The sequence below is a fragment of the Trichosurus vulpecula genome, chromosome 3 (genome assembly GCF_011100635.1).
Source record: "Trichosurus vulpecula isolate mTriVul1 chromosome 3, mTriVul1.pri, whole genome shotgun sequence".
Classification (NCBI taxonomy): domain Eukaryota; kingdom Metazoa; phylum Chordata; class Mammalia; order Diprotodontia; family Phalangeridae; genus Trichosurus; species Trichosurus vulpecula.
The window spans coordinates 190863701-191002132 of record NC_050575.1 but is presented as its reverse complement, the minus strand read 5'-3'; the positions used below and the strand labels follow the sequence as shown (position 1 = coordinate 191002132).

The window sequence follows — 138432 nt, the reverse complement described above, 5'->3', positions numbered from 1 at the left end:
CCCTCAGTTTCCCCATCTGGCAGTGGGAATAATAAAACATAAGCTGCTTCATAGCGTTGTGACAAACAAACGATATAAAGAATACAAAGCATGCTCTGTATTAGTAGTATTCTGTATTAGTAACATTTTTTCTTGCTATTGAGTCATCGAACTGATCACACCCAAATAATAGTGGCTTATAGCTTCTCTCTCAGCTTTATTACTACTAGTTAATATTTATATAGTGCCTACTATGTACCAGGCACTGGGCTAAGTGCTCTACAAATACCTCCTTTAATCCTTAAAACAACCTTGAGAAGTAGGTGCTATTATAATCTTCCATTTTACAGTTGAGAAAACCAAGGCAAAGAGCAATTAAAAGTGACTTACTTGGGGTCACACAGCTAGTAAGTGTCCGAGGCTAAACTTGAACTCAGTTCTTGCTGACTTCAAGCCCAACGCTAAATCCACTGCAGCTCCTCCCTACTGCCTTTACAAAGCGCTTCGTATATATCATCTCATTTGTCAGACCTTTGAGATGAGTTGCTTACATGGAAGTTTTAATCTAGGCAAAATTATAGGGGACAATTAAATCTCAAACCCACAGAGGAAAGTTCAAACATGAGTTGTAATTAATAGGAAAATAAAAAGAATGTTATCTCATGTTAATACAGTGACGTACCATTAAAAAGTACTCTACAAAGGACATGAGATAGGTGGTATATTATTATCTGTTTATTACAGATGAAGAAATTGAGGTTTGGAAAGATAAAATGATTTAACCAATGTGGAAAAACAGTACATGACAAGTTCAGGACTAGAACAGAGATTTCCCAGCTCTAAATCCAAGGGGCCATCTCCTATGCTATGCTGATGCTGAGCCATTTCCCTTTCTTGAAGAAGCTGATTAAGTGGCTGACTTGTTCATTCTGAAGAAAAATTGTTCTAGTCTTAAGGACTCTAATTCTATTAAATGAGCTGCTTGAGCTAGGATTTTTTATTTTTTATTTGCTATTTAGAAAGAGAGAGAAAAAAGCCCAAAGACAAATCCAGGACAAAAGAAGAACAAAGGAAAATGACTAAAAGGTGAGCAAATAATAATGATAGCTCACCATTCTAAAACACTCTGAGTCTTATATTTTCATTTTAATAAGTATTTATTAAGTGCCTACTACATGCAAGACACTGTGCTAAGTGATGGGAATATAGAGACAAAATAAAAAACAGGCCCTGCCCTGAAAAACTTTACATTCTGTAGGAGAAAGGCAATATTTGCACAAATAATAAATTCAAGGTAGCAACACTCTGACCTCCTTCTCCTAGAGAAAGGACAACAATACCTATCTCTCAGGGTTTTAGGGTTTCCCTGTTAGCTACATTAATTAATGCCTTAGTTCCATTTAACCAATTAACATCGATTAGCTCCTTCAAAGCTATGTTTACTACAAGAATAAAAGCACAAACATTCATTGCCTTGATACTTGGAGGTCATACTCTGCCCCTCACCACTTCAGTCCCTGGGGAGAATGGGCTCACTCTTAATGGAGCTTTCTACATCTTCCCCTACCAATTTTGCTTCCAAATGCAGGATGTTTGATGGATGCCTAAGACAACATCTCTGCTCCTACTGGGTTGGGCAAATCACTCAGGTCTTTGCACTCTTTAGTTTCTAGAAAATCCCAAAGTGGATTCCAGTTACAGGACTCTAATGGCTCACTCACCTAAAGTTTTGAAGCTCAAAAGTTCATGTTTTAGTCATTTTTCAGTGGGGTCTGACTTCATGACCCATTTGGGGTTTTCTTAGTAAAGATACTGGAGTAATTTGCCATTTCCTTCTCTAGCTCATTTTGCAGATGAGAAAATTGAGGCAAACAGGGTGAAGTTATTGAGGTTCTGGGTGCTCAGAGTCCCAAAATATGGACATGCCGGGTCCTGCCTGAACGGATTCGACCCAAGCCTTCTTTCGGGCCTGAGAAAAACAAAGTTTATTAAAGATTCGCCATATTGGGTAGACTCTCAAGGAATCTGAGTCTTTGTGTCGCTTGTATTGACAAACAAAATCTCAGCTAGATTGAATCTGAGCACCTTCACGGAGGCAAGACGATCTGATATACAGAAAGACTGTGGGAGGGATCTAGGGGTGGTTCTGGGGTAATGGGAGGATGTGTTTAGAGAGGTTCTTGAGGAAGAGTGTTAGGAGGATCTTGATGGGACTGGGGTAGAGGTCAGACTCCAGGAACCTAGAGAATGGGATTAAGGTTGGGAAGTAGCTGAAGACTATCTGAAAATAACAGACAATGGAGGGCTAGGCTAGGTTAAAGGTAACAGAGATTTGGGCCTAGCAATAATGGAAGGCTTATGGCCTCAGGTGAACACTAGATCCAGTGGGAAGATTCAAGGAGAGTTCAAGGGGGTTCCCAGAGCCTATACCCCATCAAAATGACTTGCCCAAGGTCACACAGCAATGTTTGAGGTCAGATTTGAACTCAGGAAGAAGAGTCTTCCTCACTCCAGCTTCAAGCACTCTATCCACTATGCCACCTAGCTGCCCTCAAAAGGTCATTGTCATCTCTAATCTCTTTCAATTTAAACAGGAAAGAACATATGCAAAAAGACAAAGAACATAGGCTTCTCTATTCATGGGCCACATGTCAGCCTCATCTAGAGTGGTCCTATCACAATAGAAATTCTGAGAGACAAAACTCCGAGTACAATCAATTTATTAGTTAGGCTAACAGTAACCAATAAGATGGGTCAGTGGCCTCTCTCAATGACCAAAGACCTTGAGTGACAGTTTAGCAAGATGGCAGAGCATAATGTTGAGCAATGACATAGTAAGAATTGAGATTACATCATTTGGACTTTACCTTCTGGAACCCCCTTAACCACAGCCACAACATGATTCTAGTCACAAGACAAAGGTTCTAGGAGATTACTACAATAGTTTAAATGGAAGAGATTTGACCTTTTAGGTTAATCTAGTTTCTCTGGAAAGTAGGTGATGGGTGGGGTTACAAAGGTGGAGGTAATTACAAGACAAAAGCTTGACCTTTAGGCAAGTTTCTCCAGGATATGGGTGGTAGGTGAAGTTTACAAGAGAAAGGAACCAGGAAAGGGAATATTAAAACTAGCTTGATTAAGGCTTAGCAAATAGAATTAAAATAAAATTTCAGTTTTACAGTCCCAAGAACTCTTCCTTACCGCAATGTCTCTCTCACTAAACCAGGCAGGAAAGAAACAGTCCGATGGACAACAGGCTTTGAATGATTAATACTCTCCATACACTAAGTAGGCAATGAAAGAAGTTGCTCTTTGTCAAGTGGTTTGCAGGCCAGAACCAGTTACAGGACGTTGGCACGTACTGCTAAGTCTACAGGAGGATTTCATTGGCCAGTCACTCCATGCACATTCATAATGACTGAACTCACTGGCCAGTCTTCTGTTGTTCAGTTGTTTCAATCATGTCCAACTCTTCATGACCCCATTTGGGGTTTTTTTGGCAGAGATACTAGAGTGGCTTGCCATTTCCTTCTTCAGCTCATTTTCCAAATGAGGAAACTGAGGCAAACAGGGTTAAAGTGGCTTTCCCAGGGTCTTGACTTTCTCAAAGAGGACCAATGGCATCACAAGATGATGTCTCAACTCGTTTGTGAGTTGGATTTAAGTGAGGCAGAGTTCCTCAAGGTCATCAGCTTCACTCTATCTTCCTGGGTCATCCAAGTCCAGGGACAAGAAAAAAGTCAAGACAACTGGTGATGGCCTGTAGGGATGTAGTAGATGACCTCAGCATCTTTGATGCCTGGACAAGCTCTAAGAACTCCACGGCACCTGTTTTAGCCACCTTCATAGCCATTGGAACAAACTGTTCTCATCTGCCCATTCCACTGGGAGAAGTCTTCACATGCTTGGGCTAGATACTTGCTAACTCACTGACAGGTTTGAAGTCTGTCAGTTAGCCTCAACCTAGTTTAGCCCATCTGCCAAGATGGCTTTGCCCAGGCGTGGCAGAAGGTAGAATGCTATGTTCAGGCAACAGTAGGTGAGCTGCTAGAACATCATCAGTACATGAAGTGGAGGAGCATGCAACAAATCTACAAAGGTCAGCTATAGCCTGGCTCCAAAACATTCTCAATCCCAAACCAAAGAGTTTATATTTCAGCTTGGTATACCAAAGGACCCTGGGCTCACATGGATCAGGTTCAGTTCTGGAGGCCTGACCCAAGAAGAGCTTCTCTCTTTAGTTCATTATTCTCCTACCTGAGAGTACTACTGTGGCAAAATCCCCAAAATAAAGTCTAGACAGAGTTCATATTTAGCCTTCCCTGAATTTGAGTGATATGGACCTCTAATTACTGAAAAGTCTTTCAATATATAATAGGGTTTAATTTATAGGACAGCTTTACTTCAACCCTTAGAAAATACATAAAATGCAAAAGACTCATAGGAGGCCTCGAAGACATCAATACACTAAGCACTCAAATAATCCACTAGAATCTTCCCAAGAGATAAACCCAATATGGTGGCTTCTGAACAAGCACTCCTCTTCACCTGAGACCTATACTGCCTAAGCAACTCCTGGCAAAAGCAGGGAGGACTGGCAAGATCCTGATCTTGTTCCCCTCAACCTGGCAATCAGTCAACATGTATTTATTAAGTGCTTACTATGTGCCAGGAACTGGGAATACAAATACAAGCAGAAATACAATAGAAGCAGAGGATAATCCCTGCCCTCAAGGAATTTACATTCCAGTGACAGGAAAACAACACATAAAAGGAAGCTAAAGAGGGGAGTGTGGGGAGGTATCTGGCATAGAGGCATGGTGGAGGAGTCTGGATTATAGTTTGATGAAAAATGAAAAGATAGCTGGCCTGAAAGTTGTTATTCAGTCGTGTTCGACTCTTTGTGACTTCACCAGGAGTTTTCTTGGCAGATACTGGAGTGGTTTGCCATTTTCTTTTCCAGCTCATTTTATAGAAGTATAAACTGAGGCCACAAGGATGAAGTGACTTGACCAGGGTCACACAGTTATGATGTGTCAGAGGCCAGATTTAATAAGTATCAAAGGCTAGATTGGAACTCAGAAAGATAAGTCTTCCTGACTCCAGGCTGGGTACTCTATCCACTGAGCCACCTAGCTGCTCCAGCAAGCCTGGATATCTTCCTTAAATAGAGATTCTGGGAAGAGCCATCCAATCAGAGGGAGGGCCAGCAGGAGCTGAAGGTTTATGAATTCTAGAACTAAAGGGATCTACCTGGATGAAGAGTTCCATTGGGCAAAACAGAGGAGTCTAGATCACGGTCTGGTGAGAAATGAAGTGGTTACAGTCAAACACCTTGAGGGATTGCACTAAAATCCTCTGCTTTCCCAAGAAAGGAAAGGAATGAGCACTGTAGAGTGCCTGCTGTGTGCCAGGCACTGTGCTAAACACTTTTTTTTTAAAAACAAATATTATCTCATTTCATCCTCACAACGAGCCTGAGAGGTCGGGGCTATGATTATTCCCATTTGGCAGTTGAGAAAACTGAAGTAAAGAGAGATTAAGTGCCTTGCCCAAGGTCACACAGGTAGCAAATGTCTGAGTCCAGGTTTGAACCAAGTTCTTCCTGACTCCAGACCCAGCCCTCTATTTATTGTGCCACCAGCTACCTCTAATGCTATTGAGGAATGAACACTTGAGGAAAATCTTCTTGGAGGCTGATGCTTGAACTCTCTACCTTGGGAACTCCTTCAGACTTGGGGACATCCATGAGATAACCCCCATGGTTGAAAAAGTTTACTCTGATAACCACTTCTTCCAGTCCTCATGTAAACCCATGTGTACCTCTGCTGTGTACTTCCTTGGGAACTCTATCAATGCCCCAGGTGCATGGGCAGGAAAAATCCATCTTCAGGAACTTTATTCTCAAACCTATGTTCAGAAAATCAAGTTGAAAGGCAAGAGGCACTAGGAATGTAGTGTCCAGGAACCTCAGACAACCAGGGCAAGCACATACAGTTCAACAAATGCTTCTTGGAGGAGAACCAAGAAAGAGAAAGCTGAGGGAAAAAAGAGAATGCAGAGGAGGGAGTGGTCAGGAGTGTCAAAATCTGCAAAGTCAAGAATGATGAAAATTGAGAAAAGGAGGTAGGATTTAGCAGTTAGATCATTGGTCATCTTCGAAAGGGATGGGTCAGTGGACTGGGGAAGTCTTAATCCAATTTTCAAGGGGTCTTAAGAGGTGAGTGGGTGATGAGAAAGTGGAGCCAATGAATGTAGATAGCTTTTACTAGGTCTTGGCTGTAAAAAGGAGCAAAGGTTTGGAATGATACCTTGAGGGGGTGGAAAGGTCAAGTGAAGGTCTTTTACAGATGTGAGCTGCCTGAGCATGTTTGTAGACAGAAGGGAACAAGTCAAGAGAGATTGAAAATAAATGAATTCTATGAGATGAGTAAAGTAAACATCATTATCCCCATTTTAAATGGGAAAAATGAAGGCCAGAAAGGTTAAAAGTGACTGCCTAAGACCTCTTATCTAGTTAAGTAGCAGAACCTACATTAGAGCCTAGGTCTTTTCCTGTATATCGTACCTATCTCACCTCTACATGTACTGTTTGATCCCATAGTATGTCCATAGCACCATGCAAAATAAATTGAAGGCATAATTCTTCTTGAGTTCTATACCCACAAGAAGCTTATCATTGCTAATAAGCTCTTGGGGATGGGGGAGAGGGAAGGGAGACAAAGCATATGTCCCAGTTCAAAATTACAGAACATTAGGGTTGAAAGGGGCCTTAGAGGCCTTTTAATTCAACTGTTTCTCCTGCCTCACATTTTACAGACTAAACAGATAAACTAAGAGAGAGCAATGAATTAGCACACAAGCAAGTGGCTATATAGAGAGGCCATAAACTTTCAAGAAAAGACTATAAGCATTCAGATAAGGAATATGAATAAGGGTTAGAGTAGTCTTGACAGGCCTCTTAGACAAAGTAGGGCTTAAACAAGACCTTGTAAGAGGGGTAGAATTTAGGGGAAAAGAAAACAGAATTTAAATTTCATGCACTGGAGCTGTGATAGGGAAGTGGGGAACAGACTGAAATTGATTGTTTGAGGTTTAGGAGAAAGAAGCAAGGGGGGGTGTTTAAGTAACAGGCCTGATTGAAGTAATGGTACATGTAGAACAGTCCAAATGTTTTCAGTAAAAAGGTAGGAAAATAGCCTTTTTCTCTAGAGACCTGAATAAAGGACAAGGGAATCCTTCCTGAAATTTCTGCTTAGGGGCCCAGAATTTAAATTCAGGCTACTATTAGAAACAATTAACAAATAGGCCCATGTAGTAGACAGAGTGGAAGAATCTAAATAGAGGATGATCATTGGTTAATTTACCAATATTTTCAACCTTATTGGAAGGTTAAAAAAAAATTTTTTTGAGTTAAGTTTTAAGTGAGGATTACTTATTTAAGATGCCTTATCTAGTCCCAGGTTTTACACAACTATATTGGGGCAATAACTATGCAATTTTTGGACCAAACCCCTATCTGATATATTATCTATCCTATTACTGAACCATACTAAGTCAAATAAATCCAGTAGCAAGAGCACTTAATTCCATTTCTAAGCTATGCTTATTTTTACTTCTATCAGCCATTGGACCAAGGAGTTTAAGTTAAGGGTATGTCCATAAGAAAAAATTTCCCATAATTCTTGGAGCCAAGAGAATATCACTCACAATTAAAGATTCTCTGCACAATGGCTACCATACTGCTTGAATTGTCCTCATGTCTGAAGCACAGTAACACTGCCAAGTAATGACTCTAGTAGGGGAATGTTCCATAAGGCAGGAGATTTAAAAAGGCAGAGCAAAGTTTATAGTGGGGTTAGCAGTGAGGATGGCAGAGGCAAAACTTGTAACTGAGTTGAAGTGGGAGAGAGAAGATAGTCATGAGATGCACTACGGCTATGGCACATCTAAACTCCAGGTTCATGTCTGAAATATGAAACTCCAAGGCCAAGGTAGAATTTTTCAGGCATTCTGCAATCTGCCTAAAGGAAGCTCTGGGAAAGATAATCTGTCCATGTAATGTGCCATACCCTAAGCATCCGCCCATGAAAATGTGAGTTCTGAATTGAGTGCTTTGACCTTGTGCTTGGTGTCCAAGGGATTAGAAAAGAATTAGATGACTCAAAGAAGTGAAAGAGATTGGACACCTTTGTGATAGGATGCAGAGGATATTTTATTAGCTTATCATTTTGTTATTAATATAGTTTCATAACTTAATCAAATGATCTTGCCAGTGGATTTCTTTGTCTTGGTATGGTTTAACCATAGAGTAGTATAGCAGGTAAAGGGTCCATAAATTGAGTAGTTATTAGCCCAATACAGCTATGCTGAGCCTGGGAATAGCTAGGATATTTTAAATAAGTAAATCCAAACTGATTTCATCTAAAACAGGCTTGCTCACTGATAGATACAGAACTTATTTATTCTGGGAACTCAATCACCATATATTCATGATCTTGTTCTCTTGAAGAGTTGGTGACTTCCTTCTACTATCTTCCCTATTTTCTCTCCTGAATTTACACTGTCGGGACAACATGCTAAGGAGTTAACTGAGAAGATCTGAGTTGCTGATACTACATCTAAATAAAACCAATTCCTCCCCCACACCCCCCCCCAAAAAGTAGAGCTGATATTTGCAAAAAAATCCAACTTATTTGGTCTTATTGATAGGAACAATGTAAGGGAAACTGAGGAGCATCAAATTAACTTAATTTGTTCCTTAACCATGATTAGCACCTCCACATCTAGGACTTGAAACTGTTTCAAACTTTTAGTAAACATTTGGCATCTTATTTTGAAGTTACCTGTATTAGAGTTAGGTAATCACCTAACTATTTAAGGTTGTAACAGGACAGCCCTTCATGGAAGGATCATAAAATTTGGAGTCAGAAAGGTCTTTGGAAATGATTCAGTCCATCTTCTCCATTTCATAAATGAGGAAACTGAGAACAAGAGCCATGAAGTGACTTACCCAAGGTCACACAAGGAGCAGATAGCAGAACTTGTATTCACATACCAAGTAACACCAAATCCAGTGTTCTTTCCACCAAACTACACTAAATTGTATACCTCCTTTTTATGAATGAAAATTAGATAGCATTTGCTTTTTTTTAATGTGTCTTCCACTTAATTATTTCCTATTTATCCTGTATATAGCTCGTTTGCCATATATTTGTTTGTTGTCTCCCCTATTAAGTGGTGAACTCTGTGAGGGCAGGGACCGTCTTTTGCCTCTTTTTCTATCTCCAGCAATTAGCACAATATATGGCACATAGTAGGAACATAATAAATCTTTATTGATTGATTGATGAATACTTAAGGCTAGACACACCTATAGTATAAGGAAGCTGTCCTTAAAATCCCAGGTCATTACACAATGACGTATTAAACTAACTATAATTTAATATTGTTAAGTGAACCATTTATGAGATACATATTAGTCCCCTGAATAAACTAGAAAGGAAAAAATGATAAGATGAAGAATATAATAAGCCATCTTAAAGTAATCTTTAATAATCAATTCACTGAATCCAGAAACAAAGCAGAAGATGAACCCAGTTCCTAATAAACAGGCAGAAGCATGGAACTAAAGAAAGGAAAGCTGTAGCAAGCTACATGGAACTAGAGAAGGAAAAGCCATTAAAAGAAACACAGAGCTGGAAGAGCAGATGTGCAGGCCGAGGCAACTGCCTCGAAGAAATGGACCAGGACTCTAGGAGTGAGAATGCTTAGGCTCATCAGGCAGGAGGTGTGTTGGACAGAAACTATGTTGCTGACACTACGGATTCCCACCCCCTCCCCCTTTCCTAGCAAGTAATTTTCTATCTTCTTTCTCCCCTTGAACTCCTTCATGGGAGCCTGAAATCTTTTCTTCTGGCCATGAAGAAAATTTATTTACCTTTATTTTAAATGTTTATTCTGTCTTTAAAAATAGAATTATCCGGCAATATTTGCTAGTGAGTATACTTATTCAGAATGCAGTTAGAAGGAAGCACTTGAGAAGAGACAGTGATAGATCAAACACTGCCAGAAGCACTATCTATGGGTGGGGGCTTGAAGCTTTGATACTATTTCTGAGAGTGAAGAAGGGCCATTAATACCAAGAAACCTATCTGGACAACGAGTCGGTAGGGGGTTAAGGATCACATAGAAGGACTTGAACAATCTCGATCACTGCATTGTACCTTTAACACTGTTGTTATCATTCGATCATTTCAGTGATGTCTGATTTTTCGTGACCCACTTGAGGTTTTCTTGCCAAAGATGCTGGAGTGGTTTGCCATTTCCTTCTCCCGTTCATTTTACAGATAAGGAAACCGAGGCAAACAGGACACTTAGTGTCTGAGGCCAGACTTGAACTCAAGAAAATAGTCTTCCTGACTCCAAGCCTGGAGCTGTTATCCACTGACCCATTTAGCTGCCTCTGCTATAATGGTGTAATTAAAACAAATCCAGAAAAGATCCAATTGGTTTATCCACACTGTGTTTATGTTTTTTACATCAAATTAAGTTATATAAATTACAGAGGTTGATTATCTCTGCCATAAGGATAAAATAAGATTCATGCCACAAAAAGAGAATATAGTGAAGTCACAGAAATGTACAGTTATTTAACTGAGGCTTAGAATAGAATATTAGAGCTAGAAATTGCCTTAGCAATCATCTGGTTCAACCCCTTCATTTTATAGATGGTAAAAATGAGCTTCAAGAAAGTAAAGTGACTGGTCGAATGCTGTAAATTCACAACAACATGCAGAGCAAGGTGAAAAATCTAGTACATGTAACTCCCAAATATGCTGAGAAATATATATATATGTATATATGCATACATATATACATATACATATACATATATATTAATCAGTTTGAAATTGTTTTTAAGTCCTGATATGGAGACAGTAGCCATGATTAGGGAACAGTAAGTTATGGGTAATCTAGGACCAGGATTTAGATCTTCTCTACACTTAGTCTAGTATTCTTTCCACATTCTTTCCATTGTAGTTGTTAAAATCAGAAAGGGATGCTTTTTAGAAGGGCCCATACCTAACAAGAAAATGAAAGTTTCTTCCAGGATTATGACAATATGGAAGGAAACACAGAGACAGGTATGGAAACAAAGGATTTGGCTAAGCAACAGATTTGGGCAAAAGCAAAACTGCATGTAAAAGTAAATTTAAATTAAGAATACTCTCTTCCTGTAGTATCAGAAAATAAAACAATCTATAGAATATAATAATGACTAATGGGCAATAATGGTTATTCCTTTTAGTATATCCCTATCATGCCAAACCTATTTAAAATGAAAGTATTGGGAATGCTCATCCAATTGAATTGCTATGGAAAGTCTTTGGGGATTTTAAATTTAAAAAAAAAATTTAAAATTTTACAGTTTACAAAGTAAGAGTCGGGATCCAACTTCTTCCAGAAATTCTCAGAACATGGGAGAAATCCCAATTAGAAGGATGAAATGTCTGATTTCTTGTTCTAGGAATTCTGTGTTTAATCTAGGGTAGATTCTGGATAGAGACTGCAACAAAAATAGCAGAATAAATTCCACAACATACAATCATCTAACCTACTCTCCAACTAGATATTTGTACTTGTTCTCTCCAAGCTTCTTTTTCCAATTACTCTTTTTTTTTTGTCTTCAGTGCCTCTGCCTATGTTGAAGAGAAAGTAAACAAAGCTCTATGTATAATTATAAAGGTGACCTGAGAGTGGTATCTCCTTTAGACTAGACAGATACCATGTAACCAACCTCTGGTCTACCCTTCTTACCCTGTAACCCACTGCCCACACACTCACACCCACACCTGCCATTAAAACAAAACTCATCAGTGGGGAAGGTCCATGAGTACACATCAGTTTATGAAACTCACAGCTGTCTATGTTTTTGTTACCGGTTTCTCATCTTGTTTAAGTTAGCAACAGATTTTCCAATCTGCTTTTTCCAAGCATCTATCTGTTTACTAAACTGTTACTTGATGTCAAATGTTACTCCAGCAGACCTTGTTTACGTAGTACTCAATTGATTCTTTTTCTGTTTGTTTTTTTTTAACAAACAAAACAGGGCAAAGTCAGGTTTTTGTAGTATTTCCACAACTCCCCCATAAAGTATGCCAAGATCTAATAAAACACAGCAATAACCAGAGGTCAAAATATTATTGTTAAGACCTGACTGATAAACAATTTAGGATAATTGACCTGTAAAGTCCTTCCCTGGGAGGCAACAACAATACCTCACATTTCCATAGTATTTAACAGTTTATAAAGCACTTCTTTTTTTTGGGCAACACTTTTCTATGTCTTCACTATCTTTTCTTTTTGTGACAAAACCAGCTTTGTGATAGCCTTCAGGCAGAGATGGTCAACTTCTGTAATTTGTATAACTCAATTTGATATCAAAAGGAAAAATACAGAGTGGATAACCCTGAAGCATATAATGCAAATATTATAATCTCTATTTTGCAGATCATAGAATTTATCATAAATAATAACAAACCACATTTCTATACTACTTTGAAACTTACAAACCGTTTGCACCATGTCACAACCCTATCAGGTAAGTATTATAATTCCCATTTTACAGAAGAGGAAACTAAGACTCAGAAAATTTAAGTGATTTGTTCATGGTAACATACCTAATAATTCCAGTGAATGCTTAGGATCCTAATGCCTCGCTTCCTTCAAGACTCAGTTCAAATCTTAGCTTCTACAGCAGGCCTCTCTCAGTTTCCCATTCCCTAGAGACAGACACAGAGAGCAACAGAGACAGAGGAGACAGAGAGAGAGAGAGAGAGAGAGATCACTCAGGCCTTTCATCTACTCTGTCTACATCTTGTATGTAAATAGTTGTTTGCATGGTATCTCTTCCATTAGAACGTGAGCTCCTTGATGGCAGGGACCATGTTTTTGCTTTACTTTCTATCCCCCATGCCTGGTACATAATAAGTGCTTAATAAATGTTTGTTGAATGACTGACAAGTTCAATGGTTTTTCTACTATATCATAATTCCTAGACTACCTAGTACAACCCTGTTTTTAGATTAAAAAAAAAATTGAGAGTCAGAGATATGAAATAATTTATCCTAGATCACAAGACCATAGTCTTAGAGGTGGGGCTCAAACCCAAATTTTATGACTGCAGATCAAATGTTCTTTCTATTAAATTATGCTAATCTCTAATCTGTTAAGATCCAAGTTGTCCCAAGCTTAAAACTACATCAAGACTTTTGGGACACCCTGTAGAGTAAGTTGTAATACAGATATAAAGAAATGCACAACCACTTTCTTCTCTTTTTTGGAAAGATGGGGGAGAAAATGGGTAAATAGACAAAGGTGGAACCCAGGGGAAGAGAATGTGTATGTAATAGGTGAGAGATGAGTAATCAATACTAGGACATGTACTCATTGAATGCTTTTTTAAAAATGGTTTATGACCTTTTGGGTAAAGGGAATGATTTTGCAAATGGTTTAACAATCTTTTTCAAAAAAACCCGAGATATACTTCAATACTTATATTGACAAATACTTCACATAATGCAGTATATTTTGATTGAGAAAATATATACTCCCATGTCTATAGTGCTTTGAGGTTTACAACTTTGTAGTATAAGCTGTGCAAGTATTATTATCTCCAATTCATAGATTGGGAAATTGAGGTTGAGAGATGTTAAATGACATGAACTCAGTCACACAGAGAGTTAGTGAGCCAGCTAAGATTCAAAATCAGGGTTATTGATTCTAAATTCAAGCTACTATGAGTCAATAATATTTTCAAATGAATTTGAATTTTTTCCATCACAAAATAGCATCAAAATGCTGTTGAAGGTACTCTGTATACATAAGTGCATTTGAGACATATTGTTCAGTCCACAGATAGTATTTCTGCCAATTTATATGAGTTTTGTTGCATATTTTGTTGGAGATAAAGAAAGACAAAAATAACAGTGGCATGCATTTGGATCCTTGTAATAACTATAGCCTCAGAGGTTGGGAAGAAAAGCACTGCTTTGACAGATCTATCATTTTATCAGTATGGTACCTTTTTCTCCAGAAGAGTCCACATCCCTCTACCATCTTAGAAAATGGAATCATGAATTTCTGTGACCAAAATATTCTTCCCCTGTGGCTAACCTTTCACCAGTGAGCCTGTATCAGAAAAGCAATAATCACAATATAGATGATAATTGTCAAAATGACTATGTGGTTCTGTATCACAAAATAGACGAGACTCTCCACATAGAAGATAGAGGAAGTAAACCATCTATTCAGACACCAAATAACCAGATCCTGACACTTATAAGTCCGTAACATCACAGCAGGGAACCACTCCATCCCACAACCTTCCACCCCCTGCTGGGGCCTTGCCACCAACAAGTAAACTTACAGCACAGCTATTACATGTCTGCTCTCTTTCTCTCAGTTCTAATTGTCATAACTGCTCTCTCAGCATTTCTTGTGACACAATTTCCTCTTCCTCTTGGCAAGCTCCTCCTACCACATGTGACTTAGGCTTTCTATGTCATAAGCAGGTCACATGGCCTATTAATGGGCGGGAAAGATCTTCAAATCTAAATTGATATTAAATTCAGCCCCAAGATCTTTCTTATCCATGACATTGGGCAATGGGAGTTTTGGGATAATTGGTGTCAACAGAACTTTTCACAATAATATAACAGGGATAACACAAGGTAAGCATATAAAACAATGTCATCATTCTCCCCTCAAACGAATGGGGCTCAAAATCCTGGGGTAAGGAACGAAGGTCTCGTCCTCCATAGCTTCTTCCTGCTGAAACTGGACGTAGAGCTGTCCCTGCCCCAAGAGATAAAGAATCCTATTCGAGAGGTCAGTTTTTTGGCAAGCTGGCATCTGGAACTCAGTTGACACCAGGTCCAGGGATGACACATCACAGTCATGGACAGGTCCAGCCAGAGGTGACATCCGAATACATCAGAGTGTGACATCTGGCTTAAGCCATTAGGCATCTGCAGGTGGATGGTACTAAGCCTGCAGGAAACAAATCTCCCAAACAAATTTAGCAGACAAAAGCCAAAAAGAAACAAAGAGACTATTGTAGCCTCATTCATGATAGAATGCATGAGTCAAGGGTATAATTTCATAATCATTTTTTTCCTGGGTAAACCACTGTTACAGTATCATCCTTCCCATGAGCTATAATTTCTGCAGCCTTTGGAACATCATCCAGCTCCCATTTTATCCATACTTTAGCTCCCAATTTTATTCTATCAGTAGAACCAAACCTGTCCTTTCCTCTGATAGTTATTTTGGAAGGAGGGTCAGTTTTCACAAGGGGTATCATTTCACAAAGAATAACAATCAATTGAACTGTTCTATCACTTTTACAAAACCGTATAGGTTCTTTACCCAAATTCTGGAGTGTCACAATAATTTCTCCTTGATAACTAGAATCTATCACTCCAGCCCATACATATATTCCCTGAGCTGCTAATCCTAATTTAGGTATTATCCATCTAAAATGATTCTCAGGGATTCTCATACATATCCCAGTAGAAATCTTTTCTTATCTCTTTTCTATCCAACCAAAAGTCCTCCAAACAATGTAAATCATATCCTGCCAAACCAGGTATTCCTGGATAAGGTGATGGGACATCTTCCCTCACAGTCCAATACTCAATATTTTGGATCTTATGTGTTTGCTGTTTTCTAATTTGCAGATTCAGAGTTATCATTACGGCTAAAGGTGTACTTCCTCCTAATATCTATTATTCAAATTATGTAAAGCAGTGAACAAAGTATCCTTCCAATGTTGATACAAATTATTAGAACTTAACTTTCTTAACTGTTCTTTCAACAATCCATTCATTCTATCAACCCAGATACTCGTGGTTAATTTGGAATTTGATATATCTACTCTATATTGTTTAACACACAATATCTCTTCATCTCATTACCTTTGAAATGTGACCCATTGTCACTTTGAATCTGCATTGGGGTTCCATAATACAGACTTATAATACCTAGAGTTTTATAAATGTTTTTCTGGGTTGCATTCTTATAAGGACAAGCCTCTAGTACACCTGAATAGGTGTCAACACAAGTACATATAAATTTGCATCCTTTATCTCGGGGTAGTGGTCCAATATAATCCGTCTGTCAAATCTGGGCTAGAATCTTTCCTCTTGCTATTTCCCCAATTACTACCTGAGGAACAGTTCATTCCTTTTCCAATTGACATATATGACATTCCTCTGTTACTTGTTTTAACAATGAATGAGAGATGCTAATACCTCGCTCTTGTGCCCACCAGTGTGTAGCCTGTACCCCTAAATGGCCAGCTGTTTGGTGGACCCATTTTGCTAGTATTGAATCATCAGTTGGGGTCAGAGTAGGGATAATATGTTCAGTAGCAATCTTCGCTAGTCAATCAGCATGTGCATTGTACTCACACTCTGGCATAGTGAGGGCCATGTGAGTGTCTACATGAAAAATTGACAAATTAGTAACCAAAGACATGTCCCATATATCTTCCCATAGTTCTCTGCCCCAAATTTGTTTACCATGAATTTCCCAATTTTGATTTTTCGACATTGGCATCCATGTAGCTAACCCATTAGCTACTGCCCATGAATCAGTGAATATATAACACTGTCCTTCTTTCTCTGTTTTAATAGCTTGATGTACTGCCATAAGTTCAGCATATTGACTACTTGCACCTATCCCAGTACTTTCCAAAGTTCTCTTAGTATATGGGTTAGAGGCTACTGCCTTCCAATGTCTTTTATGGCCCAAATATTTTGCTATCTGATCAGCAAACCATGCATGTTTCTTCTATTCTTCAGTCAATCCATCATATTCATCATTCCATTTTACCAAGGATCGTACCAACTGTTGCCTTGGTTCAGGGGGTTTGTCATTTCCATGAGTGTCTATATTTGTTATAGATTTATGTAGAGCAGAAACTCCACTTTTGCCTGTTTTTGATCTATTCTGAATATACCATTTCCATTTAATTTTGCTAGCCTCCTGTGCATGTCCAATTCTGTGAAATGCTGGGGTACTCATTACCCAAGTCATAATCAGGATTCCAGGCCTTAACTCTCTCCCTGGCTTAACTGTAATTTCTTGCAAACATCTTTCCAAATCTCTAGGTTCTCCTCCCTGTAGCTTCTGTTTCCAATCCTCACAGAAACCAGTGCCTTTAGACTATGCCCTTGCTAGGGAGGAATAAGTTACATCATCCCATCCTGGGATAACCATCTCGTCTTCTAAAGCCCTTCTACCTCCAAATAGAGATCTTATGCTTTATGATCCCATCCTATTTGTCATCAAATGTATCAGAAGGCGATAATCACAATATAGATGATAGTTGTCAAAATGTCTACGTGGTTCTGTATCATAAAATATATGAGACTCTTCACATAGAAGTTAGAAAAAGTGGTGTGGGACAAAAACTAAACCCAAAATTAAACTCAGAGGCTACTCAAGTAGAAAGTAGAAAGTAATTTTATTACAATCCCATGGGAAAGGGCAGTGTCTGAACCCATAGGAAATCGGTAGGGAGAGGCGGGGTACAGGAAGTGAAAAGCGGTTCCATCCTCCTCCCACCGCTGACTTTCACCCTCATTGGTGGAGTTCAGGCTCACAATCTTGCGAGAAATCTCATCCAGGAACAAGGAAGTGAAAAATATTTTTTTCCTTATTTGGTGAGGCTCATGCTGAGGTGGTAGTGGGGAGGAAGTGGGTCCAGCTACTCTAAGTTCTGGATTCCTACAGGTCAGGTGATTTCTCAGTAACTCGAGTCTTAGGCCTAGCTGAAAATCTGAAGCCCTGAGTCCTCACCTCCATTTATCCCATTCAATTCACAGAAAGGCTGAGATCCAGATTCCATGAGAGGGCTTCACCAGCCCACTCGAAGTAAACCATTTATTCGGACATCAAATAACCAGATCCTGAAACCAATAAGTCCACAACATCGAAGCAGAAAACCACTCCATCCCACAACCTTCCGCCCCCTGCTGGGGCCTTGCCACCGACAAACAAACGAACTTACAGCACAGCTATCACATGTCTGCTCTAGTTCCCTCAGCTCTAATTGTCATAATTGCTCTCTCAGCACAATTTCCTTTTCCTCTTGGCAAGCTCCTCCCACCACATGTGACTTAGGCTTCCTATGATGTAAGCAGGTCACAGGGCCTATTTATTAATGGGTGGGAAAGATCTTCAGATCTAAATTGCTATTACAGCACTTGGTTAGGCACTTGGTTAGGGTAGTCCTCAGGTCCATGCAGTACCTATACCCTGGTTGGTAAGACCTGTCAGACTTTGTGTGCCGCTGATAGATGGTTTGAGAAGCCAGGGTCATCTCCAGGTTACGATGTAGTATCAGAGGGTAACTTCAGTGGAGGACATATGTTAATATTTTATAGGCAGTAAATAAATATTTATTAAGTGCTTACTATGTGCCAAGTACTGGGGATACAAAAAGAGGCAAAAGACAATCCTTGACTTCAAGGAGCTCACAAAGCAATGGGAGAGAAAACAAACAAATCTGTACAAACAAGCTATATACAGGAAAAATAGGAAATAGTTGTAAGAGGGAGGGCACAAGAAATTAAGAGGGGTTGGGAAAGGCTTCTAGTAAGGCATGGGATTTTAGTTGGGGCTTAAAAGAAGCCAGAGAAGCCAGTACATGGAGATGAGGAGGGAAAGCATTCCAGCAATGAGAGGCAGCCAGAGAAAATGTTTGGAGCTGGGAGATGGAGTGTCTTGTTCATGGAACAGCCAGGAGGCCACTGTCACTCAAAGAATACGCATCAGAGGAAGGTGTAAGAAGTCTGGAAAGGCAGGAAGGGGTTAAGTTTTTCAGAACTTTGAATGACAAACAGATGATTTTGTATTTAATCCTGGAGGCAAGAGAGAGACACTGCAGTGTATTGAGTAGGGTGGTAGTGACATGATTGGACTTGTGTTGCTTCCCCCTCCCTTTTTTTTTTTTGAGGCAATGGGGTTAAATGACTTGCCCAGGGTCACACAGCTAGTAAGTACCTGAGGCTGGATTTAAATTCAGGTCCTCCTCCTGACTTCAGGGCTGGTGTAGACCTGTTTTAAGAAAATTACTTTGGCTGCTGAATGGATATAGGTATCTAGGGAGAGAATAGTGGGATAGGTGCATTAAACAACTGTTAACAGACCTGATGGCTTAAAAAAAATTATCCTTATCCGTTATACACCAGCCTCATAGCACAAGCAGTTCTTAGCACCTGCCAAAGTTGAAGCGAGTCTGCCCTAAGGAAAATGTCAAGTTGATAAGGTTTTCTTAAATATTCTTCTGTGCCCCTGTGCACAAATAGGGGCACCCTAGATTCTAGTACTTGGTAGATATAGATAATCTAATCCAATCCAACAGGCATTTATTGAGAACCTACTATGTACTATGAGAACCTAGCACTATGCTAGGACTCAGGAAAATACAGTAAACACAAAACAAAAAGAAGTCCCTGCCCTCAGGGAGCTTCTATTTTACTGGACTGGAGGAAGGTTTACAATATGTAAATAACTAATTAAATAGAAAGCAATTAGAGAAGAAGGGAGAGAGCCTCCAGCAGCAACTTTAAGGAAGTCATTTAGCCGCACAGCTTCCTTACATGTAACATGGGGATAATAATTCTTTTATTACTAACTTCTCTGTGCTGTTGAGAGGATAAATGAGACAATATAACAAAATTGTTTTCTAAGCTTTAAAGCACAATGTAATTGTTAGCTATTGTCATTAATAAGATATCTGGTCCTCTGTCCTATTAGCTGACTCCCAGGGGCTGATCTTCCACTCTCCTGCTGAGGCCAATACCTCTTCACTTTCTCCTAACCCAGTGTTCATCAAAACCTACACAAAGTTGCTGCACCCAAAAACAAGCAAACAAAAACCAATGTAGCCAAGATTAGAAGGAAAACAAGAGCCTGGGGAAAATTTTATAGCAAGTTTCTCTGATAAAGGCCTCTTTTATCATATATATAGAAAACTGAGTCAAATTTGTAAAAATAAGAGCCATTCTCCAATTGATTAATGGTCAAAGGACAGGAATAGGTTGATTTCAGAAGAAGAAATCAAAGCTATCTATAATCATATGAAAAAATGCTCCAAATCACTAATGATTAGAGGAAATGAAAATTAAAACAACTTTTGACATACTACCTCACACCTATTAGATTGGTTAACAACAGAAAAGGAAAACAACAAATGTCAGAGAGGATGTGGAAAAATTGGGACACTAATGCAATATTGGTAGAGTTTTGAACTGGTCCAACCATGCTGGAAAACAATTTGGAACTATGCCCAAAGAGCTATAAAACTGTGCGTGCCCTTTGATGTAGCAATACCACTGCTAGGTCTGTATCCCAACAAGATCAAAGATTAAAGAAAAGGACTTAGATGTACAAAAACATTTATAGTAGCTCTTTTCATGGTGGCAAATAATTTGAAATTGAGGGAATGAATGCCCATCAATTGGGGAATGGTGGTTGAACAAGTTATGGTATGGAATCCTATTGTGCTATAAGAAATGATGAACAGGATAATTTCAGAAAAAACTGGGAAGACTTATATGAATGGAAACAAAATGAAGTGAGCAGAATCAGAACATTGTACACAATAACAGCAATATTGTAAGGATGATCAACCAGGAAAAACTTAGCTACTGTGATCCAAGACAATTCTGAAAGACACAATGAAAAATGCTATGCACCTACAGAGAAATGATGAAATCTGAGTGCAGATAGAAGCATAACTTTTTCACTTTCTTTATTTTTCTTGCTTTTTTTGCAACATAGCTAATATGGAAATGATTTGCATGATTTCACATGTATAATTGGTATCATATTCCTTGCCTTCTCCATGGGTGGGGGAGGGATTAGAGGGAGGGAGAGAATTCAGAACCCAATTTTTTTTTTAATGAAAGAAATAAAAAATGAAAATGAATAAGTAATACATTTATTTTTTAAAATGTCCTTATACTGCTGTTTCACTGATAGGCAGGATGATGCAGTGGAAAGAGTGACAGATTTAGAGCTAGGGGACCTGGGTTCAAATCCTAGCTTTGTTACTATATGGGTGACTTCGGCAAGTAAGTCCCTTAATCATCTTGGCCTTCAATTTCATCTGTAAAAATGAGGGGGTTGGCCTGGATGACCAGAGGCCCTTTTAACGCTAACTCTGTGCCCCTATGATTGTTGCTTCAAGTCCCTGATGAACTAATGTAAGCTATGGTTTTAATGGTAGAGAATAGTTTAATATCTTATCTCTCTTGGAGGATATTTACATTTAAAAGCTACTTTTAATGACAACTCCAAGAAGCGACTAATAGTGAAAATCTCAGGCTCCTGCGAAGCTGGCAGAGGAGGGAGATATCATAGTATCATAGATTTAGAGACAGAAGGGATCTTAGAGAATACCTAATTCAATTCCTTTATTTTATAGATGAGGAAACCGAGGCCCAGAGAGGTTAAGTGACTTGTCCATGGTCAGAGGCACCGTTAGTAAGAGGCAGAGCCAGAAACTGAACTCAGATACTCAATAATTCAAAATCTGGGGTCCTTTTCACTACATTATGTTGCCTTTATATTTACAGGCAGCTCAGTGGTACAATAGGTAGAATGTTAGACCTGGATGCAGGAAGACCTGAATGCAAATCCAATCTCAGATACTGGCCAAGGGACCCTGGGCAAGTCACTTAACCTCAGTTTCCTCATTTGTAAAATGAGGATAATAACAGCACTTACCTCACAGGGTCCTTGGGGGGATAAAATGAGAGAGTATTTGTAAATCACAATCCTTAAAGCGCTATATAAATGCTAGCTATTATAAAAATAGTTAACATTTATAAAGCACTTACCAACTCTCACTTTTGCTATAAAAGACTAATGATTGCCAGAACTAATTCTAATGTAATTCAACTGCATTATGGATTAAATAGTCTTCCCAAAATGAAGTCTGGGAACCTAGTATTATTTATTACATTCTAACAATCAATCTACAAGCTTTTGAAACCTCAATTGGAGATGACCCATCATCAATACTTCAGTTTCCTAATCTGTAGAATGGGGCTAAGATCCCATAAGCATGGAATAAGAGCTTATTAAGAAACAGGCCCCTATTCTGTGCTAAATGCTCTAAGTCTGTGATCATTACATAGTGACGGACACTTATTTCATATTTTGTATCACTTTAAGGCTTACAAACTGCTTTCTTTACTATAACCCTTTAAAGTAGGTAGGATACATATTTGACCTCTCACTTTGCAAATGGTTCAAGAGAAATCAAGTCATCTGCCCAGAGTCATACAGAAAAGTAAGCAGAGCCAGGACCCAAATGCAGGACTACTAATTCCAAAGGAGACGCCATTCATGAGACAAAACGTTTTGATCTCTGTCTGTTGGAGTTCAATATTCAGATAGACAGATGAGAGGGAAAATGACAACAAAAGTAATAATACCTTGTACTGATATAGCGCTTTGAGGGTCTCATGACAGATCTATGAGGTAGTTTCTATTATCATTTCTATTTTATAGGTGAGGAAAACTGAAGCTCAGAAAAATTAAGACTCGCCTCTTTATACAGCCAGGAAGTATCTGTGGCAGCATTTGAACCCGAGCCTCTTCCACCAAGACCAGAACCCCATCCACCATGCCGCACTAATTTGCTATATCTACTTTATACTCCAAATGATATTTTTTTGAAAGATCAAGATGGACGGCCAAAATTCTTTAACTTAGAAAGCTTAAAATCATTTCAGAAAACTTTGATCAAGTAGACAGACCTTCTGACTTAGCTCTAAACAATCTCTCTCTCACACACACAAATGAGACAAGACTTTCACGCAGGGTTGGTGAACAGCTGTGATGGGGCATCTCAAGTGCACTGCTCCAGCTATTCAACTAAGGGAGGGAAAGAGAAAAGATTAATTATCAGCCCAGTGAGAAGGAAAGCTGCAATCCAATAAAAAGCAGAGGGAGGGAGTCAGGCTCTCTTTGTGGTAGAATGCAGTGCATGGCTCTAGTGGAAAGAAAGGTCGACATGGGGGAACATAGTGTTAGAAATCCATTCCAAGGGATTGTCCGTGTTACCGAAAAGAATAAAAGAAATCTATATTTTAATCAAGACAAATTAGTTGTTTCTCTTCTCTGGTTCTTATTCTCTTATGCCCTATCCTGGTTAGCTCATCAACAATACACAATGATCTTTTGCTTTTTGGCAGGGCAATTGGGGTTAAGTGACTTGCCCAAGGTCACACAGCTAAGTACATGTGTCAAGTATCTGAGGCCAGGTTTGAACTCAGGTCCTCCTGATTCCAGGGCTGGTACTCTACTCACTGCGCCACCTAGCTGCCCCAATACACAATGATCTTAAAATGCTATGGATGTATCTGTCAACTCTGGGGCCTCATATTCTTTCTCTGTAAAATGAGGAAGGCTTGACCAGACGATTCATGAAGTTCCTTTCAGTGCTAACAATTGCACATTCATGGAATGTTTATTATTACTAGCCATGGTCATGAAATTTTAAAGCTAGAAAAAGTCCTTGAAGGTGACCTTGTCCAATTCCTTCATTTTACATGTGATGAAATGGAGAGGTGACTTGCCCAATATTGTGGAAGTAATAAGGTAGCAGAACTGGACTTCAGATTTAAGCTCTTTCATTCTAAATTTGATGCATTCATTATCCATAACACTGCCATGACCTGTTTGAGCATAACTAGAATTTGAAACCCAAGAACCCTTGGAATAGCGGTGCCCCCCAAACCACCTATCTGGCTACTAGCCAGGCAGAGAATGCCATCCTCCTGGGAAGCAAGGCCTATGGAGATGCAACCTGACCTGCTTCTGCAGGTGCTAATGCCCCACCCCTCCTCAGCAACCACAGCTATTGAAGACCCAGAAAAGAAAGTTCTTGACTTCAAAGTTTTTGGCACTGTCACATGGTTCAAAATCAGAATCAAATATTATAAGTGGAAAAGACACTAGGGGAGATTCAATAGCACCTGCACGGCTGCTATACACTAAGGGCCATGGGTCCTTTCCAACTGATTTGCAGCAGAAATCTTCTCTATGTGTTGTCTCTATTTCTATTTTTTTAACTTTTCAATTTAATTTTTTCAAAAAATAAAAATCTATTTTCTCTTCCTCCTATGTCCTCCCATAAAGAAAAAGAAAAGAAAAACAAAATTCTTGTAATAAATATGCATAGTTAAGCAAAACAAATTCCTATATTGGCCACATTCAAACTCTGTTTCATTCTATACCCTGAGTCTATCACTTACCTCTTTCAGGAGATTCTATTAAAATGTGAACTTCTTGAGATCAGAACTGTCTCCATTTTTCTATTTGTATTCCCAGAACTTAGATCAGTACTTTTCACATAGTAAGCACTTAATAAATGTTTTTCATTCAATCATTCATTCATCTACCCAGTGCTTTCTCTGTTACTCCAGGCTGCCTCCATTCTATTCTATGCCCAACATTTAAATGCTTATTTTGTTTTCCCTCCCCTTTATATTTCTTTTCCTCATTATTTTTCTCTAAGTAGTCATAAGCCTTTATGTGTTTAATTTGGGGAGTAGTTTGTACAGCAGAGAGATCACCTTATCACAAGATGTGATTTACTACTGGATCCTTGAGAAAGTAAAATGCACTATAATTTCAGTACAGAATAATAATGCAGAAAAAAAAGATGGTTCCTTCATCAAACTATAGCTTTGATGAAAAAAAAAATCAGTTCTGTTGTCCAGTGCCTTATATTTTCTCTTTGTTTCTTCTACCTTCACCTGGCAAGGAATAGGGGAAAGGCTGTTGTAGGGTGCTTGGGGGCAAAGGAACTGCAAGAGGAAGAGACTATAGGGGAACAGTAGGAAAGGAATATGCAAACTATAGGAGAGGATAAGGAGGGAAAGAAGAGGAACAGGTTAAAGAGGAATAGGAAGGAGGAGTCAGGAGAGAACACTGTATGGTTTAGTCCTGGCAGGGGTGGGGAACCTGCAGCCTCAAAGCCACATGTGGCCCTTTAGGTCCTCAAGTGTGGCCCTTTGACTAAATCCAAACTCCACCAAACAAATCCCCTTAATAAAAGGATTTGTTCTGTAAAACTCGGACTCAGTCAAAAGACCGCACCCAAGGGCCTAGAAGGCCACAGATTCCCCACCCCCGGAATGTTAGGGGAAAGAACAAAGGTCTTGCATTCAGGAGAGTTGAGCTATAGTTCCAATTCTGTCACTTATTTAAGCCTATGGCAGAGGGCAAGTTCCTTTCCCTCCCTGGGTCTCAGTTTGCTCATCTATAAAATGAAGGGGTTGGATTAGATGACCTCTGAGGTCCCTTAACAGCTCTAATGATCATATTCTCCCCCATCTCATAAAAGTCTTCTATAGTCTCAGGAGGTAGGCCCTCCCATCAAGTTTCTATCGCTGTAAATAGAAAGAATTGCAGTATTTACTTTAAGAATCTCTCCTCGAGTACCAATGTACCTATAATTTTTTAAATAAAAATTTCAGACCTATGAGTTACATTTAAAGAATCATATCTCCTGCCTATAACCACTATGGCACCATCTCCTGGTTATTTGTGATTTTTGTAGTCCAAAAGAAATAGCCATCTGATAGTTATTGCTAGGTTGTTTTTGGTTCGTGTTTTCTCCCTCCCTTTGTTTCCCTTCCCTTTCTCAGCTTGTTAGCACTGGAAGCAATAATTATTCATAATTTAAACCATGTTTCTTTCCACCCTGCATGGAACATAAAGGTAGTATCCTAACTCAGACAATTCTCTGGATGTTCAGGTTTGGCTTTGAGTAAAGACAGATGATTTGGGGGGGGGGGTGGAGAGGAGGGAGGGCAGAGAGGAATGCTTTTAATTTAGAAATTGCTGCCTAGGCCTGGGCCCTTGCACTAGGAGCTCAGCTTTTGGATCACACCCTTTGCAAATGTTGAGACCTTAACTACCCCTTTGGAAGAAATAATTCATTAGAAGAACTCCCTACAAGTTCACATTTGCCATTTTTTATTTGCAATTGGTTGCTAAGGGCATAATATTGTTTTTCTGGTTCTATATCAAACATTAAACTCCCGCACTGTTGGCTTTGATGTGGAGTTCTTGAAAAGAGCTGCAGGGGGTTTGCATAAATGTTACCTGAGTGATCTCAGGATACCTGGAGGCCACAGAATTAAGATTCAAGATCTGAGCATTGGAAGCATTTGCTAATTCCTCCTCCCTTTGTCTGACTCTGTGTGAACTGCTGTACCTTGCTTTTATGTCCATACCTTGAGGTTTCCCCTGCTGGAATGCAAGGTTTATTATGGGTTTGTTCAATTTACTGTTTTGATTACATACTTGTTCTCTCTCACAGCCCCAGGACTTTAATATTATGTCAGCTACAGTTAACTGGTTGTGTTCTTACTTATTCCAGCAATAATTCAGGGCAGAAGGGGCTAGATTTCCCTCTCACAACTGAGGCTCTTATCCTTGCTGATTTTTTTTCAAAAATATCTTTTATTTTATAGTTTTGAAGTCAACTGAGACAAAGAGTAAAACAACATGAAGCCAGTTTAGCTCCACTAAAGAGTCTGCTAACAACATCTAAGCAATCTTCTTCACCAAACTACTTTCTCATTAGCTGACCCACATGCTAGGGTTTTGGGGTTTTTCTTTGTTTGCTGCTTGTTTGTTTTATATACGGTAATTGTTAATATCCTTATAGAGCACTGTGAAGTTTAAGTCAAAAGACCTAAGTTGGAATGCTTGGTCGCCTGTGTAATAATAACAATAATATAACTTATATGGGGCTTTAAAGTTTGCAAAGTGCTTTAAAGAGAGTACCTCATTTGATTCTCACATTGTGCCAGACGCTGCGCTACACATTTTACATATATTATCTTGTTTGATTCTCACAACAACCTTGGGAGCTTAGGTGCTATTTTATTATCCCCATTTTATAGTTGAGGAAACTAAGGCAGGAAGAGGTAGCGTGACTTGGCCAGGGTGACACAGCTAGTCAGTATCTAAGGATAGATTTGAACTCAGATCTTCTTGGCTCCAAGTCTAATACTATCCCCTTGTACCATCTAGCTTCCCCATACTAGCTATGTATGACCACCAAAATTATCTTCTGATGCCTCATGTCAGGGAGGTGACCCTGGGTTCTTTATTGCTCTGCCAATGAAGCACAAGTTCTGACAGGTCCTACCTAACAGAAAAGGCTTCAACTGCAGACCTTGAAAAGGACATTATAGATCTGTTCTCAGAGTAGTAGCCGAGCTAAATTCGGAAAGGTCAATCACTAAATGGTAAAGGATGAGGTAATGAACTTCTTCAGGCAAAGTAAGACATGAAGACCATGTACTAAGAAAGGGCTTTGTTCTGTATTTGTAACAAAAGCACAGAAACTTGAAGTACTAAAATGACCAGAGGCAAGTCGCTTAAACCTCTCAATTTCTTTATCTATAAAATGGGGATATTTTCTCTGTGAGTCAGTTAGTGAACAAGCATTTACTAAGTGCCTACTGTGTATGCCAGCCACTGTGTGTGCCAGCCACTGTGCTACTTACTGAGGATACAGAGGGTAAAAGACAATTTCTGTTCGAAGTCTAAAGGGAGGGAGCAACAATACACAAATAACTATTTACAAACAGGCTTCACACAAGATAAATTGAAGATAATCAATAGAGGGAAGGCACTAGAATTAAGTGGAATTAGGAAAGGTTTCCTGTAGATGGGATGTTAGTTGAGACTTTGAAGGAAGCCAGAGAATCCAGGAAGAAGAGATGAGTAGGGAAAGCATTCCAGGCACAGGAGACAGTCAGTGAAAATGCCTGGAGTCAGGAGATACAATTTTTGCTCAGGGAATAGCAAGGAGGCGAGCGTCACTAGATTGAAGAGTGTATGGAGGGGTGGTGGTGTAACAAAACTAGAAAGGAGAGGACAGGTTATGAAGGGCTTTGAACATTAGATGATTTTATATTTGATCTAGAAGTGATACAGAGCTAGAGTTTATTTAGTAGGGGGTATGATATGGTCAGATTGATTGGAAGATATACCGGAGTGGGGAGACATTTGTGGCAGGGATATCAACCAATAGGCTATTGCAATAATCCAGATATGAGGCAATGGTGACCTATACCAGGGTTTTGACAATGTCAAAGGAGAGAAGGGGGCTTACACAAGAGATTCAATGAAGGCGAAATCAACAGGCCTTGGCAACAGATGGGGCTGAGTGAAAGAGAGCAAGGAGATGAGGATGACACCTATGTTGTGAACCTGGGAAACTGGAAGTTTGGTGGTGCCCTCAACAGTAATTGGGAAGTTAGGAAGAAGGGGAAAAGATAATGAGTTAAGTTTTGGACATATTGACTTAAAGATATCTATGGAACATCCAGTTTGACATGTCTACTAGGCAATTGGAGATGTGAATCTGGAGGTTTGGAAAGAAGTTACAGCTTGATAAGCAGATCTGGGAATCATCAGCATAGATATGATAATTAAAATCATGAAAACTGATGAATTCACCAACTGAAATAACACAGAGAATAAAACTGGACATAGATAGGACAGAGTCCTGGGGGACATCCACCTTCAGTGAGGATACACTTGATGAAGATCCAGCCAAGGAGACTGAGTAGAAGCAGCCAGACATGTAGGAGGAGAGACCTAGGATAGAGTAGTGTCATGGAAACCTAGAGAGAAGGGACTACCGAAGAGAAGAAGGCTATCAATAATGTCAAAAGCTTCAGAGACATCAAAAAGGATAAGGATTGAAAGAATGTCAATAGATTTGGCAATTAAGAGATCACTGGTGAATTTGGAGAGGACAGTTTCAATAGAACGATGAGCTCAGAAATCAGACTATAAGAGAGTTAAAAAGAGAGTGAGAGGAAAGGAAGTGGAGGCATTGATTATAGATCGATTTCTCAGAGAGTTTATCCACAAAAGGAAAAAGAGATATGGGATATTAGCTAATGGAGATGGAAGGGTCAAGTGAGGGGTTTTTTGAGGATGGGGGAGACATGGGCATGTTTGTAAGCAGTAGGGAAACAGCCAGTAGACAAAGATAACAGAGTATGGTGATGATGGAAGGGCTATCTGATGATGGAAGGCCAAGCCTATCTTAAATGGGATTTATCAAATAATATAAAAACCATGTAGACATACTCATACAAATATGAAGGGTAAAACATTATATGTACTCTTCACCTCAATGCCACTCCAGATCTCTTCTTTGGCCTAATTTGGGGCATTGAAGCCACATTCAACTGGAAAAGCTCAGGCATGAGAGCAGCTCTGTATGGCTCAAGGCTGCCAGGAATATGTGTGGTCAACTCTAAGGAGATCAAATCCCAGCTAATTTTGAATACTACAAACCTGAGTGTGTCAATGAGCCTAATCACATGTTAGCAGAATTCCTTTTCAAATCAGGGTCTGCACTCAAGGATATGCTTCAGTCACTCTAGTGAACTCTAACTATACTTTCCCTCCCTCCCTCTGGGTGATGGGCTTTCATCCGTTTCATGATTTCTTTCACAAGATTGTTGTAATAATCAATGAAATATCATCACTACCCTTGACAGACAATGTAGCCTCTACCTGGCCCAAAGCCCTGTTTGACTCCTTTCTCTTCCTCATGATAATAAAAATAAATGACATCTATAATGCACTTTATACATATTATCTTATTTGACCCTCGTAACAACCTTGTTGGTTCAGTGATACAGATAAACAGATGAGGAGACAGGAGCTCAGAGAAGTTGGTTTGTATAGTTAATGAACACCAGAGGCAGGATTCAAACCCAGGTCTCTGCTAATTCCAAGCCCAAAATTCTTTCCATTATACTATGCTGCTAATCGGTTGTCAGTTCTACAACCACAGTATCTCTCACATTTGCTATTCTCTTTTCTCCACCAACATGGCCACTATCACAATTTAGACCCTCGTCAGCTTTTGCCTAGATTAATGGAAGGGTCTTTTAGCTAGTTCCGTTGCTTCCTTTCTTTCCTCTCTCGGGTCCATCTTCTATAATACTGCAAAAATAATCTTCCTAAGGCAGAGAGTTATGTTACTCTGGTGCTCAAAAAGCTTCAGTGGATATTGACTGCCTCTAAAATAAAATGCAAGTTCAGCCTAGAATTAAAGACTCTCTATAATCTACATTAACCTACCTCTGTATAGCTTTTTTCAGATGATTCCTGTCATGAACTTTATACTGCAGGCAAATTGGCCTACTAGTCTCTGAACTTGGTATGCTGTCTCTAATTTTTGTACTTATGCAGGCTGTTCTCCCATTCCTAAAACAGATTACTTCACCATCACTTCTTCAGACCCTCAGCTCCCTTTACAGACATAATTGGCAATTTGGGGGTCCGAGGCAAATGGTACAAAAATGAGATCTGGGGAAATCGGCACTGAACATTTCCTCCAATAAATTTGTGGCAGAGGGGGAGACCCCAGAACCCTATATCTCCAAGAGGAGAAGGACACTGGAGCACTGGTCAGAGTGAGAGAAGACCTAGACTCACCACAAGGTGGGCCTTGTAGCTTCTAGTGACTTCCTAGTTTAACTAATTATTCTACACTGCTGAAAAAAATGAAAGTATTATCAAAATGTAATGAATTTTTAAATAGCAAAATATTTAAAAATCATGATTTGTGATTATCATGTATTTTGTTGTCATACAATAAAACTCCAATTGTTGTATAGTCGCATCTGATTCTTTATGACCTAATGGACTATAGCATGCCAGGCCCTTCTATCTGTCTTCCACTATCTCTTGCAGTCTGTCCAAGCTTATGTTCATTGTTTCCACCCTACTATTTATCCCCCTAGTTATAGGTCTGGCTTATTTCAAGGCTCAGATCAGGTACCTTCCCTCATTCTTCCCCACCTCCACTCCCCACTCCCCAGTTGTTAGTACTCCCTCTCCCCAGATTACCTCCTATTTTCTAATTTGTGTACTGTATATGCAATATCACCTCCAGGAGAACATGAGCTCGTTGAGAACAGGAGCTGTTTTGTTTTTGTCTTTGGATTCTCTGTACTTTTAATGTTACACAGAAAACAGGCACTTAAGATTTATTGAATTGAAAAATAAATACAAATCAAATCTTATATAAATACTTTCAAGTTTACAAAGCCCTTTACATACATTATCTCATTTGAGATTATTGACATTCGCAGAACTTTAAAGGGGGAAAGGACCTTAGAGAAAATATTCATTTTACAGAAAACAGACATATAGTGTGGTGGTAAAAATCTTTTGGGCAGCTAGGTAGCACAGTGGATAGAGTTCTGGGCCTGGAATCAGGAAGACTTGACTTCAAATCTGGCCTCAGACACTTAGTAGCTGTGTGACCTGGGCAAGCCACTTAACCCAGTTTGTCTCAGTTTCCTTAACTTTAAAATGAGGAGAAAAGCAAATGGAAAACCACTCCGGTATCTTTGCCAAGAAAACCCCAAAAAGGGTCACAAAAAGTTGGACACAACTGAAAATGACTAAAGAAAAAAAAATCTTTCGAGTCCAAGACACAGCTCATTCCTGGTTCTGACAGTAGCCATGGGGCCCTGTGCAAATCAGTAAACCTCTGGGACACAACACGCTATGGTGGAAGGAAAGGTGGCCTTCAAGTCAGAGACTCTGGGTTCCAATCTCGATTCTGCTTCATTTTACTTGTGTGACCTTGGGCAAGTCATTTAGTCTACTTTGGTCTCACTTTCATCAACTGAAAAAGGACAGAGACTAGCTCCAAATCTGAGTATTCATTTCCTCTTCTATAAATTGGAATGCTAATATGCTTCCTTTCTCATCATTTTTTGTAAGCACAGCATTATGGAAACATCAATGATTATTTTTATCCTTCTGGTACCTAGCACAAAGTCTGGCACCGGTAGTGGGTGCTTAATAAGTATTTGTTTAATTGAATTGCAAGTGAAGAATCTGAAATCCAAAGAAACAAAACAGCTGCTTCCAGGCAGCAGCAGAATTTCCTCATTCAATAAGTCCTTATGTGAATAAGACAAACACAAAGCTAGTACATACTCTTAGCAGTATGAAAATATATATATAATAGAAAATTAGCTCTTTTTTAAAAAAAAATTCTCATAGCACTAAATGATTGAGAATTGAGGTAACACAGACAGTGAAGGAGTTTGGCGACTCACTATTTAAAATTATCATAATTCAAAGGTTGTCAGAGATTGTTTTCTCTAGGGTGTAGTGTCTCCGTCTCTGTGTGCGCTGCTCTCTCTCTGTGGCTGCCTCACCATTTTCCCTAGAGTTGAAGAAAATGACACTTGACTACCCCATAGGCAAGAAGTTTAAAAGACAGTTCAAGTAGATGCTTTCCCTTCCCAGATGTTTCCACTCCGGATGCTCCTGCATTAGCTAGACAGCATGGTATGGTGGAAAGAATGCTGAACTTAAAGAGTAAAGAGACCAATGTTTCACATCCATGGATAACATTACTAGCTGCGAGACCATGGGCAAATCATTTTACCCCTCTCATTTGTAAAATGAGAATAATACTTACTCCTACCACCACCACACCTACACACATGCACACACACCATTGTGAGGAAAATGATTTGTAAATTTGTAAACCTTAAAGCATTATGGAAATGTGACAATTCTTATCCCCATAAGGGGTGAAGGAAAAAGAAATACTCTTCCCTTGCTACAGGAGAAATAAGGGTGAAGGAAAAAGAAATACTCTATTCTCTTGCTACAGGAGAAATAATTAAAGGGAGGAAGTGGGCACAAAGACTGTAAAGAACAGATGAAATCTGCTAAATGGTTATGGTGTGTTTTTCTAGGTTATTGGTAAAATGACAAGACATTGCCTCTCTGAAAGGGCTGCCTGGGCATCAAACCTCCCAACATTCACACTGTCAGTCTAGAAGAATTTACTCAGGACTCACCATAATGTCCTGCACTCTGCTAAGCACTGGGGATACAAATTTAAGCAGAGAGACATTTGCTCTCAAGGACCTTGCATTCTAATAAAAGAATGCTACAGTTTAGCATCGGGAAAAAGAACTAGATCTGAGATTTCACTGGCATAAGGATCTCTCACGGGAGGAAACTCACACTATCTAAGCAAATCAGCACTTTCTTTGCAACTTAAATAGACTGAGAGGTGCCTAAAGCACTGAGAAATTAGGGTCAAACAGCCGGTATAAATCAAAGATGGGACTTGGAGGACACGAGTATTTATTAAGCACCTATACTATGTGCCAGGCACTGTGCTAAGCCCTTTATAAATATTACCACGTTTGATCTTCACAACAATCCTGGGACGTGGGGCTATTATTATTCCCCCCACTTTACAGTTGGAGAAACTGAGGCAAACAGAGGCTAAGTGACTCGTCCAGGGTCAATACAGCTAGAAAGCGTCCGAGGCTGGAACTGAACTCCAGGCTTACCTAACTCCAGGTACAGCGCTCTACCCACTGCACCACCAAGCAGCACAAAGTATTCCTGGTTCTAAGGCTAGCTCTCTAACCACCACACCAGTATGCTGCAATATGGCAGAACACTCAGTGCGCCCCGTTGCAAGGTCCCAACCTCAGCTTCTCCGGGTGCGACCACACTTGACAGGAGGTACTTGCATAAGCGACGAACGCTAGGAGGGTGGACGCATGCGCACATTTGTCCTAGGGCTCCACTCTTCTCAGTCTCCGCCCCCCCCCCCGCCCCGTGCCTTTCTCCTTTCGTCACCTGGGATTGGCTGGTAGATTCTCTTTTCCTCACCTCGGATTGGTTGGTGGGAGAAAAAAGCGCGTGGGGAAAGAAGCCCGAGGCAGTCCTGTGAGGGCGGACGGGAGCGAGTGGCGGTGACGCGGCTCACGCACGCACCTGGTCTTCTCTGGTTCCCTCGCTTCCTCTTGCCGGGCACTGCAAATGGCTTTTGCACCCATGGGTCCCGAGGCCTCTTTCTTCAGGGTTTTGGACCAGCACAGGCTCGCCCTGATCGAGTCCCTTAAGGAAGGCCCAGGGGAAGTCCCCCGTAAGGAGGCCTCGAGGTAGCGAACGGGGAGACCTGGGTTTAAAAACAGTGTGGAAGGGAGCTGTGCCGCTGGGGGCCGCCCCGGTCTGCCTGCGGCCTCCCCACTGCAAGAGTCTCTTCCCCAACCCCATTTGACTTCGAAGGAAGGGGTGGGGGGAAAGCAGCCCCAGCACCTCCTGAATAGACTTAGTCCTCCCTTAAAAAAAAATCACCTCAGAGCTGGACGCCCCTCAAGACGCCGCGCTCTCTATTGGCCCTGTTTACTTTTGTCAGGAAAAGGCTGCTTGGTGGCTTCTCTGCAGGCCCTGAAATGCGCCTCCCCCCTCGTCCTTTGTGGCTGAAACATGTCTTATTCCAGTCCGCCTGGCTCCGCCTAGGTTCGCCTTTACTGACGTGTGAAGTCTTACAGGGCTGTAGCATCTTTGGGGAGCACCTTTACTGTGCTTTTGCATCTCTTAACAACAGGGGGGTGTTTGTTTTTGCCTATACAGTTAGTCCCTGGGGGAGGGGGGGTAATATACTGTTTTAAAATAAATGACCAATTCTAGCCCATTCTAAAAGACCTTAAATTGTATACTTTTTTTAAAAGTGACATTCAAGGCATCTTATTTGGTTAGGTCAAAGGAGAAATGCTGGCTATGTGAGCTCCATAACTGGGATCCACCGTTTTAGCTAATAATGCTTTTAAGTATTCTTTAAAGTTAAGACAATGTTCATATAAAATAAATATTTATAATCTTTATAATGATCATGGGGCATCTACAGTCGATTGAGTTATCTACCTGTATTATAACCGTTATTTTATCGAAGAGCTTTGTTACTGCCATTCTCCGTTGTATTTCCTTGGTTTATTAATGCCCTCGCTATGTATCATGAACAAATAGCTAACATTTGCTTCAACAAAACAAAAAACATGTCTATCAGAATAATTCAGTTTTGAACAGAATTAAAGAAGAGTGAGGGGGGAAAGGAAACTTCTAGTTTAAATTGTCAGTTTACTTGATTGTATCTTAGGTTAATATGACTTATTGGGCAATCATAATAGGTTTTTAAAAACTAATTCTTACAAGACCCTTGTCTTTCATTAGAAAGACTTGTACAGTTAATTTCTCAGAGCGTGCTTTCCCAATGACAGTAATTAGGCTTCAGTGTAAGCAGAAATATATTTTATCCATTTTATAATTTTTTACATTGGAAATTGAATTTGTCTAATTTGTGGCCAAAGTGAGTGTTACATCATTTGAATTAAAATATAACTTTTATCATATAGCTTAGAAGTTTGTATTGGTAACAGAAAGTTGAAGCAAGTTCTTTGTCTAAAAAATATAACTACACATCTTCTCATAATGGGTTGTCAAGGTTCAAAAGTAAGCACCTTGGTTATGTATAGCTTTTCCATGATTTAGTGGAAGAAATGTAAACAAATGCATGTGTATATAAACCTATGTATATACATATAGATAAATGTACACAATGAATAAATTATTTTTAAAAATCCAAAGAATACTGAGATAATTTTTAAAATGCTGTTGATTTAGGGGATTCTGACGTGTTATATAGGCTAAAGTAATTATTACAATTGTCATTTTAATTATTATTCATAATTTCAGTTCTGAGGTTCTTGCATCTATAGAAAATATTATCCAAGACATCGTCACAAGCCTGGCAAGAAATGAAGCACCATTTCTCACACTAGACAACAGATCAAATTGGGAAAATATCAAGTGGGCATTATTGATATTTGAGTTTTAAATTGGTGTAAATGTCAATGCTAATGCTTATTGAACTCTGTAATCAGGATGATTCTGTATTCCCACAAATAACAAAAATCAGCTAGTATTTTTGTCATCTTGTTGGTCATTCCTATAATCAGTTTCATTACTTAATTCTTTACCTGATTCTGTAGTTTTCTGTTTGAGGCTTTCTTGGTTTACAGAAATTTACTCTACTAAATCACGTTAAAGTCCAGATGAAAGGCTTTTTATACTTTCTAATTCAATTGATTGATTTCAAACTCATCTTATCCAAAACAATTCATTATCTTTCACCCAAAACCTCTTTCGAACTTTCCACTTTCTGGTGAGGGCCCTATCAGGAAGCCTTTTCATTCAGGTTTTCAATCTCAGCATCATCTTGACCTCCACTTTCTCTTTCATGCCACGTGTCCAAACAGTTGTCAGATTTTGCTATTTCTACTTCTACAACATCTCTGGTATCATTCCCTTTCTCTCCACTCACATGGCCACCACCCTAGTTGATATCCTCATCATCTCTCATATGGACCATTACAAAAGCATATAATTGGTCTCCTTGCCTATCTATCTCTTCTCTTCAGTCCATCTTTCATACATCTGTCAAAGTGATTTTCCTGCAGAGCAGGTTCAACCTTATCACTCTCCTACTCAATAAAATCAAATGGCTCCCTCTTGCCTCCAGGATCAAATATAAATACCTCAGTTTGATTTTTAAAACCTTTTTACAACCTGGTCCCAACTTCATACTTTTGTACTGGTTGTTTTTTCCCCATGCCTGGAATACAGCCTCTTTATTTCTCTTTGAATACTTTGTTTCTTTCAAAACTCAATTCAGGTAGTACCTTTCAAAAGGATACTTTCCTAAGCTACTCAGCTGCTACTTCACTCTTCCCCTGTCTAATGATCTTGGGTTTATTTTGTAGAGAAGAATAGAAAATATATCTATAATGCTATTGATATAGGGAAATTCTAGGTAAGCAAACTCCATCTACAATGAAGGATAAACATTTTCAAGAATTAGCCAAGAGCATTGAAAAGTCAAGTGACTTGCCCAAGGTCACAAGCCAATGTCACAGTAGAGAACTGAACCCAAGTCTTTTTAGCTTTAAGGCCAGCTCTATAGTTCCTATGCCACACTGTCTCTGTCTTTATTTCTGTCTCTTGCTCTGTCCACATATATGTGTGTATATATTTACACAGATAGATGCATATATATGTATGTGGATATATGTACATGTTGTCTCCACAGAGAGAATGTAATCTCTTTGAGAGTAGGGTCTGTTTCGTTTTTGTCTTTTTATCCCTAAGTGCCTAGCATAATGCTTGTTGATTGATTGATATTATATCAACAGGATAGAAATAATTGTTAGGTAGCTGAAATTGCTGGTTTTCTATAGTACAATGCAATTAGTATAATTCTTATAATTTTAAATAGCTCATTTATTAAGTAATATAAACTTATGCCACATTTTAGAAGCAGCTTTGATTCAGGATCTACTTTTTATAACAGTATTGACACCTGGCATGTTTTTACTGTGCTTGGTGTGTTCTGCCACCTTTAGGACATATTTGGTAGTTCAGTTAGGCAACTGCAAAAGTGCTGTTGTGTACTGAACTATATTTTTCAGGTAGCTTTGAAGAGAAATTAATATACAATTTTCAAAGTAATAAATATCATAAAATTAAATATGACGTGTACAAGACATTTCATGATATGTTTTCCTATGGAAGTAAATTTTTTGGAAATAAGACTGTGAAAATAGACTATTCCACAAAGAGTATAGTTGGAATACACATTGAATTATGAAGTATAAATTTAACATTAGGACAGTTTTAATGCTCATTTTGTAACCTAAATGTTTTATAGAGTAGTACAATTAAGCATATTATTTGACATTCCAAACTTCATTTTTTCCCATTTTGTTTTCCTTTTTAAAAAAAAAAACACAAATGACTAGATTTGAAGATTCTGTGGGTCTACAGATGATACCTCATTGTACCACCAAAAAAATCAAAAGTGATTCAGCACAATCAGCCCAAAGATTTGGTAAAAATAAATATTTTCTTAGATTTTTAGGGTTAATGAATAAATAAAATAGATTACATTATATTCTTTAATTTGCATTGTATTGTTATATCTTTAATTTTGGGGTTTTTTTTGGAGGGGGAAGGGCAGGGCAATGGGGGTTAAGTGACTTGCTCAAGGTCACATGGCTAGTAAGTGTGTCAAGTGTCTGAGACCAGATTTGAACTCAGGTCCTCCTGACTCCAGGGCTGGTGCTCTACTCACTGCACAACCTAGCTGCCCCCAATTTTTAATTCTTTTAACACATCACATTTTCCTGGGAGCAAATTTATTACAATTTTTTGTTGCCAATAACAATGTGAAAATAATTCCAGAACAAATGTTCTCTCAGAATACGTGATCCAGTAGAAAATCAATTTTGTAGTTTTTTTGTTTAAAAATCAATTGCCTTTAATCTGATTCTTGGGACAACTCTTATCTTCTATTTAATTCTTCTTTGGGAACATATTTTAAAATGCTGTGGGAAATAACTATTATGTGATATAATTGAAATTAATTTAGCAAATGGTTGTTTTTTAGATTATTGCATTTTCCTCATTCATATCACTTTAGTTTCAAAAGAAGGGCATTACAGTTTATGCTATTAACAACATCCAATGAATAAGCAATGAATAGAATGAATAACAGGTAATTGATTTTACTTTCCAGCTCTAATTCTTAAAATATTATCTATGATCTACAAATTAGTCCAGAGCAACACTTATGCAACCAAGAGGTAACTATGTTATAATTATAAAACTACTCTTAAAAAATAACATGAGGATTTAATTGAATTAAAAATAGAGCCTCTATGTTTTTTGTCATATGGATAGCCTTTGGTAAAGATACAACTTTCTGTCCTTTTGTTTGTAGAGTAAATATTTCTGATGGCATGACATATTTATTCAAGGAAATATAACTATCAGTGGTAAAACAAAACATTTTCTCCATATGTTCATTTCTTTAAAGTATCTTTTCCTCTGAAGAAAATAAGATTAGTTAAAGATATTTTATTTTCATAGAGACATATATTATACTGATATCCAACTATTTGGTAACCAGAGTGTTGTGGACAATATAATCAATGACATTTCCTGTATGTTAAAAGTACCAAGGAGAAATCTACATATTGTAAGTAACTTTTAAAATACATTTTTCCTGCTTGACCAAAATGTTTCATCTTGTTTACATATGCAATATCTAAATTTGAAAGACAATTTCTTCAGTTGACATTTTCCTTTGATAGATTCTTTTTCATACCTAAATACAAAAGGATTAAAAATGTAATTTATGTTCATTATTCAGCTATAATTTAGTTTAAAGGAGCATTTTAAAATATACTCTTGTTTATAGTATAATAATACCATACTATTCTCCTATTGAAGTATGAACTACCCCCCATGGGAATTTATAAATATCCTTAGTAATGTCCAAATCCATATTATTTTTCCTTCACTTCTTAAATTATAATATATATCTATGTATAGACATATATTTTCTTCTTCCATACTTTTAAAATTGCAAGATATATGCATAGTTATTTAATGTATTTAATAGGTGTTCACAGTTTCTTATATACTTAAATATTTGTTTGTTGATGATTACTAATTTCACAAAAAAAGGCAATTTAAAAAATTTGCAACCTTACATTAAACATATGTAGCATTGTAGATTAACTCAGGGAACAACAAAACTGCATAAACTATATTGGCAAAAAAATGGATCAAATATATTTAAATTTTATTTTTTCCAGCTGTCTACTTCAAAAGGTCTAATTGCTGGTAATTTAAGCTATATTGAAGAAGATGGTACCAAAGTGAATTGTACCTACGGTTCAACGGTATTTGTCAGTAATGCCTTAACATGTTTTTGTCACACTTTTGACAGCATTTAAATTTTTTAGCTTTTTGAAAACATTAAATGATTTGTGTTATTTCAGGTTTTAAGTATGTTCTTTTGGAGTTTAAGATTTCAAACAAAAAACTGGAAGAGGAAGATTAGGCTAGTTGCTAGTATATTGTCTTTACAATTTGTTTTGGTAAGATTCCAAATTTCAGTGGCATTGGTCATATAATTTTTACCTAAATGTACATACGTTACATTTTTAAGCATGTGTTGTTCATTTAAGATAGAGTGTTTCCCTTTTTAGCACAAAAATCTTTATAATGTTTGGTAAAATACAGAAATACAAATTTTATATTTAACACTATAACTATATTCTAGGCTTCTAAAATGGAGAAAGCATGTAGCAGCAAGACATGGTCAGGTTACTAAGGTGGAGGCATAGATAATGAAGTTAAATAGATTTCTTCATAAAAAATGAAGAATCAACTGTTCACCTTTGTGCTATTGCTTTCTGCTTTTCCATCCACGCTAGTCAAAATGGAAAGAAATTATAAGCGGGAAGGGAAATGGCCTGAATCAAAGGTTTGATTTCCTGGTGAACCATAAATCTTCTATGACTAATGTTTGGGGAAGGGGGGCAGGGGTGATTGCTACATAATTTTGTTTTTAATTACTAAATATGGGTATGCTTACGTTTTATTTCAAATGATATCTCTTTTATATATTTAGGCAGTTGCTGTGCCTTCTAATATCCAAGGAATTAGAAGTATCCTTTCAGTAGAAAGTTAAGTTGAATTATTTTTAAAACGCCTAAAAATAGTCCATGTTTTAAAAGTTCATTTCATATGTATTTTTTATCTAAAATTAAATTAGTAAAACTAGAGTTACTTCTAAGTGTTTACGTAGAGCATTAATCGTTCAGTTGATTATCAAAGTTGAATATTCTTGCTTTCATCTTACACATAATTCTGACTTAACATAGAAGATTTGGCTACAGATGCTAAGTTCCTACTAATTGTAGAAAAAGATGCAACATTTCAGCGACTCTTAGATGATAACTTCTGCAACAGACTATCTCCATGCATAATTATTACGGTATATTGATAGCTTTTTTAAATTTCAAGATTTCATCATGTTTTGCAAAGATGGATTTTAATGTTTTTAAGAGATCTCTATAGTTTCCATAGTTTTGTCTTACTTATAGGATGTTTCCTCACATTCTACCTTGTATTATTCTTTTCTCTATTTATGACTTATCACCCAAGTTGATTGTGAGCTCCTTGGGAATAGGGAGTGTGTCATTCATAGCTTATCTGTAGAGTCTAGCAAAGTGTCTTGCACATGGCCGGTCCTTAATAAATTTTTGTTAAATTTAATGTGTTGAATAAGTAGTTGTAATAGTAAACAGACATGTTCATGTAAGAAATGCATTTATATTTTGGTAAAACTTTTAGTAAAAATGCTTTCTCCTTTTCTTTTTTGGTCTATACCAATGATATCATTGAAATAGGGAACTCCTGGTGAGGAAACACCCTCAACTAATGCAAGTTGACACCACTTCTGTAACTTCTAGTCTTTCTGGATTACCTGGAGTACTATGATGTTAATTTACTTGCTCAAGATGATACAGCTAGGATAGGTCAGAGGCAAGATTCAAATCTAAATTGTCCTGACTTTGAAGCTGACCCTGTGTTTGCTATTCCACACTGCCTCTCATTTTTAGTTTATTACTGTAAGATAAAACTACCACTATTTACTGTGGTAAGTACCCACAGTCACTTTACCTCATTAAAGGAATTTGTGTTCTAGGTACAACATTCAGGTTGCCAGTCATGATATTGTACCATTTCCAATTCTGGCCATTTATGACAAGGTTCTATTGCAGGCACATATTTTAGATGGGCCACTATCATGATGTAGCTTTGGTGCTCATTTCAATAATGAAATCACAAATATTGCCCTTCACTGTTACATACAATTTTATGTACCCTAATATTTTAATATTAATTAAAATATTATACCGGGACACAGCATTGGCATAGTGTTATGCTAGGCACTGTGACAATACGAAAAAACAATAGGTGGCACAGTGGATAGAGAACTGGGCTTGGAATCAGGAAGACCCATATTCATGAGTTCAAATCTGGCCTTAGACATTTACTAGCTGTGTGACCTTGGGCACTTAACCCTGTTTGCCTTAGTTCCTCATCTGTAAAATGAGCTGGAGAAGGAAATGGCAAACACTCCAGTATCCTTGCCAAGAAAAGAGTTGGACAGGACTGAAATGACTCAACAACAACACCTGCCCTTATGGAGCTTACAATCTAAATGGGGAGACAGATTCATAAACATGAAATAATCAATGAATAATACAAAAGTACTAAATTCTGAGGCATAGACTGTGTAGGTGCTGGAAGAATTCAGAGATCAAAGAAAGGCTTCATGGAGGAGGTAGATTCTGAGTGTAGCATTAAAGGAGAAGCAAAAGAATTTGGATAGAGGAGAAAGGCATTTCAAATGAGGAAATAACAAATAAAGAAATGGAATAGAGAATGAATATTCAGGGAATAACAAAGAAAATGACATAATATGAATGGATGGTTCATGCTGGGGAATAATAAAGATAAGGATGAATAAATTAGGTGGGCCAAAATTGTGAAAGGCCTTGAAAGCCAGGCAGTTTATTTTATATAATTTCATAGAATCAAAGATTTAGAACTGGAAGCAACTTTAGAAATTATCTAATTCAGCCCCTTCATTTTACAGATGTAGATTTAACATAATAGGAAACTGGCATCCACTAAGGTTTTTTTATTGAAGTTTTAGTCAGAAGAGTGACATGACTAAATTCAACAAACATTATTAAGTACCGTTTGTATACTTTAGGCTATATGTGCAAAAAGACAAAAAATAAAATAGTTCCTGCCCTCAAGGAGATTATGTCCTACTGGTAGGATACATGCTCACAAATAATCATAGTACACATATAAATTTATATTTGTGTATACATTTATACCTATATATATTGTAATATATTCATGTATATGAAAATTGAGGAAGTAAAGGAGAGAACATTAACATGAGGGGAGGTGTGGAAGGAGGAGGATCAAGAAAACTTTACAAAGGATGTAGTGGTTAAAGAAGACAAGTATGGCAGTAGGATGGATAGGAAGAGAGAGAAATTGGAGTCAGGGAGGCCAATAGGGGGGCTGTGGAAGTAATCCAGGTGTGCTGTAAATCCAGATGAAGTCTTGACCTGATATTATAGCAATGGGCATGGAAAAGAAGAGACAAATAACAAGAACTATTTCAAAGAAAAAATTAGAAGGACTTGGTGACTGAAGGGTATATGCCAATTGATGAGAGAAAAAGCAAAAATGATGCCAAAAGTTTTTAGTCTACATCATTGGGAGAAAGAATGGTGGTGCCACTGAAAGACAAGGACGTAGGAACGGGTGTTATTTTGAATTGGAAGACACGAGTTTAATTGTGAGCATATTTAATTTGAGGTGACAGTAAAAAAAAAAATCTAAGTGCAGATACTTAGTAGTAGCTAGAGATAAACGACCAGAATTTAGATAAAAAGATAGGACATTCAGATTTAAGAATCAGTTTAGAGGTGATAGTTGAAGCTATAAAAATTAAAGCTCTCCCCAAAGAAGAAAGTATAATAAGAAAAGGGCAGAGTTCTCCCAACTATATCTGGAGAAGTACAGTTATAGGATGGTTAGACAAAAGCATGGTCATAGAAAGAATGAAAAGATAATATTGCTTATTCTTGGGAACTTAAAAAAATTTTTATAACTACATTTCAATTTAATTGGTATCCTTTTATATCCTGTTTATTTTATCTTATGCATTAAAAACATTATTATGAGAAGGGGACCAACAGGATTGACCAGACTGACAAAAGGTCCATAATACAAAAAAGATTAAGAACCCATATTGTGTTATTTTCATAGGCTATATGATGCCCTGTTTTTAATAGTTGATAATATATCAATAATACATAGAATGGCATGGATTCTTAGAGCTGTAAAAACCCTTAAAGGTCAGTTAGTATTTTGGTTCAGTAGCACATTTGCTTCTCAAGTCAATATTTACTGTCTGTAATAAGAATTCCATGAATCGTCAAATGTAATTGAAATGCAAATGGCCTTCTTTAAACCACTGTTTGGTTTAAAGTTTGGAGGTTATTTTTGTGGGCCTAATTTTACTTTTACTAACAGATAATTATATTTATTCTTAGGGCAAAGGAGTACCAGATCTGAACACAAGACTTCTAGTCAAGAAACTGTGGGATACATTTCACCTTCCTATTTTCACTCTTGTGGATGCTGATCCACATGGTAATTGACATAATAATAATTCCGCCACATTCACAAGAGAGATTTTTTTTTCTTCCTGTTTTGGCAAGGGTTTTTTTCCTCTCTTAATTAGTTCTTTGGGAAAGAAACTTATTGATTTTAATTCTTAAAGAGTAAAGTCATTTATTAAATGAAGTTAAGGAGCTAATGATCATTTATTACAAGTCTCTATTGCTTTTTTCCTGTTATATTCTGAGACTCAGATTGCCATATTGTCTTATGTGTAATATCCATGAAAGTAAAATTTAAATATGTATATACTAAATTAAATCTGACAACACTGATATTTAAAGTTAATTTTGTTTAACAGGCATAGAAATAATGTGCATCTATAAATATGGATCTTTGGTAAGTATAGCTAGATATTTCCTTTATTACAGTGTTTATGTATTAAAATAATGTACTAGTCACAATAGACAATTTCTTCACTGATATAGAATCATTGAGTTAAGCAAGAACTAGGAAACATACCAGATAGCCTAGATGTAGATTCTATGACTGAATCTATGTTTAATTTATTCTGATACCAGACACCACAGTAACCAGCATAACTATTAAATACATAGCATTAATATTAGACAAGAGGTATTATCCATTGTCAATAGGGTCTTGTGGGCCAAGTTTGTAGCAAGTTGGTAGGAGTAATATTGTCTGGTATGGAGCTATTTGGGATCCCATATCTTTTCTCTATAACCATAAGAAGAAATTGCTACTTTCACCAAACTTTCTGTACTCACAGCTTTATTATTAGAACTACTGAGATTAAGAAAACTGTATATAATTTTACAATTACAGTATTTTTCTTTATATGCCCAAATTCTTCTAAAATATACGTTGATATAAAACAGTGATAAAGGAGAATCATAGAAGGCAATGATAGAAGACGAAGTGAAAGAGGCTAGTTATATTGTTATGTTGGTTTCTAGGAAAAGGCTAATAGATAGACCCAGAAATAATGAATACTATTCTTAAATGGATTCTTAAATTAAAACTTTGCTGCTGTTTCTCGTACTATTGTGAACTTGAGGGTAGGAGGCTGTATGACAGGGAAAAAGTGGAAGGCAAGAGCCATACAACATTACTACCAGTTCCTTCTAAATATCACAACCATATGGATATTAGAAATGAAAACAAGGTGGTGCAGTGGATAGAGCACTGACTGTGAGTTAGGAAGACCTGAGTTCAAATCCAGACTCAGTCTCTTATTAGCTAGCCAAGTCACTTAACCCCAATTGCCTCAAAAAAAAGAAAGAAAGAAAAGAAATGAAAATGGCAGAGTGCTAATCTTCTCTGCAACTTTGTCCTATTTTGATATATGTTTATCCTTTATTTTAGTCGATGTCTTTTGAAGCTCATAATCTCACAGTTCCAACTATTAGATGGCTTGGTCTTCTTCCCTCTGACATTGAAAGGTTAGCAATTTTACCAAAATGACCTTTTAAAAATAATTTTTTTCTATAGATATTACAAAATGTAACAATAACTGAGAGAATTGTTGAGAATTTTCCATTTTCATTTGTCTACTTTGACTCTGAATTATTTTATATAATTTTGAAATAAATTGTTCATTGCTTTAGATTTGCTTAACTTGAATGCTTAGGTAATACAGTATTCCGGTTGGCTGAATGCTTTAGTTAATTTGAAAGTTAATTTGAAAGAACTTTTGTTTCAAACCTGAAAGTTGAAAATCTTTCTAAAATGCATTAATACACTTATTACATGTCATAAATTAAACTTAATTGAATGCTCATCATCATAATCATCATTATATGTGTAATCCTATACATGTAGAATCCCTAAGTCTGGATATGGGTCTAGATGAGTATTGGCCATATTTCATAATGTAGAAATTACTTTTGTTTGTTTCTACTAAATCCCCGATAAGAGTTTGTTTTCTTGTGATTTTATTTTCTCATGACAGCGGAATACAGAAAAATGCTAATAAATGATAAATTAAGGTTTACAGTAACAGATTCAGGCAACTTGAGATTTTGCTTTATTTTTTGTATATGGCAGAAGTCAATATGCACTTGATATGTGCTCTTTTAGAGAGGTGTCATACATGTGGCTCAGAGGCCACATATAGCTCACTATATTCCTGAGTGCAGCCAGAACTAGATGAAAATGTAGTTTCTATCTGATTTTAATGTGTTAATATATTAACAACAACAACAAAGAAATATGTAAACATGTAGTTTCCAAGTCAAGATGTAGGATCCTTATGGATTGTTTAGTAGCCCCCAATTTCTATTCGAGTTTGACACCACTGCTCTATTGGATATATGTAGTATATTAATCAGCAATCAGAGTGCTTTTCTATATTTCCCTCTAAACGTAGCGCTCTCCCCAGGGGAATGCATGCCATAGGTTAGCATCTTTAATTCTATCCCTTTGCTTCTGAGCCTACAAACTCTTCAGAAATAACACTTATATCAAGTTTTAATTTCTCTCCTTTGTTTCTCTTCCTTTTTCTCTTGCTTCTCTCTTAGTTCTTTCAATAAAACCAATATCCTACTTTGTAGAACATGGGTAAGGACTCTAAGGGAGGTGCTACTCTGATTTCCATCCTCCTTCGTAACAAAGTTATTGGCTATTTATATGTTCAATTTTAACATGTTTATTTGACCAAAATTATACCTACTTTAATTATTTTAATTAGAAACTATACATTACTGGGGGGATTCCCCCTAATTTTCTCATCTATTATTTCTGGGTGAAATACTTCATTCCTTCAAGGAGATTGCAACTCTTTTGCTATAGTTGCAAAATTTGTTATCCTGGAGCCAACTTGATGATAAGCTTTTCTGGATTTGACTAGGCTAGTTACTTGACAGAGATACAGTATCATAGAAACAATAATATAGAAACAATACATGATACACACATGATATATAATGCAATATAACAATACATGATATATGAAAGAAATCCAGTTGAACTATAAATACAAATTACAAAAAAAAATTGCTTTCATTTTTTTAAACTTGTGCTTTTTTCCAGATTAAATATACCAAGAGGTACATTAATTCCACTGACTAACCGGGACCAAATGAAACTTGATAGCATCCTCAAGAGACCTTATGTTACATGCCAACCATTTTGGAAAAAAGAAGTACAGAATTTATTTGATTATAAATTGAAATGTTTTCTGTTAGATTTAAATGTATTTTTACTAACTTCAATAGAAATAAAAAATTGTCATATTCTAACATACAATATTTAGAAAATGTTTTCTGGGAAGTTTTTGTAAGTATCAACTAGATGTCACAATTGGTTTCTTTTAGGGGACCTTCAAAGATATTTGGTAAAGCATGATTGATGACATTTTTACATGAAACCTTTTATAAATGTTGATAGCAATGAAGAGAATTTTTTTTCTCTATCTTGGTTATATAGTCTTTTAAAATAATATTTAGGAATTTCAAGGCAAATCCTTTTTAGGAACCCTGATCTGACTTAATTACAAAAGGAACCAAAGCTGAGCTTTTCTTAACATAGGTGGTTTTAGCTCCAAGAGTTAATAAATAGCCTGATTTCCCCTGGAGGCTAGTATACATAGTTTGGGAAAAGATCAGGCCAAAGTTGGAGGGAACACATTATTGAAAAGGTGTTTAGTATGACTATACTTTGTGTTTATTTACAGATGGAAATAATGGCCCATTTGAAAATGAAGGCAGAAATTCAAGCTTTGACATTTATTTCATCAGATTATCTTTCTCGAGTATACTTACCTAATAAATTACAATTTGGAGGATGGATATAAGACTATCTTAGCAAATCCTAATAAAATGACTAATGTATTTTGTATTTTGCGAAGGGTATATTTTCTTGACAAAAGATAAAAAAGAAATAAGCTTAAATTTATTCAACAAGAGATACTCTTCATTTTCTTTAGACTTCTTTATCTTATTGAGCTTCATAAATATTTATCTCCATTTTGTGATAATGTTATAAAGAGATTATGATGTTATAAAGAGAATATAAAGGGAATTCCTTCTATAATTCTGTTATTTTGACTGTTGTTGAAATTATTTGGACAAATAATAATTTTATGTAGTCAAAAGCTGAAGAAAGACTTTATTCTCCATCTAACTGTCTTTATATCATTCTATGGGTCTTTTCATACAAAATAATAAATTTTTCTAAGTGTAAGTCAAGTTTTTGCAAAGTAATTGTAAAGTCTAGAAGATATTTTCTTAATTAAAACTTCCTTCATCCTCTTATTTAGGGGTGATAGCCTCATCAGAAACCACTGAAATACAGAAAGAATATCATGATTAAGTGTCAGGGCATAACCAGACTTGTTTTCTCATGTGATATGTATTTTATTGAAAAATTATTATTTAGAAAACATTGAAGAGTTCATCGGTTCATCACCAACATTTGAGTGATCTAAATTACTCTTTAATCTAATACAATGAATAGACTAGGAAATCAATACAAATTCCAAGTGTACTCATTCCTGCTAGGATAGAAGGAAAGAAGTGATCACTACTTGGAGTTTGTGACAAAGGAAAACCAGGCATATTTTGACATGTATCCTCAATTTTGGGAAAACAGATCTCAAAGGATTCAGAGGAAAGATGTTAAAGAAGAATTAAGAATTAAAATTCTATAGGGGAAGTCAGCCCAAGAGGTATAGGAAGTTCTCAAGAATGAAATTCAGGGAGGCAGAGGCAAAATGACAGACTAATAGAAGCAGTACAGTGAACTCCTCAACAAAATTCCTCCAAACAGATTTAGAAAACACACTAAACTAAGCCCTGATGGGGAAAACCAAGAAAAAGTTACAGTGAGATATATTTCTAGCCCAGGTCAGCATAAGGAATCAAAGAGGTCTATGGACACTGGGGATGTGTCCTGGTGCTGAAGACATGCACGTGCCCAGGGAGAGGCTCTCCACAGGGGCAAGAAGGCATCCCAGACCCATCTGAGACATGTTAACTGACACTACTCAGTTTTAGGACACAGATTCAAGACAGATAGTAGAAAAGATCTGTTCAGGTCCCCGCCAGCTCCAGCAATCTCAGGCCCTAGCTTATATACTGAAAGAGGAGAAATTGTCAGAAGCGTAGCTCAGAACCCAGAAGCAGAGTGGAGGGAGTGGCTGACACTTAAACCTCACTCATCAAACTGGTCAAAGAAGGGAAGGGTAAAAAGAAGGAATGGGTAAAAAAAATACATTTCATTCAACAGGCATATAGGAGGGAGAAAGGGGAATTGGAGGGAGGGTAGATTAAGGGACGGATTAGTCCAAAGCAAAGCAAACCCTAAGGACGTACAAAAATATTTACAGCTCTTTTTGAGGTTGTAAAGTATGGGAATCTGAAGAGATAACCATAAACTGAGGAATGGTTGAACATGTTATGATATAGAAATGTGATTGAATATTATTGTGCTGAAAGTGCTGAAAGAAATGATGAAAGGAATGGTTTCAGAGAAACCTGGGAAGATTTATATGAAGCGATGCAAAATGAAGTAAATAGAACCAGGAAAACAATTTATGCAACAACAATATGGTAAAGACAAACAACTAGGAAAAAATTAGAAACTCTGATCAGTGCAATGACCAATTGCAATTCCAGAGGAGTCATCATAAAACACACTACGTACCTCTTGACAGAAAAAGGACTTAGTTAAGAATGAGGACATATTTGGACATGGCCAATGGGAATATTTGCTTTGCTTGACTATACATGTTTGTAACAGGGGTTTTGGTTTTCTTTCATTCTCAATGGGGATGGGGGATGGGGAGCAGAGGAGGAATAGAAGGTAGATTTTTGTTGATTGAAATATATACATATATATATATATATTATACATATACCCATACATACATAATGAAATTCTGAAACTAGAAAGGGCAACAACTCCAATGAGGAGTAAAAAATAGAAGTTGTCTAAAAAATTCTATATTGATGAATAGACAACCGATCAATTTAGGTTTTAAAAAGATATGTATGAGAGGCAACATGATAGAGTGGATAGAGAGTCAGCCTCAGAATCAGGAAGATATGGGTTCAAGTCCTGCCTCTGACACTAGCTATGTGACTCTGGGTAAGTCACTTACCCTCTCAGTGTTCCAGGCAGCTCTCTAAGAGTATAAGTTACAGAACACATGTTGACCTGCCCTGGTAGAGAGAATTTTCCTATCAGCATTTCACAGGTCCATTAAAAGAAAAAAAAAGACACAAGCAAGGGTAAGCAGCAGAAGATGAATACAAAAAATGGCACAGTCCTAAAATAATACTACCAAGAGTGCTAAAACTTCAAATGAGATTAGGTCGACAATGACCACAACTGGAACATTTTGTTGAGCTCTGGGTACTACAGTTTTGGATAAACTGATAAATTGATAAACTGGAATGTGTTCAGGATAAGGGCAACCAGAATTTTGAAGGTCCATTAGTCCATTCCATATGAAGGCTATAAAGAAACTAGGGATGTTTAGACTTCTGAAGAGATTTGTTGAGGGGACATCATAATTGTGTTTAAGTATTTGAAGGGTTATCTTGTAGAAAAGAGATTAGACTTGTTTTGCTTGGCCCTAGAGACAAGGAGCAGGAGCAACAGATGGAAGCTGCAAAGAAGTAAATGTAAGTAATGTAAGGAAAATTAGTTTCTTAATGTAAGAAAAACTTTCCTAAAAAAGAGCTATTCAGGTGTAGACCAGACTATGTTGGGAAGTGGTGGGCCCCACTGTTGGAGACTATTCAAACAAAGGCTGTATTACCATTTATCTGTTACCTTTTAGTGGGGATTCTTTTTTGTGTATTGATTGGACTAGATGGCCACTGAGCACCCTTTCAAGTCTGAAATTCTACAATTTTCTAATGGCTTTCAGTCTTCAAAAGTTTTGGGTTACATGTCCTTGAGAAATTAAAGACTGGATATATTCTTCAAAAGATACAGCTTCATATTCCAATGATCCATTTTCCCTAGAATGTAGTTTTCTGGGAACTTTGTTTTTTAATTTAATTTTATTATTTTTCAATTAATGAAAAATCTATTTTCCCTTTCTCTCACTTCCCCCCGTTGGAAAAGAAAAAAAGAAAGGAAATAAAAACCTTTGTAACAAATATATATGTTTAACCAAAACAAATTTCTGCATTGATCATCTACCTAGATAAATATATATTTCTCAATCAGCACCATGATTATAATACCTCTCAATTAGGAGGTGAGAAGCATGTTTCATTATACGTTCTCTGAAATTGTTAAATCTTTCAAAGCTGTTTATCTTTATAGTCAGCTGGGTTAATTTATGTTTATTGGGCAGGCACTGCACTAAGTACTAGGAATAAAGGAAAGATAAAAGAAAGTTCCTGATTTCAAAAAGCTCATAGTCTAATAAGGGAGACAACAGACAAACTGTACAAACAAGCTGTGTGTGTGTGTGTGTGTGTGTGTGTGTGTGTGTGTGTGTGTACAGGATAAATTGGAAATAATTAACAGAAGGAAGGGACTAGAATTAAGGGAGATTGGTAAAAAACCCAGCTTTGGGAATAAGAACTCACTATTGGACAAAAACTGTTGGGAAAACTACAAAGCAGTGTGGCAGAAACTACTTATATGGTGTAAGAAAGACTTGTATGATGCAAAGGGAGTGAGCAGAACCAAGAGAACCATTTATACAATAACAACAATATTGTAAAATAATCAACTTTGAAAGCCTTAATAATTCTGATTGACATAATGACCAACCACATTTCCAAAGGACTCATGATGAAACACACTATCCATCTCCAGATACAGAGTAGGGTACAGATAGAAGCATATTTCTAGTGGTAGTATTGCTGGGTCAAAGGGATACACAGTTTAGTGACTCTTCAGGCATAGTTCCAAATTACTTTCCAGAATGGCTGGATGAATTCACAAGTCTACTAACAATGCATTAATGTACCTGTTTTTCTATCCTGGTGTGGGTCCTCATCACCTTACTCCTGGACTATTGCAATAGTTACAATAGTTGGTTGGTGTGTTTGTTGGTCTGCTAGGCGGTCTCCCTACCTCAAATCTCTTCTCATTCTACTTCAAATTACACTCAGCTGTCAAATTAGTCTTTCACTGACTGTTCTCCATGCTTAGAACTCCCTCTACCTCTTAAGACTCCCTAGTTTTCTTCAAGTCTCAGCTAAAGGTCTACCTTACACAAGAAGTGTTTCCTGATTCCTTTTAATATTAGTACCTTTCCCTCATTGATTGTCTCTAACTTATACTGTATCTTGTTGTATTGGCAATCAAAATGGGCTCGTAGCACTTAATTCAACCAAGTGCCCTTGAAAAGTTTGGCCTTTATTTCCTTGATTAAATTAGGAGTCCTTGATGACCTCCTTGCCTCAAGGGAAAGCCTAGCTTACATGGGTTTCAGGGACATGTTTGTGAGGCTTTTAGACCATATGGGTTTAAGTCACATTTTTGTAACAATTTTAGATCATATGGATGAGTTGCATGTGTGACTCAACCTTGACCCCGAAAAAGATATAAAACCAGAGTTTGGGTTTCTTTTTTCGAAGCTCTGACTCACAGCAGGAGTATTGCATGACTCTGGGCCAGCTCTTGTTGAGCTCCCAGCTGAACTGACATGCTGGTAACTATATATTAAGATTTGAACCAGGCAAGGTCTGTCTGTTGATGTTTGTAATTTGTTTATGTTTGCTCTAAAATTCAGGATGCTGGCTTTTCCCCCTGATCTAAGTGAATGATATTTGTATGCTGGATTAAAGTAAGATCGTTAATCCCTTAATGTTGCTTTCCTTAGTAAAGCAGATCAAAAGAACATGGGCTTGCAGTGTTCTGTGAGCTGGTTGTTGTTGGTTTTACACCCCCACAGCAGCTGCTAGCCGGATTGTTGAAACACTTATTTGTTTGTGTGTTGTCATTTCATTAAACTGTAAGCTACATCTTTTGCCTTTTTTTGTATCCCCAGTGTTTTGCACAGTGCCTGGCACATAGTTGGTTCTTAATAAATGCTAGTTGAGTAACTGACTCTTTGACTTGGAAGCTTGGATTTTTACTATGACATCCCTGGGAGTTTTTATTTTGATGTTTCTTTCAGAAGGTGTCCAGTGGCTTCTTTCTATTTTTTACTTTGCCCTCTGGTTCTAGGCAGTTTTCTTGTATTATTTCTTGAACTATAATATTTAGGCTCTTTTGTTGGTCATAACTTTCAGATGATCCATTGTTTTTTTTTTAATTTTATTTTATTCTCAGATTTGCATTCCTCTCTCCCTCTCTCTCTCTCTCTCTCTCTCTCTCTCTCTCTCTCTCTCTGTGTGTGTGTGTGTGTGTGTGTGTGTGTATGTGTCTTTCTCTCTCTCTCACTCTCCCCCACATTAGAGAAATCAAGAAAGACAAACGTGTATAGTCAGTCAAAATAAATTTCCATATGGGCTATATAAAAAAAATTGCCTTAATCTGTACTCTGAGTCCATCACCTCTCTATCAAGAAGCAGATAACTTGTTTCATCTAGAGCAAACTACAGCCTGCAGGTCAAATCCAGTCTACCAACTGTTTTTGTCCAACCCATGAGATAGGAATAGCTTTTACATTTTTTTATGTAAAATGTAAAAAGTCTAGTGTTTAATAAATCCCAAATCCCAGCAATTGGGACAAGAACTCATTATTCAACAAAAAACTATTGGGAGAAGTAGAAAGCAGTCTGGCAGAAATTAGGTCTTCACTCTAGAACATGGCCATTAATAACTTTACTTTAGGAGGACATTCCTGAATGCCTGAATCTGCGGTACAGGATATATATATATATATATATATATATATATATGTATGTATGTATTTCTTTTAAAAACCTATGTAAAATGAAAGAAAAAGGCAAAGTTACATCAGCTTTTTGTGGTTTGCAAATGATTACGAGGCATAGAAGTGATACAGGGATAGGAATGGAACATCTTTTATCTATATGGATTGAAGTTTGTAATAAAAAATACATTTGTCTTAGCAAAGAATTAGAGGTTGAGGGAAAACCTATTTACTAATGGTTGACCAAGTTATGTTACATGAATGTGATGAAATACCATTGTGCTAGAAGAAACCATGAAGGGATAGTATCAGAGAAACTTGGAAAGACTTGTATGAACTGATACAGAGTAAAGTAAGAAGAACCAGGAGAACAATTTATGCAATCACAACATTATTGTAAAGACAATCAACTCTGAAAAATTTAGGAACTTTGATCAGCATAATGACCAATCACAATTCCAGAGGATTCTAGATTAGGGGTTAGCAAACTATTCCCCATGCATTTTATGTAAAAAAAAATGCAAAAAAAAAAAACCATTCTTATCTTGCAGGCCACACAAAATAAGTTGTGGGCCATATTATTAGTGATTTAGAACATTTTTTTTCATATGATTGTTGATAATTGGGATTTCTTTCCCTGAAACTTGTCTGGTTATATCCTTTGACCATTTATCAATTGAATAATGGCTCTTACTCTGATAAACTTGAATCTTATATACCTTAGAAATGAAACTTTTATGAGAGAAACTTGCTACAAAGATTCTCCCCACCCCACCCCGCATTCACCTACTTTCTTTCTAATTTTAGCTGCCTTGGTTTTATTTCTTCAAAAACATTTAAACTTCATGAATAAATATCTATTTTATTTTCTGCGATCCTCTCTATCTCTTATTTGATCATAAACTCTTCCCCTATCCCTAGATCTGACAGATAATTTCTTCCTTGCTTCTCTAATTTGTTTATGATATCACTCTTTATATGGAAGTCCTATACCCATTTGGAGTATTATCTTGGTATGATATGAGATGTTAATCTATACTTAGTGGCTTCCTGATTGCTTTCTATTTTTCCTAATAGTTATTGTTGAAAAGTGAGTTCTTGTCCCAATTGTTGGGATCATAAACAAGACTGCTGTGCTTTTTTGCTTCTGTATATTGTTTACCTAATCTGTTCCACTGACCAATCTTTCTATCTCTTGTCCAGTATTAAATTGGTTCGATGATTACTACTTTGAAGTGTAGTTTGCAATATGGTACTGCTAGGTCTCTTTCTTCCCCCTTTTTTCATCAATTCTCTTGATATTCTTGATATTTTTGTTTCTCCAGATGAGTTTATTATTTTTTCTAGGTCTATAATGCACTTCTTTGGTAATTTGATTGGCATGGCACTGGATAAATACATTAATTTTGTAGTGCAACTATGTTACAGTTAATGTGAATTTGAATAATGTGAAACTCAATTTAGTGTGAATTGTTAAGTGATACCAGGTCAAATTTAATGTGAGCCAAAATTCAATTAATGTGATACATGTGAGCCAGTTGAGGGTTTTTTTTATTTTTTTTATGTAAGACTCTTTTTTATTTAATATTTTTAGTTTTCAGCATTAATTTTCACAAGAGTTTGAATTACAAATTCTCTCCCCATTTCTACGCTCCCTCCCCACTCCAAGATGGCATATATTCTGATTGCCCCATTCCCCAGTCAGCCCTCCCTTTTGTCACCCCACTCCCCCCCCATCCCCTTTTCCCTTACTTTCTTGTAGGGCAAGATAGATTTCTATGCCCCATTGCCCATATATCTTGTTTCCTAGTTGCATGCAAAAACTTTTTTTTAAACATGTGCTTTTAAAACTTTGAGTTCCAAATTCTCTCCCCTCTTCCCTTCCCACCCACCCTCCCTAAGAAGGCAAGTAATTCAACATAGGCCACATGTGTATCATTATGCAAAACCCTTCACAATACTCAAAATACCATATTTTGCTCCTTCCTATCTTATCCCCCTTTATCCAATTTTCTCCCTCGACCCTGTCCCTTTTCAAAAGTGTTTGCTTTTGATTACCTCCTTCCCCTATCTGCCCTCCCTTCTATCATCCCCCTTTTTTTATCTCCTTCCTCCTTCTTTCCTGTGGAGTAAGACACTCAATTGAGTGTGTATGGTATTCCCTCCTCAGGTCAAATCTGATGAGAGCAAGATTCACTCATTCCCCTTCACCTGCCCCCTCTTCCCTCCCAACAGAACTGCTATTTCTTGCCACTTTATGCAAGAAAATTTACCCCATTCTATCTCTCCCTTTCTCCCTCCTCAATATATTCCTCTCTCATCCTTTAATTTGATTTTTTTTAGATATCATCCCTTCATATTCAACTCACCCTGTATATTCCCTTCAGCTAACCCTAATACTGAGGTCTCATGAATGACACACCTCATGTTTCCATGTAGGAATGTAAACAAAACAGTTCAACTTTAATAAGTCCCTTGTGATTTCTCTTTCTTGTTTACGTTTTCATGCTTCTCTTGATTCTTGTGTTTGAAAGTCAAATTTTCTATTCAGCTCTGGTCTTTTCACTGAGAAAGCTTGAAACTCCTCTATTTTATTGAAAGTCTATATTTTGCCTTGGAGCATGATACTCAGTTTTGCTGGGTAGGTGATTCTTGGTTTTAATCCTAGCTCCATGGACCTCCAGAATATGATATTCCAAGCCCTTTGATCCCTTAATGTAGAAGCTGCTAGATGTTGTGTTATTCTGATTGTGTTTCCACAATACTCAAATTATTTCTTTCTGCCTGCTTGATGTGGAAGCTCTGGAATTTGGTGACAATATTCCTAGGAGTTTTCTTTTTGGGATCTTTTTCAAGAGGCAATTGGTGGAGTCTTTCAATTTCTATTTTACCCTCTGGCTCTAGAATATCATGGCAGTTGTCCTTAATAATTTCTTGAAAGATGATATATAGGCTCTTTTTTTGATCATGGCTTTCAGGTAGTCCAATAATTTTTAAATTATCTCTCCTGGATCTATTTTCCAGGTCAGTGGTTTTTCCAATGAGATATTTCACATTGTCTTCCATTTTTTCATTCCTTTAGTTCTGTTTTATAATATCTTGATTTCTCAAAAAGTCACTAGCTTCCATTTGCTCCAATCTCATTTTTAAGGTAGTATTTTCTTCAATAGTCTTTTGGACCTCCTTTTCCATTTGGCTAATTCTGCCTTTCAGGGTATTCTTCTCCTCATTGGCTTTTTGGAGCTCTTTTGCCATTTGGATTAGACTATTTTTTAAGGTGTTGTTTTCTTCAGTATTTTTTTAGGTCTCCTTTAGCAAGTCATTGACTTGTTTTTCATGGTTTTCTTGTATCATTCTCATTTCTCTTCCCAAGTTTTCCTCTACTTCTCTAACTTGCTTTTCCAAATCCTTTTTGAGCTCTTCCATGGCCTGAGACCAGTTCATGTTTTTCTTGGAGGCTTTTGATGTAGGCTCTTTGACTTTGTTGACTTCTTCTGGTTGTATGTTTTGGTCTATGGTGTCACCAAAGAAAGATTCCAAAGTCTGAGTCTGAATCTGAGTCCATTTTTGCTGCCCGGCCATGTTCCCAGCCAACTAGTTGACCCTTGAGTTTTTTGTCAGGATATGACTGCTTGTAGAGTAGAGAGCTCTTTGTTCCAAGCTTGAGGGGATATGCTGTTGTTTTCAGACCTATTTCTATACACCTAGCTCTGCCACACCAATGCTCCTCCTCCCCCAGGGACCTCCAACCTGGACTGGACTCAGATCTTAAGCAGGCTCTGCACTCCTGCTCTGATCCACCACTTAATTCTTCCCACCAGGTGGGCCTGGGGTAGGAAGCAACTGCAGTTGTAGTTCTGTAGCTGCACCACCTCTACTGCCCCCAGGGGTGGTGGCTGAACCGCAAACTCCTTCACTCTGTCCCCGCAGCTTTTCCCACTAACCTTCACTGTTGTCTTTGGTGTTTGTGGGCTGAGAAGTCTGATAACTGCCACAGCTCACTGATTCAGGGAGCTAGGGCCTGTTCCTCCTGGCTCCTAGTCTGGTTGGTCCAGGCTCAGCCCAAGCTGGGCTCTGCTCCTTTCTGCTCCCAGCTCTGTGCACATAGACCTTACCCAGCGACCATCCAGGCTGTCCTGGGCTGGAGCCCTTTTTCCCTCTGCTATTTCATGGGTCCTGCAGTTCTAGAATTTGTTCAGAGACATTTTTTATAGATTTTTGGAGGGACCTGGGTGGGAGCTCAAGCATATCCCTGCTTTCCAGCTGCCATCTTGGCTCCACCCCCCCCCCCCCCAGTTGAGGGTTTTTAACATGCCATTCAGTCAGCAGACTGCATTCCTATCATCTCATGTGGATGTAATATGCTGCTGCATACCATATTACCAATAGTGGTGTTAATTTTTTTTAATAGCCCTTAACAAAATGGACAAAAGGAAGGGTACTTCAAGTGGAAACACTGCCAACACAAGAAAGAAGAGGGTTGTTACATTAGGACAAAAGTTGATATAATTGAACAGCATAAATATTGTTATAGTACCTCTAAAATAGGAAAGGATTCCAAAATGCCTGTATCTATGATACAAAGATATTATAAAACCTACAGGTGAAATAAAAAAGGCAAAATTACATCAGCTTTTTGTGATTTGCAAGCAGCTACAAAGAACAGAAGTGCTACCATGAAAGAAATGGAGCATCTGTTAGCTGTATGGATTGAAGATAGAATCAAAAACACATTCGTCTTAGCAGAGCAGCCATTTAGACAAAAGCTTCAAGTTTAAGACAGAGAAAGAAAATGGAAATGAAATGGATAATGAAGCGTTGATTATCTTAATCACTTGAAAATGTGAGTTCAATTACATAATACCAAAATTACCAGAGAAATATTCAGTGCAGATGAGGAGATGGCAACTAAATATCCTGATGTTCTGTAGAAAATAATTGAAGAAGGTGGATATACTGACCGATACATTTTTAACGTGGATGAAACAGGTTTATTCTATAAAAGGATGGCTTCCAGATCTTACATTTCTAAGAAGGAAAAATCTCAACCTGGATTTAAAGTGTCTAAGAATCATATACACTTGTATTGGGAGGTGATGAAACTAATGGTTATTTATTATCTTTGATCCTCACAGTTTAAGGGGGCTACAGTCATCAGTTGACTCTAGTTATAAGAAAGCATAGGTGACTAAAGCTGATTCCAAAGACAGGTTTTCAGGTTATTTTAGCCCAGCTATTTAAAAATATTGTTAGGACAACAATATTGTGTTTAAAGCATCATTGATTTCAGATAACACCCTAGGTCATCTAACTATATTTGGTTCATTGTATGAAAAGGTGAACCTGCAAATTCACTGAGATTTGGATAAAGTTCTCTGTACCTACCACTGTATTTCAAAAGGTTAAAAGAATAACTAATCTATGCTAATAAAATATTTTAAATGACAATAATGACCATTTTATCATGTCATCAGCACAGATTTATCTTTAGATACAATATTCAGTCATTTTTTAATTTTAAAAAATTTGCTTTTCTAACTATTCAGTTACTTTTCAATAAACTTGAATGAGAAATTGTTCAGTCATTTCAAGTCACATCCAACTCTTCATAACCCCATTTTGGGGGTTTCTTGGCAAAGATACCAGAGTGGTTTGCTATTTCTTTCTCCAGCTCATTTTACAGATGAGAAACAGCACTAAGTCACTTGTCCAGGGTCACCCAGCTAGTCTCTGAGGCTAGATTGGAACTCTTGAAGATGAGTCTTCTTGATTCCAAGTCCAGTGCTCTATCCACTGTGCTACAGTTTTCTTATTCATTACTGTCATAATAATAAATAGATTAAAAACTTATTTTCACTTTATATTTAAATGGGACTAGAACAAATTATGATATTTTACATATGCAATTATAACTTTGAATAGTGTGAATTTGAATAATGTGGCCATTTCACAGGATTTGTTGTTCACACTAATTGGTACCTAGCTAGACTGTCATCTTTATTATATTGGCTTGGCCTACCCATGAGCAATTAATGTTTCTCCAATTATTTGGATGTCTTTGTTTGTATATATAGCATTTTGTAATTCAGTTATATAGTTCCTGTGTATGTCTTGATATGTCAATGATTTTTAGATGATCTCTCCTTGATCTGTTTTCTAGATTTGATATGTTACATTTTCTTCTATTTTTTCAGCCTTTTGACTTTAAAAAAAATATTTCTTTTTGTTTCATGGAGTCTGACACCCATGAGAAGTCTAACTTTTCAAAGTTTATGAAGTTATCCTCTGGTCAAGGTAGAGATGGAAAAGAGACAGAAACTCTCTCCTTCTCCCCAAATAATTCCCTTTCAAGGATTTGGCTAGAAATGCTTAACTACTAGTCTGGCATGGTACTGGAATTCCTGGATTCCAAACCGGCTTGCTGTTTCTATCTAAGCTGTACAGGGAGTTACTGACATTCCTCCACCACTATAATACATTTCCTATGAGGTTCATTTGCTTTCATCCAGTGGCTCAAAAGCATTTCATTCCTCCTTTGAATGATTGTTCAGACCTTATCTTATGTCTTAGATTGATTGATATGATAGAAATACCTAGATTTTATTCACATCTAGTTCATAGATAGCTCTGCATGGTTAAGCTGAGAAGTCTGGGCCTCCACAATTATTGAGATGGGATCATTGTACACTCTTTTTACACTCTCTCCATTCAATTTAACATTTGCTGTCCTCAGGAAATCAACCAGAATATTGGCATCAGGTTATGGAACTACTACCTTCAAAGCACTGAAGATAAGTATCATGGAAGACAATGGAAGGTAGGTGTGAGCAGGCTGCAACATATAACAAAGAACTCCAAAGAACAGAAGTCATCAAGAAATTGTATGACAAGAAGAGAAGATGAACTGGTCATGTGGTAAGAATGGGGAATGACAGACAGGTAGACAGCCAGAATGCTCCACTGGTATACTTAAGATGTTGACAGAAAGCAAGAAAGGGCCTCTCTTATATTGGGTGGACCTCCAGTACTAAACTCTTGGGAAAATTAGGAGTTGCATAGTTTTGGCAGTCTTGGATGGCTTTCAGTCCGTATTGTTGAAGGCAACTCTCAAATCACTGAGATCCTTTAGAAAAGAAAGCCTTAAATTTTTTTGTGTTATGGCAATCTGGTGAAGTCTATGAACCCTTTCTCAGAATGTTTTAAAATACATAAAATAAAATATATAGAATTACAAAGGAAACCAATTATACTGAAATACAATTATCAAATTTTTTTACAAAGCAAATTCATGGACTTAAGAAATCTGTCTTTAGAGTTTTTGAGCATTCTTATTACTGAGTTTTTTAAACATAAAAACTTAATAAACTAAAATCAAGGAAACTGCAATATATATTAACACAGAAATGGAATGTAAACTGCTTTTTACAAAATGGTTAAATGCCAAATATTCATATAAGTGAAAATGGCCCATTAAGACAGTAAATTACTTAAGCAAAGATAAACTTGACTTCTTCCTTTTAAACACCATTATATTAAGTCAGCAGGAAGATCAATAAATATGGGCAATTACCACAGTTTGGTAGCTTTCCATCTTCCTTTTTCCTCTTGGGCAAGAATACTGCTACACTATTCATATAAGATGGTAAAATGTGTAGCTATCACTTAAAAAACTTCTGGATGGCAAGAAGGTCAGTTAGCCAAAAACTATGTTTTTGGGACCAATATCAGATGAATCCATACTTTAAAAACCTCTTTGTTTTTGATATGTCTAGTAATTAAATTCCCTTGGATTAGGTAGACCTTGTTATGCAAATTATGTGCTACATTACTCAACATTAAACAAACACTTATATTGAGTTATTTAGCTCATGACTCCAAGGTGAGGTGATGCGTATGACTATGAAGTTATTTAACCCTGAGTTCCCTTGACTGCAAAAAAAAAGGATAGGAATGGTTTCCTTTCCTACATCACACAGTTGCTGTGAGAAAAATCATGTAAAATTTAATCAATGTACAAACATGTGTTATTATGTACTAGGAGATTGGTATTAAATGGTTAAGGGTAAAAATAGCCTTTTCTGTTAGCAATCCAGTCAGTGCTTCAGGGAGGCAGCAATTTTAGCTGTAACACACTAGGATTCCATGTAGACAGTAATTATGAGGGCATCCCAGTGTCAGGGACATAATGTAGTATTGCTAAGGTGGTAGGTTCTAATCAGGAGAAGCTTTCTGGTGGAGATGAATCAGTACAGGTTTATAGGCAAAATCTTGGCAAAAAAAGTTATTTCATTTCCATTTATTTTAACAAGCATTTATTTTTAAAAAATCTGTTTGCTAATTACTCCATAATTTAATTTTTTTAATTTATTTTTTTAATTTAGTTTACAGCACTCAGTTCCACAAGTTTTTGAGTTCCAAATTTTCTCCCCTTTCCTCTCCCCCCGCCCAGATGGCATATAATCCAATATGGGTTCTACATATACCTTTTCATTAAACTTCTTTTTGCAATAGTCAAGTCGTAAAGAAGAATTATAACCAATGGGATGAATCATGAGAAACAAGAAACAAAACCAAAAAAGAAGGGAAAAAAAGAGAGCAAATAGTTTGTCTCAATCTGCATTTAGGCTCCATAATTCTTTCTCTGAATGTGGATAGCTTTTTCCATCATGAGTCTTTCGGAGCTGTCTTTGAACTTTGTATGAGAAGAGCCAGTATATCAAAGTTAGTTATCACAGATACCGTATGTCTGTAATCATGTATAATGTTCTTCTGGTTCTGCTCCCCTTGCTCAGCATCAGATCATGTAAGCCTTTCGAAGTCTGTCTGCTCCTCATTTCTTTCAGCACAATAGTATTCCATTACATTCATATACCACAACTTGTCTAGCCATTCCCCAATTGATGAGCATCCCCTTGATTTCCAATTCTTTGCCACCACAAAAAGAGCTGTTGTATTTTTTGTACATATGGGTCCCTTTCCCACTTGTGTGATATCTTTGGGATACAGTCCTAGAAGTTAGTATTGCTGGGTCAAAGGGTATGCACATTTTTATAGCCCTTTGGGCGTAGTTCCAAATTGCTCTCCAGAATGGCTGGATCAGTTCACAGCTCCACCAACAATGTAACAATGTATTTTCTCACATCTTCTCCAACATTTATCATTTTTCTGTTTTGTCCTGCTAGCTAATCTGACAAGAAAGATGTGGTACCTAAGAGTTGTTTTGATTTGCATTTCTCTAATCAATAGTGATTTAGAGCATTTTTTCATATGACTACAGATATCTTTAATTTCTTCCTCTGAAAACTGCCTTTAACAAGCATTTATGAAGCCTCTGCTATGTGCCAGGAACTATGCAAGGTGCTGGGGATATAAAGACAAAAAACACTAGTCTGTTTTAAGGAGCTTATTTCAAGAAAAAATATGTACATGGAAAATAAAATATAAAATAATTTCTTGGAGAACACTAGCAAGTAAGAATAAATTTCTTCTAAGAACCAGCACTTGGGCAGATATTTGAAAGAAGCTAAAGGTTCTTTGAGGAGAGACTACAAATACCAGGTAGGAGAAACCTGCTTTTGCAAAGAAAGATTTGGAGATGGAAATTCTGGACAATTTGGAAGGAATGCAGCATGAGTAGACGGTAATGTGGAATATGCCTGGAAAAGCAGGCTGGAGATAGATTTATGAAGGTCCTTAAATTCCAAATACACAGGGATTGGTTTGCATTTTATTCTAAATGTAAGAAAGGGCCTCTAGGTCCACTGGCTCCTGGACAGATTTCAGGGGTCCATGAACTTGAATGGGGCTGGGGGCGGGGGAAGAAGTTACACATTTATTTTCAACTTATTTATACATGCAATTTATCATTTCCTTCAATTATTTAAAAACATTTTTTCTGAAAGGAGGCTCATAAGTTCCACCAAACTGCTACAACACACACATGTGCATTCAGCTTTCATAATGGAATTTCCTGAGCAATGGAGTGCCTTAATAATTAAATATGAACAGTTTTTTTTTTTAACTCTTTTACCTCAGGCATCTATGATTTTATCTGGGTAGGGAACTCACATTGTTGGGAAACTCCCTCTACCAATGCAAATGGGTACTGGCTCAGCAGCTTGCTCTTAGGGCAAGGGCTTTTAACTTAGGCTCCCATAAACTTGGTTTTTAAAAATAGTTTCTTTTCTTCCTTATATAATTGTTTTCTTCCTTAGTCCTATGTATGTTGTTATATTCATTTGAAAACATTATTCTGTGACCTGCTCGATAGACTTTCTCAGACTCCCCACAGTCCATGCAGTGGTTTGCAAGAGTCAACTCAAAGAGGCTCCCAATTAGATTGTTAAATTTTCAACGTGAGCATCTACACCTCAGAAATGAGGAAACGTAGAAATTAGGGTTTTATTTATTGTCTTGTTGATTGTCACTTTAAAAAGTGATGGAGTAAATGCTGGTAATGCAAATTAAACTTTAAAAGCGTGAAACTTTTTTTTTTCCATTCCACAGAGTCGGTTAAACATTTCCCAGCACATCACCGCGGGGGACCATGATACAAAAACGGTTAAGACCCCGTTTTAGAGAACGTTCTCCAGGGCACTGAGGTTCGGTGACAGAGGCAGGACTTTCACTCCTGATTCTGTAGCCAGCTCCCTATCCGCCAAGCCGCACTGCAGCCAGACCTCTCACTAAATTCATAGAAAAGGGAACACTGAATTCTATAAACCGTCTTTACTTGAGATGTTCCCTCCTTACTTTTTTCCCCACTTTTGACAACCTTCGGTGCCAGGTACCACAGTTTCCGTTTAGCCTCGGCAAGGCTTCTGCGCATGTGCCACGTCAGCCTATCCCCTTCTCTCTCTCACTTTCTCCCTTTTTCCGGGAACGAGGCACGCGGCTTCCGATGCGCATGCGTTGTCAACGGTTCTTTCAGAGTCCCGTATTTTCGGAGGCCTCCCGGGCGGTGGGGAACCCTAGCACGCCCTACTCGCCTCGGTTTCCTGCCTCTCTCTTCCTTCGCGTCGGGCGTGGGGTGAGATTCTCTCCGTTTTTCCTGTTGTCCGGGTGCGGCCCCAGCTCTCAGGTAGGCCCCACGCGGCGCCCTCGGAGGGAATTTCGCGCAGCCTGGCTCCCGGCGTGCGGGAAACGACTCGTGGCCCAGGGTCTGGCGGCCTGGGAGCGACCCCTCCTCTTTTGCTCGCCGCTCCCCCGCCCTCTAGCTGGGCCGGGCTCCCGCCACTTGCAGTGCGGAGGACCCTCTCTCCCGCCCCTAGCTGTGCGGCAGCCCCCGCTCCACGGCGTGCCCAGACCCCATCCCCGCCCCCCTGCTGTGCGGGGGCGGGGGGACCCTGCCCGGGATCTAGCTCTCGCAGCCCGAGTGCTTTCCTCACCGCTTCCCTGCAAGCGCGGCTGTCCTCGTTTTTGAAAGAGGGAAATCGGGGCCCCAAAGAGGTGAACAGACCGGCCGTCAGTCACTACTGAGAAGGATCCGACCATGGGTTCTGCCCAAAAGTCCGGTGCCCTTTCCCCCGGGCTTGTGAGGAAGATTGACAATGATAGTGATACTACCACTGCCGATAATAACTCACACTCATATAGTGCCTGCTGTGTGCCGGCCACTACGATAAGCGCTGTGCAGTTAGTATTACATTTGATCCTCACGACAGCCCTGGGAAGTGGGTGTTATCACCCCCATCTGACAGATGAGGGAACTGAGGCAAACAGATGACTCGCCCAGAGTCACACAGCTAGTAAGTGTCTGAGGCCATGTTGAACTCAGGTCTTCCCGACCTCAGGCCTGGTGCTCTTTCACCTGTGCCCCCCTGCACCAGCCCTGGGAGAAGGGTAAGAGATTGTGGGGGAAATGGTAAAACCATCATCAGTAGGAGAAGGGGTTGGCAGGAGGAGTCATTGCCCCCCAAGCTCACGTTTTACAGGTGAGGAAATTGAAGCCACCGAAGTGTAGTCACTTTCCTCGAAGGACTGACAAGGTAAGGAGCGGAGTTGGACTTCCAGCTCGGGGTCTCCGACCCCTAATTCTTGCCTCCATACACCATATCAGGACTGACAGTTCTTAGGAAGAGTCTCTTCTCTACAGAGTCCTATGCTAGATACTGGAGACTGTACCAAGATAGAAGATAACCATCACATACATTTCTCAACCACTTTAAGGTTTGAAAAGGGCAGGTAGCATCTTTTTACAGATGAGAAGCTCAGATGACTCTGCCAGGGTTACAGAGCAGGGATCAGAAGCCAGGTCTGATATCATAACTAGGGAGTGTTCTTTGTACAGCGCAGGCTCTCATCCCAAGGAGGCTCTATTCAAATAGTGGGGAAGCACATGGACAGGAGCGCATGGACAGGAGCACAGCATCCTGTGCACTCCAGGACTCCCGTCTGACTTCGCGTCTTTAGATTGCCTCTCTCTAGTATAGGACCCTCCTAATTGGGCCCTACCTCCCTCCGGGCTCTACCTCCTCCATATCTCTGCTAAAGCAATCTTTAGCAGAGGTCTGGCCATCATAATAGCTGATATTTGCCTAGCACCTTCAGACTCCCAAAGTTGTTATTTATTTCTCATGTGAGTTTTGTAACAGTCCTGTAAGGTAGATGCTACAGTTTTATTAACCCCATTTTTAGAGAGGAAATAGATGTTCAGAGAGGTAACTTGCCTGTCAAGTGTCAGGGTCGGAGTTGGAGCCAACGTCTTCTTAACGTCAAGTTCAGCACTCTACCTGTCACGTTGTGTACATTATGCACCCGTTCCATATCATATCCGTTCCCCCTCTTACAAGCTCTCGGTGGCAGCCTTTTGCCACTCAAATAAAATAAAAACTCATCCTAGTATTTAAAGCCTCCCACCTTCAGGCTCCTACCTACTTGTGTTGTGAGCCTGCTTTCCCATTGCTTCCCTCTGTGTCTTAGTTGTTGTTCAGTCAGTTCAGGGTGTGTCTGACTTCATGACCCCATTGGGGGTCTTGGCAAGGATACTGTAGTGGTTTGCTATTTCCTTCTCCAGCTTATTTTGTAGATGGGGAAACTGAGGCAAACGTCCCCTGCATCCTAGCAGAGTATGGGCAGGGGCTGTTTTTTTCCCTCGTTTTTTATCTCCTGCACCTACAACGTCTTGGATATAACAGGTACTTAAATAAACATGTATGAAAGAGGAAATAAGTACCAAGGAGAGGTTTGGGCAGCTGCTATGAGAGGTTTAAGGAGAATGATCGTTTTCACTTGGTATGGGTGTTGTGGGCTTCGGGGATAGTTTCTTAGATAAAGTGGCATTTGAGTTGGGCTTTAAGAGTTGGAGTTGGGTGAGGGTAGGAGGATAAAGGAAGAGAACAAGTGACCTAGCTATTGGGGATGATGTAAATAAACATGAAGACAGAGGGCAGGGCAAGAAGAAGAGACATAAAGAAAGTGGAACTAGTTGTACCAGGGAAGGCTGAACTGGTAGATTAGAGCCAAACTCTTGAGAGCTTGCCGGTCTGTACTATTCAGCAGAGTACCTGCACCATTAGCATCGTGGGTATCCGAGTAAGAGAAAATAATAAAATTCTGTGTGATGGAAAATGTACTGATATGAGTCAAGAGTCTCAGGTCTTCACTCTGTTTGCTGTAAAACTTTGGATAAGTCATTTACTTTTCAAAGTATCAATTTCCTGCCCTTTAAAATTTGGACTAGATAATCCTAAAGTCCCTACAACTTTGACATTCCTATAACTATAGCTCACATTTTTTGTAGCACTTTGTAAAGTGCTTTTTCATACTAACTCTGTGAAATAAGGCAGGAATTATTCCTATCATACATACGTGAAATCTGAGAATGAAAGAGATAAAGTGGCTTACTCATAGTTACAGCACCAGTATTTGATTTGGGAATGGATCCTAAATCTTCTGACTGAATCCATTACATTTTACATTATACAGTACTGCCTCTGAGAAAGTTGGCAAGGCTGGATTAGTTCCTCTCGTGGGCCCAACTCTGTGCTAGGTATTAGGAGAGGAAGACAAAGATTGGTATATGTTTTCCTACCCTGAAAGAGCTTTCAGCCTCTTAGGAAAGATAAAACTTGCACATGTGAAACAACTACTTAATATAAAATAATATTTTGAATTGTGTGATACAATCAACAAATGTTATTTCTGGACCCAGGTGGGGAAATTTTTTGTCTTAATTATGTAGTAAGAATAGATTTTTATGCTATCTTAAAGCCCTAAGGATTATTCCATCCAACCTATTCTTTTTATTTTAAAAAATAATTTATTATAATCTTAACATTCAACATATACAAAAAGGCTATGGAAATGAACCTCAAATTAAAACACAAAATCCAAACTATTTACATTTTTATTTTTAAAAGAGAAAAGAAAAATTAACTTTAGCAAAGTAGTAATAATTTATATTCTGTGTCTCCTTTAAGTTTTTCATTTGTGTATTTGTGAGGTTTTTTTTATTTTCATGAAGTTGTAGTTCATATGTATGTTGCTCTAATTCTAGTATCTTTACTTTGAGTTCCTTAGTTTCAATATTTCTTTGTATTTCTATTTGCCATTTTTTTACAGTACAATAATATTTTATTACATTGCTATATACACACCACAGTTTATTCAACTGTTTCCCAATTGTGCAGCATATTGTTGTTTGTAGTGTGTGTGTGTTTTGTTTGTTTTTTGCTGTTTTTCCAAGCAATGTGGCTTCCTAGATAAAGAGCTGACCTCAGAAGACTTCAGTTCAAGTCTGTTCTTGATACATAATGACTGTGATTCTGGTCAGGCAAGTCACTTAGTCTCTCAGTGGCCTAGGTTCTAAGATTATTAGTTTCAGAAAAGATGCTAATCTGTTTTGTAATATGGAGTTTCCTCACCTGGTCGTACTCCATGCCAGTGAAATCACATATTCAGTTCCTATCAATCGATAAAATAAGAAGTATTGATTAATCAATTATTATGTACCAGGACACTGCTAGGTTCTAACGATACAAATATAAAGAACACAACTCCGCTAACAAATATGGTGAACAAAGCGACCAAATACAAATACAGAATGTTTCAAATACACAGTAGTTTGAGGGGGAGAAAAATAGCATTTTGGGAGGTCAGGAAAAGCTTCATGTAGAAGGTGTTTCTTGAGCTGCATCTTGAAGGAGAAGGACTTTCTGAGGCAGTGATAAAGACATACATTCGAGGCATGGGAGATGGCCAGTGAAAAGGCATGGAGACAGGACTGTTGCCTCTGAGGACCAGAGAAGGCCAGTGTGGTTGGATCCACCAGTGGAAAGGAGTGTAATATATAAAGAGGCTGGTTGAGACCAGCTTATGAAGGGATCCTAAAGCTAAAGGAATAGTTGATACTTGATTCTGCAGTCAATAAGGAGACACTGGAGTTCATTGAGTATTGAGTCCTGAGTGATGTGGTCAGATCTGTGCTTAAGGAAAATCACTTTGATAGTAACATGGAGGATGGAATACTGAAGGGAGGTTTGAGACAGGGAGACCAGTTAGGAAGCTGTTGTAGTAATCTAGGGGAGAAGTGATAAGGGCCTAAATTGAACCAAGATGGTGATTGTGTGAGCAGAGAGAAAGGGTTGGATTCTAGAAATATTATGGAGGTAGAAACAACAAGATTTGGCAACTGATTAGCTATGTGGAGTGAGGGGAAAGTGAGAAATTGAGGATAATGCCAAGGTTAGGAACCTGAAGTCTGGAAGAATGACGATTCCCTTCAATAGAAAGAAGAAAGTTTGAGAGAAGGGTAGGTTTGCAGGGAAATATAATGAGTTCTGTTTTGAGCAAGCTGAATTTGATACGTTTGAGGCATATAATTTAAAATTTCAAATGGGAAGTTACCAATGTGAGACTGAAGCTATCCCTATCCTACGAATATTTTTGAACAAATGAATGCCTTTTAACATCATTAAAATATAGTTCTAGTAATGGGAACATTGCAGCTCCCTCTTTTTCTAGATGAGCAAACCAAGGCACGCTACCTCTAGTGAATGGTGTAGAGCTATGACCTAGAACAGCTCTGATAAATGAAATTTTCTTCTCATTTTTGTTGCTTTTAAGGATAAGAGCCCATGAAGGATATGTCTTTTACCCTTTGAAGGCAAAGGTTTCTTACTGTTGTTAACCATTAAATGTTTCGCCTATGGATGTTTCTAATCTGTTTATCTTTTAGGAAGATATGAAGCCAAGAAATGCAACCTTTCTTTAATTCTGTGTGTGTGTGTGTGTGTGTGTGTGTATTCAATTCTTTTTTGGAGACATTCTCTTTTTGATTACAGTAATTAGCATGTTATTCAGTTGTTGGTTTTCCTTTAGACTGCTGTAGAGAGCACTCAGTGTAGTAAGTTGGAGAAGAAAATTGAGAGCATCAGCTAAGTGTTTAAGAGAATAATCAGATTTATGCTCACAAAATTTCTCTTGGAAATACAAAAGGGGAAAATTCAGTATCAAATAATGTAAATTCCCCACCCTACTACCACCCAAAAAATCATCGCTGATCTGGAATTCTCGGTAGACAAAGTGCTTTTTTAAACTTTAGCTATAAGGTCTGAAATGTTACCTGGATTAGTGGCTTACCTAATTCAGTTCACTGCTGGAAGACAGTAAATACATGCATTAATTGCAGACTGGTGCAGGCATTTCTTTAAATTAATTTCAGTGAGCAAAAATCTATGTTTTCTCACTCACATACCCATCCCTCACCACTATTAGAAAAAGAAAATAAAACTCTTGTAACAAATAAGCATAATTAAGCAAAACAAATTGCTGTATTGGCCATGTCCAAAAAATATATGTCACAATCTGTCCTCTCCATCAGGAGGTAGGTAGCATGGTTCATCTTGGGTTGTCTGGAATTAATGATGATCATTGTGTTGGTTGGATTTCTTAAAGTTGCCTTCACGTTGTTATTCAAATTGTTCTCTTGGTTCTGCTCATTTCACTCTGCTTTAGTTCATAAGGTCTTCCTAGTTTTCTCTGCAACTATCTCCTTATTATTTCTTATAGCACAATAGTATGACATTATATTCATATACTGTTCTCCTATTGATGGATAACTTTTTAGTTTCCAATTCTTTGCTGCCACAAAAAGAGATACAATAAAATTTTTGTACATGTAGGTCTTTTTCCCTTTCTTTGATGTCTTTGGGTTATGAATATGGCTGGGTCAGAAAGTATGCATAGTTTAGTGACTTTTTGAGCATGGTTCCAAATTACTTTCCACAATGGCTCGGACCGGCTCACAGTTCCACCAACAATGCATTGCCTGTTTTCCTGCATGTCCTCCAACATTTTGTCAGTTTTCTTTTTTGTCAGTTTTGCCAATCTTATGAGTGTGAGGTAAAACCTCAGATTTGCCTTAATTTGCATTGCTCTGATTATTAGAGATTTGTAGATTTTTCCATGTGGCGTTCATAGATTGGATTTCCTCCTTAGAAAACTGCCTGTTTATAACTTTCAACCATTTATCAGCCGGGGTATGACTCTCCTAATAATGTTGGATCCATTCCTTTTCTTAGAAATGAGATTCTTATTAGAGAAATTTACTGCAAAGATTTTTTCCAGCTATCTGTTGTACTTCTAATTTTAGCCTGTTTTGGCTTCGTACAAAACGTTTCAAGTTTATACAATCAGAAATGCACATTTTATCTTCTATTATAATATCCTTGTTTGGTCATGAACTCATCCCATATCTATAGATGTGAAGGGTAATTTCTTTCTTGTTCCTCTAATTTGTGATGTCATCTTTTAAGACTAAGTCACATATTCATATAGAGCTTATTTTGGAAAACAGTGTGAGATAGATGTTGGTCTCTATCTAGTTTCTGCCAAACTTCTTTTCTGTTTTCTCAACAATTCTTGTCAAACAATGAGTTCTTACCCTGTTGTGATCAATGAATTCATGTTGCGTACTTTATCTGTTCCACTGATTGGCCCCTATCTCTTAGGCACGTTGTCTAGATGGTGATGGCTTTGTACTGTAGTTTAAATCTGGTGGTGTAGGGCCTCTTCCTTCCCACTTTGTTTTCATTATTTCCCTTGAGATTCTTGACCTTCTCCAGATGATTCTTTCCCCTAGCAACATAAAGCAATGCACTATAGAGTATGGCGCTGAATAAGTAAAATTAATTTTAGCTAGTTTTGTCGCTTTTATTATGTTGGCTTGGCCTGTCCAACCATTAAAAATGCACAATTAATATTTATCTGGGTGCAGTCATTTTGGAGAACCACATGGCATTATTCAGTAAGAGTCATATAACTAATTAATCCAGTCATTCTGTTTCAAGGATGCTATTTTAAAATCATCAAAAAGAAAAAGGGGCCTATTTCTAGAAAATATTAATAGTTGCTCTTTAATAGCAAAAAAAAAAGCATGTGTTTCCAACAGTTTGAGAATTACTGAATAAATTAGGTTATTTTTATGTAATAGTATTTTTAAAAAAATGAAACATGCAAGCAAATATGGAAATATGGATATGAGATGATTCAGAGTGAGATCGTCACTACCAGAACTATATCCATACTGATTACAACTATATGTGTATATTTTTCTTTTCTCTTCTTTCCTTTTTTTTCCCTGGTCGCTACTAAAGAAGATAAATATCACTAAAGGTAATAGAATTTTGGACATTCCTTGAAGGGGATACAAACATACAAACAAAAAATGCTTGCTTATTGTGTTTGTCTTGTTGAAGGCTAAGGAGCTGTAGTAAGTTTTTGCTCCTTGTTTTATATGTTTGTTTTTATTGACAGTTATTATTTTAAATTATAAATTTAAAAACTTTAAAACTAATAGATTAGTAAATTGAATAGTCCTTTAGGCTACTTTTATAAAGAAAATCCTACTATTATCTGAGGGAGACTGCTGTTCCTTTCTTTGTTCAATTTAAGTGCCATTCATTCTCAGAGCACAGTGCTCCAGTTAGTGTTCCATAAATAAGAGAGGGTTCCTGCCCTTCCCCAGTAGGTGGTTATAACACAGATGTAAATGACTGTAATATAGAATAGATAATGATGAAATATATTAGATATAAAGTACTGTACAATTTTACTACTTGCCATGTGCCTCCCAAAGATTTATTACTAAGAAAAAAGCCTGTCATGAATATTTTTCATTATTTTTTAGGACCAAAATGAGCTTGTTTGGAACAACCTCGGGTTTTGGAACCAGTGGGACAAGCATGTTTGGTAGCACAGCAACAGATAATCACAATCCTATGAAGGTAATGAACGTGATCTTTTCCTGTAACTGGCATCCACGTTGAAGAAAGTAGGAATTGGGTTATGACAGAGGCTACACTCTAATTTTATCATCATGTATGATGTATTTGTTAATACTTAAGCAAGGGGAGATTGTCATACCTCTTATAGCAGGAATGAAATTAACAGTATTTTAGCCAAAGGATCTCTGAAATTTAGGGACACAAGGGGAAGAACTCGGTTAAACTGACAAAATTAATAAACATTTATGAAGCACCTTCTGCGTGCAAGGCATTGTACAAGGTGCTTGGGTTACAGTGACAAAATGAGCAACTCCGGACCTCAGGGAGCTTATATCCTTTGGGATTAGACAACATGTACACACGAGTTTATGCAAAATAACTTAAAAGTAAGTACAAGAGAAATTTGGAGCAGAGAGGTACTCTAGAAGCTGGGAGACCAGGAAAGCCATAATATAAGTATCATAAGCACATTTGGTGCTTAAGGTTAGCTTTAACATAACATTCACAAATTCTCTTTGCAGGATATTGAAGTTACGTCTTCTCCTGATGACAGTATTGGATGTCTTTCTTTTAGCCCGCCTACATTGCCAGGAAACTTTCTTATTGCAGGATCTTGGGCCAATGATGTAAGTGTTAACTGAATGAAAGCTATATAAATGACTTATTTTTCATGTGGATCATTATAATTTGACTGCAAGTTTTGATTTTGGCATTATTTGGCAGTATTTACCATATTAGCTATGGCATTTATGTTATAGCTAATAAAACGGTACTTGATGAGCAAAGAGAGAAATCTTTACGCAGGCTCTTTGACTAATTTTAAATCTATAAACCTGTCACAAAGTAGGATGTTACTTGTTCTAGTTCTGCTTATTAGCAGGATAAAGTAAATCATGTGCATAAATACATCCTTTAATATTTTGATATTGGTGAATATTGTATATATAGTATATTGATTCACATTCCTAAATCAGCTGTGTGGTGTGTGGTCCATTGTTTGAATCTGAATTTGTCAGATGCAGTACGTAAGAGTCTGAAACACCCCATTTCGTATTCCTCTAAATGGATAATCTCCAACCATCTGTTGTAAGATGTTTTCATCTTACATCAGTAACATGATAAGCACATTTGTTGTACTTAATCAGGATACAAAGAATTCTGAGAGGAAGGATAAAATTTTCCACTGTGGACCGTATTTCCCTTATGCCCTTGGATAAATGATGCACTGCTGCATTTTCCAGAAATTGAAGTATCTCAGAGTATAGTGGAAGGAAACAAAATATTCATGCACTTAAAGATCAGAAAAATGCTAAAGAATTAGCCTTCTTAAATTCCTATATTTTAAAAATTGTATCTTTAAGTTTGTTCTTTCAGTCCAGGTATTATTAAATTATATACTCTTAATTCTTAAATGCTTCAGCGGATCCATTATCTTCTTGTTGTAGCTACTTTGATGCCTCACACAGTGCAAATTGCAACCCACCCATGCCTTTTGATTGTATATAATTCTTTTCCTTGTCCTCCCATAAATCTCCTGCCAAAGATCTAGCCAACTGCCAGAGCACCTTCACTTAGGGCTTTTAATGTTCTGTGGGTACCAGCCCTCATCTTTGTTAAATGAGCGCCTGCCTCCTTTCTTCAGTAAATATTTGCTGAATGAGATCTTGCACACTGCTGCCCATGTCAGTCATCATAGATAATGTGCAGTACCTACTTACCCTTAACCATGTGAATTGCCATCGCCTTTTAGCTTACTTAAAACTAATTTTGATTCTTCAGAGATTCTGTTGTTTACGACTTAAAGTTATATTAGCACCACTGAAAGACTATCAACTTGGACATACAAGCACTGTGCAATTTCCCAAATGCAGTCCAGTCTGCTCTCTTACTCCATTCTAGACCTAACTGCTTGTCCTTTTGCAATTGTGCACTAATTAACTCACTGGGTTGCCTATCAGCTAAATGTCGTAGCCTGGACAGTAGGCATTCTTTATCATTTTGGCTTCTCCTGTGTGGATTGTTAGGCCTGTCTCTTTTGAATGATAATGGATTTCATTGAGGAGACTCTGTAGTATTCTGCAACTTGATGCAGACAGCACTGTCATCTGCACATAGCATCTGGAAGACCTTACCATCTATGGAAAATCCCCCTTCTATTTGGATTCTGTATAGAACATCCTCTCTGACCTTTTGGTGAGCAAGCATGCATATGACTGTGTTCTGCCGTGTTTGCTTTTGATAATCAAAGGATCATCAAATAAAAATACTTCTCTAGATGCCCCAAAGAATAATGTATGCCTTAATGACACCTTGTGGAGTGGAGAATCTTTTGGAGTATGTTTTGCTTTACATAGTCAAATACTTTTTTATAATCAACAATAAAAAACAAAACAGGATATTGTATCCTCTCCACCTTCCAGTCAATTGTGTGACTATGAAGATGTGGTTTACTCTAGAAGATCATTTAGAAAAGCATGTCTGTCCTTTTACATTTTTATCAAGGTTACCATCAATACATATGTATTGTAGGTCATTTTAAAAATTATTGAAATCTTTTATTTTTTACATCACCTTTTCCAAATATATCCCTCCTTTCTCCCCCACCCAGAGAACCATCCCCTATAACAAAGGATAAAAAAGAAATTTTAAAAACCAATTGAGTAAAACTAATATACCAACTTAAGCTAGCAGCACATGTAATATTCCGTATCCATAGTCTCATCTCTGCAAAGAGGGGAGGGAGGTACATTTTGTAATCTCCTCTTTGGGATCAAGCTTAATGTGTAGATTATTCCGATAGTGATTTTTGTAGAGATGAGAAAGTAGGTTTAGGGTCCATAGTTATCAACGTCCTTTTCATCATTTTTGTAAGAGGAGTAATTGCCCCCTCTTTTTGGTGGGGAAGGTAGAGTAATATCTTATTCATTATCAGATGTAGTTGAATCTAATGTGAATTGCTCTAGCAATATTAATCATTCTTATTAATTCAGGTTCGATGTTGGGAAGTTCAAGATAATGGACAAACTATTCCAAAAGCCCAGCAGATGCACACAGGGCCTGTACTTGATGTCTGTTGGAGTGATGTATGTATCTCTCAATTTCTACTATTTTTTTTAACAGTTGAGGCATATTGTTATCCACAATCATTAATGACTTGAAATGGGTAAACCTCAAGAGACTCTCTTCTTTGCTTCTTCATTATACTTCCAAGAAAGTCCTTGTTTCCTAGTATAAGTTTAGCGTTTTGTTGTACCACTTGAAGTTTTCTTAAATTTGACAGTATGTTATTAATACTTCTTTGATCTAGGATGCAAAGAGCTTTTCCTACGTAATACGTGTTTCATGAAGATGTACTCTATGTAAAAAAAAAAAAATGCTAAATAGTGTACCAGCTTTTCTACCTAAAGATATGAGTAGATTTTTTTCTTTTAAAATTTACAGTGCTCAGAACACATTTTTCTCCCAGCATAGCAAATGTTAAAAATGCCATTATTTGATATTTTATGAAATTCTATTTTTAATTTGAGTGTTTTTTTTAGTAGAGTACACATTAAAATATCAGTTGAGTTTTTAAAGATGAGCCCAGTTGCTCAGAAGAAATCATCATAATTTACTAAACCATGCTTTCATGTTCATATTTGGCTTATGTAAGCATAAAAATACCACTTTTATACTTTAAAATCATATAAATATGATTCATGTGGGCTAAGATTTAGAAATCTGGGTGATAGTCCAAAATAGAGCATTAATCAATAATATGGCCTTTTACAAGGCACGGTTTCTGTGTCTTAGTTTCTTTATATGTAAAATGGGAAATAAACAGAATAACCTATTCTACATCACTATAAAGTTGTTGTAAGAACAAGTAATAGAAATGAAAACACTCTGAAAAGGAAACATGTAGAAATTTAATTTATCGTTCTTATATGTAAACAATTAACTTTATTCCATTTTTAAGCACACATTCTTTATGAAATTTTTTTTGGTTAAGTGTTGAGAGAGATACAAGGAAAATTAAGACATGGTCTCTGCCCTTGTGGAGCTTTATAATCTAGCAGGGATATACAATATTGTGCGATGACTGTTGTGCAGAATATAGCCTTTTCAGGGGGCTTGATCTGTAATTTCATTGATACAGGGTAATACTGATGAGGAAAATCCCTTTAGTAATGCATGTTGCAAGTACTCTGCGATGTTACAGTCTAAGAGAGTTCTGTGAGACACTGGGAGTTTAAGTGACTTGCCCAGAACCATAAAAACATTATGTATTAGAACAGGACTCAGTCCAATTCTTCTTAAATCCCATAAAGTGCAAGATGCTACTTGAAGTCAGTGCAAGGAAAGAGCATTTCTGATTGAAAATTAGAAGAGGCTTCTTAAATAGATGTGATATGAGCTGTATCTTAAGAAATGAGTAGAATTTTAAAAGGTAAAAGATCCTCCAGACCTAAGAGTACTAGACCTATGCAAGAAACAGAAAGTACTTCAGTTTATCTAGTACATGTTAGTATAGAAGTAGTGTGAGGATTGTTGGTTGTTGGTTGTAATAAATAAAAATATAGTTTAAAATGACATCGGGCAATATAATCTTATAAATCATAGAGGTCAATACAATAAACTTCATTTATTCCAGATACCAATAATTTAAATTCTGTGGTGTTTTGGATCTAGTACACTATATATGAGCATTATATAAATGACCAAGTTATCTAGCTTCTCTATTTGCCCATTAAGCCCTTGGATAGTGTCCCCTAGGAGATAGTTGAAATCGTAAGATCATAAATGTAGAGCTAGAAGAGGCGTCAGAGGCTCCTCTGACCTCCTCATTTTACCAGTGAGATTGACAAGAGCCTTTGCTCTCCTAAATCATCTATCCCATTTGTCAGCTGGACAGTGGGTGCTAGCAGAGGAAGGAGTGTGAAGCATATCTCTGTCATGTTGCTGGGATGACATAGCTCTTATGGCTTAGACCAAACCTAGGGAACATTGTAAACATTTTTGTCCCTTTCAGTGATACTATGAAGAGCACAGTGACTGGGACTAGTTAGTTAGTTGATCTGCAGTGATAGTGAAAACAGTCATTACAATGGAAACAGTAAAAGCAATGAGCATCTTTCTCCTTCCTGGGATAAAATCTGAATTGCTTGTCCCCTTACGGTAATGTGTTCTTCACTCTTTTTTCTCCCCCTCATAACAGGTGAAATAACTTCCTCACCACCTTTCCAAATGGTTCTCACTCATTCTCTTGCTCCTCAACCCCATGAATCTGATCCCCCAAGGAATAGAAGGCTCTCTTTCACTTTCAAAATAATAGACCTAAAGGAATAGTTACGTAGAACTGACCATCTCATTCTCAGTGATGTTGACAATAAAATTAATGGTGTCTGCAGTTAGAGCCAAGCAACAAGAAATAATAATGCTCAGAGAATACTTTGAAAGATTATATTTTTCCTGTGGTATCTCTAAGGACATATATAGAAATAACCTTATAAATTTATGAAGTTTGGAGGGAATATACCTTTAAGTTTTACAGTTGGAGAATTACAGGCACAGGACAGAAAAGGGGAGATATGATGGTAAATTTCTGTTGGAATCAGTGACATAAGTAATAGTTGATACTTCTAATACAGTATTCTCTTTACTAAGTCATGTTTCTTTATGTATCACCAAGCCAGTTTACAAAAGTTATAATACAGTTTTGTCTTTACTGCTGAAAATGGGTATGCCAAAGCTAATTTATTATTCACACATACTTTATACTTTAGGTAGGGCTTTATTCCATTTTAGTGAGATTTTTCTACATGTGCTGGGTAGTATAAAGCTAGAGTCGTAGTAGAGTTATAGAAGGCAAAATGAAAATAGATAGTGGTAATTAAATTGAACGAAGTTGGATTCAGAAGACCTAGGTTTGAAGGCTCTGCTACCTTACTATTTGTGTGACTTTAAACATGTTTCTTAAATTCTAGGTAGGCCCCAGTTTCCTCATCTTTAAAATGAGAGGATCTCTTAGGTCCCTTCCAGTTCAAAATCTTTGTTTCTGTGGTTCCACAGTCATGTAGTTTTCAGCACTTCGATTCTGAAATACTTTATATGGAGATTTTTTTTTGAAGAAAAGTTAATTGTTAACTTAGTTGACTTGGTTTGTTATAACAAAAATAATTGATTCCTTGACTTTTCCTTTTTAGGATGGGAGTAAAGTATTTACAGCATCTTGTGATAAAACTGCCAAAATGTGGGACCTCAACAGTAACCAGGCTATACAGATTGCACAGGTAATATAAACTTGGCCTTTGCTAAGAGTAAAAGGGGTGGGGGAAACATCCTTAAATAGTTTTATTTCTTTGTAATAAAGGCTCTTCAAAGGTGATGGATTCAGAATACAGATTGAGGCTTTTTCGGGAGTGTGGTAAATGGGTCAAGATGTGGCCAATGCAGGAATTTATTTTGCTTGATTATATGTATGTAACAGGTATTGTTTTTCTTGCTTTGGGGGAGGGGGAGGGTTTAGAGGTGGAGGAGGAAGGAAGGAGAGAATGCAGACCTGAGAATAACATAAAAATTTAAAGCTCTCTCAAGTGGAGCATTTTGGTACTGTTCTGTAGTATTTATTTTCATTGGGATGCTGTTTGGCTTATACTGTTATTTAAGAATACAGTAGGCACCAATTAAAGTTACAAAATGTTCCTTGCTATATTCACCATAGATTTCTATTCTTTAGATCCTGACCTCTGTATGTGATGATGTCTATATAAAACAGAATTGCACCCTAGGTGGCTTGGCTTTATAAGGAAATTTTAATTGTATGTAAGGTGTTGCTGCTCCATAATCGAAGTTGTGTAGTCTAGAGGAAGTGTTTTTGTCTCATATCCTTATCATCTTAGTAAATATATAAGATTATCGTTAGACTTTCTTCTTCCTTTTTTTTTCTCCAAAACACTAGCTAAGTCCCAATATTTAGATGCAGTTCTAGAAACACTTGGATGTATCTATGATTTTATTGACAATGCTTCTTCTACCTGTGCAGATTATAAACCTCTCATTACCTTGGGAGGCAGAATAATATATAAATGGTGGGTTTGGAGTATATAGCTTCAGATCCTGGCTCAGCTTATGGTAGCTGTGTGACTTTAGGAAAGTCACTTATCTTTTCTGGGCCTAAGTTTCCTTCTCTATAAAATCAGAAGACTGGATTAGATTGAGTTCTCAGGCCTTTCTCATCCTTTTGTAAGTCCTCTGTGGCATATATAACCAGTATAACGGAGGCTTTCCATTTCTCATGGGTTACCATCTCATTGTGTGACCAGTCCACCTCCTTTTCAGGTCATGTATGTCTTTTCCACTTTGTCCACTTCTTGTGTATATTTCGATGATGTAGATATCTTTATTGATATGGCTATACACACACTCATAAATATTACAAGTGACAGTTATGAAAATGCCAAATTTGATGTTCACAGTCAGTCAATAAGCATTTATTAAGCCCATCCTCAAATGCTGTACTTAGCCCTAATAATAACAGAAAAAGTGAAAACTGCCTTACCCCATAAGGTCCTTACATTCTAATGGCAGAAACAACATGTACGTAAATGGGTTTATACAAGATACATGGCAAGTAAATACAAAGTAATAGGAAGGTACTAGCAGCTGACGGGACCAGGAAAGGCCTCTTGGTGAAGGTGGCGTCTAAGCTGAGTCTTGAAGGAAGTTAAGAATTCTCAGGTGGAGGTGAGGAGAGGAAACATTTCAAGAATTGAGGACAGCCATTGTGAAGGCACAGAGATGAGCTGTGGGGAAAAAGTCCAGTGTCGATATGTAGTCTTAGGAGATTTTGATTAAAACTATCAGGGTAGATCACTAAGGGAGAGAATATAGAGAGATGAAAAAAGACCCAGTGATAGAAACTTGAGATCACCATTGAGGCAGCATAGTATAGTATAGAGTGCATTGAATTTGAGGGAGAAACTTGGGTTTGGATCTTAGTTCTGGTATTTACTACCCATCTCTCTAGAATGAGGGCATTGGACAAACTGGTCCTCCTTCCTGCTGTAAATCCTTTGTGTATTTTCATGAAAATCATCATGGGGCAGTGGAGTGTAGGGAAGGGGGTTGCAGAAACCTGAGTGTGTGAGCTCGTTTTTTATGTTAACATTAACCTGACTGTTCAGTTGAAAAAGTTTTTCACTGACTCTTGAATATTTAGTACTCACCACCAACCTTATCTCTTCTAATCAATTTTTTTTTTTTAACAAAAAGCATGACGCTCCTGTGAAAACTGTGCATTGGATCAAAGCACCAAACTATAGTTGTGTGATGACAGGAAGCTGGGATAAAACTTTAAAGGTATAACACACTGGTGAAGTAATGTCTCTGCAGTTTAATAGATATGGCAAGATTTGTATGATTTGGCCATCAACTCTGATTAACCAAAGGCTCATTGTTCATTTTATCTAGTTTTGGGACACACGATCACCAAGTCCTATGATGACATTGCAACTGCCTGAAAGATGTTACTGTGCTGATGTGGTGAGCCATTTCATGCTAAACTTCTAATTTCTTTACTTAATATCCAGACCATAACATTTAATAATAAATTTGAAGGCTATATTATGGTGAAGTAGAGCCCCTGTGAATGGCAGTTTACACAAGAACATCTCCCAAATGCTTACCCTTCAGGTTATAGTAGAACATGTTCATAGTCTGGAATGATTAAATTCTCACTTGAAATAACAATAGTCTCCATATTTGTAATTTTATGACTGGATAACATTACTTCTAACAGTTAGCTATAGGAAGCATATTCCTTCATTTTAAAGGAAATGGCTAAGAAGTGTGGTCAGATCCTCACATTGAGTATGCATTTTCACCTTTTCCTCATTTCTGGCTTTAGGTCTACCCCATGGCAGCTGTAGCTACTGCTGAGAGAGGACTGATAGTTTATCAGCTAGAGAATCAGCCTTCTGAATTCAGGAGAATAGAATCTCCTCTTAAACATCAGGTAAGTAACAGCACATCAGATTAATGACTACTTACAGTCAGTCTCCTATATGAAAGGTGCTTGTAAATAACATAATAGAGAAAGTCTTCCTCCAGGGAGGGTCAGGAATGTTTTATCTAAATTGTTATTAAATTATGTATATTACATTAAATTCTGAGCATATTGCAGTTATATAAATCTGTATTACAAAGAAAAAATTGATTTTTTAGGTAAGCAAAATCTTATTGTTTGAATTAGGGGATAATATTGAATATTGAGGCAATTAAATACAACGATTTAGATCTTCATGTAGTCATTTGTCCTTTTCAAATTTTATAATTTGCATTTGGAGAAAAACAATCCCCTGTGGCATGGATGGAGTACTGGATTCTGCTAGAGGAGCATAAAATCTGACAGATTCTACCATTCTGCCTCTGGTGATGAAGTCTACGTCTTTTTTATGAAGACCAGTTTGCTTAAATTTGGAAATGCTCACATGTAGACAGTTTCCTTTGGGGTTGAAGTATGTGTCAATGGAAGGAGTACCCAGAATAGTGAAATCATAGATCCCTTAAAATATTGAAGAAATACTTGTTTCCCAAAGAGTTTTAAGTCTTTTTGGACCATAGTCCCCTCTTCAGCAGTTTATGGTATGAAAGTATACTACAATAGAAAATAAAAGAAAAATTAAAATAGCCTATATAGTTGGATTTATGAAACAGCATAGGTCAGCACAAACATTTGCCTCTCTGGGATGCAGTTTCCTCATCCCTACAGTGAAGAAGTTGAACTGGATGATCTCTGACAACTTTTCTAGCTCTAAATCCTAGAATACTCATTAAAAGGGGGTGACTTTCTATGTTAGTATGTACCCGGTAGTATAGAAATATGCAGTTGTGTCCTTGGAGTAAGACCTCAGTTTGAGTTCTGGTTCTGCTACTTACTGTTTGAGTGATGAGACTCATTTAATTCATCTGTCAAGATACTGATACTCCCTGATCACATGGAGTGGTTATGAAAAAAGCATCTTACCTAAACTCTCAGGGGAACTAAAGAGAAAAAGTATAAATGAAGGGGGCATAGCATTATCAAGCCATATTATACGCAAAGCCATCAAAACTATTTGATATAGTGAAAACAGGTTAGATAAGAAACAGAAGCAATGTTTGGGAAACCCAGGAACCTAAATTGTTTAGGGTGAGGGCTTTTTGATAAGAACTGCTGAGAAAACTAGAAGATAGCTTGGCAGAAATTAGGTTTAGATGAAGAACTTGAACCGTTTGCTATAATAAACCCAAAATGATTAAGTGATCGAAATGTGTCCATTAAAATGAGATCAGATGCCTTCTACAGTGATAGCAAGGAGAAGGATGTCTACATAAGTAAAGGAGATGATAAAAGAAAATAAAATTAAAATTTTTTTTTCATGAATAATTAGAATTAGAAAAGAAGGAAATGTTACATCAAATGACAATGAGAAAAGCTTGATGTCCACAATTTTTAGGAAAAGATACAAATATGTAGCACCAGTGAGATTACCCAGTAAATAAAGTGGCCAAAGGACATGAATTAATTAAAAAACAATAATAAACCTATTACATGTTAACATAAATAACATGGTTTTATGAAAAATATTAGCTCAAAGAAGGCCGCAATAAAAAAGTAAGGCCCCATATACACCAAAATACACCCAGCACTTTTTTGTAGTGGTAGCAGTGAACTGGAAATAAAGTAGATGTCTTTCTGTTGGGGAATGGATAAACAAGTTATACATGAATATAATGTGATAGCACTATGCTTTCAGAGTAGCTGAGTACAGAGGAGATGGGAAGACTTAAAACGAGCTGAAACAAAGTAAGCAGAACAACCTACACAATAATTACAGCAATGTGAATTGAAAGGAGAACAAAACGATCAAAACTGAGTGGCTAAGGTTGGCCCCAAGGAAGAGACATGCTAAGGCATCTCCCTCCTTTCTTTACATAAGTGGAGGTCTGTGGGTATGAAACGATGATTATTTGCTGAACTTTTTTTTTCTTTTAAAAATTCTTTGTTGTAAGAAATGGCTTTCTGGGAAAAAGTAGAGATGTTGAGAAATGTAAATTATGTAGAAACAAAATATATCCGTAAAAAAAATTTTTAAATGTAAATGTTGTTAGCTTCTGTGTTATGATTTAAAGTGGAGTTAAGCAATTGACCTTGTTTGAGTCTTTACACCTTTAGCATCGTTGTGTTGCCATTTTTAAAGACAAACAGAATAAGCCTACTGGTTTTGCTCTGGGAAGTATTGAAGGAAGAGTTGCTATTCATTATATTAATCCTCCAAATCCGTAAGTGTGATTGCATCAATTTCAGCTATTTTTTTTAGTTTGAAGCTTTTTTAAAAAAAAGTTTTATTAAAAAAGTTAAAGTAACGTTCTCTTTCAGTGCCAAAGATAACTTCACCTTTAAATGTCATCGTTCTAATGGAACTAATACTTCAGCTCCTCAAGATATCTATGCTGTAAGTATTTGGAGAAAGTGACTATAATTTTTTTAAGTACAACTAAAAACCATAGCTTCTGTACATGTCCTTGCACACAAGATAAGGTAAAAATCACTGTGCAGTTGAAGAACACTACAACTGCTTGATTTCTTCTGTATTTAAAATGAATAGTGACCCTGCAATCATCACCCTCTCTCTAGTCTCTCATTATAAGCTACTTGTTCTTTCCCTGCTGCTTACAAACATGCTTAGATCTCCCCCATTCTTAAAATTGAATTAAATAAAAACCTTCACTTGATTGTATCACCTCCTTCAAGTTCTCTTTCACAGCCAAGGAAAAAAGTTACCTGCAGCCTCCATTTTTCTTCTTGCTTCCTAACTCTTTGCATTGTGACTTCTTACCTCAGCATTCACCTGAAACTGATCTCTTCAAAGACACCAGTAATCTCTTAATTGACAAATCTGATGGTTTTTTCTCAGTTTCTGTCCTCGATGTCCCTGTAGCATTTGCCACTGTCTTTTCCTGAATATCTATCTTCTCTAGGTTTTCATGATACTGTTCTCTTGAAATTCTCTTTTTACCTGACTACTCTCAGTCTGCTTTATATAAGTACTTCTAAAAGTTTGCTTTATGAAAGTATAGAATTATATATAGTCATCATACATGTCATCCCCCTCCTCTCTGCCTTGCAGTCTCTTCTCTTGCTAGGTGACCTTATCAGAACTCATGGGTTTAATTAGTCTTTCTATGTAAATGACTCCTAGATCTTAGCACAGTCTCCGCATCACCAACTGTCTGTTGGACATTTAGAACTGGATGTCTCTTGTACCTCTCAAACGCAATATGTCCAAAGTAGAACTCATTATCCCCACTCCACCCTTACGTTTCTTAACTTCCCTATTTTTGTTGATGTTTAATTTTTTAAAAATTTGTATCCTCGGTGCCTAGAACGAGTGTTTTTTGATTGAGAGTAGCACCATTTCTCCATTCACCGAAGTTTGCAACTTTGGACCGATTCTTTACTCCTTTATCTTCCTTCTCCTCCATACCCAGTCTGTTACTAAGTCTTATTGACTCTATCTTCACAATATCTCTTGCCTCTGTACTCTTCTTTCCACTTCCATGGTCACCATCCCAAGTCAGGCCACTGCCTAGCTAGACTAATAGAATGGCCTCTCCTTTGGTCTTCTGACTTCCAGCTGCTCCCTTCTCCAGGTGATTTTCTTCATACTTGCCACATTGATATTCCTAAAGCACAATTTTAATCATGCTACCCACTGCTTAAGCAGCATCATTTCCCTGTTGCCTCCAGGATACAACACCAGCTCCACTGTTAGTCATTTTAAAAAGCCCTTCGGAGTCTGGCTCTATCTGGCTTCTAGCTCCAGGCTTATCGTGCATTACCACTCCTCACATACTCTTCCATGCATGTTAGCCTACCTGCTGTTCTTTAGGCATAGCATTCCTTCTCCTATGGCTTTGCCCTGGCATCTCCTATGCCTGCAATGCATTCCTTCCTTATACTTCATCCCAGTTTTCTTCCAAAGCTCAGATCAAGCACCTCTTCCTTCAGGAGGCCTTTTCAGATCCCCCTATCTGGTAGAGCCGCCTCCTGCCGCTGAAATTACCTTGTGTTTATTTTGTACATGTTTTTGTTTATTTATATGGCTACCCCGGCAGAATGTAAGTTCCTTGACAACAGGTATGATTTAATTTTTGTCTTTCATTGCCAGAGTGGCTAACACTAGAATGATAATGATTCTCTAATAGGTACTTTTAAATAATTTATTTTAAAATTGCCCTTTGTCTTTCCAATTTAAGCCTAAGGGTATGTGTCACATATATTGAAAATGCTCACTATTATTCTTCCTTCTCTTTCTTATATACAACTCTTTGCAGGTGAATGGGATAGCGTTTCATCCTGTTCATGGAACCCTTGCGACTGTAGGATCTGATGGCAGATTCAGCTTTTGGGACAAAGATGCAAGGACAAAACTAAAAACTTCAGAACAATTAGATCAGCCAATTTCAGCTTGTTGTTTCAATCACAATGGAAACATATTTGCATATGCCTCTAGCTATGACTGGTCAAAGGTAAGGATTCATATTCCAACCTTAAGAAAGATTAGTTTTTTCAGTATATATGTTTTTTAAAACTTAGTTTATAAATTCTGGTATAAATTTTATATTAGTACTGGGATAAATAAAACCAGTTACTGTTTGACCTTATTCCATAACACCAAGAAAATTTAAGATGAAATTTGCAGTGTTTTGAAGATTTTCTGACTCTGTAGAGACTGCATCAGGCCTTTGTCTTAATTAAATGTATTATACCTCCATCTAGAAAAGAAAACAGCAAGGAGCTGTTCATGTAGGTGAAGATTTAACATTCTGGGGCTATTTTGAATTCTTATTAAATTAAGCTGGATTCTTGCTTGTTCAAGAATTGAATTCTTAAAATGAAATTTTTTTCTAATATAACTGATATTTCCTCCCTTTTTAGGGACATGAATTTTATAATCCCCAAAAGAAAAATTACATTTTTCTACGTAACGCGGCAGAAGAGTTAAAGCCTAGAAATAAGAAGTAATGAGTACAAAACCCTTTGTTGAGCTGGATTGTTCTTCCGTGCCCCAGTATGGTTTTGATCACTAAAATATGGTGGATTCTCAACAGCTATTGCATCATTAGGATCCACTGGAGAAAACCATTTGAATTGTGCTACCTGCAAGAATGCCAGATGTCCACAGAGTGACTTGCCTGTTTCTAATCCACTGTAATACTGCCTGACAAAGTGCTCTATAAATTTAAGAGGACTCAGATTTGTATGGGTATTTGCGTAGATATTTTACAATCTTCAAGGTATGTGAGTTATGGGAGATTGGGACACCATCTATAAAGACTGTATCATATTTTGTAATAAACTATTTTCAGAATTGCCTAAAAGTTGTTTTTTTCCCTAAACCTCTCAAGTATTTATCTTCTCTAATGTACTATTGGACTTGTTTTAATTTGTAATTTTGGAAATGTCCTATTTGGAAAAGCAAAACTCTTGGCTCATAGTGGAGAAGAATCCTGTGATGTTATTGTTTATAAAATAGAGAAGAGCTGGAAATACTATGGACTCCTAACAGGCAATTTGAATTCCATTATTTTGCTTCCTTTTTTTCCCCCTCTCCATATTCACAGTGCTTGATCAGTTCTGCTGTGCAAGTTTTGTAGCAAGTCCTAAACAGGCAATGTCTTTGTGCCAAACTATGTTTAGTTTTGTGGGTGAACCTTCCAAAGCTACAGTGGGTAATGTAACATATGGCCTTCAAGTTATAACCCAGGTCCCTTGCCTATTAAGTGCTCTTAATTCTTTACTGCTAATATCTTTACAGTTTTTCATTGTATTTTCACTTCATGTAGTTAAAAATCCCTAGTAATTGTTAGAAGTGGAACAAATCTAAAATTTGGATCTAAGTATTATGTACCTAATGAACTTTCAAACCCTTGAAATTCCTTATCATTTGGGGCTATTGTATGACCTTAAAAAGCCTGCTAAGTGTAAAAGCCTGTTACCTTTATATTGTAAGATGTATTTGCCTATGCACAGCTAACTCAATTTAGTTTGAAACTTGTTTTCCAGAAATGAAACTGGTAGATAAAAGGGGAAAAAAACTGTTATAAAAACTGTTTCATTATGAATTATCCCTGTGCTTGGGAATTCTAAGCTTTAAAAACAATCTGTTAAATAAAACATTCCATAGAAAGGGCTGTTTTATGGAAATACTTAGTACTAGTCTCAGTTAATGTTCATTGTCATTTGGTGTAAATAAATTGTCATTGGCTCCAGTTCAGCCATACTATTTTACCTTAAAAGTTGTCTTTTTTTCAGCCTTTTTTCAAGTCAGCCGCAGAATTCATGATTGAAAAATAACCCAAAATAAGTTTGCCAGAATTGTGGGCCAGATTGCTCTTCAGAGTGTTCAGTTTTCCAAGATTAGACTTCAGCACTATTGTGTTAGCATTTCTATAGTTTGCAAACTTGAAACATTTGTTACTAGATGTGGAATTAAATTTCTAAGTAATACAGATTCTTTGTTGCACCATATAAGGAGACAAGGCAGAATTTCCTTTTTTAAAAAACCAAACAAAACATCATGAGTCTTTCCTGAAAAGACAAATCAGATAGTTTAATTGCTGTTTAACTTTACCTGTGCATCCCTTGTCTGCCAGCTTGGTTGATTTTAAGTCTCTTGAGGGCAGGTGTTATTTTAAGCTGCTTTCTAGAAGAAAAATTCACATTTGTAACTCATATATAACATATAAATTTATAAAATTCTAACTTTAGGTTTACGAGGCATGTTGCCACAATGCAGCGACATGCTAGATGGTGAAAGTATTATTCCTATTTCAGATGAAGAAAGTCAGCAGGAAAGAGGTTAAGTGATTACATGTATTCATTCACACCAGAAGTGCCAGATTTGAAACTTGAACTAACAAGTTCTGACAAAGCTAGCGCTTTTTCTTCGCTAACTTGCACATACATCTGTAGAAGTAAAAGGGTTAAGAGCAATCCATTTAAGTGCATAAGATTGCCTAGGGGCATGATATTGGGCTCTTTGTGTAGTAAAAAGAACCAAACTTTTGGGCCTTCTAGGACAGATAATCTTTCCAGTGATGCAGATCACAGCCCATTCTGTATGTTCTCCCTTAATTTTGTCCAGGGAGTCAGCTCAATGTTCTAGAGACCTTTCTCAAATTCTCTCAACATAACGAGGATACAAATGAAGCGCACTTAATGATAATGTGCATGGATTCTTCACTCACCAACCACCAGCTCAATATCTTTTTCTTTTTTTTTTTTAATTTTTTTTTAAATTTATTTAACATATTTAGTTTTCAGCATTGATTTTCACAAGAGTTTGAATTACAAATTTTCTCCCCATTTCTACCCTCCCACCCACTCCAAGATGGCATATATTCTGGTTGCCCTGTTCCCCAGTCAGCGCTCCCCTCTGTCACCCCACTCCCCTCCCATCCCCTTTTCCCTTCCTTTCTTGTAGGGCAAGATAAATTTCTACGCCCCATTGCCTGTGTATCTTATTTTCTAGTTGCATGCAAAAACATTTTTGTTTTTGAACATCTGTTTTTAAAACTTTGAGTTCCAAATTCTCTCCCCTCTTCCCTTCCCACCCACCCTCCCTAAGAAGTCAAGCAATTCAACATAGGCCACATGTGTATCAGTACGTATAACCCTTCTACAATACTCATGTTGTGAAAGACTAACTATATTTTGCTCCTTCCCAACCCATCACCCTTTATTGAATTTTCTCCCTTGACCCTGTCCCCTTTCGAAAGTGTTTGTTTTTGACTACCTCCACCCCCATCAGCCCTCCCCTCCATCATCCCCCCCATTTATTTTTATCTTCTTCCCACTTCTTTCCTGTGGGGTAAGATTCCCCATTGGGTATGTATGGTATTCCCTCCTTAGACCAAATCTGATGAGAGCAATGTTCACTCATTCCCCCCTCATCCGCCCTCTCCCCTCCTCCCACAGAACTGCTTGCTCTTGCCACCTTTATGCGAGATAATCCACCCCATTCTATCTCTCCTTATCTCCCTCTCTCAGTATGTTCCTCTCTCATCCCTTAATTTGATTTTATTTCTTTTAGGTATCTTCCCTTCATCTTCAACTCACCCTGTGTCCGCGCTCTCTCTCTCTCTCTCTCTCTCTCTATATATATATATATATACACATACATACACATATATATATGTATGTATGTATATACACACACATAGATATATACATACATACACATTCACCCATATATATATACATAAACATATATGTATGCATATTCCCTTCAGCTACCCTAATACTGAGGTCTCATGAATTATACTTGTCATCTTTCCATGTAGGAATGTAAACAAAACAGTTCACCTTTAGTAAGTTCCTTGCAATTTCTTTTTCTTGTTCTTTTTCTTGATTACCTTTTCATGCTTCTCTTGATTCTTGTGTTTGAAAGTGAAATTTTCTATTCAGTTCTGGTCTTTTCACTGAGAAAGCTTGAAAGTCCTCTATTTTATTGAAAATCCATATTTTGCCTTGGAGCATGATACTCAGTTTTCCTGGGTAGGTGATTCTAGGTTTTAATCCTAGCTCCATCGTATTCCAAGCCCTTCGATCTCTTAATGTAGAGGCTGCCAGATCTTGGGTTATTCTGATTGGGTTTCCACAATACTCAAATTGTTTCTTTCTGGTTGCTTGCAGTATTTTCTCCTTGATCTGGGAGCTCAGTATCTTTTTCTGCTTAGACATGTCTTCTATGTCATTTCCATTATCCTTTACCTATGTTCCTTATTCGGTGATCTTCAGCTTGGATTCTGCATTGACTGAAATCCTCCGTGATACAGCCATAAAAAGTGGATATTAACATAATAGGCCTTTGCTTCAGAGAGAAGCTTAGGATCATTAAGATAATTTTTCAATTTCCCAAAGGCAATCCAGCTTCTTCTTATCATTCTGTTAAATCTATATACCAAAATTTATACAAGATGCTTGTGCTAACAGGCTCCACTACAGTGGATAGAGTGCCAGGCCTGAAGTCAAAAAGACTCACCTTCCCAAGTTCAAATCTGGCCTCCCTAGCTGTGTGATCCTCAGTAAATCACTTAACCTTGTATGCCTCAGTTTCCTCATCTGTGAAATGAGGTGAAGAAGAAAATGATAAACTACTCCAGTATCTCTGCTAAGAAAATCCCAAATAGGGTCATGAAGAAATATATAAAACAAGCTATATACAGGATAAATAGGAAACAATAGAGGGAAGGCGCTAAAGAGGAGTTGGGGAAGGCTTCCTGTAGATTTTAGTTGGGACAAAGCCAGTGAGATCAGTAGTCAGAATGGAAGAGGGAGAGCATTCCAGGCATTTTGAAACCTGAAGCCTCCCATGGCTCCCTCTTCCCCCACCCTCAGCTGAGAACCTTGCCGCATATTTCACTGAAGAATCCTCAGAGAGCTTCCTTTTCTCTTCTCATTCAGATGCCTTCTCTCACTCCAACTTTCATTAAGAGGTGGCCCTTCTTGACAAGGAACATGCCTCTACATGGACATTCCATCTTGGCTTCTCTAGCAGATTGCCCCTTCTATCATCCCCACTCTCTCACTAAACTTCAATCTCTCCCTGTTCACTGGCAACTTCCTTGCTGCCAATAAAATGCCTATACGTCCTCCATCCTCAAAAAAGCTTTGCTCGATGTATCCATCCCTGCTGTCATCCTATATCTCTACCCCCTTTTGTGACTAAATTTTTAGAAGGCCATCTAAAGTCTACCTCCACTTCCATTCTCAGTCTCTCAACTCTACAGTATGGCTTCTGACACCATTCAGCTGAAACTGCTCTCTCCAAAGTTACCAATGATCTCTCAACTGCGAAAGGGTACGGATTTTTCTCAATTGTTACTGTTTTTGACTCTGTAGCCTTTGACGCTATTAATCATCACCCTTTTTTCCTTAGTAATCTCTCCTCTAGTTTTTTATGACACTGCTGTCCCCTAGTTCTCCTGCTGTCTAAGTGCTCCTCAGTCTTCTGTTCTGGATCCTCTGGATCCTCATCTAGGTCCTGCCCACCAACCACGGATATCCTCCAAGGCTATCTGTCCTGAGCCCTCTTCTGTACTATTTCAGCTCCTATGGATTACATTATCTCTAGGCAAATGATTCTCAGATCTTCATGTTGAGTTTTCACCTCTCTCGACCCCCCATATCATATACGCAATTGCCTATTGGACATTTAGAAGTAGATATGCTATAGACATCTTAAGCTCAACATGTCCAAAACAGGACTCTATCATACTCTCCACTAACCCCTCACCTCCTCTTAATTTCCTGTCAAGGGCATCTCCATCCTCTTAGTCATCAAGGTTTTAAACCTAGGTATCATCTTTTATTTCTCACTCTCACCACCCCTTACCATAGCCAATCTATTACAAGTCTTATCAGTTGTATACAATATCTCTTGTATATGTCCTCTTCACTCCTCTGACACTGCCACCACGCTGATGCAGGCTCTCATCATCGCATGGCTAGACTGTTGCAATGGCCTACTAGTTAGTCTCCCTACTCTAATCTGTCCTCCATTCAGCTCTCAATAGCATCATCCTAAAGCACAAAGCTGACCGTGTCATCCCCTTTCAACACATTTCAGTGGCTCCCTCTCATCTCTAGGATACCTGTAGATCCTGGGATTCCCTATAAATAATAAGATCCTACAGATACTTTTGTTTGCATATAATATACTGTTTGCATCAAGCCCTAGAACATTGTAATACCTTGTAAATAAGTCTCAACTTATCACACAGGAAAAAAACAATTGGACAAAGGTTGCCTATTGTGTGGATTAAAATGGGTAGCAGAATGTACAAACCATGGGTCTCATCTATCAGACTGTATATCTTGGACAGACACTGCAAATGAATGAGTTGAGCCCAGAACTGAATCAAGCAACTGGTGTTAGCCACATTTGCAGCATTGAGCAGTGTGGTTTCAGAGAAAGGACTGTAAAATGTACTACCAGATTACTATCCAAAAAATTTTCACTGGTTAATTGGTTAATATTTAAACAAAAGTCTAATATTCAATATCTTTTTGTTTTGTTTTGTTTTGTTTTTTGCAATATCGTTTAAAAATTGCTTTAGAGTAGTGGTGTCAAATAGACACAAGCCCACTAAATTGTAAATAAGAAGCCCTGCTGACTGGATGTTGTCTTAGAAAATCAAATTGTATTTTTTATTTAGTTAAATATTTCCCAATTACATTGTAATCTGGTTCAAGGCAGCTTGTTTGACACCTCTGCTTTAAAGCACGCTAAATATGTGATTGGTCCTGGTACCCAGAGAACAGTTAGTAGTTATAAAACTCTTCTAAGTAATTAGTTTCCTCATTTGTAAAATGAGCTGGAGAAGGAAATGGCAAATCACTCCAGTATCTTTGCCAAGAAAACCCAAAATGGGGTCACGAAGAGGTGGACATAACCAAAACAACTGAAGAACAACAAAAAGTAATTATGAAATTTTTTTGGTTGGTTGTATTTGCCAGACTCCCTGTGAGATGTCTGAAATGTAAAATAAAAGTGTGTTTGTATGTGTGTGTGTGTGTGTGTGTGTGTGTGTTTTAACTCTAAATGGTATATTACAGAACCATAATTGATTTTTGCAACTTGGCCAAGAAGCAAGATGGAACCTCGGAGTTGGAGGGAGTGGCATGAGAGAGACACAATGATGTGAAAGCGGTAGAGGGAATGTGGGATAGCTAACCTCTATGGACCATCTGGTATTTTTCATTTTAAATGATTTTAAGTGTTAGGCCATGAGTAATTGGTCCAAGGGCCCCAATATGGTGCATGTGGGTGGGTAGGTGTATTAGTAATTAAGGTGGGACTTTTTGCTGTTGATCTTTGATGATTCTGGCCTTTGAATGGGGCAGATAAAGTGGGATGTTTTTGTATTTCTCAGCACTGAGACAAATGGGAGCCATTGATTTGTATCTGATGTGATATTGGGGGTGGGGAACTTGTCTACACCCAGCCTGGGTGAGATCAGGGCCCTCTGTCCCTGAACAAGATACATAAGCTCTTAGCCACAGCAAGTGTGGGGCTTGACTCTACGCCAGCCCTTGTAATGAACTCCCTAGCTGGAGACTTGGGTGTTGACAACTATGAATTAATTGTATTTGGTCTGTAATTCAGGGTGCTGGCTTTTTCCCCTGAACTAGGTGGATGTCATTTGTATGCTGGATTAAAGTAAGAATGTTAACCCCCTTAACGTTGCTTTCCTTAAGTAAAGCAGATCAAAAGTACCTGTGTTGGCAGCTTTCTGGGTGCTGGTTGTTGGTGGATCTTACACCCCCATAGAAGCTGCTAGCCGGATTGTTGATACAGTAGGTGAGGGAGGTCCAACCTTTCTCCAATCACCTGCCTCTCACCTCCACTGATGAAGTATAAGGCTTTCTGCTAGGTAGAGGGTGGCCAGGGATGGTGAAGGGGCATAATTTACCCAAGCTGGACTAAGCATTCTGTGTCTGCATGGTCTTGGCACCACTCTGTGCATAAATGGAGGATGTGGAATGAGGAAGCACATGATTCAGAAGAAGGGAAACATGGACTTTATGTAACCTTCATCCCTCAATGGTAGCCCCTGGCATCTCTTGAGGATCCACAATTGCAGGAGAAAAAGTCTAGGACCCTCAGGTGAAAAGGGGATGAAAGTTTATTTCTACAGTGCTCCTCAAACCCAGATGCTAAGGTTCTCCTCCAGCCCTAGTGCACCCAGGGATGTGCTGGTAAAATTGTAACAACCAGGTCTCCAAAATGAATGACTTTAAAATTTAATCTGCATTATTTACATTTTCTTCAGCACTTTCTTAAGTCTTCTAGAAAAATCAAAACAATAAATCAGCCCTGATTTGTAGCATTTGCTGATTTCTGAGGTATAAATGCTCACTGGGTACACCCATTTTGCCCCTCCACTCCAGCCTCCCAGCATGGAGAGAGGTTCTAGACTAAACCACAGTTAGGAAGAGCAGGGTGGTGAATAGCTTGCGGCCCCTCTTTCAGATTTGGCATTGTCTGCTGTTCTTATCCCTACCCTGCTATCTATCCCTCAACTCCTATGGGAGGCACCCAAGGTGCTGAAAGGAGAAGAGATTCCCACTTTGACTTCTCTCTGACCTCAGTGAAGTGATGGGGCACTGTGGCTAGCCAGCTGTTTGTAGAAGCTGGAGGTGGTGGCACTGGGTTTGGAACTGGGGTTACAACTTATATGTGTGGGAAAGTGGTATTGGGAAGTCTTCTCCCTCCCACATGTAGACCTGTAGCCCACTTCCCCCACATGGGGGAAGTAAAGATTGCATTATGTTGATTTTGATGCAAATTCTAAATATCTAAAACCAGAGACCTTGACCTGACTGTGGCTCTGATGCATTAAAGTGAAACCAAACAAAATTAATGTTTGGCTGGTTATACACAAACAGATAATGGTGCCCATTGCCATGTTGCAATTTGGCTGATCCCCATGTCCTTCCAGTCATCAAATACTAAGTGCCTCCTGTGTCTGTAGCAGTCACTAGGTACTAGAGAAGAGAAAAAGTTTAGATAAGACATAATCCCTGTTTATATGGAGCTTATATTCTTTTTTTTCCTTTTTATTAATTAATTTATTTTTTGGTTTTCAACATTCATTTCCACAAGATTTTGCATTGCAAATTTTCTCCCCATCTCTTCCCTCCCTCACCCCAAGGCAGCATGCATTCTGATTACTCCTTCCCCCAATCTGACCTCCCTTCTATCACCCCTCCCCCTTTTCTTATTCCCCTTCCTTTCTATTTTCTTGTAGGGCAAAATAGATTTCTATACCCCATTGCCTATATATCTTATTTCCCAGTTGCTTTAAAAACAATTTTTAACATTCATTTTTAAAACTTTGAGTTCCAAAATTCTCTCCCCTCCTCCCTCCCCACCCACCCTCATTGAGAAGGCAAGCAATTCGATATAGGTTATACATGTGTTGTCGTGCAAAATACTTCCATAACAGTCATATTGTGAAAGGCTATATTTCCTTCCATCCTATCCCACCCCCCATTTATTCTATTCTCTTCTTTGATCCTGTCCCTCCTCCCTGTCCTCTCCCTCCTCCCATTTGCCCTCCCTTCTATCACCCCATCCCCTTCCCCCCTACTTTCCTGTAGGGTAAGATAGATTTCCATACCCAATTGAGCGTATATGTTATTCCCTCCTTAAGCCAAATCCAATAAGAGTAAGGTTCACTCATTCCTTCTCACCTCCGTCTCTTCCTCTACATTGTAAAAGCTTTTTCTTGCCTTTTTATGAGGTAATTTACCCTAGTCTTCCTCTCCCTTTCTCCTCCCAATGCATTCCTCTTTCACCCCTTTATTTTGTAGATATCCCATCATATTCAACTCACCCTGTACCCTCTGTGTGTATATATGTATGTGTGTATATATACATATATGTATATATAAATATACACATATATGTGTATGTATGTATATGTATATGTATATATTCCCTCCAACTACCCTAATACTGAGAAAGCTCTCATGAGTTACAAATATCATCTTTCCATTTAGGAATATAAATAATTCAACTTTAATAAGTCCCTTATGATTTCTCTTTCCTGTTTACCTTTTTATGTTTCTCTGATTCTTGTATTTGAAAGTCACATTTTCTATTCAGCTCTTATCTTTTCATTGAGAAAGCTTGAAAGTCTTCTATTTCAGTGAATATCCATTTTTTCCCTTGAATTATTATACACAATTTTGCTGGGTAGGTGATTCTTGGTTTTAATCCTAGCTCCTTTGACCTCCGGAATATCATATTCCAAACTTTCTGATCCCTAAATGTAGAAGCTGCTAAATCTTGTGTTATCCTGATTGTGTATCCACAATACTTGAATTGTTTCTTTCTGGCTGCTTGCAATATTTTCTCCTTGACTTGAGAACTTTGGAATTTGGCTACAATATTCCTAGGAGTTTTCTTTTTGGGACCTTTTTCAGGAGGTGATTGGTGAATTCTTTCAATATCTATTTTTCCCTCCGGCTCTAGAATATCAGGGAAGTTTTCCTTGATAATTTCTTGAAAGATAATGTCTAGGCTCTTTCTTTGATCATGGCTTTCAGGTAGTCCAATAATTTAAAAATTATCTCTCCTGGATCTATTTTCCAATGTTTCTCCAATGAGATATTTCACATTGTCTTCCATTTTTCATTCCTTTGGTTTTGTTTTAAAATTTCTTGATTTCTCATAAAGTCACTAGCTTCCATTTGCTCCATTCTAATTTTTAAGGTAGCATTTTCTTCAGTGGTCTTTTTGACCTCTTTTGCATTTGGCCAATTCTGCCTTTTAAGGCATTCTTCTCCTCATTGGCGTTTTGGAGCTCTTTTGCCATTTGGATTAGTCTATTTTTTAAGGTGTTATTTTCTTCAGCATTTTTTGGGGTCTCCTTTAGCAAGTCATTGACTTGTTTTTCATGATTTTCTTGCATCACTCTCATTCCTCTTCCCAAGTTTTCCTCTACTTCTCTTGATTTTCCAAATCCTTTTTGAGCTCTTCCAAAATCTGTGACCAATTTATGTTTTTCTTGTAGGCTTTAGATGTAGGAGCTTTGACTTTATTATCTTCTTCTGGTTGTATGCTTTGATCTTCCTTGTCACCAAAGTAAGATTATATAGTCTGATTTTTCCCCCCACGGTTTGCTCATTTGCCCAGCCAATTACTTGACTTTTTTAGCTCTTTGTTAAGGTAGGACTGTGCTTCCAGTGTGGAGGGTGTACTGTCCCAAGCTTCAGGTGTTTTGCACAGCTGTTTTCAGAGATATTTATAGGGACCTGTAGATTTTCAGTTCTTCCAAGGTTGTGTGATCAAAGGTGAGGTGTTTACTTCTCCCCTAGTCTGTGCTCTGTTCAGTGAGTAACCACAAGCACTCTTTTCTGCCTTGGAACTGTGAGGAGGATTCCCTCTCCACCATTGCCACAAGCTCCGCCACACCACTGCTCCTTGGCCCAGGACCACCACCCAGGACTGTGACCCAGATCAAAGTACAGACAAAGCAAGAGAATCCTGCCTCAGCACCAGCAAAGAGATCCCTGAAATCCCCCTCTGATCAGCCACTCAATCCTCCCACTGTCTGTGAGCTGAAAGGTCCGGAAGCAGTCACTGCCACAGCCCTAGGGCTGGAGCTGGACCATGCTCCTCTCTCACCTAGGTCTGATGTACCTTTCCTACCAACCTTCTAAGTTGTCTTTGTCCTTTGTGGATTGAGAAGTCTGGAAACCTCCACAGCTGTCAGTGAATCCCTGAGGCCTATTCCAGCCAGTCTGTGCCACGCGGCCCATGCTAGACTGGGCTCTTCTCTCAGACTGGTTCAACAGACCTTCCCTGTCTACTTTTCAAGTTGTCTTTGGCTGGAAATTTGTTTCACTCTGTCTTTTTGTGGGTTTTAGAATTTGTTTAGAGTCATTTTTACAGGTATTTGGAGAAGTTTTGGGGAAAGCTCAAGCAAGTCCCTGCTTTTACTCCACCATCTTAGCTCCACCCCAGAGCTGCTATTCTAATGGGGGGCAAACCAGTATGGTAAATGTTAGAAACATAACTGTCTTTTTGTTTCAGTATAATTTGCAAGCCCATTGATGAACATACACTTTCAACCAAAGCTACATAAACCATTCTCATTGTCTCTCTCTGTCTCTCTGTCTCTCTCTTCCTCCATCCCCCCCCCCCCCCCGCCCCAGCACCTTTTCTCCCAATCCCAATTAGCAATTCAAAAACATCAACCATTAGTAACAGGCAGAAGAGTGGAGCTTGATGTAACCTATCCCAAGTCCTGGAAAAACAATTCAAGTACTGTCTATTAATGGTAAAGGAAAGGACATATGTCCTTTGCAAAGCAGGACTATATTGCCAAAATCTAGGCAAATAGGCCATGACCAATGTGAAGCCTGTTTCATCACAAACAGAGACTGACCATCTCTGTTGACGATCTATGTACCCATTTGGTAAAGAAGGCATAGGATGTACTTACTAGAACAACTTTGATAAAAGAAGATTTAGTAAAGAGTGCATGTATCAGCTCATATCAGCGACATTGATTACTTTTATATTTTTCAATCTATTCATCAGTGCGGAGAACTCCTGGTGTGGAATCTGCTTCCCCCAATGCAGATCAGCAGCTCCTCCACAATTTGTTATCTTAGAGTAGCCTGAGGCATATTATGTTACATGACTTCACAAAATCCCAGAATTGGAGAATTAGGAGGGACCTCAGTGGCCATCTAGTCCTATCTAGTAGATTTGTCTGTGGTGAATTAGGATATGTCAGAGGTCTCTGAGATACACAAGTCATCTTAAAAGCCTATATACAAAGTCGGACATAAGTTCTCTGAAATAAGACTTGGCTTCTTGGTATATACCAATTCAGGAGTTTCTCTACTGCTAAGTAGCTATTCTTGAATGAGTAAAGGATGAAGTACAGCTATGACACCAATATAAATTGTTACTCTCTCTATACTCTCTTCCTTCGTGATCTCAGCTCCCAAGGGTTCCATCATCTTTAAGTATGTGACTCTGAGATCAACACATACAACCCTCTTCCCCCTTTCTCCCAGAACTTCAGCATAACATCTCCTACTGCCTTCTAGAAATCTCTACTTGGATGTTGTACCAGTGGATCCAATTCAACAGATCCCAAACTGAGCAGATCTTCCTCTCAAGATCTGCCCTTCCTCCCAACTTCCGTATCATTACTGATGTGCCACCATCCTTCAAGGTTTCTGGACTACTCTGGAAATCTGGTGAAGTTTATAGATCCCTTCTCAGAATAATGTTTTAAAATAAAATAAGGAGCCAAGATGGTGGATTTAAAGCAGCAATTCAGCTGAGCTCTTCTGACATTCCCCTTCAAACAACTTTAAAATAACTCCTCAAATAAAATTTTAGAGCAGCAGACCCAACAAGAGGTGAGAATGAGACATTTTTCCAGCTTAAGACAGCTTGGGAGATTGTCAGGAGAGATCAGTAACACCATGGTCAGGGCCAGCCTAGAGCAAAGCTGCAGCAGCACCAGCAGCAGTCTTGGGAGCTCTCAGCCCTGAGATGGTAAAGGGATGAGACAACTGGTCAAAAAGAAATTACAGGGGCCCTCTGCTGGCACTGGGAGCAGCTAGCACTGATTGGCAACTCTATTGCCCATATGCAGTTCTGAGTCACAGGTGTAAAGTTTTGTTATTTCTACTTTCACAATATCTCTCCTATTTGTCCCCTTCTCTCTACCCACACAGCCTCTGCCCTCTTATAGGCCTTTTTACCTCATGCCTGGATTATTCCAATAGCCTTCTGGTTGGTCTACCTGCCTCAAGTCTTCTTCCACTACAGAACCTCCTCCTTTCAGCTACCAAAGTTATCTTTTTTTTTGAACTCCTTTTTTTTTTTTGGAGGGGGGAAGGTAGGGCAATTGGGGTTAAGTGACTTGCCCAAGGTCACAGCTAGCAAATGTGTCAAGTGTCTGAGGCCAAATTTGAACTCAGGTCCTCCTGATTTCAGAGTTGGTGCTGTACTCACTGCGCCACTTAGCTGCCTCCTAAAGTTATCTTTCTAAAGGGCATTTCTGACCATGTCATTCCCCAATGCTCACTTCCAGGACAGAAAGGAGGGTCAGTCACAAGAGAGGTGGGACCCTGGTCAAAGTTCCAGGGCCAAGAGGAGCCCTAGCACTTGCAGCTGCAGGGCAACAGGGGCCCTTCCCGGATAAAGACCAGGGCATAGACCAGAAGAGCAGTGATCACACCTCTCCCCACATCACACCACCTTAGAAGCACTGAAAACTTGCAGACCCCCACAGCTATCTCTGAAAATAGTAGCACAAAAGGTCTGAAGCTTGGAAAGTACTTGCACACCCCCAGGTGAGCAGAGTCCAACTTTAACAAAGTTCCAAGTCAAGAAACAGGTTGGAAAAATGACCAAACAACAAAAAAAGAACTTGACCATAGAAAGCTACTACAGTGGCAGGGAAGACCAAGACATAAACCCAGAAGACAACAATGTGAAAAAAGCTATAAAACTCAAAGAAAATTGTCAATTGGATCTAAGGACCCACTTCCCAATCCTGGAAGATTTAAAGAAAGAGATAAGAGTTGTAGAGGAAAAGTTGGAGAAAGAAATGAAAGTGAAGAAAATAATGAAAAGAGAATTAACAGCTTGATAAAAGAAGCACAGAAAATACTGAAGAAAATAACACCTTAAAAAAAAGAATTGGCATAGTGGTAAAAGAAGCACAAAAATTCTTTGAAGAAAAGAACTCCTTAAAAAGTAGAATTGGCCAAATGGAAGAAGTAAAGAAACTCCTTGAATAAAATCATTCCTCAAAAATTATAATTAGGCAAGTTGATGCTAATGACTCCATGAGACATAGAACCCCCAATTAAACAAAGTCAAAAGAATGAGATTTTTTTTCTCTTTGATTATTTAATATTTTTAGTTTTCAACATTGATTACCACAAGATTTTGAGTTACAAATTTTCTCCCCATTTCTATCCTTCCCCACCCCAAGATGGCATATATTCTGATTGCCCCTTTCTGCAGTCTGCCCTCCCTTCTCTCTCCCCACTCCCACCCCCATCCCCTTTCTCCTTACTTTCCTGTAGGGCAAGATTTCTATACCCCATTGCCTGTATATCTTATTTCCCAATTGCATGTAAAAACAATTTTTTTTTAGCATTTGTCTTTAGAACTTTGAGTTCCAAATTCCCTCCCTTCTTCCTTCTCCACCCACCCTCCTTGAGAAGGCAAGCAATTCCACATATGCCACACATGTATCATTATGTAAAACACTTCCACAATACTCATGTTGTGAAAGACTAACTATATTTCCCTCCATCCTATCCTGTCCCCCTTTATTCAATTTTCTCCCTTAACCCTGTCCCTTTTCAAAAGTGTTTGCTTTTGATTACCTCCTCCCCTATCTGCCCTCCCTTCTATCATCCCCCTTCTCTTATCCTCTTCCCCGCTACTTTCCTATAGGGTAAGATACCCAATTGAGTGTGTATGTTATTCCCTCCTTAATTAAGTCAGATGAGAGCAAGATTCACTCATTCCCTTTCACCTGCCCCCTCTTCCCTTCCAATAGAACTGCTTTTTCTTGCCACTTTTATGTGAGATAATTTATCCCATTCTATCTCTCCCTTTCTCTTTCTCCCAATATATTCCTCTCTCACCCTTTAATTTTTTTAGATATCATCCCTTCATATCCAACTCACCCTGTGCCCTCTGTCTATATATATGTATATTCCCTTCAACTACCCTAATACTGAGAAAAGTTTCATGAGTTACAAATATCATCTTTCCATGTAGGAATGTAAACAAAATATTTCAGCTTTAGTAAGTCCCTTATGATTTCTCTTTCCTGTTTACCTTTTCATGCTTCTTTTGATTCTTGTATTTGAAAGTCAAATTTTCTATTCAGCTCTGGTCATTTCATCGAGAAAGCTTGAAAGTCCTCTATTTTATTGAAAGTCTATATTTTGCCCTGGAGTATTATACTCAGTTTTGCTGGATAGGTGATTCTTGGTTTTAATCCTAGCTCCTTTGACCTCTGGAATATCATATTCCAAGCTCTTTGATCCCTTAATGTAGAAGCTGCTAGATCTTGGGTTATCCTGATTGTGTTTCCACAATACTCAAATTGTTTCTGGCTGCTTGCAATATTTTCTCCTTGACCTGGAAACTCTGGAATTTGGCTACAATATTCCTAGGAGTTTTCTTTGTGGAATCTTTTTCAAGAGGTGATCAGTGGATTCTTTCAATTTCTATTTTACCCTCTGGTTCTAGAATATCAGGGAAGTTTTCCTTGATAATTTCTTGAAAGATGGTGTCTAGGTTTTTTTTGGATCATGGCTTTCAGGTAGTCCAATAATTTTTAAATTATCTCTCCTGAATCTATTCTCCAGGTCAGTTGTTTTTCCAATGAGATATTTTACATTGTCTTCCATTTTTTCATTCTTTTGCCTCTGTTTTATAATTTCTTGATTTCTCATAAAGTCACTGGCTTCCATTTGCTCCATTCTAATTTTTAAGGTAGCATTTTCTTCAGTGGTCTTTTTGACCTCCTTTTGCATTTGGCCGATTCTGCCTTTTAAGGCATTCTTCTCCCCATTGGCTTTTTGGAGCTCTTTTGCCATTTGGATTAGTCTATTTTTTTAGGTGTTATTTTTTTCAGTATTTTATTGGATCTCCTTTAGCAAATTGTTGACTTGTTTTTCATGATTTTCTTGCATCACTCTCATTTCTCTTCCCAATTTTTCCTCTACTTCTCTTACTTGCTTTTCTGAACCCTTTTGAGCTCTTCCATTGCCTGAGATCAATTCATATTTTTCTTGGAGGCTTTTGATGTAGGATCTTTGACTTTGTTGACTTCTTCTGCCTGTATGTTTTGATCTTCTTTGTCACCAAAAAAAAAATATTCTTTAGTCTGAATCTGAGTCCTTTTATGCTGCCCGCTGCTCATGTTCCTAGCCAACCACTTGACCCTTGAGCTTTTGGTCAGGTTATGACTGCCTTCAGAATGGATAATGCTTTGTCTCAAACTTCAGGGGCCTTGCACTGCTGTTTTCAGAGGTACTTCTAAGCCACCACAAGCTCTGCCACACCAGTGGTCCTCCTCCTCTAATTACTGCCAACCAGGACCGCAACCCAGATTCAAGCAGGGCAAATCAAGAGAACCCTGCCTCTGCGCCAGCAAAGCAATCCCTGCACTCCTGCCTTGATCCGCTGCTTGATTCCTCCCACCGAGTGGGCCAGGGACTGTGGAAGCAGCCACAACTGAAGCTCTGGAAGCAGCCACTGGAGTTTCCTCCTGCTGCTGCTGCTGCTGCTGTGCCACCTCCACCACCCCTGGGGCTGGAGCCATACTGTGCACTTCTCTCACCCTGATCCAGCAGTTTTCCAACTGACCTGCTCCATGGTCTTTGGCATTTGTAGGTTGAGAAGTCCGGTAACTGCTACAGCTTAGTGATTCCTGGCCCTAAGGCCTGCTTGCCCGATCTCTTCCGCCCTGGTCTGTCCTGGCTTGGCCCACGCTGGGCTGCGCTCTGCTCCCAGTACAGTTTGATAGACCATTCCCAGTGACCATCCAGGCCGCTCTGGGCTGGAGACCTGCTTCCTGCTGTAATTTTGTGGGTTCTGTACATCTAGAATTTGTTCAGAGCCATTTCTACAGGTGTTTGGAGGGATTTGGAGGTAAGCTTAAGCGAGTCCCCGTTTTCCAGCCATCATCTTGGCTCTGCCCCCCCACCCCAATTTTTTTTAAATTGTGAAATATCTCATTGGAAAAAAAAAACAATAGACTTTGAAAATGAATCCAGGAAAGATAATTTAAGAATTATTGGATTACCCAAAAAGAACCTAGATATCATGTTTCAAGAAACTATCACAGAAAACTGCCATAACATCTTAGATCCAGAGGGTAAAATAGAAATTGAAAGACTTCACTGATCACCTCCTGAAAGAGACCACAAAATGAAAACTCTCAAGAATATTATAGCCAAATTCCAGAGCTCCCATGTTAAGGAGAAAATATTGCAAGCAGCCAGAAAGAAACAATTCAAATACCATGGAGCCATAGTCAGTTCACAAAAGATTTAGTAGCTTCCACTTTAAAGCAGTGGAGGGCTTGGAATATAGTCCAGAAGGCAAAGGAGCTAGGATTACAACCAAGAATGACCTACCCAGCAAAACTGAGCATAAACCTTCAGGGAGGAATTGATATTTAATGAAATAGAAGACTTTCAAGCATTCCCGACAAAAATATCAGAGCTAAGTAGAAAATATGACATTCAAACATAAGACTAAAGAGAAGCATAAAAGGTAAACATGAAATATTAAATAATAATAGTAATCACAATAGACTTAATAAAGTTAAACTGTTTACATTCCTGTATGGGAAGATGATCCATGTAACCCTGAAGAACTTTATCATTGTTAGAGCAGTTAGAAGGAGTCTACATAGATAGGGGGCATGAGTGTGAGTTGATTATGTTGGGATACCTCCAAAAAAAGAAAAAAAAAGGAGTGAGGAAGAGGGAAGCATTAGGAGAAGAGGGAAGGGAGAGGTATAATGGGGAGCAATTTCTCACATAAAAGAGGCTTGCAAGGAAGGTTTATAGTGGAAGGGAAAGTGGAGGGTGGTGAGCAATGCTTGAACCTCACTCTTATCAGAACTGATTCAAAGGGGAAAATATATATACACACTCAGTTGGGTATACAAATCTATCTTACCCAACAGGAAAATAAGAGGGGAAGAGGATAAGAGATATGGGGGCAGGGTGATAAAAGGGAGAATAGATTAAGGGAGGCAATTGTAAGTAGCAAAACAGACTTCTGAGGAGGGACAGGATAAAAAGAGAGAAAGATAAACTGAAGAAAATAGGATGGAAGGAAATCTACAATTAATAATCATAACTGTGAATGTGAATGGGATGAACTCATCTATAAAACAGAAGTGGACAACAAGATGGATTAGAAACCAGAAATCCAATAATATGTTGTTTACAAGAGACACACTTGAAGCAGAAAGACACAAAAAGTTAAAATAAAGGGCTGAAGCAGAATCTATTATGCTTCAGCTGAACTGAAAAAGACAAGAGTTGCAATTATGATCTCAGACAAAGCAAGAACAAAAAGAGACCTAATTAAAAGAGATAAGCTTCCTAACTGGTCTGTAGTTTCTCCCCTCTCAAGTCCATCCTTCACAAAACTAAGAAAATCATTTTCTTGATCCATAGGTCTAACCTTAAGAGAGCCTCAACGTCAGTAAATGAGAGGCAGTAGCAGATTTAGCACCAAAGAGAGAGTACAGTCAGACGTCCTGAGTAGTCCCAGCCAAACCCAAGCATCCAAAGGTACTCTAGGGCCTTTACTTCTGGGCACTTAGACATGGGGAGGTGAGCACCTGCTCGACATGCAGCATACCTTCTGTATCTCATCCCCTGGCATGTTAGGCTGAGACTAAGGGGCTGGTGTTAAGTGTGCATTCAGTCTGACCCAAGTTCCCTGCTGCCTCCACCTTCAATTTTCCAGTGTTTAGAGTGACAAGTCATGGAAGCTGGCACCACTGGTCTGTTTCCTCTGCTGGATCATCATTGATCTTCTGCCCCCAAATGGATAGCATCTGTGTCTCCCCCAAGCATGAGCGTCTCTCAAAACTCTTTCCTGAGTACCATATAATGCTCTCTGAGTGAAGCTGATGACTTTGCACAGCCCTGCCTCACTTAAAACCAATTCACTTGCAAGTCAAGACCCTCTTGATGTTATTGGTCCTCTTCAGGAATGAAGGGTGAACAAGTATTCTCTCTTGAGGCAGCTAGGTGGCACCATGGATAGAGCACTGGGCATGGAGTCAGAAAGATCTGATTTCAAACGCAGTCTCAGGTATTTACTTACTTTTGCTAGCTGTATGACTCGGTAAGTCATTTAACATCTGTCTACCTCAGTTTCCCCAATAGCACTTACCTCACAAGGTTGTGAGGATCACTTGAGATAATATTTGTAAAAAAAAAAAAAGTGCTTAGCAGAGTGCCTGGCACATAGTAGGTATTTAATTAGTGCATATTTCCTTCCCATCTTTCTCAGAGAGCTCAGCAGCTCCCATAGGTATTTAACTATCATTTAATTAAATAACTCACATGGCCCCTACCCTATTTCAGGCCCTCTGGACTGACTATTGCATTAGTCTCCTGACTTTCCATATCTCCCTTCTCCAATTATTTGTCAACATAGCTGCTGAATTACTATAACTAATACATAAGTCTGATAATATCACGCCCCTACTCAAAAGTCTTCAGTGATTCCCTATTGCCTCTAGGATAAAATACAAGCTTCTCAGTGTGGCATTCAAGGCCCTCCACAAACTGGCTACCTTTCTAGATACTTCATATCACACACTCTATATTCTAGCCAAAAAAAGGTTAATTAGCTATTTCCTGAACATGACATTCTATCTCCAGTCTCTGTGCTCAGGCTGTGTGTCCTCCATGTTCTCCCTCCTCACCTTTGTCACTTGGTATCCTTTGCTTCCTTCAAACTCAACTCAGGTAACATCTCCTCTGGGAATTAATTCCCATTATTCAACCTTCTAGTTTTTAATGATTCCTCTAATTATTGTGTGTTTATTTATGTGTGCACATTTTTTCTCCCCAGCAGAATTTAAGTTCCTCATATTTCTTTAATAAATATAAACTCTTTAAAGGCAGGGACTGTTCATGTTTTTGTCTTTGCATTCCCAACCCCTTTCACAAAGCTGTGCACATAGAAAACACTTCATATATATTTGCTTGAACTGAAGAGAGTGTCACTCCTTTGCTCAAGAATCTCTAGTGACTCACTGTTGCCTACGGGGGGAAAAAATAAAGCTTGATTTGTTTTTTAAGGACCTCCACAATCTACATCTATTCTACCTTTCAAGCCTTAACTTACACTGCTCCCCTTCGTAACACCTATTATGACCACACTCTTAACTCTTTCTAAATATTGTCTTTCTTCTTCCTCTATGCATTCACATAGACTGCTTCCCATCTCCCCTCCCCATATCTGGCATATACTTCCTTCTTATCTGTACCTCTTGAAATCCCTGCTCCTCTTCAGGACCCAGCTTACATATTACCTTCCCCATGCATCCTTCTCTCACCCTCCTGCGAAGCCAAATATGAAAGTGATTTCACTCTTCTCAATTTCCCAGAGCACTTCATCTGGCTCTCTTCTTTGCCCCATCACATCCTCATTACATCACAATTATTGGAGTGCTTGGTATGGCTCCCAAATTCACATGCAGACTGCACACTAGGACTACATTATTTTTCCTATTCGTATTCCCATTACCTAAGAGAGGGTTTTGAACATAGTAAGCACTTAACAAATCTCTGCTGATTTGAATGTGGCAATTCTTTGAAATATGACAACAAAGGAGAGGTTGAGCGGTATATAGGAATGAATACTAGATTTGCAATCCAAGGCATTTTGGTTTGGAAGTCCCTTTTCTTTGGTTCATAGATTAGCCTGAAAGGAATCTTAGCAATCATCTAATCAAACTCTCATTTTACCTGGAACCCATCTCCTAGTCCTTCCCTCTTCTCCTGACCCCCCAAAACCCCAATAACCCAAATCTTGGACTCACATGGATTAGGGCCAAATCTAAGTGTTGACCCCAAGAAGGTAGTTGTTTCCCCTATATTCGGTGCATTGCCTCCCTCTTAAATTTAATCCAAGAAAATCTCCAAAATAAAGTTAAAGTATAGTTTGTATTTAGATATCCCTAAATGGACAACAGGATCCCCAACTCCTACACTGGCACTCAGTGTACATTATGGATATTGGGTATGGTATAGCTTATTTTATCCAAATGCACAAGGTGCTAAATGTAACCTAGGCTCATCTGAGCATGCCCAGTTCAGGTAACATGAAGGTACCCTTGAGGGCCCTTCGGAGCATGTCCAGATTGAAGCATGTACTGACATGGAGGGCTCTGTATCCTATATCATTTGGGTGGGTGTGGCCTCTTTCGATTGGTTGCCTTCATCTTGAAAATTGGCAAGATTGAGCAGGCCACTCTCTCTTGCTATACTCTTTTTCGGCCACTCATCTGCCAAGTCCAAAGGGTAAAGATCACAGCTCAACCAAAGCATGGTTTCCATGGATTGAACCAGTGAGAGGGGAAGGATGTTCCTTCCCCAGCTCCCTCTCTTTTGTTCTGGCTCTTACAAATGGGCCTGGGTTTTAAAAAATTTGTTTCTGCTCTGTGTCTTCTGTCTTCCTCAGTTTCAGGTGATAGAGGCGATCTTCATGGACCAGAGTTTGAGCAATGGTGACCTTGGAGTCAGGATTACAGGCTAGATGGTGCAGCCAGCCAGCTAGCCTGGCATGGAAGCCCTGAGAAGTCAGTGTGCCTGGGACTGGAACCTGAGGGGGTTTGGGCCTTGGAACTGGGACTGTGTTCTATGGCAACTGAGCTAATCCTCTTCGCCTTCCCAGAAACTGAGGTGGTACAGAGGAGGATTATGCCTCCCATGTGTTGAGAGGAGCAGTTTTGTATATTTGTGATTACACTTTTGGAAGTAAAAAGCCATTTGCAGAAAGACTAGGCATCCCAAACCCCTTCGAGAGCACCAAAAACCCTGGTGGTGGAGTGAAATCTAACCTATTTGGCCTTCCATGCAGTGAGGCCATGGTAGTCATGTTACATGAGAATTCACAAGAACCTGTGAAGAGCCACGTAAGCATAAAACACTCAGATAGCCCATCATTTCCACCTGGAAGGGCACTGAATTATAGGTTTGCTAGGACATGTGCAATCCTTTATTCTTCTGGTGAGTCACTCTTTCCCACAGAGTGCTATACAAGGTCCCCAAGGGTCATGGGATGCCCCCATGCAAGAGCCTCACTCCCTTCCCACCAAAGTAAACTTAACTCCAGGGCTACTCAACTACGCATCTCACTGGACCTGCGCCATCTGAGTGGCTTGCTGGCTTTGCTCTCTAAGTGGGATGCTCTGCAAGAACTATGGAGGAGTGCACGGCATCAGGAGCTTTCCTAGAAGAGCTGGAGTTCACAGCATACCCCCTGAGGTTGTAGGCCAGAACGAGCGTCAAACCTGATCAGTACAGGGCTAATGGGGAGGTGGCCCTTAGCCAATTAGGCAACTCATCAAATTGGCCAGAGGATCCCCCGATCCACCCATTTCTTGCATACGGGTGAGGCCCAGGAAGGTTCAGAGACTTACTAGGGCTCACATAAGCACTAAACTGCTGAACTGGGATTCAAACACTAGCTTGGCTGCTTGTGTGGTAGCAGCTAGATGGCAATAGATAGAGTCACCGGAGTCTTGAAGCCTTGAGTTCAAATCCAGCCTCAGACGCTTACTAGCTGTGTGATCGTGGGCAAATCGCTCAGTCCATTTGCTTCTGTTTCCTCATCTGTAAAATGGAGATACAAATAGCACCTACCTCCCAGAGTTGTTTCTAGGACCAAATGAGATAATTATAAAGGGCTCAGCCCAGGGCCTGGCACATAGGAATTGGTATGTAAATGTTTGTTTGCGGCGCCCTCTTGGACCATAAGATCACTTAACATTCATGAGCCTGGCCTCAGTTTCCTCATCTGCATGCAAGGGGGATGGACCCACCAGACTACTTTATCTGTACATTAAGGAATTAGACGATCTCTATGGTCCCTTTCAGCTACCGAGCATAGGATAGTATGACATTTTGAACCCTTTGGTGGGAAACCTTTAGTTGGGAATTTTACGTTTCCATTGGGGCACACCTCCTTCTGCACCATTAAACGAGAGGCAGGGCAAAAGTGTCATCGGACCTTCAATCTTGCTTCTCCGTCCATGGTCTAAAAGATAGGAAAGGACAAGCTTTCCATTGACCCCCCCCAGCAATTTCATATGAGGCCACTAGGTGGCACTAGCGATAAATTCTGGCCCCAAAGTTGGCACCAAGTTTCCCATAGCAGTTTATTAGGTGCTGCTGAAAGTGTGATGTTTCCTCTGGTGTTGTCACTAAGTGCTTAGGATGTTAATGGGAGTTGAACTCGCAGCTTTTCCCCAGTCTGGTGGAAAACACGCTATAGAAATAAATGCGCTTTTTCCTTTAGTGAGATTAGAGATCTGTGTGGGGAATGTTACGATCCGTCCAGTTCAGGCCCTTTGTTTCTCTATTTAAAACTTAAATTCCAGGTTTGCTTTGTCTAAGTCAGTGTGTGTTCGGGTCACTAAAGTCTGTTTGCTTGTTTTGACACATTCTGGAATTCCAGAGCCGTCCATATGGAACAGGGGTGCTAACGCTGGTGCACCAGGCCTCTCTCCTCAGTGGACCCCCCAGAGCTTCCTGAGCTCCACCAAGTGATTGGAAAGGTTCCTTCCTGTTCGAATTAGGCAAAACAGAGAGGGAGGGCAGGGAACAGGGTGGTCTGTCCTTGGATAGAGCCCTGAAGAAAGGTAATAAAGCTGAATGAGGAAGGAAGGAAGGAAGGAAGGAAGGAAGGAAGGAAGGAAGGGGAAGGAGGGGGAAGTAGAGGGAAGGGGAAGGAAGGGGAAGGAGGGGAAGGAAATGAGAGAGGGTGGGAGGGAAGAAGGAAGGAAGGAGGAAGGAAGGAAGGGAGGAAGGAAGGGGAAGGAGGGGGAAGTAGAGGGAAGGGGAAGGAAGGGGAAGGAGGGCAAGGAAGGGAGAGAGGGTGGGAGGGAGGAAGGAAAGAAGGAAGGAAGGAAGGGAGGAGAGAGGAAGGAAAGAAGGAAGGAAGGAAGGAGGAAGGAAGGGAGGGAGGGAGGAAGGAAGGGGAAGGAGGGGGAAGTAGAGGGAAGGGGAAGGAAGGGAGAGAGGGTGGGAGGGAGGAAGGAAAGAAGGAAGGAAGGAAGAAGGAAGGAAGGAGAAAGGAAGGGAGGGAGGGAGGGAGGAAGGAGGGATGGAGAAAGGGAGGGAGGGATGGAGGAAGGAAAAAAGAAGGAAGGAAAAAACATTCATTAAGCACTTATTTATGTGCCAGGCACTATGCTAAGTACTCCACAAATATCTCATTTGATCATCACAATAACCCTGGGCAGATGCTATTATGACCCCCATTATAGAGTTGAGCAAACAGAGGCCCACAGAGGTGAAGTGACTCTCTACAGTCACACAGCTAGTAAGTGTCCGAAGCTGGATTTGAATTCAAGTCTTCCTTACTCCAGGCTCAGGGATCCCTAGACTTGAAGTCAAGAGACCTGTGTTTGAGTATTAAATCTGCCACTTCTCTGTATTACTCCCATCAATTCACTAAACTTATCTGAGTGTCAATATCTTCATTTATAAATGAGGATAGCAATATTTACACTAATTACCTCTTATGTATCAGATAAGACTATATCTAGAAGGCGCTTTGTAAGAGATTGTTGTTGGTCCTTCATTTCAGTTGTGTCTGACTCTTCATGAAGCCATTTGCAGTTTTCTTGGCAAAGATACTTGAGTGGTTTCCCAGCTTGTTTTACAGATGAGGAAGCTGGGGCAAACAGGGTTAAGTTACTTGCCCAGGGTCACATAGATAGTAAACATCTGAAGCTGAATTTGAACTCAGGTCCCCCTGACTCCAGGGCTGGTGCTCTACTCACTGTGCCACCTAGCTACCCTTAGGGTTATCTCTCAGTTACATGTATCCTGGTTTGGTAATGTTATTGCTGCAAAGGCTATTTATATTCATCCTTAAAAAAACAAACAAAAAACATAAAAGTATACATGGAAAATGGGGCTCATCTGAGATCCTTGTTGCAAAATTTCTGGTGAGATAGTCAAATGCCAGGGCTAAAGTGGCTCACTGAAGTTAACAATATTTCATATTTGTACTAGGATTCATTTCCTAACTTATAATATCATCGGTCTACAGAGCTGGTCTAAAGAGAAAGAACAGCACCAAGCCAGAGAATCATAGCTTTAGGTCATTAAACATTTTTGGAAGTATCGCATTTCCAATATTCCAATATCTCCAAGATCTCCTTGATACGGATACTCTCTCCAATTGAAGATGGAGTCTTACCCATATCTGCTCCTCTTGTGCAGCCCCTGTCCATGTCATCCTCCAAATCTCCCACTGCAGGTGCCACCAATGTGCAAGGGTTCTTTTTGTTGTCTGGACATTGCATGGAAACCAATGGCTTTTCACCTTATCTCTTATCCTTCATCCAATCTCTTTCTCCTTGTTTTCCATTTATCTAATGGCACCCTTAATACCACTTTTCCAGCATAATTCCTAATCTCTCCATTGCCATTTGTGGGATCTTAAACTCCAGATCTTCAGAGCTTCCATGATATATAGTATCACTAGAAGAATATTTGGCTTAAAAAGGTAAGTCTTTGTTATATGAACAGTTAGAGCAGTTAGTGTTATAACAACATAATCAATCAATCAACAAGCATGACAACTAGCAGGGATGGGATCTAGTGAGGGTTTTTCAAGCATGGAGGAAACTTGGACAACAGGGAAGGATCCAATAGATAGGGAATAAATGAATATTGGCAACAGTGAGGGGGTGAGTGATGCCAATCAGTGATTAAAGATCTTTCCTACCCATTCAATAGGCCTCAGATGGGGCTAATTAAGGGAGGCTTGATTAGAGGCAGGCCTATACCTTTTACTTACTAAGTGCTAAGCCCCAAGCCTACACCCTTTTGATGACTGAGTGTGAGGTCCTCGGGCTCTTAGAATAGTATATACCCAGAAGGTAGGCCATTAAGGTCAGAATTCAGCCCAAGGAGAAGAAGTAAGAACTCTGAGACAACAGAGCTGGGAATCTGCAGACTAGGGAGCTACAGAACTCAGAGGGCTGCAGAGAGATGAGAGAGAGAGAGCTGCAGAGAGAGTGCAGAGCGGAGAGTGGAGACCAGAGAACTGAAGTGGGGGAGAGAACATAGGCAAGCAGACATTTGGGATTCATGAGTGTTTACAGGAAGGCCCCAGCAAGGGGGAAGGTAACAGGATGACTTGGTTCTTTGCTGTAATACTGTGTTACAATTTCCTTGTTGTTACGTTGAGGTGGACTTACCGGCTTTGTAATACAATTATTGCTATGTTGGGTTGGAGTTATTGGTTTTGGGATTTAATCCTCTGGTGTCTAAATAAATGTTTTACTTCCCCTGCCTTCTACCTAGAGAATCTCTTGTACTTTGTGATTTCGAACTATATGGGCATGTTCATGGTCATCTTTGAGGTCATGAATCTTGCCTTATTGATTCAGGGTGGTATTGGGGAAAATCTGTTGGAGAAGATGGAAGGGGAGGGGATCAAGGATACATGTAGATGGGTTGTCCTTGACAAAAGAGAAGAACCACGTCTTCATCTAGTTAGAGATGATGTCAAGCAGCTATGAGATGAGAAGGGGGAAGGAGGGAGCTCAAAGCAAATGGCCTCTATTTTCTAAGTAAAATATGATTTAAGGTCCTTAGCAGAGAGTTTAGGAGAGAAGGTGATGAGGGGGATAATGGAGAGAAGAGGAAGTTGGAACAACTGATATAGTGACTAGGATAGGAAATCAATTAAGGAAGAATAAAACATTGCTTTACAGAAGTCCAGGAGCAGCTAGGATTAGATAACACAGTTTGGAGTGGACCGGTAACCATAGTTGCATAGGATCCAAGGGGCTAGTGATATAAAGCAGATAAAAGAATCAGAAGATGGGGAACAGGAATAATTAAATTAATAATCTATTACTTAAAACACATGTTACATCTCTAGGGTGGGGGGGAGGGAAGAAAAAAGGGGAAAAAAGAAATTTACATGATAACTGTTGTATATTTGGAGGGAATAGTAACTTGTACATGGTAGATTTGCAGTTTCATGTGCAATCATCTTTTTTATTGTACTGGGTTATGGAAATGCTTGTTCTATTCTGTGAATTGAAAATAAAATAATTTTTTAAAAAATAAATCTTTTTTTTTTCAGGGATGGAGAGGGCAGAGAGGTAGATACTAAGAGGGTAATCAGTCGGGTAAGAAGAAAAGACAAATGACAGGAAGAATCTGGGGATGTTCTTCAAGCCTGGCTTTCATAGGAGAGGGGAGAAATGAACAACTCTCTGGTCCCTTAAGCCTACCTGAAAATAGAGTAGGATCAGACTCTATCTATCATTCAAGAGACTATCATACTACACTGGCTCTTTCATAAACTGAGATCTCAAGGAATGAGGTTCCTCAGGCAAGAAATAAAACTAAACAAACAAACAAAATAATGTAGGGAGTATGCTCTGGCCTCGCTCTCTTTGAGAGGTTCTGGCTAGGGGAGAGATCTCCCTTTCTGGGTTCTAGGAGGTTCCCCTGAGAGGTTGGGCTGTCTTTCTCTAATCCCATTGGCTCAAGGCCTTATTCCAGCTGCTCCCTCTCCTGACCTTTCAAAACTCATAGGGTTGTAACCTCAAACTTCCTTCAGCTGAAATGAAAGAGCAAATATTGGGGCAAAGGACTGAGGGCCATATTCATGGGGCCACATGGCAGGTTCTGAGGAAGAGGGCCTGAAGCCCCTCCCCTTAAAGCATTGTCTCTGGATACCACCTGGCAGGAAGTCAGACTAAAAGAAGGTCAATCCAAGGGAAAAGAGGCTGAGGCTCTGATGGGCTAGACCTTTTGAATTCACCTCCAGTCAATCAAAAAAAAAAAAACTCATCCTTACCATGTGGTTAGCAGACGGGAATCAGTTACTGAGTGTCTCCACATAACCCAAAGTCTCCCCAAGGCACTTCCATTATACATCATCATAACTTTCCCAGAAGCAGGTTCCCTAGCTTCTTCCACAAAGAGAATTGAACTGGCAGCTACTTTCTGCATGCTTATAGAAACTAGATTCAATCAATGGCCAGTTCCCCATTAAGTGAAAAAGATGAGAAAGGGAAGAGTGGTCATAATTGTGGTTGCCCTAACAGACAAATAGTAAAGTGAATTAATTAATCACAGCTTTTATCCTCTAGAAGTTCTACCTTAAATAAGTTACATAGAGAGTAAAGAAAGAACACTAAAATGGATAGCCCATGAATTGGACACTACATTTCAGAATAGGCTGAAAAGGGAGAAAAAATTAAGGAGAGAGAAAAATTAAGTTAGCTATTCTTGAAAATGGCTCCATTGATGAATGTTGCTCAAATTAAGAAGATGGATTGAAGTTTTGGAGGGTGGAACCAGAAAGATTCTGAACCACTCTTTTACCTGCACTGGGGAAAAAGTGTAAAATAAATAAGAAGTAAGAGAAAATAATAATTTAAGTAAGTTCAAGAAACTTGGAATAGCTTGGAGAAACAGGAGGCAGCAGGAGAGCCCATGGGAGGAAACTGGAATCAAATTAGTATAAGAAAAGCTAATTGTAGAAATGAAGTGCTGAGTTAAAAAAGAAAGGAAAATAAATACAAAATAATTAAATGGAGAATAAAAATGTAACAATCAAAACCTTAAATGTGAATGGATTAAACTGTCAATAAGATGGGAGAATGAGAGAATTCATTTAAAAAAATCCAACAACTTTGCTGCATTCAAAAAAACACTTTGAAATTGCACTTCAGAATGAAAATGAGGGATTGGAATAAAAATTGTTATGCAGCAGACAATTCCAAAAAAAGTAAGAGCTGCAATGAAGACCTCAGACAAGGCAATTATAAAAATTCACAACATCAAGAGGGTAAGACAGGGAAAATACATTAGGCTTAAAGTAACCATAGACTATGAAACAATAAAACTATATATGCACCTAGAGGCAAAACATCTAACTTCAAAAAAGAAAAGCTAACTGAATAGTGAAAAAAAAAACCACAGACAACACATCAATTGTAAGAACATTTAATGTTCCTTTTTCAGAGTTAAATATCAAATAGAAAAATAAGCAAAAAGGAAATCAGAGAATATTATGGACTATTGGAAAAAAGACATGCTTATGTTATATTCTGAGTGAGGATATTAAACAATAATATATTTTTTAGCATCCTCTCCAAGAGTCTACAATTATCCCTTCTACAATGTGACTTTCCCCATCGTAGTTCTGATATATTGTAGGTTGGCATAAGAAATTAAATGGAAATTTTTGGAGAGTGTTGCAGAAGTCGCAGCCAACATGTGAAGGCCAGCAGATGACACAGAAAAAGTTTAGAAACTCAGAAATGCACAAAATATGTGTATAGTACCATATAACATCAACATATTTTATCTCTTAATACTATAATAATTCAGACTTCCTCTCTGGTATGAAGGGAGGGCCAAAAAGTTTTATGCATATGCATTATCCATTATGCCCCTAACCCTCACGATGTGGAAGGGATTACTGTAAGGCCTACCTAAGCATCTTGCCGTATGACCTGTTGCTGTACTCCTGTTTACCTGGAACAGTGACCCTTTGGATAAGAACCTGATCATTCCTTCCCTCCATCCCCTTGTTAACACACTTAGCTTTGGAACTCTGTACCAGGGCCAATTTGTCCTGATAGGTGGGTGAATTAGGGAAAATGCATCTAACTCATAATATCTAGCTGGTTTCAGACCATGCTTCATGTCTTATCTAGCCAACCACCAGTAAATTAAAGCCTTTAAGGATATCCTGAGCATCCTGCCCTGACATAGCACACATTCCCAGGTTCCCCACCTTCTAACTCTTGTTCTGGGAACATTAATCCAATCCCTAGTACCATGGCTACTGACAGCTAGTTCCACTCTAGGTCCCTGTGACTCCTCAGATTAAAACTTCCTCTCTGACTACCAGTCTCTTAGTGTGTTGTCTTCCTCTATTAAAATATAAACTCCTTGAAGGGAAAGACTATTTCATTTTTGTATTTGTGACCCAAGGACCTAGCACTGTGCCTAGAATACAGTAGGTACTTAATAAATGCTTCATCATTCATTCACTTCTTCATTCATCCCATGATGCCTTTATAAAAATTGATCATGTGGCAGCGCATTAGGTAGTATAAGGATTGCACTTGTTATTTCACTGACATAAGGAACTCTCAGGTGAGGAAACTGTGTTCTAGTGGAGGTCAATACATTTTCTGCATATTAGAGTTAGAAGATCACAATTTTAAAATTGTATGGAGGCTTTAAAACCATCTAGCCCAATTTTATAATCACCTAGAATGCTAAGAGGATGAGTGATTTGCCCAAGGTCATATAGTCAGTATGTATCATAGGTGGGACTTGAACCCAGGTCTTTTGCTTGGGCACAAAGAAATAATAAATAGATATAAAAATTATTACATTGTAAACCACAAGACAGTAGAAATAGTGACTATTAAGGGAATCAGAAAGCTGGGAAACAATTTTTACAACCAGTGTCTCTGATAAATGCCTCATTTCCAAAATATATAGAGAATTAAGTCAAATTTATAAGAATACAAGTCATCCCCCAATTGATAAATGGTCAAAGGATATGCACAGACATTTTCAGATGAAGAAATTAAAGCTATCCATAGCCATATGAAGACATGCTCTAAATTACTATTGATTAGAGAGATACAAATCAAAATACCTCTGAGGCACCACCTCACACCTATCAGATTGGCTAACATGACAAAACAGGAAACTCATAAACGTTGAAGAAGATGTGGGAAAATTGGAACATTAATATGTTATTGTTGAAATTATTAACTGATTCAACCATTCTAGAGACCAATTTGGAATTATGCCCAAAGGGCTATAAAACTGTGCATACCCTTTGACCCAGCAATACCACCTTTAGGTCTGTATCCCAAAGAGATCATAAAAAAGGGAAAAGGACTCATATGTACAAAAATATGTCTAACAGCTCTTTTTGTGATGGCCAAGAATTGGAAATGGAGGAGATGCCCATCAACTGGGAAATGATTGAACAAGTTGTGCTACATGAATGTAATGGAATACCATTGTTCCATAAGAAATGATGAGCAGGCAGATTTCAGAAAAACCTGGAAAGACTTACATGAACTGATGCTGAGTGAAGTGAGCAGAGCCAGGAAAACATTGTACATAGTAACAGCAACATCATGAGATGACTAACTTTGATAGATTTAGCTCTTCTCAGTAATGCAAGGATCTAAGACTCCAAAAGACTCATGATGGAAAATATTATCCACATCCAGAAAAGAACTATGGAGACTGACTGTAGATTGAAGCTATTTGTCCTTTCTCTTTTTTTTTTGTTTCTTCTTTCTTGTGGTTTCTCCCATTGGCTTTAATTCTTCTTTGCAACATGATTAATGTGAAAATATATTTAATATAGATGTATATGTACAGCCTGTATTAGATTGCAGGCTATCTTGGGGAGGTGGGAGAGGAGAGAAAATTAAAAATTCAAAATCTTATGGAAGTGAAGTGGAAAACTAAAAATAAATTAATTTTTAAAATTTAAAAAAAAGAAATAGCGACTATTATTGGGAAAAGAAGAAAAAGATGTGAACCTATATGGAGATAAAGTAATGACATCCTGAAAAGTAAACAGGTCATAGAACAGATCATGGAAATAATTAATAACTATGTAAAAGGGAATGACAACAAGCTAATCAAATTAAAATTTTTAGAATATTGCTAAGGCAATACTCAGAGGAAAAATTATATAATTATAACAGCCAGCATTTATACAGCACTAAGGTTTACGAAGCATTTTAAAGGTTTTGTCTCATTTGATTCTCACAATAACCCTGTGAACTAGGTTCTATTGCTATTTCCATTTTACAGATGAGGAAACTGAAGCTGAGAGAGGTTAGGTGATCTGGCAGGTTATGTAGCTCGTCAGTGTCTGAGGCTGGATTTGGATTCAGGTCTTCTTAATTCTAAGACCAGCACTCTTATTCAGTATGCCATGTAGCTGCCCTGAAAACATCAGAAAAAAGAGAGGATCAATGAGCTAAACATGCAATTAAAAAAAACCCAACAATTAGAAAATCAACAAATTAACAGGCCTCCAAAAAGCATAAAAGTAGAAATCATGAAAATCAAAGGAGAAATAGAAGACAAAAAAAGACTTTAGAAGTGATAAACAAATGTCAATAGCTGTTTTTAAAAAATGGATAACCAATTAGGTAACTTAATCCAAAAAAAGATGAAAATCAAATGGCCAAAATTAAGAAGTAAACAAGATAAATTCACATTAGAGATGCAATAAAAAGAATTATCAGAAACTACTTCATCAAATTGTATGATAAAAACAAAAAAAACCAAACACCATGCAAACATAAAGGAAATGGATGTTTACTTAAATGAAAGAATAAATGAATGAATGAATAAATGTATGTATGTATGTGTATATGTATATATATAAATATATATAATACTCAAATGAGCAAAATAAGAAATAGAAGTCCTTAATAACTCAAATCACAGGAAAAGAAATAGAATGACCCACAAGTAAACTACCAAGAGTGTTAGCTCTATAAGCCCATGAGAAACACCGAGGAAGACCCATTCCCCCAAGATGGTGCCTAAGGTGAAGAAGGAAGCGGTTGTTCCCCCCAAGACAGAAGCCAAGTCCAGGGCTTTGAAGGTCAAGAAGGTAGTGCTGAAGGGTGTCCAAATGCCATAAAAAAGAAATTGATCTGAACATCCCCCACCTTCTGGTGACCCAACACATCAGCCTAAAAATTCTCAGAAAAGTGCCCCTTGGAGAAACAAGCTTGATCACTATGCCATCATTAAGTTTCCCTTGACCACCGAGTCTGCTATGAAGAAGACTGAGTACAATAACACCTGAATCTTCATTGTGGACGTCAAGGCCAACAACCATCAGATCAAGCAGGCAGTAAAGAAGCCATATGACGTCGAGGTGGCCAAGGTCCACACACTGCTCCGGCCTGATGGAGAGAAGAAGGCCTATGTCCGACTTGCTCCTGACGATGATGCTTTAGATGTTGCCAACATAACTGGAATTATCTAAACTGTGTTAATCATTTAAGCTATCCCATTCCACCTACAATAAAAAATTTTCCAGTAAAATAAAAAGTAAACTACCAAAGGGGAGAGGGGGAACACTGATCCAGATGGATTCATAAAAGCAACTATAATAATTGCTAACACTTACAGCATTATCGACAACATAATAGCTAGCATTTACATTAACACTTCTAAGGTTTGCAAAGCACTTTAAATGTATTATTTCATTTGATCCTCACAATAATCCCCTGAGCTAGATACTATTACTATCCCCATTCTCCAGAAGAGGAAACTAATATTGAAAGGTTAAATATCTCGCTCAGGGTCACATAGGTAGCATCCTATTTGAATAGGATTTTAAACCAGGTTTTCCTGACTCCAAATCCATTCTTTACTTACTTTATTCTTTATTTTTAGATTTTTATTCTTTATTTTGTTTATTTACTATTTATTCTTTTTTTCTACTTTATTCACTGTGCCATTCTATCAAATATTCAAAGAAGAATTCATGTTTACATTTGGAAATACACGAAAAAGGACGCTAATCTGTTCATATCCATTGACCCATTAATCACACTCTTTGCGTAAGGATGAAAGTAATCGTCCATAATAGAATATTTATAACAGCATTTCTTCTGGGAGTGAAAAGAAAAAAAACCCTTAGAAATAAAATGGGTGGTCATATATTGGTAGACAGCTGAACAAATTGTGGTGAATGAATGAATGAATGAATGTAAAGAAATATTATTGCCCAGTTAGAAATGGCGGCTTGAGAAATTTAGAGAAATGTGGGAAGATTTGCCTGAAATGATGAGGAATATAAAAAGCAGAACCAAGACAACCACACACATGTAATGGTAACGTCTATGATAGCAAACCATTAGAAGTAATCAAGTGGATGGTGTTGGTCTCGGATTCAGAAGACTGATCACTCATTAGATAGACTTTCTTAGTAGAGAGGTGGGCCCTTGTAGAAACAGAATGTGCCTCGTGCACTGTGAGACAGGGTCAATGGCAACTGGTTTGCATGAATGTTTTTCTTTGTTAGGAGAAAGGGTTCATTGTAGGGGTTGGAAAACATTAAGTGAAATGTGATGCAAAAATAAAAGGCAGAAATAAAATCTGAGGAAAAAAAACAGCTTAAAGAAGCCACACTACCTCAACATCATCATTATTTTTTTTAGCATCTTTAACTTCTATTCTTTAGCTCTGATCTAAATGGCAGATTTCTCCTTCCACACACACGAATGTCGCTTTTAAAATGTAGCATGGCATCCTTTTTTAATGCGCTATCAGTATTACTCTAGATTACTTTGCAGGTTTAGTGTTAATGAAATTTCACAAGGTTAACTGAGGATTCGTAATCTGAGCAGTTATACTATATTAACTATGACTTGCAGTCAGTGGTTAAAGGAACAGATTGTGTTTACAGTTTGAACTCTGCCCTGATAGTGATCTTGGAAATAGAATTGTACATAGAGTATATTAAAAAAATAATTTCTGGTTCACTCACTTACAGGGTGCTGGGGCCTTTCTGGTTAAAGTGATTAGAATGACATCTCTAGTCTTCTCCAAGTCATTGGTATTTGGCACACCCTGGTGGAATAGTGTCTTTATTTTCAAAAGAACAGAATTTTTCAAAGGAATTGTGCTTTTTGTCTGCTCTTTTAATATGACTGGTTTTTTATGTTTTTTTTTTTTTACCATTACTTGAACACCCAGAATTCCAATTCATGGCCTACATTCCTTTAGTTTCTAGTCCATATTTAAACTAAAAATGTTTGCATACAAGGCAGTTGCTGTGCTGTGCTGTATGTGTGTGTGTGTGTGTGTGTGTGTGTGTGTGTGTGAGAGAGAGAGAGAGAGAGAGAGTGTTTAAAGTATACTCTCATTTGGGGAGGGAAGGGTGGGGGTGTTGACATGACATTGCCCAGATGGATGAAGCAGACAAAAAACCTTGGACAAGTAGCATGAAGTCATTGCAAGGGGCAGGAGGAACTATCAGCTAGCTTTCCATTTTAACTAATTATTGTTACTAATTAGGTGCCAAACTTTGTTATTTCTGCCTACTGAAGGACTGCAAGTGTTTTGCCCTGGGGCAAAGCTCCATTTGTGGACTCTTGTTCTCTGTCTGCCCTTCATTACTTAAAGAATCCATTATTTCATCAGTCTGTGTGTCTTCCCTCAACCAATGTATTCCTTAACTGATGATTTTCATGAGTTTTGGCAGAAAAAATTTTTTATCTCATTGCCAGCTGTCTGGTTATGAGCCTGTCTGGGACTAGCTGAGCTGGTCCTCGATGGAGAGACATACAGTCCATCACCAGGCTTACACAGGAAGCCCTTCCAACTTGATGTCAAAGCCCCTGAGAAGGCAGGCAAACCTCTGAGAACCTCCAAACCATTAGGAGACATCTGAGAATGACCTTCATGGAAGAGAAATCCAATCTTCCAACCCAATGAAAGAAAAGGTGTTGGGGAAACAAAATAAAACCAGGAGGATTCAGAGAACCAGCATGTTACAGTAAAAAGAGAGCTGAACTTGGCTCTTGAGTTCACAGTCCTGACTCTTTCACTTACTATTCGTGGGATCCTGGGTAAGTCATGTAATCTCTGTGGGACTCAGTTTCCTCATCTTTAAAATGATAGAGTTGGATTAGATCAGTGGTGTCAGACTTAAATAGAAATGGAGGCAGTTAAACCACACGTAAGGATCCCTGTAGGACATATACTGACCTAGAAAACCACACATTTATATATCTGTTTTATTAATGCATCAATCCATTAATATCAGATAGGAGTGACATCTCGATCTGTTTGAGCTGTACTTGGGAGTATTGCGGGCCGCTTGTTTGATACCTCTGGACTAGGAGACCCCTAACGTGCCTTCCAGTTCCAAATCTAAGATCCTATGATTAAGACCAAAGCCAGTCAATCAATAAACATTTATTTATTAAGTGCCAACTGTATATAAGGCACCATATCTCTATAAGAGATTGCTTATGATAAAAATAAATGAGCCCTGAAATGCTGAGAATAACCTGGTTTTCTAGAATGGAAAATGAACCAACCAGCTCCCAAAGAGACATGATTAGGGAGTCTATTTCACATGACAGTGTTTTGACTCATCCCAAGCCCAGATCTTCTGTACCCTACATGGAATGACTGAAATGTATTCAAGCTGAGCCCAGTCATTCAGGATGAGAAAAAGCTTGTCAAGAAATATTGTTAAATTTGCCTTTCTTGGGCTTTTTCTTCATGGCTTTAGGAAGTGTTCCTATAGTAGCTGTGTATATTTAGCCACATGGCTTGCAAGATAATGCATAGCTGTTTTCAGTGAACTTCCTAGCTAACCTATAAATATCTCTCTGCCCTTTGACCCCAACCCCTTCTCCCCACCCAAAAAAGCATTTAACCTGGTATGAGCTGAATTTTTAAAACTCACTTTATTTTTTTTTCCACAACAAAATGTCAGAAACAAAGTAGATATCCATTGACTGGGGAAGGGTTGAACAAACGGTCATATAATAATACAATGGAATATTATTATACTGTACGAAATAATGACTGTGAGGAATATAAGAAACCTGGTAAGCCTGGCATGAACTGACACAGGCAAAGAGGAAGCATAATCAGGAAGGCAATATATGCAATTACCATAATGACATAAAAGATCCCAGCATTTGGATGAATGCAATCATTAGCACAGATTAAGGACTGACAATGAAACATCTTTCTCATCTCAACAGAGAGCTGCTAAACCATGGATATGGTTCACTGCTTATACTGTCAGACGTGGTTGATTCACTTTTGCTTATCAGATTCCCTTTCTTACGAGGGAAAGTTCCGGAGATGGGGGCCTCTATTGGTAAGTGATAGTGATGTTACAAAAAACAACCTCAAAGCATCAAAGAAACTTTAAAAAACAAACAAATACTGCAATGTTTCTATTTGATAACTTCATCCGTATAATTCAAGGGCTCTAATCAATTCAGAACTAAAAGTCAAACTTAACCAGATCCTCCCAGCCTAGTAAAGTGGAAAGAGCTGGGTTAGGAGTCAGGAGACACATTGATTTGAATCCTGATCGGGACACTTGCCATCTGGGATGGAGGGCAAATCCTTAAGCTGCATTGATACTCAGTGGATATGACAGTGCCTGTAGAATGACTGCCTCTGGGATGAAAGACAAGATCCCCAGAATGGTGTTTAAATTACCCTATAGCCTGTGGCTTCCACCCACATTGCCTGATTTTTTTGCTGTATTACTCTCCTTCATTCACTGTATGATGCCGCCAAAATGACTTAATTGATGTTTCCCAAACTCAGCATTTCATTTTCCATCTTTTCAGTGTCCTTTGTGCAGGATACTTCTCATGTCTGAAATATGCTTCCTCCTTGACCCTGGCTCTCAGAATCTTTAGGTTTCTTCAAGGTTCAACTCAGATGCCATCTCCTACAAGAACCCTTTCTGGATGTTTCCATTTTTTCAAGTGGTCTCTCCCTCTTGAAATTAGTCAATATTAACTTATCTGGGTACATGTTGTATCTCTCCAATAACATGTAAGCTCATTGGGGGCAGGCATTAGTGTGTGTGTGTGTGTGTGTGTGTGTGCCTAGCACAGAGCCTGACATAGAGTAGGCTCCTAATAAATGTTCACTGAATTGAGCTGAGAAATCTGTACCTCACAGGGTTGTTGTCAGGATCAAATAAGACAATATACACAAATTTTAGGTAAATTTACAGTGCCATATAAATGTGAACTTTACCTTGAGTTTGGCCTTTTCTTTCTGTCTGTGAACTCCTTGAGAACAGGATGCTGCCTTTGGCTGCATCTCTTTGCTTAGCACAGTGCCTGGCACATAGTAGGTGCTTAATAAATGCTTTTTTGGGCTGTTTCACTCCATTTATCATTATCTCAAAGGATAAGAATTAGAGTCAGAAGAGACCTAAGAGATTATCTTGTATAGTCCCCGCATTGTCTTTATAGACGAGGAAACTGGGTCCAAATTAAGGGAGTGATTTACCTGAGGTCACACAGATAGGTTGTAGCAGTACCAGGATATAAACCCTGGTTTCCTAAAACAGTTCTGATTATGGTAACTGCTTCCTTTTCCCTTTCTTCTTTCCCCCACCACATATACATACTCCATAAACTCTGGTGGCTCCCTATTACCTCCAGGATCAAATATAAAGTTCTCTGCTTGACATTTGAAGCCTTTCCCAGCCTGGCCTTCTCCTACCTTTCTAGTCTTCTTATACTTAAGTCTATTTATCCAGCTACATTGGCATATTTGTTTTTCTTTATACACAACACTCCATCTCCTGCCCCTGGGCCCCCTCTCCCCCTAACTGACTTTCTTCAGGTCTGAAATACTCTGCCTGCTCACCTCTGCTCCCCTGGCTTCCTTTAAGGCAGCTCCCAATGCCACTTTTTTTTTTTTCAAATGGTCTTTCCCCCACTGCAAGGTTGTTTTCTATATCTTGTACATAGATAGTTATTTACATGTTGATGATGTTGTCCCCCTCATTCGATGGTAAGCTCCTTGAAGTCAGGTTCCATAGTTTTGCCTTTCTTTGAACCCATAAATCCTAACACAACACCCATACCTAGTAAGTTCTTAATAAATACAAGTTCACTAACTAACAGAACAGTGCCTGGGCTGTGTCCTTCAAAGAGAAATGTGACAGCAAGGTGTGAAAATGATGTGGCTGACTCCTCCCTTCCTGGTGGTACCTCACCCCTCACCACCTACAGCCAGGGATTTCTAAGTTCTGCAAACCTCGTGACGATCTCTCAGTCATTTTGAAAGTGACTTTGGGTATGGGACTGATTTGGGGATAAGAATCAGATGACATAATCTGGTTATCAAAAGTTAATTGAAAACTGAATCAGTGCCCTCAGATTTTTTGGTGCCTGTGGCCAGTTTGGATTGTGGCTTTTTCCCCTGAGAATGGAAGCTTAGCATTTGACATGGGCATGGCTATTTTCCAGCCTTAATAGTTTGGGGCGTTATATTTTTTTGTCTCTTAGTGCCAGATAATTGGCTGCTTAAAAAGTGCCTGAGGATGTATACAGTGCATTTTTGACCATACAAGGGTACCTCCTGAGACCGTGTGAATTCTGTTCTCTCTCCTCTCAGCAAGCACATAGGTGTGACGAAAAATAAGGAGGCACCCGGGGGAGTGGGTGGCACAAGCCCCAGCATAAAGGTGAAATTTCCTGCAGAACAGCTGCCCCTTGCAAGGTTACATAGCTGGGAGGGTTAAGGTGCTGAATAGAAAATAGCAAGCATTAGGAAGCTCCCCCTGCCTTGCTGGCTTTCTCCATGAAGATCCTGGGGAATCAGCCAAAGGCAGCTGCTCTTGCCAACTAAGTTGTTTAATAAGACTAGCCTGGCTCCATTGGGAAACATTTTTTTGTGACCTGCCCCTCTGATGGAGCTCTTGGCCTCCTCTCCCATGATTGCTTAGAAGGGCCTAGGAGAACCCAACTGCCCGGGCATCAGTATTTCTTTTCTTGTACTGGCTCAGAGACAGAAACCACTGACTGACCCTCCTACCAAGGTGCTCTTGTCCAGCCTTTTAACTGCCCTTCCAATGTAAGGATTTCTTCAATGGCAAGACAGCAGGCATGTTGAATTCCTAGTTCTAAGAGTCATAGGGAGAGAAGTGACTGTCTCCCTCCATAACACTATTGCTCAAATCTGATTCAGAGGGTGTCAAAAATGGGGTTAAGACAAACAGGCAATCGACGCTGCCCAAATGGTCTTCATCACTACCAAGTAAATTATTGAGCACCTGCCACGTGTAGGTCACAGTGTTATTATGTGGAGGGCAAAAAATATCCTGTCTAGTTAAGACACAGGACATATGGACATTAAAAACTAATTAGCAATACCGAGGTGTAGAGGAGAGAGCCTGGGATTCAGAGTTAAAGCACTTACATTCAAATCTCTTTTCGGCTGCCTGTGTGACTTTTGGCATGTTCCTTGTCCTCCCTGGGCCTTAGATTATCTTTCTTTAAAATGAAGGTTGTGAACACAATAATCTCTAAGGTCTCTCCTGGCTCTAACTGCAGTCACGGTTGGCATATGTACTCCATGCCAGACAAACTGTAGGGAGAGGGTGCTGCTGCCTTCCCTCAGAGATTACCCCCCCTTTACACCCTATATGTCTTGTGTGGACATAATTATTTGCCTGTGGTCTCTTTTGTTAGATTGTGAGCTCCTAGAGGCCTGATGGTCACCCTCAACCTTGTCTAGCTCATCTATCAGGGTGAGGCCACCACACGTGCTACAGCTTCTTGGAGCCACACGTGAGAGGTGCCGGGTAGACACCAAAGGTGGATAGGCAGCCCTCACACCAGAGATGCTTGTCCTCCTTTGAACACCCCATATACCCCACCTTTTTTATATAAAGGAAATGTGTCTAGTTTGGCTGGAACATAAGGCTTGTGAAGGAGAGGAAATCCTTTTAATAAGCCTGCAGAGGCAGAATGGGAAGAGCTTTAAATCCCATGCTGTGGAATTTGTATTTATCCTACAGGCAATAGGAAAGCACCAAAGGAAGGTTCTTGAGGAAGGAAGTGATTCCATTAGACTTGTGTTTTATTTTGGCAGCTAGAGAGAAAAGAGATTAAAAGACTGGAATCCAAAAGTCCAGGTGAGAGATGATTGGACTTGGATAGTTGACTAAAAGATAAGGGCAATGAAAATAATCATTTATTAATCACCATTCAGCACTGTGCTAATAATTTTACAGATAGTATCTATTTCAACTCTGGGAGATGGGCACTGTAATTATCCCTGATCTACAATTCAGGAAACTGAGGTAAACAAAAGGTAAGAGATTTCCCCATTGTCTGGGGATGGATCTGAACTCAGGTTTTCCTGAGTTCAGATCCAACATTCTATCCACGGTGCCCCTAATTACCTCTAATTTCCAAATGAATGGGGTCTTCTTGGCAAAGATACTAGAGTGGTTTGCCACTTTCTTCTCCAACTCATTTTACAGATGAGGAAACTGAGGCAAACAAGGTTAAGTGACTTGCCCAGGGTCACACAGCTAGTATGTGTCTGAGACCTGATTTGAACTCAGGTCTTCCTGACTCCAGGCCTGTCTCTCTCTCTCCCTCTCTCTCTCTCTCTCTCTCTCTGTCCGTTTTACCAGCAGTAGTAAAAACACATTGTGTTTATTTCACCGTCTGCGGAGGGGAGGAACTAGAATAGACTCCTCTACTTAGTATCTCTGTGACCTTAGGTCAATGCTTTCTTTCTGAGCCTCAGTTTTTTCATCTGTAAAACTCAAGGAATTCAATGAGGAGTATCTCCAAGGTCCCCTCCAGTTGTGAGCTGTCTCTTGTGTTGGCCTAGGCAAAGCACCAGAGTCATGGTAGAGAAGAATGGGATGGGTGGAGGGGAGATGTGCTGAGGAATGTTTCCCTTTTATAATGGAGCTTTTTAAAAATTAATTTGCAAAGTTTCAAAGGTAGGAACAATGCAGATTCCTTTACTGTTTGAATCTACACTCAAGGCAGTTTTCTCCTTTGTTAGTTCTTGCTGTTTTTGCACTTGGCATTAAAATTCAGCTGGCCCATCTGTTATCTCAGACAAGACAATATTTTGTCACTGTGATTCTTGCAGATGGAGCCACTTTGGCCTTGGCATCATGGGGAAATGGCTCGTGCGGAAGCATTCAGTTCATCCAGTAAACAGTTGTCAAGAGCCCTTCCTATATGCCCTGTTGTAACTTTACACACAGAAGCCTTAGATTCTCTTCCCAGGACTACACTTGAAAATCAAAATTATTTACAATGCAAAATCTCCTTTTCTTTAGAGACCTATCCCTAGAGACCCTTCCTTCAATCTCAGGAATTCAGCCTAATGGTGTTTTGATGGGGATTCTGGGTCAGAAATGGGTTAGACCAGATAACACAACAATGAGATTCTGTGATTAAGCTGACCCATGAATTCATCTAAAGGCCATGGTATTTGGCAGAGCCATAGCTAGGGATTTTTTCATCTGGAATGAAAGCAGTTGTTAGGTGAAGAAGAGAAGTCATGGTGCAGGAGACAGTGGAACCACGGGCCTTAGGATTAGAGACTGCTCGATCTTCACTCCCCCACCCCTGCCCCCATTAGGAGGAGGAGGAAGTTAACCCTGAGATAGTAAAGTAACCTACTCAGCAAAAAGTTGTGGGGCCTGGGGCCTCACACCTAGTTAGTGAAAGGGCATGGGCTTGCCTCTAATCAGGCCTCCCTCTGTTGGCCCCACCTGGAGGCCTATTCAATGGGTGGGAAAGATCTTTCACTTACAGATTGGCCTTACAAACATTTATTGATTTTCTTTTTCTTTTCTTTTTTTAAAGGATCACAGTCAGTCTCCAACGATTCCTTTTCTCTTCTGACCCCTCCATAGAACTCTCCCCTCAGACAAATAAATACAGTCCAGCAAAGCAGATCCACACATTGGCCCTCCGTGAAAATGTATGCTTCGGTCTACACCTACAATCCACCTCTCCCAGGCTGAGAGGAAGTAGGTGTGCTGTTGCACGATTAGTCAGTGGTGGGCTGGAGCCTGCTGGAAAGGAGGGGAGCATTTATACCTCAGAAATAGACAATTGCTGCAAATCAGGTCTTGATTTATTGCTTTGTTGATTGTCTAGACTTAAGAAAGTGATGGAGAAAATGTTAAGAATGCAAATTAAAGTTAAAAGTGTGCCAGGCTGTTTTTTTTTTTTTTTTCTGGAGTGCTGGTTGGTTGTCAAACAGATACCAGTCCTCTGGAGGCATGTTTGGTCACTGCATCGATCAGAGTTCTGAAGGCTTTCATTATGGTTTTCCCTTTATGTTATTGCTACTATCACGTACGCTGTTCTGATTCTGCTTATTTTGCTTGGCATCAGTTCATTTAAGGTTATGTCATCATAGATTTAGGGCTGGAAAGGACTTCAGAGGAGATCTAGTCCATTTTATAGATGAGGAAACTGAGGCCCAAGAATGTTAAGTGACTTGTCCAAGGTCACGCAGGTACTAAATGTTAGAGGTGGTATTTGAACCCGGGTCTTCTGACTTCATAATCTTTATTGCAAGATAGTTTAAGGAAGGAGAGAGAACTAATAATGGGGAGATTAGGAAAGGCTTCATGTAGGAGGTAGCATGTGAGTTGGGTCTTGAAGAAAGTTAAAGATTTTAAGAGGCAACAGGGGAGGGGGCTTGGGGGATACGCATTCCAGGCATGAGGAAAAGCCTATACATAGTAGGCAAAGAGGCTGGAGACAGAATGTTGAGTTCTGGGAGCAACAAATAGGCCACTTTGCCTGAAATATAGAGTTCATGAGAGTAATGTAAAAAAAAAAGTCTGGATAGACTGAGGAATTTGCATTTTATCTTACAGGCAATGGGAGCCACTGAAGTTTTTTGAGCAGAGGAGTGACGAGCTTAAACCTGTTCTTTAGGAAGATTATTTTCAAAGCTTAGGTTAGGAGGTTAGATTGGAAAGGAGAGACTAGAAACAGGGGACCAATTAGGCTTCTGATAGTTTAGATAACAGGTAAAGAAAACCTAAGGAACACGTTCTTATAAGAGCAGAAATGACTTACCTTAGGGTATACGGCTGGCCATTGGCTGAGCCAGGAATAGAACCCAGACCTTCTGACTCCTAGTACTGTCCTTGTTCCTGGGCAGACTCTACATGCCTACTTATTTAATCATCATTAATACACAAGGAAGAAGGAAGGGAAGGGAAGGAAATAAGCACCTACTATGTGCCAGGCAGTGGGCTCCACAAATATTATCTCATTTGACCCTCACAACAACACTTCCTAGGTGCCATTACGATTCCCATTTTACAGTTGAAGAAACTGAGGCATATGGAAGTGAAGTGACTTACCCAAGGTCACACAGCTAGTAAGCATCCAAGGCTGAATTTGAACTCAGGTCTCCCTGGCTCTAACCCCAGTGCTTTACCCTCTTTGCTACCTAGCGGTCATAGGTTACTGTGGTGTAAAGAGTGCTGGATTTGGATTCTAACAGCTTGGGCTCAAATCCTGGCTCTGTGTTTGACCTTGGGCAAATCCGATCTTTTCTGGGCCTCAGTTTTCACAAGCATAACACTGGAGTGTTGGACCCGATTCCCTAAAGATCCTTCCGACCTCTCAATCCTATGAATTAGTTTATTGGATCCTTTCTAATGTGACAGCTGGAGAGAGCAGTTTTGATTGATGGGGGCAAGGCAGAAGTGGAAGAAGGATGAAGACCGTGGTCACCCAGGTTGGCGGGGAGCAGTGGCGGGAGGTGGTCTCGGACAGACCTTGGGAGATTGGCGTGGCATCCAATGGTAAACTCCCATTTACTGAGTGTCTTGGGATATTCTGACGAAAGAGGCCTAGGGGCACCAAAGACAAACTCTGCTTCCTTCACGTTTATGTCAAGGGCTTACCAGATCTTAGAGTGTTAAAGAAACGGGAGTAACCTCTCTTCTGGGCTGGGTCCAGGGCCTCGGTACTGTGGGGAAGAGAGATTTAATGGTTACTTTTCAGGAGAAATTGTGGAGTGAACCTTTTAACAGAGTCTCCACACCATCACCCTTGGGGTCTCTCAGAGTGGAGGCCAGGGCTCCCATGGGGAGGAACCTGTCTGGGTGGTTAAGTTTCTTTCTTTTTCTGCTATTAGGGCAAGGTTGATGGATGAACAAACAAGAGTCTGGACAGTGCAAAGAGGAGGAATAGAATCTTCAGCCTGGCAAGGAGAGACAGGGCATGCCCAGGCCTGGCAGCCCGCAGGGCACTAATTTAGCCTGACTGGTTTTGTTTGGCCCTCATTACCTGTCTCTTTGGGGCCCCCAGTAACATACCAGCCAAGCTCCGAAGATAGAGAGATTTTTCTAGGAGACAATGCCCTGCAGCCTAAACTAAGTTACCTTTCCAGTCTTCTTACACCTTCCTTCCTTCCAAATACTCTATGATCCAGTGACTTTGGCCTCTTGGCTTTATCTTGCATAAGATGCTCCATTTCCTGACTCTGGTCATTTTCACTGGCTGTCTCTCTTATGTGCCTGGAATCCTCTCTCTCCTCATCTCCACCTCTGGCTTCTCAGGCTTCAAGGTCCAGCTAGAATGTTCCCTTCCACAAGAAGTTTTTACTGATCCCACTTTAATATTAATACCTTTCCTCTCTGATAGAGTAGTCTTCCCAACCCGGAGGACACTTCTACTACATGGTAAGGCAAAGCAAAAAGATTTTAGTTTATTCGAGAGGAATGCTTTATGGAGAACTTGAAATATGTTTAAAAAGCCCAAATAGCAATAATAACAACACACAAAACATACAATACATGCAACGTGCTATGTATCATATATTACATTATAATATTTGTTGCACAACGAAATTATATAATTACAATTATATTCTAATAATATATATTATAGTATTAATATAAGTAATGTTATTTATATTAAATTATATATATGTAATATGTGTTACATGTTATATATCACATATATAATGTATTATATTAAATATATGTATTTTATGTATATAACATATGTGTTATACATAGTAGTTTTATATATAATATATATACACACACATACACACACACACATATATATATATATAATACACATATTTTGTATATACATTGGACAATTTGTCCTTGCCCTCCTAGCACAGAGGGAACGTAAATACTAGATAGTAACTATTTCTCTTTTGGTCAGGAACCCTGGGGGTCTTCCCCTCCTAGTTTGATTTTTTTTTGGAGTTCTGATTAAAGGGGTCATCCCTTGATTAACTTCTTAGAGAGGCCTATTCACTGAATGGGCTTTACCTCACTCAAAGTGAGAACCTGAAAAAAACCTTAGCGTGGAAGGGCCAGGGTCCCCCAATGCATCCTGGGCCATCTCCAGTCGTCCTGGTGCATATCAGGCCACTGGACCCAGATGGCTCTGGAGGAGAAAGTGAGGCTGATGAGCTTGCACAGCCCTCCCTTGCTCAGATCAAAGTCCACTGCAAGTCACACCATCATTTCCCTGATGTCATGGTCCTCTTCCAGAATGAAGGACAAACACAACATCTCCAGCTTACCCTGCATGTATCTTGTTTACACGTAGTTGTGTGCATGTCGTCTCACCCATTAGCCTGTGAGCTCCTGGAACACAGGGACTGGCTTTTCACTTTCTTTGTATCCTCAGTAGTTAGCGCACAGTAGGGACTTAACAAATGCTTACTGACTTGTTGACACATCAGATGGAATCCTGGTTAACTTTAGCTTAACCCAAAGGCCCCTTCTCATACTAAAGTATTATTTTTTAAGACTGAGCTCGCTTCCTATCCCAGTTCATACTGCACTAAGTACCAATCAAGTACATGTAGCTATAAGTGCTTTGTAGTTTACAAAGAACTGAACTAGGAGTCAGGAGACCTGCATTTCAGTCTAAGACACCTCCCCCCACCTACCAGCTATATAACTTTGGGCTAAGGTCTTCATCATTCTGAGCCTGTTTCCTTAGCCTCCAGGATGCTGATCTCCCCTGGCTCCATCGTCTCTCTTCCATCCCCACCCCCTCCTCATCTACTCCCAGTGCTTTTGCAAGGATTAAATGACAGTTGAGACCTTGTCATACAGTCTCTGAGCTCCAGTTTCCTCACCTGTAAAATGGGGAGAGTAGCCACATTATCTCCGACATTTGTGGGGATCCAATGAGACGGTAGGTAAAGTTCCCTGCAAACTTCAAAGTGCTTATACACATCACGGACAGTTGGTGGCGCCATAGTGTACAGAGTGCTGGGCCTGAAGTCAGGGAGACATCTTCCTGAGTTCAAATCTGGCCTCAGACACTTACTAGCTGTGTGACCCTAGGCAGGTCACTTAGCCCTGTTTGCCTCAGTTTCCTCATCTGTAAAACGAGCTGGAGAATGGCAAACCACTCTAGTATCTTTGCCAAGAAAACCCTAAATGGGTCACAGAGAGTTGGACATGACTGAATAAATATACATATTATTATTATCATTATAATTGTTACCACATCATCATTTACATGAAAGTGCTTTGAGAATTCTGAGGGTTGTAAAAATATAAAATGTTTTCCTGTTATTCTCTATTCCCTACCCTCTAGAAGGTCTAGCAGTTAAAGATAAGGATAATCAGTCAGTCAGTCAATGAGCATTTATTAAATGCCTACTATGCGCCTGGCATTGTGCTAAGCTCTGAGGATACAAAAAAACCCAGAAAAATACAGGCAGTGCTATCAAGGAACTCACAGTCTAAAAGGGGGAGACAACTGCCAACAGCTAGGTACAAACAAGATATATACAGGACAAACTGGAGATAATTAATAGAGGGAAGGCACTAGACCTTTGATTTCACCGGCATATGAAAACTCCCCAGTGAGAAAACTCTATCGATGCAGCTTCTCCCCTGCTCTGCAATTTATATTGTAGAGAGATGATTAGAGAATTGAGAGGTTAAATGTCTGTGTTAGAGGCAAGACTTAAACCCAGCTCTTCTCTCCTTAGGGGTGGCTCTTTATCCACAACATCACAGAACAGTATCATTTACTGCATACCTACTATGTGCCTCGCACTGTGATATACTTGATGGCTCTACGATCTCAGTGATAAGGATCTTTGTGCCAGCTATGCCAAATGTAACCCATCTACTCATCTTGTGAGCCTTGCCCACGTTTTCCCAAAAATCATCTACTGAGGGTTCATGCAGTGTTTGGGGACCTTCTTCCACCTGTGTTGACATTATGTGGCATACCCACTTGCTCTTGATACATGACTGACCCATGTCCTTTGCTGGCTATACATCTGTTTGGTGACATCTTTTATGCTGCTTCTGGATTGCAAGTCTTCACTGGTAACATTCTTGGGCCTCTTCATGCCTACCACTTAGACTGACTTGAACTGTGTTGGCATTGGAAAATGCACTGCACATTTAAAGCAGAGTGTACACGATTTGGGAGCTCTTCCTTCAAAGCTCTCCTTTTTAAGACTCATTTAGGAGTGGACATGACCCAGAGGTCTCAAAGGTCCCAAGAAACTGCTGGGAAGCCATCCAGTACAGTCCAGCAGCTATGGGTTGGGTGTGTTTATCACCCCAGGACTAGCCCAGCTAAGTTCAAAGAGGCTCCTCTCCAATGGGTTACCCAAGAAACAAATGATTTTTTTTTTCTATCCATAGAAGTTCTGGAAGACTGAGCACTAAGGGACAGAGGAGGAAGTGCTTATGCTGGCGGGAATAACCATATCAATGAAAGTGCAGATGATCTGAAGACAGAAGCATCATCAGTAACTTATATTTACAGCATACCCAAGTTAATGAATTTTCAAAGATAATAAAAATAAATGATTAGCAAACAACACTAAACACACTTGGATTTTTCCTTGATTTTCTGATGACCCTTTAGGATGTTGGAGGGCCTCATGGATCACTGTTACAGATTGTATGGCTGCACACAAAAATCAGGATTATTTGAACTTCCTGGTAGATGTTCAGATTCTGCAGAGGTTGCTGACTATACGGCATGTCTAAATCTGGGTCGTAGCCAATGTCACGATAACCATGGAGTTTCTTTGCTGACTGCTTAAGATGGATATTGCTCAAAACATGGTCGGGTAAACTCACTGAGTTTTCTTTAGGGAGCTTCCTTCTCCTTGAGGTGACTGTTGTGGTAATACATAATTACCCTGGCTGGTACGTCTAGATTGAATGCATCCCGCAGCATTTCTGATCAAAGCAAATCACTGTGGTTAAGGTATTATCAAACTGATGGGGCCATTAGCCAGTTTTCAATTTAGATGGGTCATGTAGATTACCTGGAGGAGGTATCTGTGGAAAGAGACCAAGACTTAGAAGAGCTGGGTGCCAGCCTGGCCCTTCCACTTGCTGTGGGATGTTAGGCAAGTCACCAGGTGGCATAGCAGATGCAGTGCTAGGCTTGGAGTCAGGAAGACTTGAGTTCAAACCTGACCTTAGATACTAGCTGTGTGAACCTAGGCAAGACTTTTAACCTCTGCCTCAGTTTCCTCAATTGTAAAATGGGGTATATGATAACACCAACTCCCACGCTAGTTTTGGGCATCAAATGGTGTAAAGTGCCTGGCACATAGCAGACACCTAATAAATGCTCTTTTCCTTCCGTCTCTATGTTTCACTTTTCTCACATGCAAAATGGGAAATGAACTAGTGCTGGAAGGGTCCTCAGAGGTCCTCCTGTGCAATGCCCTTATTTTGTAGGTGAGCTTTGAGCCAGTATTTGAATTCAGGTCCCGTGACTTTGGGACAGCTAGGTGGCAGTTGTGGATAGAGAGTGCTGGGCCTGGAGTCAGGAAGATTCATCTTCCTGAGTTCCAATCTGGCTTTAGACACTTGTGACCTTGGGCAAGTCACTTAAACCGGTTTGCCTCAGTTTCCCCATCTGTAAAATGCGCTGAAGAACGAAGTCCCATGACTTCCGGTTAGTTGAGAAGTTCAAGGATTTATTTCATGGCATTGACCTCTAGTTTTCTTCCAGCTCTGACATTGTGTGATTATATTAGAAATATAAAAGCTAGGCATAGACTATGCCTAACGTGAGGCTAGGTGTATGGAGTTGGTTCCTTGTCTGTCCTTCACTTTATTTGTGAACTTGAGCAAATCCCTCCGTAAAATCAAGTGAGACAGACAGTGGTGCATCCAATCACATAATCTCTAAAGTTTCTTCCCCTTTCTATTCTACGATCCTCCGAATGGCAGTTTTCTTAAAAACAAAACAACAAAAATCGTCACTTTTCCAGAGGCGTAAGAATAGATCGAGCTCTGGGGCAGGTCACAGAAATCGTTCACCTTTCTGGGCCAATATCATCGGGAAAAATCAGATTCCCTTACTTTCTGCCTCGATTTCCCCCTCTGAGGAAAGGGGAGTGGGTGAAGGGGGCGAGAGGCTGAAAAGGGAGGGAAGGTGTCACCCCTCATCCCGCACCGCCTTCACATCTTCTCCCCCTCCCCCCAAATTCCCTCTCTCCAGTGTCTACAAAGGGGTCAAGTCTCAGGCTCTATTCTCTCAACACTACTTCCTGGGGTACAGGCCCTCATTGTACCCAAACACCATAATTAAAAGTACATCGAAAAGACGGATTACTGTCCTACTCTCCCCCAACCCCGCCCCCCCCCCCCGGCCCCCCACCTCCCAGGATTGCAGCGTCTTTCTCAAGCAAACTCCAAGATCACAAACTTTTTTGTTTTGTTTTGTTTTGCAAACTTTCATTTCTTAGGCAAATGACCCTGGCTGCCCAGAGCAAATCAACTCCGAGCCCGCGCGGCTCCGGCCGTAGGCTCTTTTGCATGTCTGGAAGCTGGCAAGGGCCGGGGCATCTGCCGAGGCTCCTGGGACTTGTAGTCGGCTGCGAGAATTGGCTTGTCCGGCTCGCCGACGGTTCTCCCCGAGCCAGGCGCTCGGCCGTCTGCGTCCACTCGAGCTGGGGTAGCGAAGCGGCGATTATGGAGGGGTCGTTGGTCCTGGAGTCTCACCGGGACATCTGGAGGCCCGGGCCTACGCCCAGGTTTCGCGCTGATTGTAGCAGGCAAAGCATTTGCAAATTACCTCATCTGTGACCCTGACGCAGAACATAACTCGCATTTTCAAAACAATTTAAGGTTTACGTAGTTCTTAGCGTGACATAGCAGTGCAAGCTCTGCCTTCCTTCCTTTCTCTTTCCTTCTTATACTATTACAGCTGTGTATATGTATCGCTTTCTTCTCTTTCTTTCTTTATTAGAGCTGTGTATCAATCTTCCTTTCTCTTTCTGCATTAGATCTGTGTATGTCTATCTTCTTTTTCTTTTATTCATATATCTTTCTTCCTTCCTTCCTCCCTCCCCACCTCCCTCCCGTCCTTTCTCTTCTGTCTCCCTGAGTGTATCTTTCATCTGTGTACATAAGGCTCTTTATTTTAACTTGGACTAAGAAGACCCGAGTTCCTGGCCTA

The 138432-nt window shown here is 38.8% G+C and overlaps 2 protein-coding genes across 3 annotated transcripts; both read left to right on the top strand.

Annotated features, from left to right (window-relative positions):
• Nucleotides 1-33834: 33834 nt before the first annotated feature.
• Nucleotides 33835-48221, top strand: SPO11 (SPO11 initiator of meiotic double stranded breaks). 2 transcript variants are annotated; one of them, XM_036752536.1, is made up of 13 exons: nucleotides 33934-34055; nucleotides 35650-35763; nucleotides 37752-37840; nucleotides 38528-38594; nucleotides 38881-38989; nucleotides 39612-39698; nucleotides 40433-40469; nucleotides 40689-40798; nucleotides 43953-44052; nucleotides 44381-44418; nucleotides 45406-45482; nucleotides 47071-47182; nucleotides 47714-47833. In XM_036752536.1, the coding sequence occupies exons 1-13, from the start codon at nucleotides 33934-33936 to the stop codon at nucleotides 47831-47833; spliced, it is 1182 nt and encodes a 393-aa protein (XP_036608431.1). The 2 variants fall into 2 exon arrangements, with proteins under 2 accessions (XP_036608432.1, XP_036608431.1); XM_036752537.1 differs by lacking the exon at nucleotides 35650-35763 and having other exon boundaries at nucleotides 33835-34055; nucleotides 47714-48221.
• A 16486-nt stretch (nucleotides 48222-64707) lies between these two features.
• RAE1 (ribonucleic acid export 1) lies at nucleotides 64708-88380 on the top strand. Its single transcript, XM_036751091.1, has 12 exons — nucleotides 64708-64910; nucleotides 72960-73056; nucleotides 73578-73682; nucleotides 76047-76139; nucleotides 79242-79328; nucleotides 81310-81396; nucleotides 81508-81579; nucleotides 81944-82051; nucleotides 84254-84360; nucleotides 84458-84533; nucleotides 86416-86610; nucleotides 87020-88380. Exons 2-12 carry the CDS (start codon nucleotides 72967-72969, stop codon nucleotides 87104-87106), a joined length of 1107 nt encoding a protein of 368 aa, XP_036606986.1. The 5' UTR covers nucleotides 64708-64910; nucleotides 72960-72966; the 3' UTR covers nucleotides 87107-88380.
• Nucleotides 88381-138432: the final 50052 nt, after the last annotated feature.

Coding starts and splice junctions, on each gene's coding strand:
- SPO11 (XM_036752536.1), top strand. CDS start 33,934: ATGGCTTTTGCACCCATGGGTCCCGAGGCCTCTTTCTTCAGGGTTTTG. Junction 44,419..45,405: donor TCTATAAATATGGATCTTTG/GTAAGTATAGCT, acceptor CCTTTATTTTAG/TCGATGTCTTTTGAAGCTCA. Junction 47,183..47,713: donor AACCATTTTGGAAAAAAGAA/GTACAGAATTTA, acceptor GTTTATTTACAG/ATGGAAATAATGGCCCATTT.
- RAE1 (XM_036751091.1), top strand. CDS start 72,967: ATGAGCTTGTTTGGAACAACCTCGGGTTTTGGAACCAGTGGGACAAGC. Junction 79,329..81,309: donor AGGCTATACAGATTGCACAG/GTAATATAAACT, acceptor TTTAACAAAAAG/CATGACGCTCCTGTGAAAAC. Junction 84,534..86,415: donor CTCCTCAAGATATCTATGCT/GTAAGTATTTGG, acceptor AACTCTTTGCAG/GTGAATGGGATAGCGTTTCA.